The sequence below is a fragment of the Lepidochelys kempii genome, chromosome 12 (assembly GCF_965140285.1).
Source record: "Lepidochelys kempii isolate rLepKem1 chromosome 12, rLepKem1.hap1, whole genome shotgun sequence".
Classification (NCBI taxonomy): Eukaryota; Metazoa; Chordata; order Testudines; family Cheloniidae; genus Lepidochelys; species Lepidochelys kempii.
In genome coordinates, this window is record NC_136391.1 from 12,140,033 (window position 1) to 12,247,312 (window position 107,280).

At 42.1% G+C, this 107,280-nt stretch overlaps 2 protein-coding genes across 2 annotated transcripts; both read right to left on the minus strand.

The window, feature by feature from the left end:
- Nucleotides 1–302: 302 nt before the first annotated feature.
- LPCAT2 (lysophosphatidylcholine acyltransferase 2) lies at nucleotides 303–62,775 on the minus strand. Its single transcript, XM_073307585.1, has 14 exons — nucleotides 62,606–62,775; nucleotides 56,426–56,565; nucleotides 41,834–42,051; nucleotides 39,687–39,799; nucleotides 36,335–36,395; nucleotides 34,811–34,869; nucleotides 26,516–26,550; nucleotides 20,561–20,615; nucleotides 16,403–16,485; nucleotides 15,677–15,829; nucleotides 13,771–13,924; nucleotides 5,356–5,454; nucleotides 3,224–3,365; nucleotides 303–2,036 (listed from the first exon to the last, which is right to left on the minus strand). The coding sequence occupies exons 1-14, from the start codon at nucleotides 62,711–62,713 to the stop codon at nucleotides 1,795–1,797; spliced, it is 1,662 nt and encodes a 553-aa protein (XP_073163686.1). The 5' UTR covers nucleotides 62,714–62,775; the 3' UTR covers nucleotides 303–1,794.
- CAPNS2 (calpain small subunit 2) lies at nucleotides 10,185–12,412 on the minus strand. The gene has a single exon (XM_073308460.1). It carries the CDS (start codon nucleotides 11,528–11,530, stop codon nucleotides 10,787–10,789), a length of 744 nt encoding a protein of 247 aa, XP_073164561.1. The 5' UTR covers nucleotides 11,531–12,412; the 3' UTR covers nucleotides 10,185–10,786.
- Nucleotides 62,776–107,280: the final 44,505 nt, after the last annotated feature.

The following is a 107,280-nucleotide window of genomic DNA, read 5'->3' on the forward strand; positions in this document are numbered from 1 at the left end:
CCACAAAAGGGATGACTGCAAAATTCTTTTTCCTTTGTGTCCGGTTCCTTTGTGCCAATGTTCCCTTTTACTAGGCGAGTCAGCAGGGAGAATTCTCTGCCATTGTCTCTCCAAGAAAGTGGCAACCATATGGTACTTCTCTAGCCTTGCAGTAAATGACAGCACCATTGTTCTCATGGCTAAGAATGTAACTTCAACTTACCTTGTACCTTACACCATACGAAGACATTGCCAGGGACGACTTGCTGGAAAACCCAGCAGCCCATGTAGCCAGTGTGTCTTTCCTCCAATACTCTCACACATTCTTTAAAAATAGGTATTTATTTAAAGCATCCGGAACATGAGAACGCCACAATATGACAGAAGAGCACACATGAAAGCTAAAACATGTAAATATACCTGGATACAGTGAAATCATTGATTGATCAAAGGTCAGAAGCCACTATTGCACCTGGACCTTAAATAGCAGAACTAGGTCTCTTGCTGATGCTATACAATACATTCCAGGCTTTTGAGGTAATGTTCCTGAGCCTCTTGGCCATCTTTCAGCAGGTATTCTCTAATTGAAACTAACCTGCCACTTCTCCCTTTGATGAATAGGGTATTTTATGCAAGTAACTCCTAGGACTGTTGAAAGCTAAGAATATAAATCCCTTACAGGTTAATGGGAGGAAAAGATGATGGAGCAACATTTCAAAGCTCTGGTCCTAAATTGCACGGTAGGGGACTGAGGCACAGAATACTGTCATCAACAGGAATCTTTCCACTGACACCAAGTGGCCTTTGGAGCACGCTCTCAGGGTGTGATAGGTGCAGATATGGTTTCTGAAAGCGGATTTTACAGTAGATTTTAACTATTAGATCTATAGCTTGACAATTACCTTGTAATTGTCCAGAACAAGGTCATGATCACTTGATGACTGTTAGATCGAAATTTTCCTCTAGTTTTCATTTGGCATTAAATTAGTAAAAACTGTGTTTGTTTATATGCAGCCCCCTCCCCCCCCACAATTAGTGTTCTAACCATTGAGGCCCTGTTTTCTGTGTTTTCCTATTCAAATAATGATCTGCTATCTTTGAACTCCAATTCATTTTTACTGTTACAAATACAACCCATTCCATCTTCAGTAGGCCTTTGTCCAAAGATGTTGCTATTAACATCAGTGAATCAACATGGCTTTACTGAGAAATTTTGACTGTGGCTGACAACAGATTAAGGAAAGCCTCAAGACAGCCACACACTCACTAAAATACCAACTTCCTAACATTTGTTCTCCTATGAATTCTAAATTTTCTATACTTTTGAAATTTCAGAAATGAAGAAGGGTGCCCGTAGACTAAAGAAAACAAAGTCTGACATTTAAATGTCCTATAGCGAGAAAGAGCAGCAAATCTTCTCCTCAGCCCCTATCGGGAGATTACTTTTCCTCAGTGGCTACCCTAACAATGTCTGCTACCTTGTAAACACCTTGCTTGGAAGAGAGTAATCAATATTCACAGTCCTGTGAGACCAACACCAAGAGAGGCTATGGTATTCATTTAACTTAGATTCAGAATGTATTGTGCAATCTACCTGAGAGGGGGCATTTTTACTTTCAACACCGAATGGAATACATTAATAGAACACAATAAATTATTTATCTCCCCCTCCCCCCATTTTGAGACACAGAGAAATACGAAAAAAGTAAAAAAAAAATTCTTAATCTTAACTTTTATCAATATTCAACAAGCACATTTGATATAAAACAGTGAAATCTGCACAGTGTAAATGCAAAATCATCAGGCTGTTTATACTTAGTCATCCTTTTTGTCTGAAGTACTTGAGAGGTCTTCTTCATTGCCGTCAGGACAAACTTTATTTCTTGCGATTGGGGTCTTTTCTGAGACTGATGTCTTACTCTGTGAGAATGTGTCTCCTGGTGTCTGATAATCATCTTCTTCGTCTGATGTCTGTAGCTGGCACCTCTGTAGATCCAGGTATGTGGTAAATAACTTGGCATATTCTGGATGCTTGAATGCAAAGTCCTTAAACTCATCTGAAATTAAAGACAGGTGTTTTTTTACCGTGTTGAGCAGCAACGATGCAAAATATTCTACCGCACAGTAACAGCATGACAGCAAAGAAAATTATAGTGACTGCCACACAGACCAGTATCCCTTCACTGACAGCGACCAGGACAAGATGCTTCAGAGGAAGGGGCAACAGATTCCAGGGTGGGAAGTTTTGGAATTACTATTTATATTGTAGCGGTTTTATAGTTAGTCTTATTAAAACTTCCAGAAACTGAAATGCCAACTGAATGGTGACCTGAAAAAAGTTAATTTTACACCTGTCAAAACTCTTGTAACAAGTGAGGATATTGTGGACTATTTCATTATAAATAATGGTTCATAGCGGCTATGAAGCATAAGAGGTAACTATCGGTCTCAATGGTGGAATTCACTAGTGTGGGAGACAGATTTCACAGCATAAATCCCAGACTTTGGAATTGTCTAATACAGGGGCTTAGAACGACCACAAGTCTCATTGCCTTAAAAGGGATGTGCAAAGCTCACGGCTTCAGCATAGCTTTCTGTCAGCCATAATAAAACCCGCAATGAAGGAAGAAGAGAGAGGGGGGGCAGATGGGTAGGCAGAAAATCTAACCAATTGTTGTGATTGTGTCAGCAGAAGTATGGAAGAAGTTAATCCATTGGCTGCTTGTGGGAATCTCTTGTAAGGCACTCATGGTGATGGAGGTGGCATATAAAAACCAGAAGAAATGATGTTGTAAGATCTCTTACGTTACATGTACACTGAGAGCTGGGGGAGTGATTCCCAGCGTGAGGAGAAATACTTGCACTTGTTCCCACTGAGCTCATGCGCTAAAAATAGAATGTAGCCATGGCAGCGAGAGTGGCGGCACTGGCTAGCAGCCTTGATTATGTGCCTAGGGTCTCTGGCACGGTAGTGGCAAGTATGTCTCCTCGAATGGGAATGACATCCCCAGCTCCAAGAGTAGACATAATTAAGGAGAAATGAATACATTGTCTTTGTTCATGTTCTCCGACCACACATTTTGTCTCAACAGTAGCAATATATGAGCGGTCTAGGCACCTGTTAGACTTCTTTTGTGGGGAAAAGGAGTTCTGAATCTGTAATAATCGGAGACTGAGATCTTAGAGTAGTAATATCAAAGCTCTTTCTTAGTATAAGCATATTAGTTCTATGGAATATACTTACTATAGGTGACCATCCCAGAATTATTTGCGTCTATTTCCTTAAAAAGTTGAGAAATATCAAGGTCAGGCACTCCAAGAGATGACCGGAGAATACAAGCAAACTCTTCTTCTGTTATGCTGCCATCATCATCAATGTCAAAGAGCTGAAGTAGAAAGATTACAAAACTGTAATGCGAACACCCATAGTATGAGTCTGCCTATGTGGTAGACCAGCAATTTCAATACAAATTAACCTTTGAAAGCACCCAGTAATGGTCTCTGCCATTCAAGATGTCTCAGCAGTTGTCACTGTGATTTGAAGACTCGAGTCCCAACAGCTAATTTGTATTTAATTTAAAAAAAAAAAAAATTTTTCCCCAGAGAATGAGATGGGACATTTTTCAAGGAACTTTTCAAAAGAAAGACAACATTGAGATCAAAGGCTCCATGATATGCTGTAAATAAGCTGTACTGGAGAATATGCTCAGAAACTAGTCATGAAAAATACCACTAAATTAGCTTTTTCAAAAAACACGGCCCATAGTTTGTTATAAACTGTTTTTTTTAAAAGGGATGTGATAACTTACAAAAAGTGTCCCACGTATAAGTACTAAAAATAATACCATCAGGCTTTTGTCTTCTTTTTCTGCAAATTAAACTTTTATGACACTGACTGAACTTGCTACTATTTCGGCTAGGATGAAAATCCATATTGCAATAACATGCATGATTTGTCGCCCACTACGTATTTCATCCCATCCTTTCTAGAATGGCAGTGGCAGTGAGCAGCTGCACTAACCGCTCACTAATGTCAGAAATAAGGGGAACAATGGCCATAGGTGCCGACTTCTGCTCCCGCCAGTGGGTGCTCGATCCCCTGTTGCCCCTGGGCCCACCCCCACCCCTTCCCCCAAAGTCCCTGCCCCAACTCCACCCCCTCCCTGCCCCTATTCCGACTCCTTCCCCAAATCCCCGCCCCGGCCCCGACTCTTCCCCGCCTCCTCCCCTGAGTGCACCACATTCCTGCTCCTCCCCCTCCTTCCCGGAGCGGCCAAACAGCTGTTTGGTGGCAGCCAAGCGGGAAGTGCTGGGAGGTAGGTGGAGGAGCGGGAATGTGGCGTGCTCAGGGGAGTCGTTGGAGGAGGTGAGCGTGGCTGCCGGTAGGTGCAGAGCACCCACTGATTTTTCCCCAGGGTGCTCCAGCAGCGGGAGCACCCACAGAGTTGGCGCCTATGATGATGGCTCCAGTTCTGCAAAGAGCTCCCCGGGGGTGAACCCCTGCAACCAAGCAGAACCCATTGCAAATGCAACCTTGTTTGATAGCAGATAATGGAAGAGAAGTCATAGCTCCATTTCAGAGTAGAACGCTTCCCACTGAGGAGAGTAATGATGTCTAAATTATCTGCTTCAAAGCAAATGCAACAGTTAATATACCATTGATGGTTGCTATGGTTTGGAGGCCAGTCTTTCTGAGGATCTTCAGACACAAAACATCTCTGAGAAAGCACAACTTTTGGAGCAGTGGTTGAACAGGCTGGATTGCCGGAACACTTAGCTATATACAGCAGCAATAGGACACAATAATTTCACATAAAAATATAGGCAACTTCTTGAGTAAGCACTGCTCTCTCTTATGAGAGTCGTATTCAGAGTAACTGTCCCTCATATCTCAAGACACTGCACGAGGAATACACAAAAGCAGAGCAGTGGAGAGAATGGAGGGATCTCAAAGTCTAAGTGTCCATGATCCAAAACAAGCTGGTAACTTATTTTTGATTTTATGAGCCTTGACCATGTCCATTGATGATTTTTTTTTTTAAAGAATAACTGAACACTTGAGCCCCACCAAACTATTCTGATCTACATATCACTCACAAAACGCCCTCACAGAAGTGTGTAACTGCTGCTGAATCATTTTTGGACTTATCTTGCCAAGTTACATATTCCTTAGTACCTTCACATGGCTTTTGAAGAACTTATCTATGAAGCTGACATCTGCATTTTCTTCACTACAAATGTCAATTGGTTTAAGAGCATTACTTACATTCACATGACAGATTGAATCTATACATTTATATTATGAGTTGAAAGAGAACAGAATTACAGTCAGCCCAGGTTTGTCAGGTTTACAGAGCTGTGCTAAACTGAACTTACCTTAAATGCCATCTGAATAGTCTCTTCTGTGTTGGCAGGGTTACAAAGAACAGACAAACCAATCACGTATTCTCGGAAGTCTATGGTACCATCTCCATTCTGTAACCACAAAGACAGATGGCAAAAGTTGAGTTAATAGCTTGGATCACTTAAAAGGTTCATCATATGAGAAATAGAATCAAGCTATGCAATCTGTACTAATGCTTAATTTACTATTTTAAAAAAAAATCTGGAAAAAAAAATCAGTACATTTATACCATTTAAAAGTGACCGGAGAAACCATTTCTATAGATGAACAATTGACTTCTGGTTGCTGTTTTGTAAGCACCAGTTCACAAAAGGATTAAAATCTTTACCTGCGTAAGAAGAGAGTTTTAGTTATTAGCGTTTGCTCACCTCAAAAAGTACTTTCGGCTATAAGAAACAGAACACCAAGATAGGATATAGCACGCGCATTGTCAAGAAGTTACCAGGCGCCTTCTGGGTACGTTCAGAAGGCTGTAAAAATACCTGAGACACTTCATGAGTCGAACAACAAGATATTGCGCTTTAATCCTAATGGCCTGTATTGGAAGTAGGAAAACCAGATGTTTTTCAGTAGGAAGATACTACAATAAATTCATTCAGACCTAAACTGCAGTTCCTTTGATGGGACAGACTATCAGTTCCAGGTGAGGTGAAATTATTGGCGAGTCTATTTGCAGTGAGGGGAAGTGGCAAATACCTGCTGAAAAACACGTGCGTATTTGAGTTGATTGTATTTATGTGACCATCTTAAAAGTTCTTTGTGGACTTGGGAGACATTCTGTCATGGGTAAGAAACAGCAACATTTGAAAGTTAAGTGACCATACACAGAGCAACTACCTTGAGGTTAAGGTGACAGGCGATCCCTGGGCTGAAATATTCCCATGAGACAGTCATGAAAATTTTTTAAACAGCGAACAAATTTGTAAAAACTGAATGTTGGTGGTGCAGAATTCATGGGGGGTGGGAGGTACATTTCTGAATTAAAATATTCTTCCAGGAGGCAAAATAGTAGTGTCAAGATCCTCCGAAGTTGATCAATATGGAACGTTTTACAGACAAATGAAGGAACAATGGTCTTGTACGTAAACACACAGAGCAGAAGGGAGATCTGCATAACTTCCTGGCTCTGCTACCAATAGGACAGCACAAGCTCAACACAACACACTTAGCGTCTCTGTTCCTCAGATCCCCCATTTGTATAATGGGCTAATAAGCTACCAAATGGAACAGTGCCAAGACTAAATTGTAGAGGGCCTTGGGATCTGCATACTGTGGATTTCCTTTATTGAATGAATACTTCTGTACTTTGGATGGTCCTGGATTCAGATAGGTTGGTGAGAAAGTATTTTTACTCTCAAACAATTAAAAATAACCAATACACTTTGCAAGGTTTAAAACAATTGCTACCTAGATCCAAGTTTACTCAGTCTCTAAAGCCAATACACTTCCAGTTTACAGACACCCATGTTTTGTTTTCTATTGATAGGGTAAAGAATCTTTGTGGAAGCATTTAGAATGTTGAATATCACCGACTGTTTAGAGACTTGCGGGTTTGCTAACAAGTTTCCTTACACAATTCTTCACTGCTAATAAAATTACCAGCCTGCTGTTAGACAGGTACCATGGTATATTCGATGTTTGTTGGCAATTTTCTACTCAATCTCTGCACTTTAACCTCTGCAATTAATAGTCAGCTGGTACCCCAGTACAATTCTTTTTTTTTCATCCAGTGGTTTCTGACGCCAGACATTTTAACACTGTGGACATCCAAAATGCTAGATATACAATGTATCGTTGCTTTTTATTGTGTAGTTTTACCATCTGAATGCCTGGATTGTTAATTTCTCATCAAAGGTCCAGGAAATGCTTGTATTATATGAAGGTTTTTTGCTGATTTCACTAGAACTGTTTTCAGGAATTTACAATTCCCTCATACATGTGGCGTGGCATAAAGTACAGGTTTTAGCTTGGGTAGGACTTAATATGTTTTTTGTTTTTTTTTAAAAATGGTTTAAGATTGTCCCAGTGGTGCATAAAAATATGAATGCAAGAGTGAGAGGTTGGGGGAGGTAGCTACGTTAAGTGAATATGGCCTTGGTTTAAAACAAAAACACACAGAATTTGGAAATCCAGTTGGTTCATAATGGGGTCTAATGCTTTCGTTATTAATAAATGGAGCATGACAAAGTTAGTATGGTCAAATTATTTCCATCTAGGTATCAAAACCAAGAATTAAACACAGTGCAATTAGAAGTACTTCATTCCAGCATTTTGGATATCTGGGTGTGAAAACTGCACTTCAAGGTCATATTGTGACTTAATCATACAAACTCCTAGGATGCTGGCTACTTGCCAAATGGTTTGACACTCGATGAAAGGAGAGGTGAGAGGGGCAGAAGCAGAAACGGAGATGTTTACGTGGCTCCTGGCATGAGAAAGGATAGGAGGGAAAAGGATGGGCACTGAATTAAAAATGCATCTAGAGAAACACTAAACAGTAACAAGCAATGTCACTGCAGATAAGTTTGGCCTAGCAGCTTTTCTGCTTTCACAGGAGATTGTGCTTTGCAGCACGATATGCGAAATTTAAACTCTGCAGCCAAAGCTATTCTGAGAGGTGACTTGTGAACCAAAACGTCAATTCCCCAAATAGCAAAGGTAAGGGGTGGAGCATTCCATGCACAGCTGCCTTTTCAATTTAAATTTTGGTTTTCATTTCAGGTCTGTCTGTCACATTAACTCATTGCAACGGTACGGTGAAATGTCCCCCCGCAATTCTCTCACCACCTGCATATACCATGTGGTGATGCAGAAGTCGCTGCCTCTGGTTATTATATAGCCCAAGTCATACACTAGGATAATAGCGGCATTTAACAGGCTTCCATGGGCTAGCTACCTGCGATATACCCAGCAGAGTTCAGGGTGGCTATGACAGAGCATGGGGTGTACGGGTCTGGAAAGCATGAATGAAGCAGCAGCTGGCTAGTGTGACTATGGGGATCCTGCAGTGTGCTGAATGCCGCTCTCCAGCTATAATTATTATTATTAATTGGGTATTTGGCATAGCAAATACATGTAGATCATTTAAATATCTGTATGTTGCTAAAAAAAGTAAGAGTTAAATATAACTTAATTTTACTATGTGTTCTGAGTTTAAAACAGACTTCAGCATTGCATTGCCATTTACACTATGGGGTACTATATATTTAAGAAGTATTTTCCGTTTTTGAGTCAGAGACGTGCTCAGTTAAGTACATTTATGGTGGTCTCAGGAGCAGTAAAGCTTGCATATTGCAGAAGAAAAAAACCTCCTCCCTGCCCCATAACAAACGGTCTCTTTAGAGCCCCATAGGGAGAAAGATAGGGCACAGACCCTGAATTACCCTTTTTTCCAACTAGCAAAACCCCTTCCAAGGCCAGGTGGATGCAAAAGTGATGTGGAAAAAGCCTGAGGTGCCACTGCCCAAGGGGCCCAACTTTCACTGTGCCTATAAAAGGCGTCATAACAGGGATAGTTTTCATGTTGACTTTTACCATCGTTTCTAGTTCGATTCAGAAACCATATTTCCTAGGAGAACTGTTGATGCATGTCAGAGAAAATCATCACAATCGTTTATAGGTCTGCAACAGAGAGAGAGGAATTTCTACTGGACACAGCAGTAGGGACATGCTTTTACAGATCTCATTTTCATAATAGGGAACATCTTGCAGGAGGTTGTTATTTTAATCCTTCCCTGCCCAACAATTACCTGTACCCACAGGTGAGATCTCACTAGCCTGAAAGACAGAGATTCTAGAGCAAACATTAATATAGCAACATTCACAAAAGGTGTCATTCTCTCTCTTTCACTGGGATTATTACCCACCTAGTCTTAATGCTTATGTAGATAAAAGTATGCTTCTTTGATTGATTAATTTGTGAATGAGTGGTGGTTGTGGTTCAGGAGTTAGCCTATTTTGTCACAATTTGACTATTTTATTTTTACTAAGTTCCTGTCATTCAGTCTGGTATCGTGCACCGTAAGCGATTTAAACGATGGTTCGTACATTGCGAACAGGTGATCAGATTTCAATGACAATTTGTACACAGACTCAGTGAACAGTATTTTCCAGAAACGTAGAAATGGAAGCTGTAATGATTTCAAAATACATCAACCTGTTAATAATCAAATGCAACCCCTCTGTTGTTTAGTTAGCTGCTGATGACACTTTCTTACAAAGGTAGTGTAGGAGGGGCATAGGCCTCTGGATATTTGTAACTAGAGATGGCTGCTTGACTCAGCTCTCTCTCTCTCACACGTTAATATCAACTAGGCCCATGTAAATTAAATTTTGCTTTAAAGCAGCCAAGGACACTCTGAACCACAGGCACACACACCTACAGTTCCTGCTGCTTCTTGCCTTTTAACGCCACTGCAAGCATCTCTGCCCTGACATGAATGGAATTACTGTAGTTGGAAATTGTGGGTCAAATTCATTCCTGAGGAAACTCCACTTCAATGGAGATAAGCCAAGGCTGAATTTGTCCATCTGTCTGTCTAACAGGTGACCGCAACAGTTCAACAGCCCTCTCAACAGGCAATTCTGTATTTTAACACTACTCAGATTATTGCACTTTACAATACAAATATTTATTAGAAGGCTGCAGGAATAAAAAGAGTATATGCCAAGCACCAGGTCTCCAGGAAACATTTCAGCCGAAAACAACGAGACAGCAAAAGTAGGAAAGAGGAGAGATTTTAATTTGTCTCTCAAAATCCATTGATTATTATAATAATTACAACTCCAATTTATTTTCCCCATTACAAATAATTCCTTACAAATCAGAAATCAGTACACCTCTATTTACTAGCAATTTCCCAGCAGGCAAGCACCGCTTCTGTCTCCAGCAAAATAAGCTCTGATGGATAATACATAAAAATCAAAATAGTTATCAAGAACAACCCTAATCTTAATAGAGAATACATTTCTGATTTTTTTTTCTTATGTGTATACGTCCACCAGTCACCAACAAGCTACATGAGAAGAAAGCCTTAGCAACAACTACTCTGACCCATCAACATTCTCTCCTTTTTGAACCCAAATCTAGTTTTCTATTATAGGTACCCATGTGCACACACGCACACACATACACAGAATCTTGCACAGCTCAAGAAATGCTCCATTTTCGAGCCCCTCAGCAATCCAAACAACTGTAAAACGTACACAGTAGAAAAAACAAACATTTCACAATAAACTAAGGGGTTTTTAAGCATTAAAGTATTGCGTGCTCTTTCATAGCAACACAACTTGTAATGACTTTACAAACAGTGGCTCTTGAGCAACAAGGAGAAAGGCTCCCATTAGTAACACAGGCATTAACAAGAGCACGCAGTTGGAGTGTATTCATTCCAATGTGCTCTCTTAGGAGTACATGGTTAGCTGCAGCCATTCTTCAATGTTCATGTTCACCAGGCCGTCTCCATCTTGGTCCAGGGATTTGAAGGCACGGAACATGCCATCCAGTCGCACCAAGCAGCTGATGAAGTTATTGAAATCCATGCTCCCATTTTCATCAGAGTATCTGCGAATGATCATCTGGTAGAGCTGGTCATTCAGCTGGAACCCTGCAGCCTTGAAGGCACCTGGCAGCTGAGCACTCCCAAGAGTTCCCGACTGGTCAGAGTAGTATTCTTTGTACACGCACTGCCACTTCTTGATGTTGTTCCACAGGTACTTAAACTCCTCAAAGCCCAGCTTACCGGTTGTGTCACTGTCCATGACTGACACCATGCTCCGGCACGTGTCCAGGCTGAAGCCCTCTGTCTTCAGGTTTTTATGTCTGGCCACCACCTTGTTCAGAATGTCCATCAACTCGGAGGCGCACACTTCCATGTCATCTCCAGCCAGCTGGACAAAGAGTCGGCGGAACTGACGCATCTCCTCGCTCTCGCCGGCTTCCACATTCATGAAGTGACTGCGAGGAGGTGGGGGTGGCTCTGGGGTGTACTGAGCTGCTACCTCACTGATAATGTTGACGAGTCCTCCAACGAGTCCTCCAAGATTTCCTCCTCCTTGTCCACCTCCTGCTAAAAGACCCCCAAGGCCTCTCGCAAGGCCCCCTCCACCACTGCTCCCTCCACCAAGCAAGGCTTGAGCGAGGAACATGGTGAATGTGTTGCAGAGAATTAACCAGATGAGAGCTGAAAATCCTGCAGCCTCAGAGCTTTGATGGAGTCTGAGCTGGGTGTGAGCAAAATACAGATTATCTGTCTGAAGTATTAGTATTCACCATGCCCAGGCATGTCTGATGCAGCCTTTGGTTGCCTGAACTCCCTGCAGCCACCCTCTGCTTTTGACAAGTATTTCTCTCTCCGAACACTTGTTTTTTATTTTACAGATCAGATTCGTTTTATCTGATGTGAAACCATTTTAGGGTAAAACTGAGGCGTTGAAAACCATACAGCAAAATTTTCAAAATGTCCTTGGTGGTACTTTGAGCAATGCAACATTAGAAAGGACCACAGCCAAGGTTAGACAACTAACTTAACTTCCCAAGGAGATCCGCTCAGTTTACCACGGTTGTATCCATCCCTGCATTCTCCTCTCCAATGTCTTGACTTTTGTTGGAGTTCAGTGCTGCACTGACAATCCTAGAAATTAAAGTAACTTGTTTGTCCAAATAGGTGCAGCATGGCTAGAAGCAATACAAGATTGCCCAACCAGCCATGCCAATGGGCCTCAACCTCTCACTTACTGTGATGGCCACAAGCTAACGGTCAGGATAGTTTAGTCTCACTTTTTGTCTTTAGCCTCTCTGCTTAGACTGAACAAGAGTCAGGTTTGATGGGGGTTTCTGTATCACAGGCCCCTGTCTACTCATTTTACTATCTGAGATTTTGATGGCCTTTTGGTGGCTACAAATTTGGGTGAGGCTCAAGTCAGTGACCTGGAGCTGAGAGTTCTCAAAACCCATTTCCCTTCTTTCCCCAGACAGCTGTGTTCTTGCATGCAAGTTGAATATTTTGAAATAAAAAAAAAAAAAAAAGGTAGGCAGGAAGAACAGGGTGTTGATGGGATGCTTGAGCCAGACTTACATGAGCCTCAGCATTAAGCTTGCTATCCTAAGTCAAAGAGCTGGGATTTTAAGCATAGCCGATTTCATTTGGGGCAAGTGGATAGAGTTTTCAGTAAGAATAAAAAAACCCAACTATTCTACTGCTCTAGGACCCTGCTTCATGAAGCCGTACATTAATCTGGTAATCAGCACCACACTGTAAGCATGGAGAGTGATCCTCAAATGACTACAGCTGACTCAGCATACGGGAAAGTCCCAGCTTGGGGAAAAGAAGGGCCTTAGCCAATAGTTTCCTAGAGAGAGAGAGAGACACCCTATGGTCATTACTGAACAGCTGGGATTAAATAGGGTCTATGGCGATGAAATATTCACATACGCCTGTAGGTCAGGCACTTTCAGTACAGTCAGCGTTTTAAAAAGAAGAAGAAATTGGACCCTTCACTTTCTGCTGATGAATTCATTCAGACCTGGAGAATCTCACAACAAGTCTTGTCAGTGCTATATGGCACAATTCCTTGATAGGGAAGTTTACTAAAAGCAGGACCAGGAAAAACATGCAGAGTTTGCGAAACTCCCAAAATAAAATGTGAACAACAGATCCTGGAGTTCTTGCAGCATACCATGCTGACTACATAGCACACAGTGCATAATGGCAACCTTTCAAATTACAGCATGTTTTCACGAGCACGGACGTGCACTTCTATTACACGTACTGGGCTCACCCAGTTACCTGCAGCCTTACAATCCTGTCAATTTATAATGGCATTGCCTGGCTGTAATGGAGCACAGAATTTGACCCACTGAGGTAGGCAAAGTGAATCAATTAATCAATGTCTGACAAACTCCAAGTTGTTGCCATCTGATGGATGCTCAGTGGCCTATGTGAAAAGACGGAATCCAGTTGATAGGTTCACAGATACATTCAAATACTCATCACATCTAGCACCTTTGCTGAACAGGAAGGTCAGGTGTAGAATGAGCATGAGAACTGGGACAGTCCTTTATCCACAGATGTTGTCTTATCCCCTCCAGGCCAGGTTTTGGGCCCTATGGCACAATTTGCATGTTGTGCTGTACCTGTTCTAGGGACTAACCAGAGGACTTCATGTTGCAGGGATGGCATCTGACAAGCAACAGATTAACCTAAAAACTTTTATTGCTAAAAAAAATGTAGAAAGGCAGCCACTGGTTTCTCTAGTCTATAGGATTTTGGTTGGCAATTTACTCCTTTAGTGAGCTGGACTTACGCTTGCAAATATCTTTAGGGAAAATGATTCTTAAGAGAATGTTACTAAGACACCTTATTTCAGTCAGTGCCATAAATCCTTACCCTATCGAAGAGTAGGAACAGCTCTTTGAGAGCATCTGAGACAGGCAGCTTCAAATGCTCGGCAAACTCCTCCATTCCAATTCTTCCCCCTTTGGAGGCATTTGCAATAGCAGCAAATGTATTCAGTTGATCTCGGATAGGATCCCATTTTAGACTATAAGAATCAGAAGGAGACATAATTAACTTCTGTACAGCAGGGCTCAAGAGAGACGGAGTTTTAGTAGCAAGAGAGTGACTGCAGTTTCCACAGCAGAAAACTGGATAGCATGGAGTATGTCGTGCACTGAAAAGGTTGTGCTTTCAATGTGCAATACTGCATACTGAATCAGCGTTTAACAAAACCCCTGAAAAGTACTGTTTTTTATTAAAGCTAATTCTGTGCTTAGGTATCTCAGCACTCACTGCACAGAAGATGAGAGTTTTCAGAAGCATAGGCAACATCCAGCAACAGAACTAAAGACAACGTTTCATGGCCTTAAATTTGAATCCACCCAGCCCTCAATGTTTCATGTCACAGCATTAGCTCCCAAATAGGAGAGGGCACCTTTTAGCTGCAACTAACCTGCTAGCTGAGTAATGATGTAACATCTAGTGCACCCCAGAACACATCTCATTCAGTCAGGAGAAGGGACAGCACCCTATCCCCAACACAAGAAGTGTGGTCCCATGATTTGGGTGGTAGGCAGCACTTGGGAGATGCAGGTTCAATTTCCTTCTCTGGTACAAATTTCCTATGTGACTCTGGGGCAGTCACTTGGGCTCTCTGTGCCTCAGCATCCCACCTGTGAAATGGGGATAATAGTACTTCCCTACCTCACAGGTACATTAAAGATTGTGAGGTGCTTAGATACTACTGTAGCAGGGGGCTATTTAACTAAAGTAGGCAGATTCTTACTTCCTCACACAGACACATAGTCCAAGGCATAATTTAGCCCCAGAGGGCCCTTTCCTTCTCTAATTTCTATAGAGATTATATTACTTTTCAAATCCTAAAATACATTACGTAAGATCAAATAATCAACCAGGCAATTTGTCCTCTGTTCATAGAATCATAGAACTGGAAGGGACCTCGAAGGTTCTCTGCACTCATGGCAGGACTAAATATTATTTAGACCATTCCTGACAGGTGTTTGTCTAACCTGCTCTTAAAAATCTCCAGTGATGGAGATTCCACAACCTCCCTAGACAATTTATTCCAGTGCTTAACCAGTCTGACAGTTAGGAAGTTTTTCCTAATGTCCAACCTAAACTGCCCTTGCTGCAATTTAAGCCCATTGCTTCTTGTCCTATCCTCAGAGGTTAAAGAAGAACAATTCTTCTCCCTCCTCCTTGTAACAGCCTTTTATATACTTGAAAACATATGTCCCCTTTCAGTCTTCTCTTTTCCAGACTAAACTAACCCAATTTTTTCAATCTTCCCTCATAGGTCATGTTTTCTAGACCTTTAATCATTTTTGTTGCTCTTCCCTGAACTTTCTCCAATTTGTCCACATCTTTCCTGAAATGTGGCACCCAGAACTGGACACAATACTCCAGTTGAGGCCTAATCAGCATGGAGTAGAGAGGAAGAATTACTTCTTGTGTCTTGCTTACAACACTCCTGCTAATACATCCCAGAATGATGTTTTCTTTTTTGGCAACAGTGTTACACTGTTGACTCATACTTACCTTGTGGTCCACTATAACCACCAGATCCCTTTCTGCAGTACTCCTTCCTAGGCAGTCATTTCCCATTTTGTATGTGTGCAACTGATTGTTCCTTCCCAAGTGGAGTACTTTGCATTTGTCCTTATTGAATTTCACCCTATTTACTTCAGACCAAATATTACTGTTTCTGGAGAACACGACAATGTCTTGTGCAGCTCTGAAGTCATTAAAGAACTCTGAATAGCAAAACCACTCTTACTTCAGTTTCTTGCTGATTTTGGTAAACTCCACCAGGCCTGCTTCCATGGGCAAGGTCAGCTGTCCTGCTGAAATCATAAGTCTGCAGTCTTCAAAAGTATGGTCTGTAACTGGCAAATTCAAAGCCCTGAAATGCAGTAGAAAAGACAAACATCTGAAAGAGATTTTTGAATCTTACTTTTCCCCCCCGCAAAACCTTCCTCGGTGCTGGTCTCAAAAGGTGATACATAGACAAGATGAGAATTTATCCTTTTACCACTTAAGCGGGTCAAATTCTGTTCATAGTTACGCCAGTGCAAATCCACAATCATTACACTGGAGTCAAGACAATTGTTTGAATTTACACTGTTGGAACAGAGCAGAATTAGGCCCATTAATCACAGTACAGAAAACTGAATCCTGTGCCCTTATGTCTTGTCATGCAAATGATTACCCCAGCTTTACACCAATTAAATGCATTATAGTGGAGCACAGAACAATTAAACTTATTACTAGTCAGTAATAATTAGCCAATTTGGCACTGTCTAGTTACAGAGGCTTTTACACCTTATACAATTAATTTAGAGATTCAAATACAAAACCTAGGACTCAGGTGAATCACTGTCAACCACTCCCTGAAATATTTCAGAACTCTAAAACAGTTCAAAATATAGTTGAACCATGGCCAGGCTATATAAGAACAATTCTTGGTAAGCACGTGAGAATTTTTTTTTATATGGATACATACGTTGCCATGATATTACGGACTCTGTTGGCAAAAAGAGAAGGATCCTTTTTCTCTTCCTCAGTAGGAACATGAACAGGTAGAAACTGAAAAATATAATTTATTCAGTAAATCTGCACAGCCACTGATTTATTACTGATAGCGTTTTGCATCATAAAGGAGAAAAAAATATCAGTTAAGCAATTAAGTAATCAGCCACTAGAGGTCTCCATAGCCTTAGAAACAGCTCAGGTTTTTTTACTTACCCAAACAAAACACTACACAGCAGATTATTTGTAGATTTGTGGCTGCTACATGTTGGTTTAGTGAGATCTGTTGTAGCTGCTTTAATATGAAATCCAAAACCAAAGGGGTGAATAGCCTAAAAACACAGTTCTTCATAAAATTAGGAGTTGAGCTCCAGTATTTGGGCCTCAGGGACTGTACGCACACTTTCAAAACTGTGTGCTAAATACCTAGGTACCTAGTTCTATATTACAACTCAAATTCAGTCTATACTAATGCTAATCTTTTGAACGCATATTGATGCTGCAGCTAAATTGTAGAACTTTGAGGACTGGTATTCTATATTTTGTTTTTGGAAAAGGGCAGATGCCCCAACAATAGTGACATGGAGAAATAAATGACTGGAAATCTTTCCAATGAAAATAAAATGATAAATGGTCTTATTTCAGGATAAAGTCAATTTTATAATATATGCTTGCTATTTTTGGAATATGAACAAAATTAATACACAGATAAGATAAGAGGCTGAGCAAACACAAATGAATCTTACAAAGATCTTTTTTAAAATATTTGTCAATAATGATAAAATAAAAAGTTAAATTTGTCAAAACGTCATTATATGACTATCCATTCTTCTGCTCTTTTTCTGTAACAACTGGCGATCAACCTAGAGTTAGATAAAAATTGTGTTCTTTCTTAGGTTTTTTTGTCTTCTGATCCACAGCACTCAGAAATAGGTAGTAAATAGACTGAGAATTAAGTTAGACATATTTGGTTGAGAGAAAATGTCCAGAAGATGGGTTCTGGACCCCAGAATGGGCATTACTAGCAAAAAACGTGAAGTGAGTTGTATGCTACTATTTGAAACAGTTGAGTCGTTATCCACTTTGGGGGCATACATATTCATAAATTTAATGGATTTATTTAACTAATTTGAAGCTGAGTGTTTAAAGACTTACAACTAATTCAAAGTTCCAAATGGAAAATCTGGGTCCTAGGGAAAACAGGTGGTGTGCAGATATCCCTGAAATAGCTTGTGTCCCCGAAATATTGAGTAGATTTATTATGAAATTATAAGAAGGGTTATTGTATTGGAGTAAAAAGAAAAGGAGTACTTGTGGTAATTTATTAGAAAAGTAAGAAGCATTATCAATTATATTCAACTTTCTCAATCACTAGGGCATCTCCAAAAGGTCAGGACTTGGTAACTTAGTTTACAAGTCCATTTTGAACTATTCGCACATCGTCATAAATGTGCATAATTCTACTACCACAATAAAAGTCAGTCTTTATTCTGAGACATCAAATAAAGAAAAAAAATGAGTGAATTTGCATCAGAGTGAACATAATGTCTTTCTTGTTATTAAAAGAGACATCAATGTTTGCCGTTAAGGGTTTCAATAAATGCACTATTAGCATCTGTGATTCTTTATAACAAATCAACAAAGGAGCACAAGGAAAATGGGCTTGGCTTGCATAAATATAGTTGGCTTCCGTATAACGCAAACAGGCAAAAGTTCATTTTCAAAGCAATGTGATGGGAAAGGGATGCATAACTGCTGTTTAATTCAGTGTGATGTTTGCACATAGTCCTGTATATTAATTGAGTAATTTGCCATATAACGGTTTCTGTTACTCATTTGTCATATATTGTTTGTGCTCTCTGTATAAACACAGCGCTAACAGTCAGAGTTTTCTTTTGCAGTTTGGTGAGCCGTCTCCTTCCTGATGCCTGTGTGCAGTAATGCACTGGCTTACTGCCTGCGAGCACGTCTTTTCAAGTGGCTGTAACAACCAACCACTGACTCCCCGCTAAAGGAGTGCTCTCAAATGGCAGGTGTTCAAGAGGCAGAGGTCTACGCTTCTGGCATTGAAGGTCCTAGAGCTGATCCTTGAGGACAACCATACACTTTGTTCTCAGTCCGATACCCCCCCTGCCCATTATTAAGTTAACTCCTCCTCCCCAACGTGTCCTGAGTGAAACAGTGGGTAACTCTCTTGGGCTAACAAAGCAAAGCACTGACATCCTCTGCTGTCACAGTTATTCACACTATGCAGGCACTCAAGTAGGATGAAGTCAGAACACATTCGAACAATCCAAAAATGTGAACCAAAGACATGATTAATCTACATAAGCCTGCTCGTTTGGGTCTCAGGTCCTTGTATGAAGGAGCAAGCTTACTCTTCACCAGCTGCGACTACACCTCTACCTCCTCCAAAGGCAATGGTGATGTTTGAGGCTCACTGCATGTGACTTGCCCATAACCACACACACTCAGGAGAAGGACTTGATTTAATTTCTCCCATCTGTGACTGGGGCTAGCACAACTACTTTCCAGGTGATGATGAATAAATACTCTCTTCTAGTCAGAAATTCCTGAGCACTGCAGAGGGAAATTCCAGCCCTGCAAGATAAAATCCTTTTAAACTCACTCAAGTAATGAAAATACCTCCCTGACCTATTTTTGGCCTTCTCCCTCCCTCCTATGCTATTTACCATGTATATCTTTTGCAATAAGTCTGCCTATCAGATTCTAAGCTTAACTGTTTCACGTTCAAAATATACAATTCAGTGGAATATGTTCATGATATGTTCTTAAAATACAACTGGTACATTGCTGTGCATCTCTGCACAGAAATATATGGAAGCTCATGGTGATGTCTAATTTATTTTAATTCATTTATTAATTCAATTTCTTTCTCTCCTGAGGGGAGATGCAGACAGTAAAATGCTTCATGTCTAATTTTTATAACTTTAAAATTTGAGGGCAGATTTGTTTTATTACAGGTGCACTAGCATTAAATTCTGAGACAGCAAGAGTCCTTTTTAAAAAAATACACAGAACATTAACTATTTTCTTTCTTTACATGTCTAATAAAGACATTTATTCAAATGAGTTATTCTTGTGTAAAACCACAGTAATTGAAAGGAGAATCAGGCCCACAGTATTTGCATACAAATATAAAATAGGTATGCTGTATTTTCTTTTGCATTACACAGCAATTCATGCATATTAATACCAACAAGGGAACTTGCTAAGTCACATCAACTCCTGGGAGACCCATGGCTAAGTCTTAAATTTTGAAAATAAACAGACAGAGACTGTATTCCACCCAAATCAACTTTGTTCTTCTATTTAACAAGTATAATTCAGCTTACAATATTTGTTAGTACTTCCTGGTATATTATTAAGTGTTGTGTAGAATCCTTTGCCAAAGTAATTTAGCTGTAATGAGATAGCCCCTCACTATTACACTTGGTTAGTAAGTCTCTGCTCGGAAGTGAGTGATCCATTTTTGTGTTCATCAAGATCTGAGACATGCATATATTTTTCTCTCTCTTATCAGATACAACTGTTTGTACCATACACGTTAATAAAGTTAAGAGTAAGCAATAAGACAACAGGTTCATTAGACAAGGTACGCTCTTTTTTGAGAATGAAAACACTCAGTTTAGTCACTGAATTCTTTAAAAGTATTTAGCACTGAGCTATAGGGAAGTATTAGCGTAAACACGTTACACAGATCACATGACAACTGCCGCGTGACGAAGTTGGTATAGATAGCATTCTACTGCCACTCCAGGGTGGCAGTGAGGGAGAACAAGTTATTTTGTAATTCAACCTGTTCAGTCTTTACAAGAACAGTGAGTCCAAATGTTTGTGAACAATGGTATTTAATTGTGATTTTATAACAAATACCCTTTCGACCCTTCCACATATGGGCTCTTGTCAAATTAAAAGACTTGTCAGCACGGGCAGCAGATTCAGAGCTGTACCTACCATGTTTCCCTGTCAGGTGAGCTAATCTATTAAGACAAGAACTGCACTTTTTTCCAAAAGACATTTGTTTACTGGTAGATATTGATAAAAAAAATACAGGAACAATAGGTTTATCAAAAAAATCCAAACTTAATAACGTTTCTCCAATTCTTACCTCAATTTCTATCCTGGTGAACAGCTGGCAAAAAGTCATCACACAAAGTTGTTTGCTGGGGAGGGGGGAAAAAGATTTATTTTTTTTTAAAAAGTAATCTACTTTCAGCTGACTTGCAAATACCTTTTGTTAACATTTTTCAGTGTCTATTTTTGGCAATAATCTCTATATGCCCTGAGCTGAGCTTTCTTGAGATGCTGCCTTAGGTTTTCTTCCTCGTAGCGCTGGTTCCTGCTCCTATTAAAGTTAGTATTTATGCTGCAAGTTCTTTGGAGCAGAGAACATGTTACACTTTCTAGTGCCATATGCATTTACAGCACTATATATGTAGTTATCACACACATTCACCGTGCTTTATATAAAGTTGAGAGTTCACATCTTGCTAGCAATTATTTTGTTTTTTTGTAAAAACGTGGCTGAAGATGCATTAGGGGACACAGCGAATCATGACTTGATGACTTTCTGGAAGATGATATTCAAACCCAACCTGTTTGGCTCATTACAGAAGTAACTGGTCTGTGTCATGCAGGAAGGCAGATTAGATGATCTAACAGTTCCTTCTGCACTTAATCTATGAATTTGTAAGCGGTGAAGTTTAGTGGCTTGACAAACAGGAAATCCTGAGTTTTAGCCTTGGCTCTGGCTCTTACACCCTGTATGAGCTTCATCTCTGTGTGTTTGTTCTCCCATATGAAAAATGAGGCTACTACCTATTGACTTCCCTCCCAGGAGCAGAGGGAGGACTGGTTAAGATTTTACAGGTATGTGGATTTTTCACATTTCCAGTACCATCTAAATGCTAACCATTATTATAACAAGAAACCACCAGTGCACTTTGGGTCTTGAATGCTTTAAAAGGCAGTATGAAGTTTTAACACGGGGGAAGTTGGGAAATGAGGTACAGTTAACCACTTCCACATTTGACTGCAAAAATGTTCATTCTGTTAGCACTTTCAAGCTGAAAGAGAGAAGCATTTACTTGTAACCTTAAATAAAGGCAAATTCTACAGACAACTTTATTCTGTTTGGGAAGAGTTTTCTGAGAAGGACGGGGAGAGAGAAGAGGTGGTGGAGTGGGAGGGCCAGCTGGACCTTTCTTATGAATTTTAAACAGCTGACTTGAATTTATAAAACAATTTTAGGCTCCTATCCCACAAGTTAAAAGAGTGACACAAAAGGTCACTCCCTGGTCACTCAATAACAGACCTAACAGTGGCAATTCTTCAACAACAAAAACTTCAAAAACAGACTCCAACGTGAAACTGCAGAACTGGAATTAATTTGAAACCTGGACACCATCAGATTAGGTCTGAATAAAGACTGGGAGTGGCTGGGTCATTACAAAACCTAAACCTAATTTCCCCAATACTAATTTCCCCCTACTGTTAGTCACACCTTCTTGTCAACGGTCTGAAATGGGCCACTCTCATTACCACTTCAAAAGTTATTCTTCCTCCCTTGGTATCCTGCTGTCAATTGAATTGTCTCGTTAGACTGACCTCACACTTGATAAGGCAACTCACATCTTTTCATGTATTTATACCTGCTCCTGTATTTTCCACTCCATGCATCTGATGAAGTGGGTTCTAGCCCACGAAAGCTTATGCCCTAATAAATGTGTTAGTCTCTAAGGTGCCACAAGGACTCCTTGTTGTTTTGCTGATACAGACTAACATGGCTACCCCTCTGAAAGAAAAGGAGTGAGTGAAAGCAGAATGTGGGTGGACAGGTTTCAGGAGGGGCCAAGAAGTGCTCTACCAAATGCATGCCAGCGCTGTAAGATGCAATCGATTAGCTCTTTTATTAGACCTTCCTCCACTATTTCCAGATTGAGTAACAAGGGAGACATTATTCAGGATATAATGAAATTTCATTCAAGGGCCTACAGAGTCTAAATCACCCCTTCGCCTCTGCTCTCATTTCCCGCTATTCTTCCCCATTCACCCCCACCCCTGCTTTTCCCCAATCGTCTTCCCTTCATCCTCTCCTCTCAAAGTCTGCTTCAGTCCTTCAGTCATGTTTCCACCAGTGCTCATATCTACTCTGGCAAATCTTAAGTTCTTTGGTCACATCCTAATGTTTGTGCCATCATAAGGGTTTGTGCCAGCAAGAGAAGTGAGAGCAACTAACAGAGGAACACAGTATGGGAAGCAGAAGAAAGAGTCTTGCTACATAGAGCTAGTCATTCTCCCATACTCTCTGGTTTACTAATTGGCCCCCATGGAGGGAGGTTTTTTTTAATGCTATTATCAGTCTAAAGAGGTTTCCTTTCTAGTTTAAAAAAATGTCATATTTGAGTAAGGAGTGCAGCTTTAAAAGGTTTGATTACATTTTCAGTTATTCAAGTATTAAATCTAGGTTTTCAGTTTTACCTCTGTGTTTACACCCACCTATGCCATTTCACGTTGTCCTTTTAAAAAAGAAAGTAATATTCTATTAAAACAAGAAGGAGTCCGGTGACACCTTAAAGAATAACAGATTTGTTTGGGCATAAGCTTTCATGGGTTAAAAAAACCCACTACTTCAGATGCATAGAGTGAAAATTACAGATGCAGGCATAAATATACTGACACATGTAAGAGAACTCCCTTCTCTTCAAGTGGAGAACCAGTGTTAACAAGGCCAATTCAGTCAGGGTGGATGTTGTCCACTCCCAATAATTGATGAGGAGGTGTCAATACCAAGAGAGGGAAAATTGCTTTTGTAGTGAGCCAGCCACTCCCAGTCCCTGTTCAAGCCCAAATTAATGGTGTTAAATTTGCAAATGAACTGCAGCTCTGCAGTTTCTCTTTGAACTCACCTCGTCATCAATTATTGGGAGTGGAGCATATCCACCAACTGAATTGGCCTTGTTAACACTGGTTCTCCATTTGTGAGGTAACTCCCTTCTCTTCATGTGTCAGTATATTTATGCCTGCATCTGTAATTTTCACTCCCTGCATCTGAAGAAGTGCGTTTTTTTAACCCACGAAAGCTTATGCCCAAATAAATCTGTTAGTCTTTAAGGTGCCACCAGATTCCTCGTTGTTTTTGTGGACGCATGCTAACACGGCTACCCCTCTGATACTTAATATCCTATTAGTTTATCCTCATGTTCCTTTTAAAACTCCATTCAGTTCATTTACTTATGCTTTTGTTAAATAAGTTCTGGGCTTTTCCATGTGTATTGTGCAATTGTGTGCCCAGATATACAATTCTGGCAGATCCCATTAGCACCCATTTGTTTCCAGCATTTTCTTTTAAATGTATTTGGAAAATTCTTTTTTAGCATCATCCCTTCCTAGGACACGTGAAATAATTGGCTTAAGAAATGACTTGATGGATATGGTCTAATTACAAGGATCTAGAATAATTTTGTATAGAAGAGATGCTCTGGAACAAAGGGAAAGCACACTGTTGATGTTGACATTAGTCAAACTGAATGGGAAGTAAGATTTTGAGGATTCAGTTCTTGAAGTCCCTTTGCAGACTGCCTGTTTACAATATCCCAATCTTTTCACCTATTTCTCTGATAAATCTGACCCATACTTTTCATTAATCTTAATATTCTGGTGTGCCCACGACTGTGACATCCAAGGTGTCACTCTTCAAATGCAACTTGTTTCTTAAGGCAAGAAAAATAATGCTTAGCCCTAAATCCAGGGCCAGGAAGAGGAAAAGATGATCGATGTAACTGCGGTAACACTCCTTTCATTCAAAGTGGTTCAGAAATTGAGTCTCAAGTAATCTGCATGAAAGTGAAGACTGTTCTTCTTGTAAAGTGTCTGTTTTATTGTTCTTGAATACAGTTCTTAAGTTTATGGGGAAGAAAGGGCAGTTTCTTGAGTGACTCAAGCCACTTGAGGTAATACAAACCCATCCACTGTATTTATTATTTTTATTACCTTAGCATCTAAGTAATAAACTAAGATAAAAAAAATACCTGTATGCAATAAGGCTCATGTAAAAATCACACACATTCAAAGCCTATAAAAAAAATCTACATTCCATCCTTCCAACAGCAAATCCAGTATGCGATTATATGAACAAAACCAAGGATTTTCACAGGACCAACTCACACCGAAGACAGTGGTTGCCTGGGACTATTAAAATTTAAAAAAAAATCAGGACACTTGCTTAGGAGTGTTTATAGGAACCTGTTTTTGAAAATCTTGGCCTTAAATCTTAGCTGCTATTAAGAAAATTCTACTTTCTCTACTCGACTTTCAAAAAAGAAAATCTTTATCATGTACAAGTTGTGTGAATGGAATTTTCTGGAACCAGTGTCCAGGCTGGACAAAACATTAGAGGAAATTCCTTCATTAGCTATGAGAAGAACTAGATCTTCAACTGGTAAGACTGCATCAAATATGTAAATACTAGAATCAGCCAATGACAGAGGGCACCATGACTAAAATGTTCCTAAAATATACTTAAGTATAGTTCTCCTTGGTTATTTCATGTAAATGTGGAAAGAAATTCTATACTACATTGGAATTTTAATGCATTTTCATTTCAGTACTACTATATAATTATAAGAATTTTACAAAACTATACACAATGTTTCTACTGAGGTTTTATAAATAAAATATATGACATCAAATATTTAAGCTTTAATATGCTCAATTGCATGAGCTCAATTTAGAATCATTCTTATTAGAAAGCCACCTTCGTTAAGCTATTGACCTTTGTTGGCCTCTGAGGGTGTCCCTTGAAGAGTTTTCACTTTTAGTATCTGAAATCAAAGAGATCTCTCTTCACTGGAATCTCCTAAAGCTAAAGGCACTCTTGTTTAATTGTGCAAGATGAAAAGTACTGTAAGGGTCTGAATATAGAAAGAACGTCTCTCTGTATCTGATGGAGGAGAGGAAGAGATGTTTGCTATGTCCTGGCCTCTTTATCTACTGTATGTTGGGGTGAAACTTCAAGTCAGACAGAGAAATGAGTATGCTGGAGGTTAAAATGGCACCAAAGAAGATAAAAATAAAGTAAGTTGCTGATGCCTGTGATTTTTCAGTAGTGACAGTCCAAAAGAAAAAGGAAACATAAACTTTAAGAATTTCACTTCCATGTCTGCTTCATTGTAACACGTGAAAAAAACAAAAGCAAGGAGAAGACTAACCAAATCAACTTTTGACAATATGCAGTTATTTAACTGCAACATTTTTCTCTTCTATAACAGTTATTATTCTAGTGTTACAAGCAACCAGAAAATCCAGAATTGAACATTTTTTTTACTATCTGTGGGAACCATTCGGATCTAACTACATTGCAAAAGTCTGTAAGCAGTCAAGCCTTAGACTATTCACTGGACACTCTACTGCAGGGGCAGAACCTTTGCATTTATAAAATTTAATGCTAGAATAACTGGAAAGAATTATTCGAGAAATGTTACGAATGCAATGCACCTGCAGCTACACATACAATAGGGCTCGGTTTTCCTCCACTTTCACTCTTTGCACACCAGCTTAAAACTCCTGACTTCACTGGAGTGACTCCAGATTGAGACCAGTATAAGCAAGAGGATCCTCAGGGTCATATAACTGGAAAATGACAGATCCTTATAGGACAGAAAAATAAAACAAGTACAAAATTTGCTGCCATAATAATACCTAGCTCTTTTTATCAGTAGATCTCAAAGCTCTTTACAAAGAAAATTATCCCCTTTTTAATAGATGGGGAGACTGAGGCACAGAGAGAGTAAGTTATTTGCCCAAAGTCATCCAGCAAACCAGTGGCAGGGTCAGGAACAGACCCAGGTGTCTTGAACACCAGTTTAGTGCTCTATCTACTAAAAGATTAAACATTGGAGCCTCTCACATAATGTCAGTGTGACCCCCCAAATACATGCCATTAGAAGAAGAAACCAAGAAATGTGTTCCTGTGGACTTAACAGGGCTGGTTTGCTCATTGCCAGTGTATTTATTAATAGGAGAAGTTCCTGTATATGGTTTTTAATACAGTTAGGAAACTTACAATGAATAGCCTTGCCATGTCCAGGTCACAGTATCCTAACAAAAAACAAAAAAACAGAAATGTATGACAAGTCAAGCCAGAGGGGAGAACAGACATGATACAACAGAAAATTATAAGCATACAATTGTGAAGCAGAGGATGTTTTACTGTCTTATTAAAAAAGAAAAGAACGTTAATGTGACCAGAATCCTTAGCCTTATAAATATCTTCACCAGCTGCATTTTTGTCATATGAAAAAGGAAACAAGTGTGCCAAGAGAAAAGATTGAACCCATGCATTAGTTTGCCCACGCAATTTTGTACTGACTGATGTTTTACATCACCTAGATTCTTACTGAGCTCCCATTAAAAGACTTCACTGGGAGTTGACATGAGCTCTATAAAAGGCCCTAATTATAATCTACTCCTTGTCTTCCAGGAACAGCAGCTTTACAGCGTGGTTTGGTAGTTCTGCTTGAGATCACAGCACTAGCTGTGCCAGAACATCGTTCTAGGGTATACATGGTCTTGCCTAATTCCTGCTTTAGAAAGGAATGCCTTCCATTTATGCAAAACCAATCCTTTATTACTGCTTCACTCCAGTGTTTTAAAGTTGACCTACAAAGGATACCAAAAGGGGAGGGGCGGGGGGAGTTGAGGGGCTTGTGCTACTTTAGGGCCTGAAAGGCTGGGTCAGTTTGTTTGGTTTAATTAAGAACAAATTCTGCTTGTTTTTTCATCATAGAAATGTTAGGAATGTGAAGCCTTGATCTTCTGTGGTTTTGCTGGAGGACCAGTGAGAGGCACTAAGCTCTTATCTCCCTAAAGCAGGGGACACAAATGTGGAATCTTCAACAAATGTTTCATTTATTCTGAAATATTAATCCCTGAGGTCAAACAGATGTTATTTTAAACAGTCTGACGAAGATTATCTTCTCTCACTTAACAGTAGTATTTTTTATAGGATATTTTTTATACTATTTTTACTCCTTTAGCACGCGTGATCTCATCATTTACACAAGGCTCTCCAGTCATCAAAGGGTCTTCCAGCCTAGACCGGAAGTTGAAGCCAGACAAATTCAGACTGGACATAAGGCGTAAATTTTTGATTGGGCGGGTAATTAACCATCAGAACAATTTACCAAGGGTTGTGGTGGACTTTCCATCACTGACATTTTTGAAATCAAGATTGGATGTTTTTCTAAAAGATCTCCTGTAGGAATTATTTTGGGGAAATTCTATGGCCTGTGTTATACAGATCACACTAGATATTCAGTATGGTCCCTTCTGGCCTTAGAATCTATTAAGGGTTCTATTATTAGAATCTAGACAGCATCGGAATTTCTAGTGTAGAAACATACAGAAATTTTAAAAACAAAAACCACCAACAGTGTATTTCAGGCCTTCTTTATACAGCACAAAGAAGCTAAAGAAAGGCACAAGCCCATATTTTTTTCTTTTCCCAATCATCTTGTATAGAATCAGACCAGGGATAATCACAGCTTAGTTGAAATGATTTTTTTAAATTGTTGTTGCAGGCTGTTCTTATCTTCCCACCATCACATCCGTACTGAGCATGGTTAGAAAGAAAAGGAGCCCTAAACAGAAACAAAATGTGGTGCACATTTACCCTAGTTCTCATAAATAGAGGATGACTATACTGTAGATTAAAATTTACCAAAACCATGCTCTAAAGTGTCCCTAGCCTCTGTTTGCCAGAAGCTGGGAATGGGTGACAGGGGATGGATCACTTGATGATTACCTGTTCTGTTCATTCCCTCTGGGGCACCTGCCATTGGCCACTGTTGGAAGACAGGATACTGGGCGAGATGGACATTGGTCTGACCTAGTATGACCATTCTTATGTACTTTGTAAATCCAAGAAAGGCTAATTTACCTATAGTATTTCACTTTTTAACTCTGTAAAGCTGCTTAATACATTTTCAAACTTCTCATTTATAAGGACACAGATTTACCCTATTAATATTTTATGGACAAGATTGCCAATTTATACCTTATTCTCAACACCCTGAATTTACTGACTGCCTCATTAAACTGCTTTTTATACTTTTAGCTTCCTCCTCCAACTTCCGTACAATGACTGTTGTCTTTAAGGTCATTTCCTCTTTATAAATGATCTGGTGTTTTTTTTAAGTTTTAAAACTCTGTACTAATCTACTTCCATCCATAGATGTCAAAGTGCTTTACAAAACATCACTATCCCCATGTGACAGGTGGGCAGGCTAAGGCAAGGCAAGATGTAGATACATTCAGCATACCAGTGGCAAAGGCAGGAATGGAACTCAGATCTCTGACTTGCTGGCCATTCCCCAAACACAACTAGCCCATGCTTCCCCTCCCTTTATTGCCTGTCCCCTCCTGCCCATTGCCCTTAGAATGATCAAACTCAGCCTGGGATGTGAAAAGTAACTTCCTCTTTTTGCCTCTTCCACATCATCAATTAATAAAAATTCTACAACAGGAATGCAGCTGAATTCCACTGGTGCTGCATGAGGAAGACTAGAACCCTGCTCAATCACTTACAGCTGTATTGGCTCTGCAGGGCTAGCAGGAACAGAAAGGTGTTTGTCGTCAAAGTTCATTGTATCTATACTGTTCCATTATTAAGCAAGGGACTGACAAAACTGTCACACAAGTAAACAGACAAAGGGAGCATTTATATTATAGATGGAGGCAACATTTTTACATCGCTTGATCAAAGCCACTTATGTATTAAAAGCACTCTCCATTAAGATAGCTGCAGTGATCACCTCATGGTATCAATTTCATGCATTTGAAAAAAGACTTTGTCTACCTCTGTATGCCAGAGAAGTTACTATAGAAAATACGCTTGTAAGAAGGTACAAACTGATTCAAAATAACAAGGTCTGACCATATGTTCAATTGGGTTATGGCCTTCTTGCCTGTTTTTTCCCTTTTGACCTCGTTTGCCGAACCTTGCTGTGATAAAATACTGGAATCTTAACAGAAGAGAACACCAGCAGAATTTTTGATGTACTTTGGGGAAATCTGAGATTCAAGAGGCGGACACTGTGGCTTGGCAGAAAACTTCCAACTTCCGCTATAATCAAACTACTTTTGCTTACTGTTTTACTTAAGCTGCATCTAAAACCAAAGAGACCAGCTACCAGGGATTTCACAGCCCGAGTAGCAACAGCCCAGGTTTGATGCTAAAAAGACCCTGGCTTCTTACATTAGCTCTCAAATGCTACACAAGTGATTCCCATTCCTGGGTCTCTGAAGGAGGATTCTGCTTTGAAACACTGTGGGAATGAGAAGTACTTGTGGCACCTTAGAGTAACAAATTTGTTAGTCTCTAAAGTGCCACAAGTACTCCTCATTCTTTTTGCTGCTACAGACTAACACAGCTGCCACTCTGAAAACTGTGGGAATGAACTGGGTACCTGATCAATTGTGTATGGAACAACACGACTGGAGGAATTAAGGAACACAAACATATTTGGACAGCCTTGTGAACAAATATGGCAATTTCCTGCAATACCCTGGAGAAACATTATAGGATGAAGTTAAACCTTACTGAATCAAGTTTAAGAATAAGAGTAGTTCATTGCATTAAAAATGCAAACACTGATGTACTATTGTGGGATTGTATCTAATGTCTCTGGGGGAAGACAGGATTAATGCAAAGCATGGGAAATGTTAGGGGCTTCAAAGGACTATTTGAAACTATTTGAACTTTTAAAGTTAAGTGAGTTTCCAGGAAATCTCTAGGGGGACGTATACAGGCAAATGTGCCCCCTTCAGTTATGCAAGAACTCAGCCTTTTGAAGCTTCGCCCTGAGGAGGACACCCATGGTCTACAAATTGCCTATTCCCAGATCAAAGACCCAAACTGCACACAGCAATGACTTACAGATTCATGGGGTGCTTGTTTTGAGCTAACAGCAGCTATGAACTTATGACCACAGCAAACCCTTTGGTGGGGTCTGAAAGACTGTTTTACCTGCCAGAGCCCTTGCTGGAGCTGAGGTGATCTCTGGTAAGCGTATTAGCATGTGTGTAGATTCTTTTATTGTTTTTAATGTACTTTCTCTGTAATACTTTCACCTTAAAGGTGCTTGCTCAAGAAGAGCTGGGTGGTAACTTAACTGTGGGCAATTATGCTGCTTATAGCCCCCGAGGAAGGAAGGCAGAGCAGGCCTGCTGAGGCACTCTGCCTTGCTGGGGAATTCACAGTGTAGGAAGGGATCTGTGCAGCCTGGAAATACCCAGGACAGGAAGGAGAGAGATGCATGTCTCTGCCCAAGAGATGATGGTTGTGGAGCTGGAACCCTGCGAATGGGTGCTCTTGCTGGACTATGAAGGGGGAATACAGATGCAGGTGCCTGCCCTGGACTGTGACAAGCCTCACTAAATAGGTAAAGAAAATACAGCTTCATATGGCCCAGCTATCAACCCACTCAGTGTTGGTCCAACACACTGAGCTGTATTTATAGACGGTTTACACAAAAGCTACTGCAAAGGAAGTTTGGATACTTTGCATGTTACCACAACTGATCAAGATTCTGATGCCTATTGCAAACTACACATCCTTAAATTCAGGACTAAAACCATGCATAGCGTATGCTGCATGAACACATAATGCTGCATTATCAAAACTATTAAAAGGATAAGCACATTTTTAAGATTACTTCTGCTTATCATGAAAAATGATAAAAATGCCTTTTAAATGTGTGACAAGACAAAAAAATTCATATGAATAATCAACCATAGTTTTTCTTCATTACTATATCTTGCAACACCTATTTTATCAACCTATTTTCCAGAGACAGATTCTCAACAAACAAACAAAAAGATGTACTCTACAGATTTTAAACTGTTTAATTATTATTGTGGTTTGTACTGTGGAGCCCTAATCGAAGCCCAGGAGCAAGCTGTGCAAGGCGTTGTACAAACACAAGAGGAAAAAACACCCTACCCCAAGCAGCTTAGAAGCTAAGTAATAACGTATTGCTAACTTGTGAAAGCAAAAACTTGCCAGTTACTTTATACTGTGTAATTTCACTCCCTAAATTCATCTAAGTATCCCCTCTATTAAGTGCAGGAACTTATGGAAGACACGGCTAATAATGAATTGACATTCTCCAAGAAAAAGTTAGCAAGTTTTTAAGAGACTTTTATGCGAGGTCTTACAAGCATTCAATCGACTTCTTTTACTGTCAAACGCCACAACAGAAATGGTGGCATGCTACTTGTCTGGTACCTTCAAGTGGGGAAAACAATTTCTGTAATCTTCCGTGTGTACAGTAACTTCTGTCTCCCACCTGGAATTTCTGCCCCTTCCTGCTGTAACATTTACTTGTGCACCCTTCATTTCCTCCAAACAAAACTACCAAAAAACTGATTTTCCAATCCTCTTATTCTTAATAAAAAACCTATTGTGAACTGCACTGGGCCTTTGCCCCCTAACTTAATTTGAACCTACACACTATGTTGCAATGGGCATGTAATGAAATGTTGGCAACTTCCCTGCGGAAGTCAGCTGAAGGACATCGTTCTACACCCTGTTGCAGTAGTAAAATTACACTCATGTCTAGCATCGTAATCATACGCTTCGCGAGTTAACCGCATGGGAAGAAGGCTTAGAAAAAAAAGGTGGGGGGCGAAAGTTCACCAACACAGGTGTGGGTCCCACTGTGGTAACTGGGGGGAAACACCATCAGAGGAGAGTACTGGCATCTAAGGGCAAGTCTAAGCCACAGTGCTACACTGGCACAGCTGCACCGCTGTAGCGTGCCTGGTGGAGATGTGCTACGCCAACAGGTGAGTGCTCTCCCGTCGGCATAATTACTCCACCTCGGTGGGAAGCGGAAGCTGTGTCGGCAGGAGAACGTATATAGGGCAAAACTTGCATCGCTCGGGGTGGGGGGTGCTTTTTCACGCCCCTGAGCAACGTAAGTTAGGTCGACTTAAGCAGTAGCATAGACCTGCCCTAAAAGACACAGGACACAAGTGATCCCACTCCCCGGCCCCCACCTCAAAAATGTTTGATCCTTCTGGTGGTGGTGGGGAGAGAAAGAGGGGTGGCACACAGGCAGCAGAAAAACAGGAGTGTACTAGCCTACACCACTGTAAGTTAGGTGTATTACAGCAGTCATAAATTAAGCCTCAGGGAAGAAGAGCACATCACCCGGACCACAAATACAAGCACATCTATTTCAGCTTAATTAATTACAATGAAGAGCATTAAATGTCTGCCTTGGGGGTTTTTTGAGCTTACTCAGGGAGAAGAATTGCTCTAACAGCTACAAAAACTTGGAAAGATAGGGTGGTGGAGAGTGGAAGTAAAACTGAATCAGAAGTCCCCAAATTCCCATATGCTAAATGCTTGTAGCTGCCTGCTCGTAAGGAATGAAAGTTACCTTAATTAGCTGTGACAGGTAATGAGAAAAATGTATTTAATTATATGTTTATTTAAGACCAGGGTGATCTCCTGGCCCCACTAAAGTCCATGGCAAAACTTCCATTGATTTTAATAGGGCCAGGATCTTAGCCAAGTCCAGTATAGGCCCACTGAAGTCAAAGGGAACCTTTCCAGCGATTTCAGTAAGCTTTGGATCAGGATCTAATTATATTCAGGAGGCCATGGCTTTAGTCAGCTTACTTCCAATCTGATGTAAAACATTTAGCTGTGTAAATATTAAAGGAGTGAATACTGAAGGAAGAACAAAGTCCTTTAACATTGGGGTCTGATGCAGCCACTGCACTGGTGGCATTCTTTGATATGGGACAATTCAGAGGAGGGAGAAAAAATGAAAGAGTGTTTTGGTTTTTTTTATTAAAACATAGAAGTAAGAGCGAAGAGACCAGAATTCTATTCCCAGCTCTGCTACTCACCCCCTATGGGACCTCGGACAAATTGTCTCAGTTTCTTCATCTGTAAACTAGGGGTAACATTTACCCTACCTCCCTTCACAACACGAGTGAGGAAAGTTCATTTTTATATATGTACGTTTCTTGAGTTTCTTGGATGCAATGCAAACTATTATTCTTATGTACATGTGAGAAGAGTGGCAGTGATTTTTGCCCCACATATCAGACAGAGGAAGTAGTAGTATGGGAATTACATACGTGAATCGAGGATTAAAAGTATCCTCAAGTTTATCAGCCACATAAGTATTTCAGCAGGCTGGAACCAGATGTGCAATCGAGGACAATTCTTAAAATTCCATGCACGCCTAATAAAAAGGGTTAGTGAGAGGCAGTGCACTCTCTTTATTTGCGGCCTTCTAGTAATTATCTTATGAAACTATTTCAAAGGTTGTTTCTCTTAATGGGTCACAATTGGTCTCCCCCCCACATTACTGTGAAAGATACATAACCAGAAGTTGGCATGCAGCTTTACAGAACACAGATAAAACACGGTTTCTGTCGCAAAGCTAATCAAGTTATGACATATTACAATTAATTTAACGAGTGTGAAACGACAAAAAGGAAAGCAGAGTTTATTATTCTAAATAATTTAATTGGGCCGGCGGCATAACATAACTGCACTGGAGGAGGACATAAGCGTTTCTTATGGTAAATTTATTTGTATCTGCTAGAATATGGAAAAAGTGTATTAAAAACAATTGGGTTGTTGTTTTCAATTTTTTACAAGACATTGCAAAACCAAATACTAATACTGAAGCGCTAAACGGGACATTTCCAAAGCACATGCTACACTGGTTGCTTCAATATTAGGAAGAATGCAGTAAGCTCATTTGTATTTGGAAAACGTATGTAGAAGTATGAAAAGCAAAGACTAAGCACTCCCCAAACAATAAGACGTAGTTTGAGGGAATTGCTTCCATGTTGCTTGCAGTCAATCAAAGGGAACATGTTGTACATTACTGTTACAAATTTGCTTTTCACCCCTAGTAAACAAAATATAGCAAGAGTGCTCTTAAAGTAGTATTTAATTTCTTAAGCACTTTCTACTGTATTACACTGGTAGGCCCTCAATCTTCAGATGTGCCAAGTGCAATCTTGGTGCAGCCATGAGTAGAAGACTAAGCAACCTTTCTGCCCCCACAGTCCTAGGATAGCCCCTCAGTCTTGCCACACCAAGAAGGAAGAAGAACGATGCAGTAGAGCGAGCTACGCTAGTTTTGCATCACTGGAGGATTCCCCTGTCTCAGGGGAATTCTCAGCCAACCCTTTAAGGCAAAGCAGCTGGGGCCTCTAGGAATGCCTTTAAACTTGATGACAATGGACTGCCTAGAACCTGTGTGTCTTTTAAGAATGTTTTGATTTCTAGCTTTGTAAGTTGCAAAAAGGAGAATGTTCTACTCACCAGTTTGTTTGGATATCGGAGCAGCACCGGTTGCACGGGAACTCCTGGAATAAAGGCTCCTGTAACCACAAATCACTTTTTAATATACAAACATAATCACTTAAAATTCTTAGTGATTAAGACAAGGGAGGACTGGAGGACAAATAAAACGTAATGGGGAAACAAAAAAAAGAAAAGAAAAATTATCCCCTCACAGTTATTTTTTAAAAGCATGACTAGTCAGATTCCAGATAAAGGAGATCCTCTCTTCTACCAGAACAGAGTTTTAGGTCAGAGAGAAGTGATTCCCTCAGATTTGTGGATTATTTTGAACTAATTTTCTCCCACCTGAATGAACGTCAGTTCCCAAGGGACATAGTCCGTGTTGTTGCAGCCATGTTGGTCCCAGGACATTAGAGAGACAAGGTGAGTGAGGTAGTAAAAGATATTACCCATCTTGTCTCTCCAGTCACCAAGGGAATAATATTGGCTACATGTTCACATGACCATTGGGGAGAATGACAGTCAAGATGGTCACATAATGCTTATGGTCCTTATTTAGTCACATAGGTGCCTATACTAGCATTGTGTGACTTTGGAATAAGGAGCTGTTTTTTCAACAACATAACGTGGGAAACCAGCATAGCTTTGGTAAGCAAGCAGCAGCAAAGACCACTTTCTACTAGACAGTGCCATTATAGAATATCTATTCTGTGCAGCCAATAATCTGTTCTGCTAATCCTGCTAAATATGAACCAGAGTAGATTTCATAAATCAGCTGCATGACAAAGATTTTTTTTATTTTTTTCATTACTACCTGAACAAATATACACTGAAGCACTGAGATTACTTCAGTTAGTTGCTCAGCTCTAAATTTCAAAAAATTACAAGACTACTATTATGAAACTAAACCAAAATAAATGCAATTATTAATTATCCTGTAGGAACCAGTAAAATTCCGAGTAGTTTATGCATTTGAAGCATTACTAAGTATATTAAATGTTAGGGGTTAACTAAATAAAAAACAAATGCACCTCAAATTACAGGAACATTGTCAGGTCAAATCTCCCAGAAGTAGGTTTTGTGAAAATGGGTTTCCACTGTTTATTTTTAATTTTAATGAAGATGCTTTACATAAAACTAAATAGACATTCCTGTAAACTACACAACTATTGAATCATTGCTCTAAAGCATGAAAAAGACACAGTTAAATTGTCTAGAAGCTGCCCAGAAACAAAGTGTAACTAACTAGTCTATTATCATTCTACAAGCTGCTGGAAATTGAAAAAATAAATTCACAGCAAATGGTATAAAGTAGTAGAGGTTTTAAAAACAGTTTTAATAATCTAAGGTGTTACTAGCAGCACAGGTGAAGAAAAGTGGCTTTTTAAACATCCTTGACTTGACAGTACCCTTGCAGACTGTAAATAAACAAAAGAAACCCACTGGTCCAAATTAATATATTTACAAACTGATGAAGTGACTTTGTAAATCATGCCTGTCCATGATTTTCTAACAAAATACATGCAACACAATGTCTCTCACCTTGTTTAAAGGTGATCAGGCAAGAACGATTTGTACAGGTGCCTTCTGGGAAAATCAGTACCTTGGATGGAAAAAAGTGTATATATATTTACATACATATACTTTATACTTCTGCCTTAACAACTTATACATGCCTGAAGGTGTGACTTCTTATTCAAGCTCTCTGAGCTGCCGATGAGCCCTGATACTGCACCACAACTTTATCACTTTGTCAGCAAGGAAATGAAAGAACTAGTGAAGGATGCCAGTGACTGACAGCAATTTTATTCGTCTGGATTTGGAAACAAATGCTTTGTAAGAGAGGGAACTTCTGGGAAGGTCTTTGTCAAGTCTGAAGCAGAGCACAAAAGGCCTCCAATGTTTCCCTTGCAGTATCTAGTGTTGGAAAGAATGAGCGATTGTTTCTTTCTCTTCCAGACGCTCCTTACAGATCTGTAAGCTGAATGAACGTTGAGTCTGGGTTGACATCAAGTGCACAGGAGGCACTCAAGCACTCACCGACGCAGATGCTATCAACACGAGCTCAGATGCCAACTGTGAGGGTATGATCACGGATCAAGGGGCAACAGCAAAACACAGACTTAGGGTGGGGGCATTTGTGATGTGAGGACTTCTGAAAGCATTACATGCTACTGAATGGCTTTGGAGCCTGGAAGGATCAGATACACTGGATACCCAGGAGGTCTTAGAATCATCTTCGGAAGCAATGGGACTAGAAGGAGATACAGTATGACACAGCACAGCCAACCCTTCAAGGAACATAGAGCACACCAGCAGCTTCGTCTTTTCAGGGCACTCTAGCAACACCTATTGGAACTCTGAACTCTCTGGGCAAGAACATGCAACTCCTAAATAGTGTCATTGTAGCAAAAATTACAAAGAGATGCTCCTACTTCACTCCCTCCTAGTGCACAGGGCATGGCTGGGGGAAAAGAAGGCATGCCCAAGGCATCCCTGTGCTCCAGTGATACTCTGCTTGGGGCCATAGGTAGGTAGATGTAAGTTAGAGCAACCCCAAGGATGCTCTAATGTATGACAGAGGGGCAGCTCCAAGGATAGAGGAAGCACAAAGGTGGTACACACATGACCATTCCTGTACCAACCATAGTACAACCAGAACAAAAATTGTTGCCTAGGTACCTGGGCATGAAAACTGATACATAAAGGACATGAGGCTGGTGCCCAGAGAGAAATTTTCATATTCCTACCTCCAGAATCAAGTAGACAAATGCAACCAAGAGAACCACCCTTTGAGAACCTAAAAGAAACTGGGAGCAGCCACATGTGCTCCTGGCTAGCACATGCCACTTACCTCAGCACACATGCTGAGAACAGACAAAGCACTCTAACCAGGTCATGCCTAATTTGCGCTAAGGAGTACAGGGGAAACAACAGCTGGGCCCCTTTGTTGCTAACAGGGGTGTTCTTCTGTTGATGCGTACTGTTCTAAGGGAAGGGGCCCCTGCTTTCTCCTCCACTGCACCCACGTAACAGTGGCAGCATTTGGCCCTAGATATTTTAGACTATGTGGTGAAAACATGTTTACAGTCAGATTCCTCCAAAAAAGAGAAGGATAACACACAGGACTGGGAGTCAGTAAGCACGGACTACATTCCCAGCTTGGCCGCTGACTCACTCCACAACCTCGGGTTGGTCACATAGCTATGCCTCAGCTTCCTTGTTGGTAAACTGGGAATCCACGAGTCTACTCTAATTTATGCCACAAGCCGAAACAGAACCCAATACCTCTGGGGATTGGGATAGTGCAAAACGGTCTTAAAGCCACCACTGTGTCTGCCCCCTGTCTTCAGCAGAGCTCTGGTGCACCTGGTCTATATTCCATCCAACCACGCATTTCCTCCAGGAAAATGAACTGCACTGGCTCAATCACATCTCCATTTCTAAGCATAGCATTACTCAAAAGCTTTCCTAGACATGACCAGAGTGTTTGATTAAAATGCCTGCGTAGCAGAGTTCCATACCTGTGACAAATAGAAAAACAACCAAGACGGCTGTAAGAATGCGTAATGAAAATTTGAACATGCACCTGTGAGTCAAATTAAAGAAGCTTAAATCCTAACTAAAGAACCTGGAGCAAGCTGCTTGTGAAATGAAAATGATGCATGGTACATTTAAGTAATCTCATCCCAGGGAGAAAATGACATGTGTTTTGGTTTTCTGTTTCCTGGAAATGGGGATCTATGGCTGCTGGCTGTCCCGACTGCCCCTTTATCATTAGGGCTGTGCATTCCGGTTCAACAAAAACACAAATATCTTGCTATTGGCATCTCTGACTTTTCACAAGCTTTTTATTTTTGCTTCAGGAAGCCAGTTATGGAACAAAAAATAAACTGATAGCTAGTTTCCTCATGATGTTTCAATCATCCAGGAAGTGACCTGCTCTGAGAAAAATAGATCTCATGATATTTCAACCACTGAATTTGTTCTCTCAGTCACTGAAAACAAAAACAAACACAGGCACACGCACGAGATCAGGGCAGATTTCTACCTTGGATGCTCCTCTGCCTTTAAGATCTCCACACACAATAGAAGAGGTGCCATTCCAATGCGTGGGATAGGACAGGCTCAGGATTTGGTCAAATTGTCCTCGGGAGTTCAGTTGTGTGAGGCTCCCTGTGCATTGTCAGTCAGGGGGTTTTATGACAGGGCAGCAGTGGGCAGAGGTCAGAACTAGAGAATCAGCTTCGTCAGGGATCCTTTAGGCTTTGCTCTTCCAAGAAGAATGGGGTGTGCGAAGGCTCCAGGGCCCATCCCAGCCCTTGGCCTGGCACAGTATCTGTGGAGCTGCTCCTCCAAACACTACTCTCTCCATGGAGGTCCCCAGCATCCAGCTACTCAGGCTGGGAAGATAATGTAGTCCTAGAAGCAGAGAAACAGCGTGGTGCTGAAAAGTTACCATAAGCGAGTAGGTGTGCAGTGCTGATATCCATTATTCTCATGCTGAGCTCGAACACAGATGGTAAAGTGGCTTCCAAAATACAGGTGAAGCTAAATGCCTACTAAGTTTCAAGCAACCTGGTCAACAGGCTCAAGGCCCCAAACTTCGGGGCAGGGAGAGGGGGGAAAAAAGCATCCCTGTGAGTGTTCTTGACATATATTTTTTACAAGTTGTTAGTACGTTTGGGTTCTGAATTGATTCCTCAGTCACTCAAGAGTAATTACGCTGGAACCCCCTTTCTTATTTAAAAGCCTTTTATAAACCCAGAAGGGTTGATGATGTCTCTTTTGGTTTGAAAGTTACAGCTACAGGCAAGTGTCCAACTGAATGGGACTTTTAAGCCTTAAGCTTCACAATTTAAAAGGAAAACTGACACTTTACAGCCTATTTTACCTGTGGCCACTGGCCTCCTGATGTTGCTCGTTTAGTTATCTCATTGATTGTATTCCTTCGAGAATCTGGGTCTAGACGTGATACCAATATAGGCTGGAAGGATCTGATAATTGCTGTGAAAGAGAGATTCAAGTTATCATTATTATTCATAGCACACTAGTACCTAGAAGATCCAACTGAAATCAAGTGCCACTGTCCTAGGCATTGAATAAGCGCATAGAAAGAAACAGACCCTGCCTTGATCAGCTTCCAGTCTAAATAGAAAAGACAGGCTAAGAATGGGAAAAAACAAGATATTACCGCCCCTAATACAGAGAATTTTTGTGATTTTTCACCCACGTTCATATAATCTGTGGCAGAGTCAGGAACTGAATGCAGATCTCCTAAGTCCCAGTCCTGCCTTGACCACGAGACCATCTTCCCTGCTGCTGTGCTCCCAATGCTAGATAGCAAATATCAGCAAAAAGAAAAGGAGGATTTGTGGCACCTTAGAGACTAACAAATTTATTTGAGCATAAGCTTCCGTGAGCTACAGCTCACTTCATTGGATGCATGTAGTGGAAAAGACAGTGGGGAGATTTTATATACACAGAGAACATGAAGCAATGGGTGTTACCATAATGGATTTTTTACTGTCAGTCCTTTTGGTATGATGTCCATCTGTTTGCATTTTAAAAAATCCATTATGGTAACACCCATTGTTTCATGTTCTCTGTGTATATAAAATCTCCCCACTGTATTTTCCACTACATGCATCCGATGAAGTGAGCTGTAGCTCACGGAAGCTTATGCTCAAATAAATTTGTTAGTCTCTAAGGTGCCACAAGTACTCCTGTTCTTTTTGCGGATACAGACTAACACGGCTGCTACTTTGAAACATAGCAAATATCAGTAAGTCTTTCATGCTAGTCTAGTGTTCTTAGGTTACTTTTCCTAGTTGCTGACTGGGAGTTTGGCTTTGCGTTATATTGCTTATGAAGAATGCTGTAAACTTCAGGCTGGCCACCATAAAAAATAAAGGACGTGAGATTAGTAAAAGTGCTACAGCATGTATATGGCCCCATTAATAATAAGTGTGGGTCTTCTTTTTTCTTGGGTCAATGGGAGGAGACGGAAGGCTCAGACAATAGGAAAAATCAAGCATATATTCTATTCTAATCTACGGAATGGTTTCCTTTTTGGTTTACTTCTTCACAGCTCAGTGACAGACACACACACACAGAGGAGAAATGCTCAGAGAGTTCAGATGTAGAAAGCAGTGGTAAGAATATGCCATTTTCTGAATTTCCTTGGTCTGGGTCTGTTCTGCATTTTCTTTACATAACTCCCCACCCCCAAGACCTCAAGTAATTTGTATGTTCATCTGCAAATTCAGCACTTTGAGGGCTTGATAAGTCCATTCCATCCACCCATGTCAAGTAAAGAAGCCTTTGCACAACTTGCCCATTCTTGGAAACGTCCGGCAGATCTGCACTGGGATTGTCAATTCCACAGCTTCCTTCAAGCCTCCTCTGAGCTACTCATTGTCACAGGCCAGGGGCATATCTAAGCCTTAAGCGTGGGCTCACTACATCCAGTTCTATGGCAAGAAGGTCTCCCTGTGGCAAAAGTCCCCCCAAAGTCACGTGAACCGTGTTCCTTTGGTTTCTTTGTGTTACTCCTGAAGCCCCTTGGTCTTCCTGCTTCCTTCCCCTCAAGAGTCTGAAATTTCTGGAAAACTCCCATCCAAGTTGCCCAAAGGCAAACACTGTCAACAGGAGAATCTTCTGGCTAATGACTTACAGTATGATTGTCAAGGGTCACTTGAGTCATGTACACAAAGGAAGACAATAGAGCTAGAAATTATGGCAGGACAGTGTTAGGGAGGGAAACACAGTGGAAATATAGGTCAGGATTTCAAAGACATTTAGGCACCTAAAGATGCAGACAGGTGCATGGTGCGATTTTCAGAAATACATAAGCAAGTTAGGAGCCTATCTTCCATTGAGATCTGAAAATCCCACTAGGCGCCTAGCTGCATTTTTAAGTGCCTAAATATCTTTGAAAATCTGGCCCTCAGTCACTTTTTAACATAGGACTTTGGCTCCTAAGTCACTATGGCACTTAGGAAAATTTTATCCCTTATCTGTAACTTTATCAATACTTACTGCCAAATACTGGGGTCGACAGGTTCTCTACCCTGGATACGCTCGATGGAAATCCAGCTACGACACCAATAATTCCATCAAAGAAGCTTGAGTGAGGAGCTGCCACAAAGATTGGGGCTTCCAAGGGACCTGCTACTTTCCCCTTCACTTTAATTTGGAAGCCCATCAAGAAGAACAAAGCACGACCTAAGCACTGGAAGGCACATTGGATCACTTTCCTTTAAAAAGAAAATAAAACGAATAGCGTGCATAAGTGAATAAACTCCATTATGTGCTCCGGCCACCATTTCTTTCCCACTTTAGAATAAAGAGCATGCAAGTAAGGTTTCCATATCATGCATTATAACTACTGGACTCATGCACCAGCTATGTGGGAAGTCAGACACTACTGCCTCCTTTTTACGTTAAAAACTACAGGGATTCCACTTTGAATCAAAATTAGCCAGTCAAATAACATCATTCCTGTTTTTTTTAAATGATCCGTTTTAATAAAGAAACCCTGATTAAGATGGAAAATGATCATGTTCCTTTAAAGAGGAACTTTAACTCTCAGCTACTCCCCGGTTTTGCTGTAACCCACTTCCTGTTATTATTCACGCCTGGCATCATATGGCTGCAGAGAGGGAAGAATCTGGAATGCACCCAAGATATTGAAAGGCCCAAAGCGGAGCGATCAAAACCCAGAATCCCTGCTTATAACAGATATAGCTGTGAAACAGCCCTTTAATGACATCACACCTAACAGAAAAGACTTGTGAGCGGCCACAAGTGTTTTTGTTGTCATGCATAATATTATTGAGCAATCTGGGCACAAATGTGGCCAAATACAAACTTTGCCTATTATGTAACATCAGCAATATATGGGGATGTATTTTCTTGTTCCCATCATCCTTGGGCAGAATTCCAAAGGTGTTTTACTTCCTTTGTTAAGGAGTACCCCACTCCGTGGCCCAAATATTCCTTTCCAGCACCACCTCTAAGGAAAGGCCTGGCTTGCAAAGTGTCTATCTTTAACATCTAAACTAGCTCCCAAGGTCTCTGCTGCAATGAGCTGAGCAAACTACATAGCCCACCACACAGAAGAAGATTTTCTGATATTTGCATGAGGTTGCAGAAACTTTATTTCTGTTTTACAATCACTGTCAAGGTTCCTCCCCCACTCTGAACTCTAGGGTACAGATGTGGGGACCTGCATGAAAAACCTCCTAAGCTTATCTTTACCAGCTTAGGTCAAAACTTCCCCAAGGTAACAAATATTACCCCCGTTATCCTTGGAATGGCCGCTACCACCACCAAACTAATACTGGTTACTGGGGAAGAGCTGTTTGGACGCGTCCTTCCCCCCAAAATACTTCCCAAAACCTTGCACCCCACTTCCTGGACAAGGTTTGGTAAAAAGCCTCACCAATTTGCATAGGTGACCACAGACCCAAACCCTTGGATCTGAGAACAATGAAAAAGCATTCAGTGTTTTACAAGAAGACTTTTAATAAAAAATAGAAGTAAATAGAAATAAAGAAATCCCCCCTGTAAAATCAGGATGGTATATATCTTACAGGGTAATTAGATTCAAAAACATAGAGAACCCCTCTAGGCAAAACCTTAAGTTACAAAAAAGATACACAGACAGAAATAGTTATTCTATTCAGCACAATTCTTTTCTCAGCCATTTAAAGAAATCATAATCTAACACATACCTAGCTAGATTACTTACTAAAAGTTCTAAGACTCCATTCCTGTTCTGTCCCCGGCCAAGACGACTACAGACAGACACACAAACCCTTTGTTTCTCTCCCTCCTCCCAGCTTTTGAAAGTATCTTGTCTCCTCATTGGTCATTTTGGTCAGGTGCCAGCGAGGTTACCTTTAGCTTCTTAACCCTTTACAGGTGAGAGGAGCTTTCCCCTGGCCAGGAGGGATTTCAAAGGGGTTTACCCTTCCCTTTATATTTATGACACGCCCCCCAAATCTCAGCTAGGGTGAAACACTGGCTGGGATTTCTTCCTGGAGCTCTAGGAAAACAGAGTTAATAAGACACATGCATCTCTAAATATACTACCAAGTACATAAAGACTAACAATATTTTCCACATCTCAAGGACGATTTTAACCAGTTGATTCTGGGAAACTTTCACGGGAGAGTGCATCAGCCACTTTGTTAGAAGCTCCTGAGATGTGTTGGATGTCGAAATCAAAATCTTGGAGAGCTAAACTCCACCGAAGAAGTTTTCTGTTAGTTTCTTTGACGGTGTGAAGCCACTTTAGTGCAGCATGGTCGGTTTGCAGGTGGAAACACCGTCCCCAAACATATGGGCGTAGCTTTTCCAGAGCGTAGACAATGGCATAACATTCTTTTTCAGTGACTGACCAGTTGCTTTCCCTCTCAGACAGTTTTTTGCTGAGAAACACTACAGGGTGGAATTCTTGATCAGGTCCTTTCTGCATTAAAACTGCTCCCACACCACGCTCGGATGCATCTGTGGTTACTAGGAACGGTTTGTCAAAGTCTGGGGCCCTTAGTACAGGGTCAGACATGAGTGTCGCTTTAAGCTTGTTAAAGGCCTTCTGACACTTTCCGGTCCACTGAACAGCATTTGGCTGTTTCTTTTTGGTTAGGTCTGTCAGTGGGGCAGCGATTTGGCTGTAGTGCGGTACAAATCGTCTGTAATAACCGGCCAAGCCTAAGAAGGATTGAACCTGTTTCTTTGACTTTGGGACAGGCCACTTTTGGATAGCATCCACTTTGGCCTGTAGGGGGCTGATAGTTCCTTGACCCACCTGGTGTCCAAGGTAAGTCACTCGGTTTAGGCCTATTTGACACTTCTTAGCCTTAACAGTTAGTCCTGCCTCCCTTATGCGCTCAAGGACTTTTTGTAGATGTTCCAGGTGGTCTGCCCAGGAATCCGAAAATATGGCCACATCGTCAAGGTAGGCGACTGCATATTCTCCTAATCCCGCTAGGAGACCATCTACAAGTCTTTGGAAAGTGGCGGGTGCATTTCGCAGCCCGAAAGGGAGTACATTAAATTCATACAGCCCGAGATGTGTGATGAAGGCTGACCTTTCCTTGGCAGATTCATCTAGCGGTACCTGCCAGTACCCCTTGGTTAAGTCCAAGGTAGAGATGAACTGGGCCCTTCCCAGTTTCTCTAATAGTTCATCTGTGCGTGGCATGGGATAGTTGTCTGGGCGAGTTACAGCATTTAGCTTACGGTAGTCCACGCAAAAACGTATTTCCCCATCTGGTTTGGGAACTAGAACCACTGGAGATGCCCATGCACTTTCAGAGGGGCGGATTACACCCATCTGTAACATATCCTGGATCTCCCGTTCTATAGCAGTTTTAGCTTGAGGAGACACCCGGTAAGGGTGGACCCTAATTGGGTGAGCATTACCTGTGTCAATGGAGTGGTATGCCCGTTCAGTCAGTCCTGGGGTGGCTGAGAACGTTGGCGCGTAGCTAGTGCACAGCTCCTGGATCTGCTGTCGCTGCATACGCCCAAGGGTCATGGAGAGGTTCACCTCTTCCACACCACCAGCACATTTCCCTTCGTAATAGACACCTTCAGGCCACTCAGCGTCGTCTCCTCCCTGGGCTGTAAACTGACAAACCTTTAATTCTCTGGAATAAAAGGGCTTTAGAGAATTAATATGATACACCTTAGGCTTTCGGTTGGAGGTGGGGAATGCTATGAGATAATTAACAGCTCCCAGGCGCTCCTGGACCACGAATGGCCCTTCCCACGATGCTTCCATTTTATGGGCCTGGAGCGCCTTTAAGACCATGACCTGGTCTCCTACTTTGAAGGAACGCTCTCTGGCATGTTTATCATACCAGGCTTTTTGCTCTTTTTGAGCATCCTGTAAGTTTTCTCTAGCAAGGGCTAAAGAGGTTCGGAGGGTGTTTTGTAGGTTGGTTACAAAGTCCAGAATGTTAGTTCCTGGAGAAGGTGTAAATCCCTCCCATTGCTGCTTCACCAACTGCAATGGCCCCTTAACCTCACGGCCATATACAAGTTCAAATGGGGAAAACCCTAAACTGGGATGTGGTACAGCTCTGTAGGCAAAGAGCAACTGCTGCAATACTAGGTCCCAATCATTGGAGTGCTCATTTACGAATTTACGTATCATGGCCCCCAAAGTTCCATTAAACTTCTCCACCATGCCATTTGTTTGATGATGGTAAGGAGTGGCAACCAAGTGATTTACCCCATGAGCTTCCCAAAGGTTTTTCATAGTTCCTGCCAGGAAATTAGTCCCTGCATCTGTGAGGATGTCGGAGGGCCAACCTACCCTGGCAAAAATGTCTGCTAGTGCCTGGCACACACTTTTAGCCCTGGTGTTGCTTAGAGCTACTGCTTCCGGCCATCGGGTGGCAAAATCCATGAAAGTCAGTATGTACTGCTTTCCTCTGGGTGTCTTTTTCGGAAAAGGACCCAGAATATCCACAGCTACTCGCTGAAATGGAACTTCAATGATGGGGAGTGGCTGGAGAGGAGCTTTGACCTGGTCTTGGGGTTTTCCCACTCTTTGGCACACCTCACAAGACTGGACATAGGTAGAAACATCCTTGCCCATTCCCTCCCAGTGGAATGACCCCCCCAAACGGTCTTTGGTCCTGTTCACCCCAGCATGGCCACTAGGGTGATCATGGGCTAAGCTCAAGAGCTTGGCCCGGTATTTAGTTGGAACTACCAACTGTCTCTGAGGATGCCAGTCTTCCTGGTGTCCCCCAGAAAGAGTTTCCTTGTATAAAAGTCCTCTTTCTACAACAAACCTGGATCTATTAGAAGAGCTGAGAGGCGGTGGGTTGCTCCGTGCCGCCGTCCAAGCTCTCTGGAGGCTTTCATCTGCTTCCTGTTCGGTCTGGAACTGTTCCCTTGATGCTGGAGACATCAGTTCCTCATGGGATTGTGGACCTAGGCTTGGTCCCTCTGGAAGCGATATAGGGGATGGAGCTGTTTCTGTTGACTGTGAACCGCTCTCCGCTGGTGCACTATGTTGGGATTCAGGCTCCGGCAGAGCCTCTTGTGTAGGGTTATCGGCTGCTGCCAGTTCAGGTTCGGTGGGGCCCTCTGGTGTTGAGGTTGCAAGTACTGGATTCAGTGCTGACACGGGGTCTGGTGTTGGTTGTTTGGCTGGTTCCGGTTCTGGGACTGGTTCCGTCTGGGTCTCTGGGACTGGATCCACTACTGCTGTTGCAGACATTGGCCTGGGGTCCAGGTCCATCACCTCTGACTGGGTCCTGATAGAAGTTTCCGGAACAGAGCTAGGCCTCACGGCTTGTTTAGCCTGGTTGCGGGTGACCATTCCCACCCTCTTGGCCTGCTTCACATGATTGGCCAAGTCTTCCCCCAACAGCATGGGGATGGGATAATCATCATAGACTGCAAAAGTCCACATTCCTGACCAGCCCTTGTACTGGACAGGCAACTTGGCTGTAGGCAAATTGAAAGAGTTGGACTTGAAGGGTTGAATCGTCACTTGGATCTCTGGGTTGATTAAATTGGGGTCCACTAAGGAAGCATGGATAGCTGACACTTGTGCTCCGGTGTCCCTCCACGCGGTGACCTTCTTCCCACCCACACTCACAGTTTCCCTCCGCTCCAAGGGTATCTGGGAGGTATCTGGGCCTGTGGACCTCTGGTGTGATTCCGGTGCAATGAACTGTAATCTGTTGGGGTTCTTGGGGCAGTTGGCCTTTACATGCCCCAGCTCGTTACATTTAAAACATCGTCCAGCTGACGGGTCACCGGGGCGAGGAGGGTTGCTGGAGAACGGGGTGGTGGGACGATAAGGGGTCTGGAGGGTTCTTTGGGAGGTAGGTGGGGCTTTGGGCGGCCCCCGGTAATAGGGTGTGGTCTGGGGTGGTCCCTTCTGGTCTCCGCTCCAACTGCGACCAGTTTTCTTCTTCTCTGCCACCTCCACCCATCTGGCTCCAATCTCTCCTGCCTCAATTACAGTTTTGGGTTTCCCATCTAGGATGTATCTTTCTATTTCCTCAGGAACACCCTCTAAGAATTGTTCCATTTGCATTAGGAAGGGCAAATTTACTGGAGATTCAACACTTGCTCCTGATATCCAGGCATCCCAATGTTTTACAATGTGGTAGGCATGTCGGGTAAATGACATGTCTGGTTTCCACCTTAGGGCTCTGAACCTCCGATGAGACTGCTCGGGTGTTATCCCCATTCTGACTCTCGCCTTGGATTTAAACAGTTCATACTTGTTCATGTGTTCTTTAGGCATTTCAGCTGCCACCTCAGCTAAGGGTCCACTGAGCTGCGGCCTCAGCTCTACCATGTATTGGTCAGTAGAGATGTTGTACCCAAGGCAGGCCCTTTCGAAGTTTTCTAAGAAGGCCTCAGTATCATCACCTGCCTTGTAGGTGGGGAACTTTCTGGGATGGGAAGTGGTACCTGGAGAAGGATTGCTAGGGTTTGTTGGTATATTCTGCTGGGCCTTTATCCTCTCCATCTCCTCCACATGCTTCCTCTCTTTTTCCTTCTCCTCCTCCACATGCTTCCTCTCTTTTTCCCTCTCCTCCTCCACATGCTTCCTTGCCTCCATTTCCCTCTTGTGGGCAGCCTCTTGGTGTTGTTCTGCCTCCCTTTCTTGTTCCTTCTTCAGCTGCATGAGTTCTATCTGTCTTTCATGTTCCCTTTGTTTTTCCTCAGCCTGAAATTTGGCTAATTCCAGCTGTAGTCGAGCTGAGGATTTGGCCATTCTAACCTCTCTGTTTTTAACTAACTTTACACCCGAGGTTTAGAAATAAACAAACAAAACTTGGCTGTAAAATTTTGCTGTGCTGGAATAGAATACCTATTCTCTGATAGTGATTGTCAGCCTACAGAAAAAGACAATTCCCTTGTCTCTGCTCTGGGCCCAAATTAAAGCAAAAAACCTCCAACTACTTGGAAACCTGCTTACCCAGCCCAAAGAAGAAAAAAATTTCTTTTCAAACCTGTGCTCCTTGTAAAACAAACAAAAAAAAAAATCAAAATCCTAAAAAAAAAACCCTGCCACTTTTGTCTCCAGGCAAATGGGTAGAGCACACACCCCCTATTTACTTTTAGGAAGAAAAGAAAAAAAAAAAAAAAAAAAAAAAAAAACCTCTGGGTTGGAAGACTGTGAATTTCCCTGCAGGAGTTAAGTACCCTGCCTCCAGGCAAAGAAAATCTGCAATTCACAAGATAATCCCCTTTTGTCTCTGCTTGGCCACAAAGCAGAGAGAAACCAAGCTGCTTTCAGTTTCAAAGCTGCCTTCTGGACTTCCTAAAAATTCCTTTTTAAAATCTGTATTTCTAGTTCAAAAAATCTCAACTGGATCTCAAAATGATTTCAGGTTAATCCCACCACTGTGCCACCATGTCAAGGTTCCTCCCCCACTCTGAACTCTAGGGTACAGATGTGGGGACCTGCATGAAAAACCTCCTAAGCTTATCTTTACCAGCTTAGGTCAAAACTTCCCCAAGGTAACAAATATTACCCCCGTTATCCTTGGAATGGCCGCTACCACCACCAAACTAATACTGGTTACTGGGGAAGAGCTGTTTGGACGCGTCCTTCCCCCCAAAATACTTCCCAAAACCTTGCACCCCACTTCCTGGACAAGGTTTGGTAAAAAGCCTCACCAATTTGCATAGGTGACCACAGACCCAAACCCTTGGATCTGAGAACAATGAAAAAGCATTCAGTGTTTTACAAGAAGACTTTTAATAAAAAATAGAAGTAAATAGAAATAAAGAAATCCCCCCTGTAAAATCAGGATGGTATATATCTTACAGGGTAATTAGATTCAAAAACATAGAGAACCCCTCTAGGCAAAACCTTAAGTTACAAAAAAGATACACAGACAGAAATAGTTATTCTATTCAGCACAATTCTTTTCTCAGCCATTTAAAGAAATCATAATCTAACACATACCTAGCTAGATTACTTACTAAAAGTTCTAAGACTCCATTCCTGTTCTGTCCCCGGCCAAGACGACTACAGACAGACACACAAACCCTTTGTTTCTCTCCCTCCTCCCAGCTTTTGAAAGTATCTTGTCTCCTCATTGGTCATTTTGGTCAGGTGCCAGCGAGGTTACCTTTAGCTTCTTAACCCTTTACAGGTGAGAGGAGCTTTCCCCTGGCCAGGAGGGATTTCAAAGGGGTTTACCCTTCCCTTTATATTTATGACACGCCCCCCAAATCTCAGCTAGGGTGAAACACTGGCTGGGATTTCTTCCTGGAGCTCTAGGAAAACAGAGTTAATAAGACACATGCATCTCTAAATATACTACCAAGTACATAAAGACTAACAATATTTTCCACATCTCAAGGACGATTTTAACCAGTTGATTCTGGGAAACTTTCACGGGAGAGTGCATCAGCCACTTTGTTAGAAGCTCCTGAGATGTGTTGGATGTCGAAATCAAAATCTTGGAGAGCTAAACTCCACCGAAGAAGTTTTCTGTTAGTTTCTTTGACGGTGTGAAGCCACTTTAGTGCAGCATGGTCGGTTTGCAGGTGGAAACACCGTCCCCAAACATATGGGCGTAGCTTTTCCAGAGCGTAGACAATGGCATAACATTCTTTTTCAGTGACTGACCAGTTGCTTTCCCTCTCAGACAGTTTTTTGCTGAGAAACACTACAGGGTGGAATTCTTGATCAGGTCCTTTCTGCATTAAAACTGCTCCCACACCACGCTCGGATGCATCTGTGGTTACTAGGAACGGTTTGTCAAAGTCTGGGGCCCTTAGTACAGGGTCAGACATGAGTGTCGCTTTAAGCTTGTTAAAGGCCTTCTGACACTTTCCGGTCCACTGAACAGCATTTGGCTGTTTCTTTTTGGTTAGGTCTGTCAGTGGGGCAGCGATTTGGCTGTAGTGCGGTACAAATCGTCTGTAATAACCGGCCAAGCCTAAGAAGGATTGAACCTGTTTCTTTGACTTTGGGACAGGCCACTTTTGGATAGCATCCACTTTGGCCTGTAGGGGGCTGATAGTTCCTTGACCCACCTGGTGTCCAAGGTAAGTCACTCGGTTTAGGCCTATTTGACACTTCTTAGCCTTAACAGTTAGTCCTGCCTCCCTTATGCGCTCAAGGACTTTTTGTAGATGTTCCAGGTGGTCTGCCCAGGAATCCGAAAATATGGCCACATCGTCAAGGTAGGCGACTGCATATTCTCCTAATCCCGCTAGGAGACCATCTACAAGTCTTTGGAAAGTGGCGGGTGCATTTCGCAGCCCGAAAGGGAGTACATTAAATTCATACAGCCCGAGATGTGTGATGAAGGCTGACCTTTCCTTGGCAGATTCATCTAGCGGTACCTGCCAGTACCCCTTGGTTAAGTCCAAGGTAGAGATGAACTGGGCCCTTCCCAGTTTCTCTAATAGTTCATCTGTGCGTGGCATGGGATAGTTGTCTGGGCGAGTTACAGCATTTAGCTTACGGTAGTCCACGCAAAAACGTATTTCCCCATCTGGTTTGGGAACTAGAACCACTGGAGATGCCCATGCACTTTCAGAGGGGCGGATTACACCCATCTGTAACATATCCTGGATCTCCCGTTCTATAGCAGTTTTAGCTTGAGGAGACACCCGGTAAGGGTGGACCCTAATTGGGTGAGCATTACCTGTGTCAATGGAGTGGTATGCCCGTTCAGTCAGTCCTGGGGTGGCTGAGAACGTTGGCGCGTAGCTAGTGCACAGCTCCTGGATCTGCTGTCGCTGCATACGCCCAAGGGTCATGGAGAGGTTCACCTCTTCCACACCACCAGCACATTTCCCTTCGTAATAGACACCTTCAGGCCACTCAGCGTCGTCTCCTCCCTGGGCTGTAAACTGACAAACCTTTAATTCTCTGGAATAAAAGGGCTTTAGAGAATTAATATGATACACCTTAGGCTTTCGGTTGGAGGTGGGGAATGCTATGAGATAATTAACAGCTCCCAGGCGCTCCTGGACCACGAATGGCCCTTCCCACGATGCTTCCATTTTATGGGCCTGGAGCGCCTTTAAGACCATGACCTGGTCTCCTACTTTGAAGGAACGCTCTCTGGCATGTTTATCATACCAGGCTTTTTGCTCTTTTTGAGCATCCTGTAAGTTTTCTCTAGCAAGGGCTAAAGAGGTTCGGAGGGTGTTTTGTAGGTTGGTTACAAAGTCCAGAATGTTAGTTCCTGGAGAAGGTGTAAATCCCTCCCATTGCTGCTTCACCAACTGCAATGGCCCCTTAACCTCACGGCCATATACAAGTTCAAATGGGGAAAACCCTAAACTGGGATGTGGTACAGCTCTGTAGGCAAAGAGCAACTGCTGCAATACTAGGTCCCAATCATTGGAGTGCTCATTTACGAATTTACGTATCATGGCCCCCAAAGTTCCATTAAACTTCTCCACCATGCCATTTGTTTGATGATGGTAAGGAGTGGCAACCAAGTGATTTACCCCATGAGCTTCCCAAAGGTTTTTCATAGTTCCTGCCAGGAAATTAGTCCCTGCATCTGTGAGGATGTCGGAGGGCCAACCTACCCTGGCAAAAATGTCTGCTAGTGCCTGGCACACACTTTTAGCCCTGGTGTTGCTTAGAGCTACTGCTTCCGGCCATCGGGTGGCAAAATCCATGAAAGTCAGTATGTACTGCTTTCCTCTGGGTGTCTTTTTCGGAAAAGGACCCAGAATATCCACAGCTACTCGCTGAAATGGAACTTCAATGATGGGGAGTGGCTGGAGAGGAGCTTTGACCTGGTCTTGGGGTTTTCCCACTCTTTGGCACACCTCACAAGACTGGACATAGGTAGAAACATCCTTGCCCATTCCCTCCCAGTGGAATGACCCCCCCAAACGGTCTTTGGTCCTGTTCACCCCAGCATGGCCACTAGGGTGATCATGGGCTAAGCTCAAGAGCTTGGCCCGGTATTTAGTTGGAACTACCAACTGTCTCTGAGGATGCCAGTCTTCCTGGTGTCCCCCAGAAAGAGTTTCCTTGTATAAAAGTCCTCTTTCTACAACAAACCTGGATCTATTAGAAGAGCTGAGAGGCGGTGGGTTGCTCCGTGCCGCCGTCCAAGCTCTCTGGAGGCTTTCATCTGCTTCCTGTTCGGTCTGGAACTGTTCCCTTGATGCTGGAGACATCAGTTCCTCATGGGATTGTGGACCTAGGCTTGGTCCCTCTGGAAGCGATATAGGGGATGGAGCTGTTTCTGTTGACTGTGAACCGCTCTCCGCTGGTGCACTATGTTGGGATTCAGGCTCCGGCAGAGCCTCTTGTGTAGGGTTATCGGCTGCTGCCAGTTCAGGTTCGGTGGGGCCCTCTGGTGTTGAGGTTGCAAGTACTGGATTCAGTGCTGACACGGGGTCTGGTGTTGGTTGTTTGGCTGGTTCCGGTTCTGGGACTGGTTCCGTCTGGGTCTCTGGGACTGGATCCACTACTGCTGTTGCAGACATTGGCCTGGGGTCCAGGTCCATCACCTCTGACTGGGTCCTGATAGAAGTTTCCGGAACAGAGCTAGGCCTCACGGCTTGTTTAGCCTGGTTGCGGGTGACCATTCCCACCCTCTTGGCCTGCTTCACATGATTGGCCAAGTCTTCCCCCAACAGCATGGGGATGGGATAATCATCATAGACTGCAAAAGTCCACATTCCTGACCAGCCCTTGTACTGGACAGGCAACTTGGCTGTAGGCAAATTGAAAGAGTTGGACTTGAAGGGTTGAATCGTCACTTGGATCTCTGGGTTGATTAAATTGGGGTCCACTAAGGAAGCATGGATAGCTGACACTTGTGCTCCGGTGTCCCTCCACGCGGTGACCTTCTTCCCACCCACACTCACAGTTTCCCTCCGCTCCAAGGGTATCTGGGAGGTATCTGGGCCTGTGGACCTCTGGTGTGATTCCGGTGCAATGAACTGTAATCTGTTGGGGTTCTTGGGGCAGTTGGCCTTTACATGCCCCAGCTCGTTACATTTAAAACATCGTCCAGCTGACGGGTCACCGGGGCGAGGAGGGTTGCTGGAGAACGGGGTGGTGGGACGATAAGGGGTCTGGAGGGTTCTTTGGGAGGTAGGTGGGGCTTTGGGCGGCCCCCGGTAATAGGGTGTGGTCTGGGGTGGTCCCTTCTGGTCTCCGCTCCAACTGCGACCAGTTTTCTTCTTCTCTGCCACCTCCACCCATCTGGCTCCAATCTCTCCTGCCTCAATTACAGTTTTGGGTTTCCCATCTAGGATGTATCTTTCTATTTCCTCAGGAACACCCTCTAAGAATTGTTCCATTTGCATTAGGAAGGGCAAATTTACTGGAGATTCAACACTTGCTCCTGATATCCAGGCATCCCAATGTTTTACAATGTGGTAGGCATGTCGGGTAAATGACATGTCTGGTTTCCACCTTAGGGCTCTGAACCTCCGATGAGACTGCTCGGGTGTTATCCCCATTCTGACTCTCGCCTTGGATTTAAACAGTTCATACTTGTTCATGTGTTCTTTAGGCATTTCAGCTGCCACCTCAGCTAAGGGTCCACTGAGCTGCGGCCTCAGCTCTACCATGTATTGGTCAGTAGAGATGTTGTACCCAAGGCAGGCCCTTTCGAAGTTTTCTAAGAAGGCCTCAGTATCATCACCTGCCTTGTAGGTGGGGAACTTTCTGGGATGGGAAGTGGTACCTGGAGAAGGATTGCTAGGGTTTGTTGGTATATTCTGCTGGGCCTTTATCCTCTCCATCTCCTCCACATGCTTCCTCTCTTTTTCCTTCTCCTCCTCCACATGCTTCCTCTCTTTTTCCCTCTCCTCCTCCACATGCTTCCTTGCCTCCATTTCCCTCTTGTGGGCAGCCTCTTGGTGTTGTTCTGCCTCCCTTTCTTGTTCCTTCTTCAGCTGCATGAGTTCTATCTGTCTTTCATGTTCCCTTTGTTTTTCCTCAGCCTGAAATTTGGCTAATTCCAGCTGTAGTCGAGCTGAGGATTTGGCCATTCTAACCTCTCTGTTTTTAACTAACTTTACACCCGAGGTTTAGAAATAAACAAACAAAACTTGGCTGTAAAATTTTGCTGTGCTGGAATAGAATACCTATTCTCTGATAGTGATTGTCAGCCTACAGAAAAAGACAATTCCCTTGTCTCTGCTCTGGGCCCAAATTAAAGCAAAAAACCTCCAACTACTTGGAAACCTGCTTACCCAGCCCAAAGAAGAAAAAAATTTCTTTTCAAACCTGTGCTCCTTGTAAAACAAACAAAAAAAAAAATCAAAATCCTAAAAAAAAAACCCTGCCACTTTTGTCTCCAGGCAAATGGGTAGAGCACACACCCCCTATTTACTTTTAGGAAGAAAAGAAAAAAAAAAAAAAAAAAAAAAAAAAACCTCTGGGTTGGAAGACTGTGAATTTCCCTGCAGGAGTTAAGTACCCTGCCTCCAGGCAAAGAAAATCTGCAATTCACAAGATAATCCCCTTTTGTCTCTGCTTGGCCACAAAGCAGAGAGAAACCAAGCTGCTTTCAGTTTCAAAGCTGCCTTCTGGACTTCCTAAAAATTCCTTTTTAAAATCTGTATTTCTAGTTCAAAAAATCTCAACTGGATCTCAAAATGATTTCAGGTTAATCCCACCACTGTGCCACCATGTCAAGGTTCCTCCCCCACTCTGAACTCTAGGGTACAGATGTGGGGACCTGCATGAAAAACCTCCTAAGCTTATCTTTACCAGCTTAGGTCAAAACTTCCCCAAGGTAACAAATATTACCCCCGTTATCCTTGGAATGGCCGCTACCACCACCAAACTAATACTGGTTACTGGGGAAGAGCTGTTTGGACGCGTCCTTCCCCCCAAAATACTTCCCAAAACCTTGCACCCCACTTCCTGGACAAGGTTTGGTAAAAAGCCTCACCAATTTGCATAGGTGACCACAGACCCAAACCCTTGGATCTGAGAACAATGAAAAAGCATTCAGTGTTTTACAAGAAGACTTTTAATAAAAAATAGAAGTAAATAGAAATAAAGAAATCCCCCCTGTAAAATCAGGATGGTATATATCTTACAGGGTAATTAGATTCAAAAACATAGAGAACCCCTCTAGGCAAAACCTTAAGTTACAAAAAAGATACACAGACAGAAATAGTTATTCTATTCAGCACAATTCTTTTCTCAGCCATTTAAAGAAATCATAATCTAACACATACCTAGCTAGATTACTTACTAAAAGTTCTAAGACTCCATTCCTGTTCTGTCCCCGGCCAAGACGACTACAGACAGACACACAAACCCTTTGTTTCTCTCCCTCCTCCCAGCTTTTGAAAGTATCTTGTCTCCTCATTGGTCATTTTGGTCAGGTGCCAGCGAGGTTACCTTTAGCTTCTTAACCCTTTACAGGTGAGAGGAGCTTTCCCCTGGCCAGGAGGGATTTCAAAGGGGTTTACCCTTCCCTTTATATTTATGACAATCACTCAGAGAAAATGCACTAAAATGCTGTTGAATTGAAACATATGAAGCAGACACATTCTCCACAGCATGTATTTGCAATATTTCTTTGATCATGTTAATAATAAGGAAAAAAAATTAAAGTTTGAAGCTTTTAAAATACATTGCTAAAAGTTACCTAAAGTTTGACAATTGCTTTTTACCTCTTCCATCCCATGAGCGGCACAGACCCTCTCTCAGGGTGGCAGAAAGTCACAATTGCTGCAATTGGCCATGTTAGCAGCAAAATTAATGCAATGCATATGGCACGAAATGGAAGCAGGATAATCCCCAACAGGACAGTCTAGGAGGGGAAAAAAAGGAAGAAAATGCACCAACAGAAATCACTGACCACTGATTTGCTCTGGTTACATAATGTGGACTTTAAAGTACTTATGTCACTGCTACATGATTAAACACGAAAAGTATTATGTGATTCTAACACAACTACAGATGTTTACGTAAAAGGAGGGGGAAGTTATTTTCTTTTACAAACGGTGCTTGGGAAAATTCTATAGTTGGAATTGGAATTTCTGAATCTTTAAGTCAAGGATCTTACAAGAATGACTGGCATAGGGGATTGGAAAATTTATTTATTTAGTGTGTGCATAGTCATCTAGCCAAGCGATGGCATCTTCAGTGGTATGATCCAGTTCTTCTAGGCCATCGCTGAACCTAGTCAGCAGGCATTCCTCGACAACGTCCGTCATTGTCTGTGTCATGCCGCAGCTGCACAAAGGCCTGTCACAAAGGCCACAGCGATACTGGTTGGCTACACAGAGACCTTGCCCAGTCTGGAAACTGTTCAACAGGGACCACTGGCAATGGGACAGGTCAAAACCAGGCAGGCAAATTGTGGGGTTGGCGACAAGGGACTGGTTGGGGATTATAACAGATAATCATTCCTCTCGCCAGAGTGTTTCCGCCCTAACATCCTGGCGTGGCGGACTGGAAATGGTAATGGTCGCCTCCAGGTGATCAATTCACATCCAGTCCAGATAGCTAGTAACCAAACATCATTACCAACTGACATCTGCTTGATGTGTCTCAGTCCTGGTCCTAGGGAACACATCCACAACAAGCCAACTGTAACATGCACTAATGTTGGTATAGCCTCAGCAGAAACACCAAGATGGAAACAGGCTAAGTTCCCCCTGCATAAGTAGCTTGAGCTTTAGTGGCACTCAAGCATCCACACATGCGCACACACCCTGATGAGCTAGCTATGTCGAGCATGAAGCCCCAGTTACCTGCAGCTAGACATTTATGGGCGTGGTTGGGAACTGAATTAGGGGGAACACTAAGGTTGTACCCTGAGCTATAAATGTAGTGAAGCCATACCTAAATTGCCTGTTCACCCCAAAGACAATCTCTACTATTTAAGTTCTAGCATAGTACGAGTATCCCATGTCATTACGGCTGCCCAGGAGATATCAGTTCTATGGACAATAAAGTCTTCAGTCCACAGTCACTCTGGGAATTTTTCACAAACACTGAAGTCACTTAAAAGTATTAAAAACATACAGGCTTGATGAAGACAACACGATCTATTTTACTTGATAACTTCTGACTGCTTTGAAATGTGCCTCTTTGAATCCTCAAAACACACTGAGATAGAGCCTCAACTTTATTTTTCATAAATTTAGAAAAAACTTTGTTTAGACAGGCTAAACTGAAATGCACTCTGAGGAGCTGTTGAAGGGAAAAAGACACAGCTTCCCTGTTCCTTGGTCAATGACAAGAACAGACTCAATATTTACACATAGTATAATACACACAAAGCAGTCTTGCCACAATCAAACTGTTCCTCTTCGACTCAGTTTGTAAAGCTCTCTCAAACATGCTAGGTAGGTACATCATAGACACATGTACCCAGGAAAATGCAGACTGGCTAATCCAGCTATTCAGTAAGGGTTATAAAACTACAAACCATGCTAATATGAATGCAAATATTTGACATGGTATTAAATTTTATCATGATGTAACCATATCCTGCTTTATTCTACAATACTGCTGCTGTATTTAACAGAATAAATGCACAAATCATATTCATCCAAAGGTATACTGGATGTCATGAAGCCTCTCAACATAACTAATTACAATGAAAGAGCTTAATGTGTTGTATTTAAGTTGAATCTTGAAATAATTTTGCAATGTTTTTCAATCAGGTCACAAACAACAGAAAGTAGAAACAGAAGAATTAGTTTTGGGAAACCCCCATTTGGAAAGTTATATCTGAAGGATCATTACATCCACAGCCATTTAACAATGAATTTCCAAAACCGGACAGGTACATTGCAGCAAGAAGTGTATCGTACCAAAAACAAGCAAGTTGTGTTAAGTATTTTAGTGCCACAGCAGGTGATTGGCTCTTATTAGCAATCATGCAAGCTTTACCTTTTTTTTTAAAACCTGCAACTAAATAGTAGCATTCCTCCCTCAAAGACAGTACTTCTAATCTGATCTTTACAAATGACTACTTCCTGTTCAAAAAGAAAAGGAGTACTTGTGGCACCTTAGAGACTAACCAATTTATTTAAAAGCAAGGCCAAACAGCTGCCCCAATCAGGAAATAACTTCCCGAAAGCAATTTCTGATTCATACAGCTGAATGATCATTACCAAACTATATCACTGTCTTGATTCTTACCTCTCCCCTTTAAATTAACTAATGTTTGTAATTCATGTTGGAGATTAAAAACATTTCTAAGTACTATTCATTCTATTCTTCAATATACTCCATTGGCTACAATGTTCCTTTTGTCTGTCTCTGTCTCTCTCTCTCTCTCATCTCTTTCAGCGTTCCTTCAATCTTGTCGTGACATCCTACTATTCCAAAAATAATTGGACTATCTCCAATCAAAAGTAAATTTGTCCTTATTTATCTTCTAAATCCATCAGCTATCGCATCCAGGAAAATCTGAGCCCTATTATTATTACTAGCATTTGTCCTATATCTGGGAAGTTAAAGTCTCCCATAATCACACAATTTCCATTATTATTTACTTCATTAAAAACATTAAAGAGGTCTCTATCCATATCCAAATCAGATCTCGGTGGTCTATAGCACACCCCAAGCACCATCCCAGTGGAGGCTCTGGTAGCTTTCTTCCCCAATGTAATTTTTGCCCAGACAGACTCTGTCTTATCTATTCCATCACTTCTTATTTCTTTACAGTCGACCTCATCATTGATATACAATGCTACTCCACCACCTTTGCCTTTATTTCTGTCTTTCCTAAATAGCACATACCCTTCAATACCTGTACTCCAGTCATGACTCCTATTCCACTATGTTTCTGTTATCCTTATATCAGCTGCTTTCACTTCCTGCACCAGTTGCTCTAGTTCCTCCATTTTGTTACCTAGGCTCCCTCGCATTGGTGTATCTTAATTTTTGCTATTTGGCTTTGCTCATGTTCTTTACCTGATTAGGCACAGACATTCTACGGCCAGTATCACCTATCAGACTGATATCTAAACCACCCTTCCTCCTTATGTCCATTCTTCTACCCACGGCTGTATCCTTTCTTACTTCGTTTTCTTCCCTCTCAATGCTAAACTAGAGAAGAGCATTTGTTTGTTTGCAGAAGTTTGAACATGAACATTCTATGCTGTCCAATGTCCACAAGAAAGATTCAGTGAGTAAAATGTGAGTGAAAATCAGGATCTTTAGTTCCCATTGGCCCCTTGTCTCTCTGTCAGGCCTTGACCTGCAAGGGGCACCTCACGGGCAGAACCCAGAGCTCATGGAAAACCCCAATGGCCTCGAGGGGGCTGTGAATGGGTGCCAAGCTCACCACACACTGCACCTTGCAGCACTGGGACCTGACACTGTACCATTGTGTAGTCTCCCCCCACTCTCCCTGTAGCTTTACAGGAACATACTTTGAGTGCTGAACAAAGTGGAAATTATTGTAGAAAGCTGGAGTAATGGACCATGGTTTCAAATTGCAGGCTTCTGAAAACAAGTTTCTGTATTCTATAACCGGGTTTACTAGTATGGAAACCTACATCTTTGGGGAAATCGCACTGAAGTCAATGGCACAATTGAGAGGCATGGGGTCCATGATTGCAGATCCTGGTGTGTTTGTATTTAAGAAGCATTTCAGCCCACCATTAAAGCAGGTCAAATTTGGCTCAAAGTTTAGATTTTAATACTATAGGATTTTAATGTTTTAAAATAATTGTTTCCACATATTTTAATTCTAAAGGGTGAAAGGAAAAAAAGTCTGTCATCCAATCCCCTGCAGCATCTGCATCCACTACCCCGTAGAATCTAGTTCAATTGAGCCTTTCAATGCAGCAAAATCTGTTAACGATAATGTGAAACTGCCTACCCTCTTTGCATTGTCCAAGCTAACCGATAAATAAGAGACAGTCAACATGTAAAAAAAAAATAAAAATTATGTTTTCAATTATTTAATTTTAATTTGAAAAGAACAGGAAAGAATTTTTAAAGTGCTTAACATGAGTCCTTTTAAGATCAATATTATAATAATTCAGCTTTTTATACTACCATCTCAAAGCGAGGCAGGTATTATTCACATTGTATAGATTAATAAACCAAGGAACAGTGTTTAAAAGTTCACAGTTATAACAAAAATAATGTTTTAAGCTATGTTCTTTCCTACTTTATAAATAACAACCGTAGCCCTCAGGCTGCAAATACTTATGCAAGGGTGTAACTTTATTCACATGAGTTACAATTTTGATGTCAATGGGACTACTCATTTACATAATTATTTCACCTGCTTGTTTCCAGGATTGGGTCATTAGATTATTAAAGTAAGATCATTTTAAACAGTGACTTACTCTTTATGCTGATTTCTTTTACATTTCCCCTAAGCTTTGATAACATAAACAGCCTAGTCATTGTCACTTATTGCTATTCAATTTCACTTTCAAGGTGACATGAACCAGAAAAATGAGGAAATGATTGGGAAGGAAATGTTTCCACTGGCTTTGTTTTCCCTGAAAAAAATTTCTACTGCTGTTGAGCATTTTATAAAATGCTCCCCCACCCCACCAGAATCTAAAATCCCAGTGCTCCAATTGGATCTAATTGTCTATTAGAGCCAACTCATGGGCCTATTTTGATCTTATGGTACCAGAGTGCTAACATCAAAAGTAACTGCACCTCAGAAGTTCTATTCCTTGAATTCAGTGGCTCTCAAACTTTTGTACTGGTGACCCCTTTCACATAGCAAGCCTCTGAGTGCGACCTCATAAATTAAAACCACTTTTTAAAATATATTTTACACCATTATAAATGCTGGAGGCAAAGTGGGGTTTGGGGTGGAGGCTGATGGCTCACGACCCCCCCATGTAATCACCTCACGACCCTCTGAGGGTTCCCGACCCCCAGTTTGAGAACCCCTGCTTTAATTGGACCCAACAGCCACTGTAAACTGAGAAAAGAAAAGGAGTACTTGTAGCACCTTAGAGACTAACCAATTTATTTGAGTATGAGCTTTCGTGAGCTACAGCTCGCTTCATCGGATGCATACTGTGGAAACTGCAGCAGACTTTATATATATACAGAGAATATGAAACAATACCTCCTCCCACCCATATTCTCTGTATATATATAAAGTCTGCTGCAGTTTCCACGGTATGCATCGGATGAAGTGAGCTGTAGCTCACCAAAGCTCATGCTCAAATAAATTGGTTAGTCTCTAAGGTGCCACAAGTCCTCCTTTTCTTTTTGCAAATACAGACTAACACGGCTGTTACTCTGAAACCTGTAAACTGAGAGATTAACCCTTCAAAATAATAATAAATAATAATAACAACAACATCTCAGTGCAATGGGAGCTACTTTTTAGGGGGGGGGGGGAGATCAACGTTTACCGAGACACAGTATTTGGAAACTAGCGCTGTGAGTTTCGACGAGCTGCGGGAGGGCGATGGGGTTGGTTTGTTGGTATAAGCGGCTCCTCCCGTCAGCCCACCGTCGAAGCGCTCGGCGCTGCACGGTGTCCGTGCAAGCGCCTTGCAACGACCCCGGGGACACGCGGGGGGAAGACAACCACCGTGCCCAGCTAGTGCACACCCACGCCGGGGGGCAGACGGGCCGCTCCCCTGAAGAGCCCCCCCTGGGGGGGGGGCGGCTGGAGGGAGGCGCTTTGCCCCTGGCACGCCGGGGGCCGGCTACTCGCCGCCCGGGCTCGACTCCAGCCTGGGCGGAAGGACTGCACGGGAATAAACCGCCTCATGCCCTTGGCTGGGGGAGCCGGAGCCGGAGCCTTCCCGGGCGCCTGTTTATTCCCCGTTGCACGTGCCCCGTTCGCAGCGGCGGGGCTGCCCCGTTCCCCCCGCCCCGCGCCGCGCCGCCGGCCTTACCCGCGCTTTGTCCCGGGCGCTCAGGCGCCCCTCGTGCACGAAGGGGTTGCGGACGCTGGGCGGGTAGAGCGACTGCTGCCTGGGCAGGGGGAAGAGCCGCGGCGCCATGGCCCCGCCGCGCCGGCCGCCGGGCTCCGAGTCCCCGCCGCAGGGCTGCTCCGCCTCCCGCCGCTACCTGCGCATGAGCCGCCCGGGGTGGGGCCGCCCCGAGGGATTCCCGGCCTCCCTCCTGGCGTGGCCGCCGCAGGCGGGGGGGGCTCGGCTCCCGGCCTTTCACGTGTCCCTGGGGGGGTCCTGCTGGGCAGCCCCTGCCCCGGCTGCAGCCAGAGCCCCCAGGAAGGCTAGGAACGGGAGGGGGGATTTAATGGCAACTCGCCCCCAGTGTAAACAGGTCTCTGAGGGAACTGTCCCCAGAGCACAGCCAACCCCAGGGCCCTTGTGGCTCCCAGCTTTGGGGGCTGGGAAGGGAACCCCCCCCCCGTTCCTCCTGCAGGAGCTGTGACCAAAGCAGGAGGCTGGACCCCCACACTTCCCACCTCCTTGGACTTGGGCTAGTGGGGGGTGGACCCTTGTCAGCACCCCAAACCTTGAACAGCAGGCCCCCTTCTCAGAGGCAGCACACACAAAGCCTCACATCTCTCTATTTGTGGTACCTATCTGGCCTCCATCACTGTAGTATCTACATGCCTCACAATCTTTACAATATCTAGGGTCACCAGATATCCCGATTTTATAGGGACAGCCCCGGTTTTGGGGTCTTTTTCTTATATAGAACAGGAGGACTTGTGGCACCTTAGAGACTAACAAATTTATCAGAGCATAAGCTTTCGTGGGCTACAGCCCACTTCATCGGATTCATAGAATGGAATGAGCCATCTTGATTATCACTACAAAAGTTTTTTTCTCCTCCTGGTAATAGCTCATCTTCATTAATTAGCCTCTTACAGTTTGTATGGCAACTTCCACCTTCTCTATGTGTATATATATCTTCTTACTATATGTTCCATTCTATGCATCTGATGAAGTGGGCTTTAGCCCACGAAAGCTTATGATGCTTGAATAGATTTGTTAGTCTCTAAGGTGCCACAAGTATTCCTGTTCTTTTTGCGGATACAAACTAACATGGCTGTTACTCTGAAACCTTTCTTATAGAGCCTTCTATTACCCCCCCCCGTCCCGATTTTTCACATTTGCTGTCTGTTCACCCTAGCTGTATCTCTCCTCACAACATCCCTGCGAGGCAGGGAACTACTATTGCCCCCATTTCACAATTGGGTAACTGAGGCATAGAAAAATTAAATGACTTGACCAAGGCCTCTGCTTGGAGGTTGCATCCCTTGTTAGTGCCTGCTGGGAGCCCCAGTCGTGGCCCAGGATTCCATTGTGCTGGGCGCTCTACAAACACAGACCAAAAGACAGTCCATGCTCCAAGGAGCTTTTCTTTCCCCCTTTCCTTTGGTACAAAACCAAAAATCTCTCAAAATGCACAGCCCATTACCTTTATTTTGTAATGATCTACCACTAGGCGGAGATAGGACAATTAATTGCCAGAAAGATAAAGTTAAGTGGTCAGGTGGCATAATTAGTGAAGAGGAGTTAATTTTAGGTAGCGAGCCTTATAAAGCTATTCATTCTCCATCTCCATGTCAGAGTTGAGGGTTGCTGGAATTGCCTCTGTCTTCAAACCTGAATGAAGCTTGGTCACTTTTTGAAACTAAGCGAAGTTTCAGCCTAACTTTATTTGGGGTACGTTTAGTTCCTCAGACTACACTCATAACAGAGTTGATATAAATTTATTAACCAGATTATGATGTAAGAACATAACTTTTTCATTGCCCCATCGAAGGCAGAGGGTCTAGTGGAGTGGGCACTGGGCTGGGACTTGGCTTCTAGTCTTGGCTCTCAAATGACTGACCTGTTGCGTTACCTTAGGTGGGTCCCTGTGACACTGTCTCCTATCTCACCTATTGTCTGTCTTGTGTCTAAGCATTCATGTAGTGGCTCTGTTGGGGTCTGTAAGTGCTACCATCAAACAACTAAATAATAACAATAAACAAGTCTCAACCTTTCTAATCGAGTTCCTCTGATTGGGGAGAACAGTACTTACCTACTTCACAGTGATGTCATGAGGATTAATACATTAACAGCAGTCAAATAATTTTAAATAGTATTTGTGCTTTGAAAGTGCAAAACACAGTGTAATGGCTAATTAATAATACAAAGATTCTGCCAAATTCTGACTTCAGGTAGGCAGGCACCGCACTATCTGTCTGCAATGGAACGCTGGCCAGGCTGTTTTCCTCACTGTCCTTATTGCCATCCCATCCCCACAAATGCTGGGGTTTCTCACTGTCACCTGTCACACACCCTGTCTGGAAACAGCTACAGGACAATCAAAGAAGTTGCTAACATGGAATGTTGGAGAACCTTTTGACTGCCACGCTTGAACTATCTAGAGAGACCTTGGTACAGGTGGAGAGAGAGAGAATCTGAAGGCTGAGAGGGAGGAGAGGAGAGTCCACCCTGAAAGGACTGACTGAAAATCCAAAGGGTTCTCTTAGTGGTGAGGGTATTGGAGGGAGGTGCTGGCTTTGTTTTTGCACTGTTCTGTAACTTGCTGTAGTTTCTCTATGAATAACAGTTTGTTCAAAAATCTGACTGCTTGGCTAGGTGAGCAGCAACCAATTCCTCTTTCATCGGCAGCCAGTCTTCCATAGAGAATGCAAACACCCCAACTGGGCTTAAATGAGCTTTGTGCAGAGATTAACGCTCTGCCTAATTCTCCCTCTGTGACCCCCACCCCCACTTATAATGAAGAACCCTCAGGTACTAAATCTCTCACTTATGTTCCTCCCATTTGGGATGATGCCAAGATTCAAGCATGTAGGCCTAGAGCCACGGTGCCATAAATTCAAAAGTGACCTTCTCTGCCAATCCTTGATCTCCTTTTAAAGCCGAGTGCTTTTTTATTATATATCACCAAAATCCACAGATAAACACACAGCATTATATATATGTACAATTTAACGGTAGTTTATTCTTATTACTATAAAATACTGATCTAGCTTATAAGAGTATTCTAAGTACTTTGCAGGGATGTAGGAAGATAGATTCTTGCCTAGAAGAGCTTACAATCTAAGATCCTGATCCTGCAGTTAAATCTGCTGATGTTAAACCAGGGGTGAAAGTAAGTCGAGTGACTTACCGGTACGCTGGGCCCAGCTCTGGCCCCTGGGAGGGGCGGGGCCTAGGGCGGAAGGGGCAGGGCTGAGGGGGTCAGAGCCAGCCCCAGCCCACTCTGTAAGGTAAGTGCCCCCCACTTCTCCTCCTCCTCCTCCTCCCTCCTACCCCACCGGGGTAGCAGCAGCAGCCCAGGGCTCCAGGGGCTATTTAAAGGGCCCAGGGCTCCCCTGCTTCTACTGCCCCGGTCCTTTAATTAGCCGCCGGAGCCCTGGGGAAGCGGCGGGGCTCCAGCGGCTATTTAAAGGGCCCGCGGCTCCCCTGCTTCTACCACCCCGGTCCTTTAAATAGCTGCTGAAGCCCCGCAGCCACTACCCCAGGGCTCCAGCAGCGGGGCTCTGGAGGCAATTTAAAGGGCCTGGGGCTCCAGCCACTGCTGGGAGCCCCAGGCCCTTTAAATTGTCCCCTGGGGAAGCCAGGCTGCCCCAGTACAGTGCACTGGCTCTTGCCGGTACACCATACCGGGGAGTACCAGCTTACTTTCACCTCTGTGTTAAACCCCTGCGTCCAGTACAGCTGCAGTCTGTACATACAACCCATGTGAAACATGCCGGCAGATTGTGCCATGTTTTGCAGAATATATCCTGTAGGGGGTAGATTTTCCTTTGGTGTAGATTGTCATAACTTCATTGACGTCAGTGGCACTATGACAAGTTCTACCACACTAGCATCTTCCCCTTAGTACTCGTTTCAGGAAGAAATAACTCTCCTTTCTTTGCGTTAGCGAGAATTTGTTCCTAGAGATCTTCATACCATAAGGATGGGAAATGAAACATCAGAAACTCATTTTAGTGTTTATTTCCAGTACGTATGGAATGGAAGAAAATACATATTCTAAAGTGTGAGACTAAATACATGCACTCACACATTTTTGAAATCTGCTGTCTGTCATTTCTCCCCTGTACCACAAGCTAACAGATGTTGCTCCTTATAGCCATTCACTGATTAATTATCCTGATTAGCCCCAGTGTCTTATCTTTATAGAACACACTCACAAAGGCATTTCTGACATATAAATTGAAAACCCACTTTGTTTAAGGCAGATTCCCACTTGCTTTTGAAAAATGAGCCCCATCTGGTGGTCACACTGCTCTACCACAACAAAACTCAGCACTTTGTTCAGTAACTGATCCCCACAGCCCTTTCTCAAGGTGGGCTACAATAACCCTGCACAAATAATGCCATAAGAGATTACTAAATTCGATGGGCCTGACTCTCTTCTTGCTTGCACTGGTGTAAATTAGAAGGAGTTCAGTTGAACCCAATTCAGTTATACGTGGTGTAAAACTGGTGTGAGAAAAGAATCACACTCTATGTGTAGAAATTACCAGTTGTTAGGTAGCCAAAATGCAGACTGAGAAAAGAAAACCAGTAGTACAAGCTATGGTCCATAATAATAAGGATCATTATAAATGGCAGATCTAGAAACAGAAAGGGGTCACATTCTAAAAGGATATAAGACATACTAGAAGTGATCAGTTTCTAGAGGTAATATCTATTTAATTATGAAACAAACATAAAACAAATTTTATATGTATTGCTCAAAGGGCCAGATACTCTGGTGTTACATAGCTCCAGTGACTGACTTTAATAGAATGAGGATCTGGTACAAAGTATGTATGTGTGTTTGCAGTATGTATGTATGTATATATATAAAATAAAGTACAACATAAGAGCAGCAGTCCTGGGTCAGACCAAAGGTCCATCTAGCCCAGTATCCTCTCTTCCGACAGTGGCCAATGCCAGGTGCTCCAGACAGATTGAACAAAACAGGTAATCATCAAGTGATCCATTCCCTGTCACCCATTCCCAGCTTCTGGCAAACAGAGGCTTGAGACACCATCCCTGCCCATCCTGGCTAATAGCCATTGATAGAGCTATCCTCCATGAACTTATTTAGTTCTTTTTTGAATTCTGTTATAGTCTTGGCCTTCACAAAATCCTCTGTCAAGCAGTTCCACGGGTTGACTGTGCATTGTGTGAAAAAATACTTACTTTTGTTTGTTTTAAACATGCTGCCTATTCATTTCATTTGGTAACCCCTAGTTCTTGTGTTATGAGAATAGGTAAGTAACACTTCCTTATTTACGTTCTCCACACCAGTCATGAGTTTATAGACCTCTATCATATCACCCCTTAGTTGCCTCTTTTCCAAGCTGAAAAGTCCCAGACTTAATAATCTCTCCTCATTTGGCAGCCGTTTCATACCCCTAATAATTTTTGTTGACCTTTTCTGAACCTTTTCCAGTTCCAATGTATCTTTTTTGAGATGGGGCGACCACATCTGCACGCAGTATTCAGGATGTGGACGTACCATGGATTTATATAGAGGCAATATGATATTTTCTGTCTTCTTCTCTATCCCTTTCTTAATGATTCCCAACATTCTGTTTGCTTTTTTGACTGCCGCTGTACATTGAGTGGATGTTTTCAGAGAACTATCCACAATGACTCCAAGATCTCTTTCTTGAATGATAACAGCTAATGTAGACCCCATCATTTTATATGTATAGTTGGGATTATGGTTTCCAATGTGTATTACTTTGCATTTATTAATATTGAATTTCATCTGCCATTTTTTTGCTCCGTCACCCACTTTTGAGAGATCCTTTTGTAGCTCTTCGCAGTCTGCGTAGGACTCAACTACCTTGAGTAGTTTAGTATCATCTGCAAATTTTGCCACCTCACTGTTTACCCCTTTTTCCAGATCATTTATGAATATGTTGAATAGGACTGGTCCCAGTACAGACCCCTGGGGGACACCACTATTTACCTCTCTCCATTCTGAAAACTGACTATTTTTTCCTACCCTTTGTTTCCTATGTTTTAACCAGTTACCAACCAATGAGAGCACCTTCCCTCTTATCCCATGACTGCTTACTTGGCTGAAGAGCCTTTGGTGAGGGACCTTGTCAAAGGCTTTCTGAAAATCTAAATACACTATATCCATTGAAGCCCGCTTGTCCACATACTTGTTGACTCCCCTCAAAGAATTCTAGTAGATTAGTGAGGCATGATTTTCCTTTACATAAACTATGTTGAGTCTTCCCCAACAAATTATGTTCATCTATGTGTCTGACAATTTTGTTCTTTACTATAGTTTCAACGAGTTTGTCTGGTACTGAAGTCAGAGTAGAATTTTTTTTTTCAACTTTTAAACAAAATCCCCCCTCAGTAAGAAATCAAGTCCGCAAAATCTTAGCCCCAAAACTGAAAGTTTCAGAAAGTTATGTAACTTAGAACATGGATGCACGCAACTTGTAGTCCTGTCATTGCTCTTGAAAAACAAACACACACACACACACACACACTTTGGCTCTGGTCCAAACTGATCTAATGCCTGGAGATTTCCTTTCTTGTTAAACAACAACAAAACTAAGCTAAACCTAAGTTTTCTCCATAGCTTGGCTATTCCTACAGTATTTTCAGACAAATTCCCATTCCTGTCTCCATCCCTTGTTCCTTCTGCCTTATTGAGACTTTCAAAGCTCTCATATCCTGGGTGGAAGCAAATAGGCATCACATTCACTGGCTGCCAGGATGAGTTAGCAACATAACTTGAAATCTGTGAACAAAGCTCTAGCAATTGACAAGAGGGGTGTAAGTAACTATACACAGCCTCCTGGATTCTGGGGCCACCAGGATCCAGTCCAGTCCATAGCGTAAGCTAGAGCAGCCTGACAGTTGGACTGTCCATTGCTTTAATGGGTCATTCAGGCATCCAAGAATAGCTGGCATATAATGGCAGTGAAGTGATGCCCTGTTCCTATGGCCATGCAACCTACAACAGGGAAGAGACTCCCCCTATGCTGAGAGAATTCCCACATAGCCATTTAATCTGACTTTCCTTGCTCTTTGCACCACTTGAGTGGAGTAAAGCAGGAAAAAGCAAGCACCCAGAATCAGGTCCTTTAGGTTTGGCAGTCGTGTATCAGAAGTGCAGCACAGGGTCTCCACAAAACACTTAAACATGTGCTTAGCTTGCATGTGATTAGTCCCATGCAAGTCCATGGGATTTAAAGAGAAGCATTTGCTTAAATCCTTCACTGGATATGGGTCTATATGGTTACCTAGATACACTGAATAGTTAGCTAAATTATGTTCGATTAGATGTGGCTTGCTGATTCTAAATGAAGGTAAAGTTAGTATTGACTTATGGCCTGTTTCACACACACTCTCATTTACATCAAGGAGTGCCCTGCCAGAGGCAGCTGCAGAACTGGATACTTTGATGGGAATTTCTTATATGTGTAAAAAGAAAAGGAGTACTTGTGGCACCTTAGAGACTAACCAATTTATTTGAGCATGAGCTTTCGTGAGCTACAGATCACTTCATCGGTTGCATCCGATGAAGTGAGCTGTAGCTCACGAAAGCTCATGCTCAAATAAATTGGTTAGTCTCTAAGGTGCCACAAGTACTCCTTTTCTTTTTGCGAATACAGACTAACACGGCTGTTACTCTGAAACCTGTCTTATATGTGTATGTTTCCTTGGTCAGAGGGAGTCCAAACTGGTGATGGAGGATTACATATCCAACTCCCAGGGCTCTTGTAGTGTCATCTTCCACGATCACTGAGTTCACTTTAAAACAAAAGAAAAAAAGTAGATTTACAAGAAAAAGAGAGAATCAGTGAATTGGATGTGTATGAAATATAAAATCTTGCTGTTTTTTTCCCTTTGAACTAAACCCAGGAGGAACAGTAAAGTTTACCCTATTTAAAACATTAATTAGGGAGCTGACAGTACATAGAGATAAAAAAGAAGTCTTAGAGAAGTCTCCAGGGACTCAAAAAACCCAGTTTTGTCTACATGAGGCAAAATAATTTTAATTAGAAAAAACTGAATTGAAGTGAACTGATACGAGCAACAAAAAGAGAATTTATCCCACAATGTATTCATGGAGCATAATTGAATGTTCATTAGCTAAGAGTTATTTGCTGACTGTTAATGAGCAGAAATGAATATGTATTATTTCTTATTAAGCTGGAAACGTATGGAACTAATTGTATTTAAATATAGTAGCTATAAAACTGTGTTTATTAAATCTCACAACTAAGAACAGTAAAGGCACGGAGGTGAATTTGTATTCTTTACTGTAATATAATTTTAAATATTTACTAAGCTCAGTGGTAATAATACACTGCTTGAGATAATGAGTGGGTATTACATTATGCTAGCAGGACTTAGCAAATCTTGCATTTGGATAGGATTTATGCTTTGTGTATTCTGAATCAGGGGAGGCAACATAACCCAATGCAGCACAGTAGAAGCGACAGGATTACTGTAGAAGGCTGTTATATTTTTTGTTCCTCACAATATAAGTCCTCTGTTATTTATGGTCAAGTAATATTTAGGGGTGTATTGCTACCACAACTTGGTGGAAATGTCACAAAGTAGTGTTTAGGTGAGATTTAATTGTTGAGCTATAGAAGCATTATGGCAGACAGGATTATTATTAATTATTAATTATCATTAATAGTAGAAATAGTAGTACTGATTTGTATTGACATAGGCCCGGATCGTCCAAGGTATCTAGATATTGTTCTGCTCAGAACTGCAAGACCTAAATCTCATTTTCAAAAGTGGGCACTTAGGAGCATAAGTCTTATTGAATGTCAATGGAATTTATGCTCCTAAGTGCATACGACTCTAGACTCCTAAGTCACTTAGGCCTTGCAGTGCTGAGCAGAGCAATGCCTAAATACTTTTCACAGTCCAGACTATTGTGCCTAGAAGCCCCAACTGCCATTGGCACTTTATGATAGGCGATCCCCATACATAGTTAAGAGACTGTTCCTACCCTGAAGAGCTTACAGTTAACACAGAGAAGACAGCAGAGAGTGAGAGAAGGTTGGTAAGTGACGGTAGTCATTTGATTTTAGGAGGGTGCACGGTGAGGTGGGTAGAAGCTCAGGGAAAACAAGCGGGGGAAAAAAGGGGGAAGTGTGGTGGGAAAGTAGAGGGAAGGAGCAATGGAGAAGGAAGATGAGGTGGGGAGTAGTATGGGGCCAGGGAAAAAGATGGTGGAGAAGGACCCAGTAGCTAAGTAAGAAGGGGGTGAGAGAATGGAAAACAAGGGAGATGAAAAGGAAGAGGTGAATGGTGAGTGAGTTTGAGTCAGACAGGTCAGTAGAGGGGTGGGGAATGCAGCCAGGGGAAGGCAGGAGGTAGAACATGTAATAAGTCACTGTGCCTAGCTCAATAAAGTCTCATGATGGCATCACAGTCTGTACAGAGGGTAGAATACTCAGGGCTATCTGTCTTCTGCTAAAGCTGCTAAGGAATGATAGGCACCAGAGAGACCTGGGGCTGCCCATGGAGGAAACCTGGGCACAGGGGTGGGGCAAAATGGGAGGATGATTGCGTAGTGGAGGGCTGGCACACAACGGGGCCAGTGAACATGATGTACCAGGGCCCCAAATTTCTCCAGATGGGCCTGCTTAGGGCCAGCTAGTGCCATTATAGGTCTATGTTGTAGGCAGTACTGAGCCACACAACTTTGGGACTGGAGCACTGGGAAATTGCTTTTTTTTAAAAAACTCCCAATTGGCTCAGTTCCTCATGTTTGTAGTTTCCTCTTTTACGCTTCACATTTATCTCTTTCACATAAAATTGTTACAGTCTGTTAATAAGAACAGTGCCTCAGGCTCCCTTAATTTTGCGTTTAGTGAAATTACTATATGGACACCGTATCATCACATTTTCAGTATTCTCTATAAGCGACACTCGCTCGTGTTCCTTTTCCTAGACCATTGCAATTTTTTTCCCTTTTCACAAGGGGGCGATAAACCTCTTCTCATTATTAAGGCACAGGACTACTCCATCCCACTACTAGTGCAGGAGTGTTACATTTACTGGTGCTGTGTCCAGGCTAGTTTTAAATGTCTCTGACGACATGACTCCCTTTGGGAGGCTATTCCACAGCCTAACAGTGTTTTATTTATTTGAAGTAGCACCCATTAAGTGCGTACCTTACAGTTGGGACATTTCCCTGGTTGTCTGAATTTTCCGTTTCTTAATTTCAGCCCTTTGCTTCAAGTTACTACGGCTCCTTCTGTCGACCCTCTCCTTTAATAGCAATGATATCACATCTACAGACCAGGGCCATATTCTCCGGCTGCCTTATCTTGATCTACATAATAATGATGGAAAGCAGAAGCTGCTGCTATTTGGAAGATTTAGCATCTCTGGTTTCTCTTCCAATGTAGGTTTCAGCGTAGCAATATAATCCAATATAATCAGTTTTTGCCTTGCATTAAGAAGCTTATGATTCTTTTATTTTCTTTTATTTTAATGATTGTTGTGATTGCCTTTTTCTTTGCTGTCCATTCTATCTTTGTGAGGTCTGATTTGCTTTCTGCTATATTAAGAACAGTGAATTATTTGCTGAGAAGTATTTCGCCAGCTCTAGCCGGAGCATCCTAAAGGAAAAGAGGAAAAGAAGAAGAACCCCTGATTTAGAAAATTAAATACTTCTGTGTCTCTGTTGATGCTACATGAGCTCATTTCCAGGTGCTGGATCTGAAGAACCTGGGCCTATTTCAGTTTGACACCTTGCTGAAAGACATGGCAATGGTAAAAGTAATGAATAAAAGACATGTCAATGGCAATCACCGTTAAAGTAAATGCTTAATAAAATTTATAGCATGATATGGCCCCTGAAGAATGGTTTTACTGGGTCTCCTAAATGAAAATATTATTATTAGATATAATATACTTCTGTATACTTTTTTCTAATGCATAGAAAATCTGCATGCAGAACCATGGACCCCGTTCAGCTAAGCACAAGGCATGTGCTTAGGTTTAATGCAGAGGGCTGGGTCAAGAGGTGCCTCAAACCACCTTTGCATCTTCTCTTTCAAGAACTTGCAGCTTTCTGCTTCCAGGGCTCTTCTGGCCCCAACCATAAGCTAGGGCAGACTTCACTGCCAAAGCTTCCTGGTGCCTGCAGCAACAGAAACTTGCTAGGCTGCAGGATTACCCTGGCCACATCTCCTGCAGCCAATAATCCACCCACTCCCTGCTCTCCTCCAGTCCCAACAAACAATTCCCTCTATACTAAGGGCTTCTGCAGGGGCAACACAGAGCTGACAGGGCTGTCCCCACTCTTAGCATATAGATGGCCCTGCACTGGCACTATTCATTGAGGGAGCAGTAAAGCCACCCTTTGACCCTTTGCTGAGTGGCGTTTGTGAGGAACACAGGATTGAACCTCCTGGTCCAACCCTGATCTTAGTTGCACAGGTGTAACTGAGATAAATCAGAATCTGCCCCATCCTTTCCATAACCGCTGGACGGAAGGTACGTCTATTTAGCTTTGCTGTGTCTTACAGGCTCAAATGCCAAGAGAAGTTTTAATGTCTGTATCTTTAAGTAAAATCTTCAGAGCCTCTTTCCTGCCATCGCCAATGGTTTCTGAGACAAGAATTCAGGTCTTAACACCAGACACTCCCTAGTTATTTCTCCCAGGAGATTCAGGCATTGTGACTGGTTTTGTTAAGTTCAAAACCGTATCACAAAAATGTGTGGCATCACTTATGTGGGTTTAACATCAGCTTCACTCCAGAAAACCTCAGAGTTTTCTGTGTTCCATTAACTTCTTATACCCTCCTTGGCACAAGCAGCCACTGTTCTGCTATGCACCCAAGAGCAACACTAAATAGGGTAAATTCAACTGTAAATGGGACGTACCTCACTTTAATCCATAACTCATGCGTATTCAGTTAAGGAAAACAAACCCTTCTTACCACAACTATGTGCCCTCCAAAACTCCATCCATATGTAAAACGATCCTCAAAAGTCACATTTTGTCTTATTACTTAAAATTGCAAGCACACTGTAGTATCAGCAGAGCTTCTATGTAGAAGATGATCCAGGGTTGTTGTTGTTTTTTTTTTACAATGGATCAGGCCATCCATTAAAAGCCAAGAAAAAAATAATAATCCTACATTCCCTGTACCCCCAGAACTCCCAGATAAGGCGGTCTGAAAATTTTCATTCAAAACTGTTTTTGGGCAGTTGAAAATTTGAAAATTGGGCTTTTGACAAAACAACTTTTTTCCTGAAGTGTTTGATTTCCTGAAAATTTTTAACTTTTAGTTGCTGAAAAAACCAAACACCTGAGAACAAAAATATTTCAATTTGGATATGTTGCCATTATGTCTCGTGGGAGTTGTAGTTCACCTGCCTCACATCCCCATTCTCCTCTGTGTGCTATGCTTCCTGGCCGGACTACGTTCCCAAGATGCACCAGGACCAGGAACTCCCATCATGCTCTGCCTCTGCTCTCTAAGAGAGGATAGTGCAGTGGATCATAGAAGATATAGTCCAGCCATAGAACCCAGCCATTAGAGCAGAATGGGAGCATAAGACACCCAAACGTCAATTCACATGAGACACCACAGCAGCATTTCTGAATTGAAATATTTCTGGTTTTGGTCAAAATCTTTTGGTGTTTGAATTTTCTGTGGAAAATGTAAATGAAAATGGATTTTCTGCCCGTTTTTGTTTAACTTTTCCACATGGAAAATAAAAACAAAATCTTTTTCAGACCAGCTCTTCCTTGAGTTTGAGTTGACTTAGTTTGGGAAGTATAAAGAAAGCAGGATTAGGGTCCTCAAATGTCATATCTTTAAGTAAAAAAAAAGGAAGGAGGAAGTACAATAAAACACTTAAATTCAAAGGCCCCCAATCCTGTAGCTGTGTGAAGGACTTCTCCATCCACATGGACTTCAGTGGGGCTCTGCACAATTTATAAGATGTGAAAATAGCAAAGGAGAGTCTTCAGGACAAAGAGCCAGTGAACTCTCATGGATCAGAAAATGGGGCAGGCCTATGACAGTGTGGTTTCTGTATCAAATTTTAATTCCAGTTTGTAGTGTATTGAACACAAGCCTGGACATGGCCAAAGATAACCTATTGTACTACATTATAGATAGTTTCCCTCCCCAGGAAAAATGGTTTGACACCTTGCTGAAAGACTAATACTATGTCCTCAAGACCTAGATCTGAAGCTATTGACTTTGAATGACTCTCAACTAATGGCCTGCCCATAGTTTTTCCACATGGGGACAGGTAGGTGGGGACAGCATGACTGGGAAAGGGGGTTGGGGCTTCCCAGCGGAGCACATGGCAAAGAGAGATGGAGACCTACTTAAAAACAGGGTGCTGCTCTGTGCAGAGCGACTAACCCTCACCATACCTAAGAAGGGCTTGCAGAAGAAAGAGAACAAAAGAGACTCAACCCAGCCTGAAACATTGTCAAACCTGAGACTCACAAGGAGGATTGCGCTCAGAGTCAGGGAGGATGTGTCTCGGGACTTTATTTTCAAAGTCATGTACTGCTCAATTGCTTTTAGAGTAAAGTGTCTATGGTTAAGAAATTCTTTTGCTAAGCCCATGTTCCTCACTGTCCTGAAACATTGTCCCTGAAGGGGTTACACTAGTGAGGAGCTGGGTCAGTCTGTAATAAGACCCTATAAAACATGATAAATGATTTTGTCAAATCACAGATCACAAATGTTATGATAAATAAGTAAATGTGTTGCATCTCTGTTGCTAAAAAGAAAGCACTACATCAGTGAAATGATTAGTTAAGAAAGACATTTGAGTCCACAGCAGCAGTGGGAGTGTGGACTAGTATTAGGAACAGTGAATGAAGTCCGAAGTTCCACCAGTGATTCACTATACAACCTGGAGCAACTCACTTCCCTGCTTGTTTCACAACACATGTAATATGTGGTGGTTATTTTACTGGGGTTTGGAAAAGGATTAATATGTTGTTTGTAAAGTGGATTGAAAAAGAAGGTGCAAAGTGCAAATATCTTTTATCAATCACTGCAGGCCCAGAAGTTAATTTGGAGACCAATTCCTTAACTCCAGCTGTTTGTTGGGAAATTATCAGAAATATCAAAGATCTATATTATTGAGGTGGGAATCCTGCTCCTATTGAGGTCAGTAGCAAATCTTTCATTGGTTTCAATGGGGACAGGCCCAGGCCCTTAATCTGTCAAAAAGTTGTGACTTTTATCCACAGGGAAGCATTAGACAAAGGCATGAGCTTCAGAAACCAGATTACTTATGCTGATGGGCCTAATTATTCTCAGTCTCTGCTCCTTACTGGGACAGGGCAAAGACAAAAGAGTAGATGCAGTATTGCTCAGTAAATTCAATTAATTAGCAATTTATTAATTTGTGATTTTATGGAAACTGCTAATTTCAGTATTTCTGATATATAAAGAGGTAAGGATGAAAAGCACTTGAAAAGCCTGAGGATTTTGGCAGAAAAGGGACAGAAGCTAAAGTATGTTAATTGACTACATGAGTGTAATTAGAAAGGGTGTGTTCCATTAAAAGCCAGGCATCATGTGATTCCTGACACAGGTTATAAATAACTAGTTCCCTCAGTACTTTTTCTACTGGAGCTAACATAAGAGAGGGGAGGTTTGGGAGAAGCCTAATACAGTATTTACTCCTAGCCTTGTAGTCTATGATCTTTAGTAAATGTCTGACTGAACTGAGTCATTTGAGAAGCATAACTGCTATTAAGAGTTTCTGCCTATATAGATGTGCAAGCAATTTGTATATAAGAGCAAGCAGCCCAGCAAGAGAGCAACAAAACACTTTTGCAATCACCCACTATTCATCTCGAATCTACTTAAGAGTAACTACCAATAGGGCTGAATCTCAGTGGATTACTATAAGGGAGAATATGGATCTAGCTTAAAATTCTGATTTTTATTTGTATCTTTTGGCTGCTTCTGTGGCTTTTAAAGGGAATTGAAGTAGGATTAGGCTTTCAGACTCCCTGGAATTGTGCTTGGAGAGACGGGCTTTCCAGTCTTTTGGCTGAAGTCAGTAGAACTCTAGGTATATACCATATAAACAGAAATCTGGAAAGTTGTTTCCTACCTATACATGGTCCTACATGGCTTTTATCTCAAGTCTTGGTGAAGCATTACATCAGAACCACAGAAGAGCTGCATAATGGAAAATGCTAACACACACCATCCTGCTCAGAGGATTTTCTTCATATTAGAAATTAGACCACATCTCTCTTTGAGGCTTTGTGCTTCCATTTTGCAAGTGCACACAAGGCACTTTGCCCTTCATCTATTATTTGGGAAAGGAGCGTCTTTTAATAATGCTTAGCATGAGAGAAAACCCAGCAATTTGTGCTTCTTTGGAAAAAGCATTCCTCTGAGAAAACTCATAACATGCTGTATGAAATGTCAAGAACAATAAGGCAAAACAAAGAACCTCTCAAAGAAAAAAAATGCTATGATAAATATTGGAAACCTACTGAACCCCCATCTTATACTTAAATTTCAGTAAACATTTTCCTCTGGAGCATGTATTTCGCCTGGGTGGGAATGTGTTTCCTTTGTAAATCACAGCGTTTGTTTTTTCTAAAAAGAATTGTTGCGTTTGTTTTTTGTCTAAAAAGAATTGTGAATCCTGCAAACAGACCAAAATCCAGTTGAGGCCGTATGAAATTCAATAAAACCTACCAAATCTCTCTAAGCACCATATATTCCTATGCTGTTGGATTGTGGTTCTTGACAGTGGAGCTAAAATGGATGAGAGAGTTGATCTCCAGGACGCTCTAAAATACCTTCAAGTTTTAAAAGCAAGATAGGTGGGAGAAAGGCAGAGCCTTTGAAAGAGGCCTAATAGGCTGGGTTTTCTTTTTATTTGTTTTATATCTCTGTCCAGATTTTACAGCTTCGCTCTTAGCAGATAGGGAACTGCACAAGATTTATTTCTGAGTGCTTATCACGCCTCAGAATAAAGTGTTCAGGTTTTTCCGTAAGAATGCTCTCTGCTCATCTTTTCTTGATGGCATTTTTATCCACTCACTTTACCCTGGAATATCACTCAAGACACTTTTCAGAGGTTGGCAAGGGATAGCCTAACCATTAATACATGGAAGTTGAACACTGGAGATGTTAATGCTTTGACGCCAGTTGCATTTCACTACTGGCTATCTTCAATATCAAAGGACTTCCTGCCATAAACCCAAGGCCAACACTGTCCTTCTCTAAAATATCCCTGAGTGACTGTACTCAAATCTTCTAAATTCCTGCATTCAGTTTCTTGGGAAGGCAGATTTGTAACGTTGATGGTTTTCACAGTTTTGAAAGGCTAGTTGCAATTATGTTAAAGGGCGGAAAGAAAAGCAAGAAAAGCAAATATATACATTCTTTAAAACATTTTCATTACCTTTATTTAAACCAGCTGACTAATTTGAGGATCAAAATAATGGAATTTTGTTAGTGAGGAGAGTGAGAGGGTGAATAGAAGAGGGAATGGCATGTGCCACTAGAGCTCTACCTCATTAATGGTAGCTGCAGAATGGCTAGCCATGTTTCTTCTGTTCTTTTGCATTCTGTTCAGGTTCTTGTACCACCCTCATCACCATGGTATCTGATGGCCTTCCAGTAGCGTTGTGAGTGATGTGACTGACAGCTGTTATGTGTAGTGCTCTCTTTCTCCCTTTTTCTCTCCAAAGGGGAAAAGTATGTGAGATTTTTCAATTCAGTATAATTGTTTATTATTATATGTTTGATATCTGTTGTGTGTTTATTACTGAACTGTGCCTTACACTTGGAATAGAAAGCAGAGAGGTTTGTGGTGGTTCTTAGATCCTGGAGAAGTTGGTTCCAGAGCCTTGGACCTGCCCCGGAGAAAGGTCCGTCTCCAGCACAGACAAGCTATACCCTTGTGATAAACATCACCATTGTGCCTGAGAAGGAAAATTGTCAACCACAGTCCTATCCTGGAGCCTGAAAAATAACCACTTTTAGGAATCCAGGGCCCAGCCCTGTTGAGCTGGAGACCAACAAGCAAGAACAGCCCCACTTAAGAAAGTAGTTTAATGCTGGTGTGGTGGTGAATTTGGTGAGCTCTCTGAATTTTGGAGAAAGATTGACCAAGTACATGCTACCTAGGCACCACAACGACCAGTGAATTACAGATGCATATATAGAGAACAGAACAGGATGTACATTGCTTTAAACACCTGAGAGTGTAGAATTTGGGCTATTCTGGAAGTTCTGAAATAAAGAAACTCAGGCTCCACTGTGGAAATTTTTGGGTGCAAACACCCTTCAGGTGAAGGACATCTTACAGGATAACCCCATCTAAGGAGTTTTGGGACAAGAGGACCATTAATCTTAACTTGCACGTATATATTTGTAGTAACTTTAAATTGATATTCTCTGGGATAGTCTTATGAGCTACATACATCAATGTGGTAATATTCTTGCATGGGGGTAGCAGTCATGGAATCATACTCCAGATGCTGTGCTCCAGTGGAGTAAAAACATCATCATGCAGGACACTCAGTATAATGTAGGAGAAACCAGTGTAGGGAATCCAAGTGGAGTCAGATACATGGCTAATTAGAATGTGATATTTCAGACTATATTGTCTGTTGGAGTTGCTCTCTTTGCGCTAGTGGGAATAAGTTGTATTTTATAATATCTCAAAACATGTTGCCAGGGATTGATTGGTGTGACACTTCATCTGAGGACAGAAAGAAGTCCACTAAAGATTCACACAGGTAATATAACGGAATAGTGTGTGCTTATTGTGATAACTATGAGTGCTGGGATCACTAACCACCATATCTTTATTAGCAGAAGACCGTGTTCTGTTCTTCTTGGACAGATGCTGTGAGGAGGGGATGCAAAGGTAGCTGGATTCCTGGGTGCTGCTGGGACAGAAATATCCCTAGGCTCTGAGGCAGGTCTAATTTATGGCAGTGTTTCCCACTGCTGCTTAAAGCTGTGCCACAGACAAGAATCCCTATAATTTTGAGCACTACGGGTACACCTCCTCCTGCCCCTAGTCCCACTTCCTACACAAACTTCTGCAATGGGGAGAGTAGCATAGGACTATTGTTTCTCCTTTTTAGCCCCTATATACTCTTCAGAGAACTTGAGATCTAATCCATGAACTTCTTCTATGTCCTCAACAAATCACTTAACTCTCTGCCTCAGCTTCCTCACCTCTGTATTATGGATAATAAACCCCACAGCTTACAAAGGGGCTATGGGGATTAATTAATGTATATTTATAAAGTGCTTTCAAGCTGAATGTATGGTTATTATTACTTAAAGTTCTTCTTGCTATAGAGATGCAGGACTAATAAGTTTTAATTGCAAAAATTGTGCATGGTGAGAAACTGAATCCCACTGTCAGAATTCCATATGCAGAAAGTTTTCCCTGGTGTTTTCTGATGGTAATGCAATTGTCTCTTGAGAGCGTGTGATTTACTGGATAGTTACCTTCTGATGTTAAAATATTTAGATTTATTTTTTTAATTTCAAGCAGAGCTGCTTTGATTGGAAATACTTAGGCTGCCAAACACATCGCTGTAGACTTTATTTGTGCTCAGCATTTCAGGAAATTAGTTGTCTGTCTCTGTTGCTTAGCTGTAGTGTGGTTAATGAAAACAACTTTCTCTTTGGAGAAAATCCAAATCTCTTTGGTAAGAAAACGCTACTGAATTCCAAAAAAGCTGTGTAAATCAATTTGCGTGTAAGCTACATTGTTTTGTAGACTCAACATAGCCTGACATAGTTCACTGAAGTTCATTGGATCGCTCTTCATCACAAAGTGAGAGTAAGTTGGAAGTAGCTTCTAATGCTTCCAACATACTGTAGCTGATTATTAATATGTGCTTTGGGATTTAGTGGGAAACTCTTCCTTGCATCTCCCCCTTTGAAGTTGCTCAGCCCACTGCCAATCCATCACATACAGCTATTGCAATATGATGAAAGTGAAAGTCTCTTCTTAGTTCTCCCTTTAATGAGATTCTCCTACCTCATTTCTTCTAGTTCAGGCTCTTAAATCATTAGAAGCCCAAATCTCAAGTAAATTTGGCACAAAAAGGTGGGATGGTGAATATTTTGCATGCACAATATTTTCAAAAACAATGGTAATATTTTTAATTTATTCTAACTTAATGTGAGTAATAGTGAATATAACTTCAACTATTACACTATATCCATGTGGTATACTATATGAGTGAGTGTGTGTGTGTGTGTGTGTGTGTGTATACACACGTGTATATAGCACCTTATATCTCTAAGGATCCCAAAGTGCTTTACAGACTCTGAGTAGGCAGCATCACTGAAAACCACAGCCACCTCCAGTGTTGAAGGGCATTAATTAACTGGTGTACAGCAGAATGATAGTGGGGAGGAGAGGACATTTTGACTTTAGACACTAGATAAACTTCTGTTCTTATGAAGAATGGGCTCTTTGATGTGGACACAGAACTGGCAGGATCTCAGTTTATAAAGTCTCACCTGAAGTCCACCACCCACTAATCTGTCTGGAGCTTGGTTTATTTTTCTTGCAAAGATGAGGGGCTAATCCTACCCTGCTGAGTTCAATGGTTCCAGGAAGGCTAAGTTAGTCTTAACTTATGCTGAGATCACAATGTAAATACAAGTTAATGAATATTACATCACAAGGCGATTCTGAACCATCTATAGTGGTGCTGAATTTGGAAAACCACAGAATCAATAATCCTGAATGGGGAATGGGCGGTATGGACAAAGCCATTGAAAGCAAATTCTATATCGATCTGAAATTCTTATACTCAATTATGAAGAACATAATTGCTCTCACGTTCTTACTCTCTTGGGGTCTGATCCAAAGCTCAATGTGAGCCTTTCTATTGACTTCAGTGGGCTTTGGCTCAGAATTTTGAAGTATATATTTTTGGACTATGTCCTGTATGCGTTTTCCTTTTGTGCTCTGAGGAAGGGGAAATCCTGTTTTCTCGGGGTGGGAGGGGAGTCTGTGTCCGAATTTTTGTGAGAGAAATTGAAGTGCCTAAATTGCAGTTATTTCTAAAAGGTTGATCTCGATCGATTGAACTGAGTTAGTGAAAAGATTTTAAATGCAAGTGTGTAATTAATTGGGGAACTTATCTGAATTCTATTCCCTCCCATGTCATGGGATGGTCATGAGAAAATCCAAGCTCAACAGGGAGCAAGGAAAATATGTAGTTACATGATAAGTATAGACTGCTTCTGTAGTGTGTAGGTATTGGGTAGTATCCCTTAAAATAGTTTGTGCATCCTCTCATGGGCCTCCTTGTCTTCTTTTGCACAAGCCACCAGAATCTATCAGAGGAGCCACATATATGTACTAGGCCTTGTTTGTACGTAAGTAGTAAACATGGTACTTGGAACCCAACTATGTCCATGTGGTTTCACCAGGTCCTTAAAGTCGGATAAAGGGTGAAGACACTACAGTTCTGAAACAATCATTTATAACAGTGAAGATAAGCAACCACTGGAACACATTATTATGGATGTGATAAATTCTCTATCACTTGGAATTGCCATGAGTTGACCTACTAGACAGTATGGAAGAAAGAAAGGAAGAAAGTAAGGACCGCCCTTCTTTCTCCATAATGCAAGGCTGCTGTATTTAATTCTAGGTCAGTGTTTTTTCCATAATAAACAAGAGGATCTTTCACTTCAGTAAGTTGAAAGTATGCTGGGGAATAGCCACCAGGACTGCAATACAGACAGAGCCTGTTAATGTTCATATTAATAGAATTTACCCTTCCCATTGGGGAAATGGAGAGGTCTTGCCAATAAAGATTAGATCTTGTTGTATATTAGACGGTAATGGAGAATAGATTAATCTGTATAAATTTGAAATATTTAGAGGGTGTTTTTCAGCCTTGGATAATGAAACATCAGAGAGACCCAGTTAAATTTCTGTTTATTGACAAACATCTGCTGCTATAAAGAAACTGCTAGTAATATGGCTTCTGTTTTGAACTGATTTTATATCCTGATCACTCTCCACAGTCATGGGAAACATTCCCCCCCCCCCCCCGCTGGAATGGAATTCAACAGAACTGTATAGAATAATCAATTATTTATTGCATTACCTATGACAATTCCTCTTATTACTTAACCATGCCTGATTCTTATGACAAAGGGCTCTTGTTAGGGCACACAGCAGCAGAGACAAAACCCTTGCTTTGTTCTTCTTTTCAGTGGCAAAAAAAACAAAACAAAAAAACTGAATTCAAACCATTCAGCTCATGTCGTAGATTTGGGTTTGTCAGAAGTTTGTTTGATCTAGTCAATGACTGGTTGATTTTGGAATTTCCATTATGCTTGGGAGATATTACCACCTGAGAGGTTTCAGAATAGTAGCCATGTTAGTTTGTATCCGCAAAAAGAAAAGGAGTACTTGTGGCAGCTTAGAGACTAACAAATGTATCTGAGCATAAGCTTTCGTGAGCTACAGCTCACTTCGTCGAATGCATCCGACGAAGTGAGCTGTAGTTCACGAAAGCTTATGCTCAAATAAATTTGTTAGTCTCTAAGGTGCCACAAGTACTCCTTTTCTTATTACGACCTGAGTGAACCAAAAACATCAGGCATCAAATGCCATTTGTTGAGGAGAAGGAACCATGGTTAATGTCCATGTTATCTCCCCTTCAGCAAACCAGGGCACCATGAATTTCCTGGAAGCTAGTTAAATATATTAGAAGTCAGGCTGCATTGATGACTGGGAGACATTTTAAAAATTGAGGGACAGAAAATAACAGTGACAGTTTCATGAGAGACAAACTGACCCAGAGTATATAGATACTATGGAGGTGCACATGTGGTTGCTTATCTTGAATGTCCATACTTCTGGGCCTGCTTCTTCATTTGCCTTCTTCTCCCCTTCCATTCTCTTCTCTTTTAGTTCCTCTAACTTGGTCACAATTTTTAGGTATTCCTGATGAGGTACATGGGCTGCAAGCCCATGTTTCCATTATTAAGCCACTATAAAGACCAATTGCAAGTGTTCTAAAGTTGGATTTGCTCTTCTTATTTCATTTTATAGGCTAGTAAGAGGACTCTTGTTCATTCGTCAAAGATGCATGTGGCAATGAGCGCGTACAACGACCCTTGCTCTTAATTATTATGATTTCTCACTGTCTCTGCTAAGTAGCAAATTTTTGCAAGAAACTGCGGAGTAACTTTTCATTCGTGGTACACAGTAATTAGTTGCGCAACACCCTTTATTATTAGTGGCATTGCTTGCCTAATTCCCCATGCTCTGTGCTGAAAGGTTGCCATGCTAATAAGTGGTTGTGGAAATAAAAGTGTACAATAAAATCCATGGTTGGGCATGTTGCGGTAGAAAATTGAAGCAAAGCGGCTGATGAAACCTGTGCTTGGGATTTAATATATTTATGTACTTCTCTTAAAATTACATAAAGATGTGGACAGATACGACTTACCCGCACCGGCGTAATGGGTTGAAGGCCTGGTCCAAAGCCATTTGAAGTCAGTTGGACCTCTTTATGTGGACTACAGTGGGCTTTGGACGAGGTTCTTAATGAGCTGGTTGGGTAAGTAGAACGGAAAATAACACACGGTCTCCTAAAAATACTTTGGAATGACGCCGACCTTGTGTTCTTCAAGAATGCAAAAGCAAAGGGTTAGACTGGCTTGGTTTTGAAAGTGCCTCCTTCACATGCTGTTTTTATTGCATGACCTTTCGGGGCATGGAGAGCTGTGTAAATTCTTGCTGGTTTCACCCAGTGGACTGATACAATGTACGATGAGGTTTCCTGTCAAGAATTCGTCGCAGCCAGTCAGGTCAAAAGTCCACTTTTTGGCTAAACAGTCTTTAGTAAAGATTTCTTGGACAGGCTGTGATGACCCTTCCGGAAATTTAAAAACCTGTGTTCAGTACTGTGCATTTCCAAAATAAATGCAGCGAGCAGCTGTGATGCATAGCTGAACCACGGCTGAAATGCGGGCTGGGCCAGCGGCTTAGCCCTGGTCGACGCTACGAGTTTTGATCGAATTTAGGGGCGTTAGGTCAATATAACCCTGCACCCGTGCACACAACAAAGCCATTTAGGTTGATTTACAGGGCTCTTAAAATCAGTTTTGGTACTCCTCCCCAACGAGGGGATTAGTGCTAAAATTAACATCGCTGGGTCGAATTTGGGGTAGTGTGGACACAATTCGACGGTATTTGCCTCCGAGAGCTATCCCAGAGTGCTCCATTGTGACCGCTCTGGACAGCACTTTCAACTCAGATGCTCTAGTCAGGTACACAGGAAAAGCCCCAGGAGCTTTTGAATTTCATTTCCTGTTTGGCCAGCATGGTGAGCTCATCAGCGCAGGTGACCATGCAGTCCCAGAATTGCAAAAGAGCTCCAGCATGGACTGAATGGGAGGAACTGGATCTGATCGTTGTATGGGGAGACGAATCTGTGCTATCAGAACTCCGTTCCAAAAGACGTAATGCCAATATATATGCCAAAATCTCCAAGGGCAAATACTAGGTGTTTACAATGCTCACAACTGCAGCGGTGATCTGAGTGGGCTCCCACTTGCAGTGCTATGGCGTATGTGTGGGCAATCCAGGAAAAAGGGCTAGGAATGATTGTCTACTGTTGCTTTTATGGAGGGAGGGGTCACTGACGACATGTACCCAAAACCACCAGTGGCTACCTTGTCCATTATCTCAATTTTTTTTAATTAATAAAGAAAGAATGCATGGTTTCAAAACAATAGTTATTTTATTTCGAAGGAGGGAGGGTGGTTGGCTTACAGGGAACTAAAAACAACAAAGGGGGCGGGTTTGCATTAAGGAGAAACACACACAACTGTCACTCCGTAGCCTTGCCAGTCATGAAACTGGTTTTCAAAGTCTCTGTGATGTGCAGCGCACCTTGCTGTGCTCTTCTAATCGCCCTGGTGTCTGGCTGCTCAAAATCGGATGCCAGGCGATTTGCCTCAACCTCCCACTCCTCCATAAATGTCTCCCCCTTACTCTCACAGATATTACGGAGCATACAGCAAGCAGCAATAACAGTGGGAATGTTGGTTGCGCTGAGGTCTGACCAACCGCACCAGTGATCTTTTAAATGTCCAAAGGCACATTCTACCACCATTCTGCACTTGCTCAGTTTATAGTTGAACTGCTCCTTACTACTGTCCAGGCTTCATGAGCCATGGGAGCAAGGGGTAGGCTAGGGTAGGTGTGGCCGTGCAGTGCTGCCGGCTGGGAGACCAGCCTGAAGCAGAAGCCTCCAGCTCATAGGAGAGCAGAGTTGCAGTGGAAGTGGTGGAGCGAGCAAAACACCATTGATGAGGATGGCTAGCAATGCTATGGCGTCTGCGTGGTTAAGCCAGAAAAAAAGCCGCAAAATGATTGTCTGCCATTGCTTTCACAGAGGGAGGGAGGGGCGACTGACGACATGTACCCAAAACCACCCGTGGCAATGTTTTTGCCCCATCAGGCATTGGGAGTTCAACCCAGAGTTCCAATGGGCAGCGGAGACTGCGGGAAATGTGGGATAGCTACCCACAGTGCACCGCTCCGAAAGTCGACTCTAGCCACGGTACTGTGGATGCACTCCGCTGACTTAATGCACTTAGTGGGGACACACACAATTGACTGTATAAAATCACTTCTGAAAAATCGACTTCTATAAAATCAACCTAATTCCATAGTGTAGACATACCCTAAAATTAGTGGCAGCATGTTCTGTTCCTACAGAGAAGATCGTTGCTTTGCAGGCTGCCAGGAGTGACTGTGAGTCAAGACAGAAACCTCAAGATCTTAGAAGAAGGAAATGCGTTGAATTGGCCTCAAGCACCCCTTTCTGGCTGACATGCTCAGTGATTCTGGAGGGAGTTAGTTCCTTGGCTGAAGGAATGATCACTAAAATGCAGGGCCTGAGGAAAATGGGAAAGTGGGTATATATAAGTAGTCATGAGAGCTGATAAGGCAGTGTTCTTGCTGCTTAACTGTTTTTGCCTGGAATGTATTCTCACACATATGTTCAACAAATATATCTTCCTTTTATGTCAACTGCTGTTTTAATTAATGGCATCTGTTTGCATAGCATGATATTAGTCCCAAATAGTCAGCACAAAGGGAATGGGAAACACTTGCAAGTCTCCGGCTTGGCATTGCCCTGATGTTGGAGGAATACCCAAGGGTGTACTATGGCTCCTGTGCCCCTCTTCCTAAAGCCGTTAGTGCAGAAGGCCACGTGGGGGCAGGAAGTGGACAGAGCACCATCCCCCAGCCGCTCTAACCTCTGCCAGGCTGAAAATCAGAGCACTGTAACTAACTCAAAGACAGTGGAAGCTGAATGCAACTGAGAATCTGCCTCTGTATCTGATATGGAGGATTAGTAGTGGACATCTGACTAATATAGGCATGTGTGAGGACATTATATAATGTACTTTAGTGCCACACATTCATGCCAGGCCTTATCCATATTAATGCCCACACCTTCATTTTTGTACGATGTTCTAAGTTCTAAACACAAATTTCATATCTAATCCTCAAATGTATGTCTTGATGTAAGTATTAAATGGGGGGTTATATAGGCTTAATTCATGCCCCAAGCTGCTGTCATGAAAAGACAGTTTAACCTGGATATCGTTGAGCTCCGTCACTCTCAAATTGCAGGAATTATTGTTTGGTTAGTGTTAAGGTACTGAGCGGAGGAGGCATTAGGGGAAGCAGTGACTGAGGGGATACTGCACCCTTTAATCTTGCTTTCAGCAGAAGTCATTTGTGTGCCTGTACTTTGAAAAATCTGTCCAGGGTAAATATCTGTAATTGTCTCGTGGGAAAGTAGAGTGCATGTTTTTGGCAGTTTCCACATCCTGGATTGGACACGGTTAAGCATAATTCAGAGAGTATCTTAAGTGAAGCTTCTCTTATGCCATGATTGACAAGGCGAGCAGGGTGGTGTGGATTGGGACTTAATGAAGTCAACTAGGTTTTAACTTAGCATCAGTTTTAATTTAGCAGGTTTCAGAGTAACAGCCGTGTTAGTCTGTATTCGCAAAAAGAAAAGGAGTACTTGTGGCACCTTAGAGACTAACCAATTTATTTGAGCATGAGCTTTCATGAGCTACACTTCATCGATGAAGTGAGCTGTAGCTCACGAAAGCTCATGCTCAAATAAATTGGTTAGTCTCTAAGGTGCCACAAGTACTCCTTTTCTTTTTTTAATTTAGCACATTCCATGGCATTGAAACACAATGGTGCAGTGATTCAGTTTGGCCTGTGAGTGGCGCTGTTTGTCCAGTTACTGGACTATGTCACATAGTTTATCCCAAAACCATATGTAGGCTGGACTACTTCAGCATCTTTCATGCTTTCCAAATATCAGCCTGTTTGTTGACTCTGAAAATAAAAGCAAACTCGAAACAATGCGGTGGCAACTGCAGCAACTCTCACTTGCTGTTCTCTGAACATATCAATTATTGCAAAGCCAGTCCTACTGCTACAGTCTTCCTTGCCTTAGTCTTCATGAACTCCTTCATTTTAACTTTCTCATTTCATAGATGTTCTTCTTTCTCAGTTCTACTGAATAAGTTGAGTATGTTGGATAATACAGGGGTTTGCAGTGGGGATCCAACTTGTCTGCAAAGCTAGGAGAACGTGGGCCAGTTGAAATCACATTAATTAACCTGGTGCAGTTATTATTTCCATTGTAATTCCCACGCAAGTCACTATGTAATTTTCACAACATGGTCAGAAGTTATTTATGGAAGCTGTATTTATGGTATCATTGCACAATTCTTTAAGACATACTTCTTTATTATAACATCATCTTAAAAAACCCTTCAAAACCTAATAGAAAAGGCTCCTTTTTCGATAAAAAAAGCAGTTATTGATTTTCCTGTTCCAGCCAATTAATTTCCTTTTCACAAGATTATACAGGGAAATATGCAGAGAAGTCCAGAATAGTTTGCTAGTAATTTAAATATGTCATTCCAGAGATGGGTGGAAAATTTCATTAAAGTAACATTTTTCATAGGGCTACATCAACACTGCAAACATTTTTCACCACTTCATTTTGCATCCCTAAAATTTTGGGAGACCAAAAACGTGTTTCAGTGAAGAGTGAAAAAACTTAGAGGCCCCTTTTTCTAATAAAAACTTTTGGAGCAAAGAGGGGAGGTGACATTGCAGCCCTAGAGGTCACACAGTGCAGAGGAATAAGCATAGAGTTGGGAGCCGGGATTCTTTCATCACCTCTATTACAGACGTTACAAAAACCCCTTTGTAGTTAAATAGTGCTTGACAAACATCTAGTTAGACCTGACAACATGGCTATGAAGTAGGTTATGTATCATTATCCTCAATTTTAGGGATAAGGAAACTAAGCTCGATTCTGTACATGCCAAAAGGCTGAGGCTAATCTCCAAAATCAGGCACGTAATAATATGTTTGTAATTTATGCTGGTCTTAAGCAGTTCAAATTCCACAGTGCACAGCCTTTGCCAGCTGAGATAAAGATGCTAACGAGAAGGAATGCAATAGTCTGAAAAGAGGTGAATTCTTGCTATTTACATATAAGGTTCAAAATGGTCAGAAGGAATTTGTCCTCGTGTCTAACTTATGCTGACCCATTTCTTTATATGAACGTAGTATTTAGATGCCTGAATATGACAACCCTTGAATCTGAAGTCCTCTTTCTGAAGGGCTAGTACGAGGGCTTTGGCAGGCCCAGCTGCCATAGGGTGCCCTTCCAACACACTGCATTTTAGCAATATTTGTTATTATGATAGTCTTATTTTTCAGAGGCAAAGATCCAGTTTGGGGTGGTTAGTTTTTGTACAGCTAAGCTACTGAGGTATGCTTTCCATAGATCAGAATTGTTAAATAAGAAATACTTTCAACTTCCACACCACGCAAGCCCTACAGTGCTGCAAAATCCACAAAAGCCTCATTTTGGGGGAAGGGAACGACTTTGCTGATCTTGAAGACTTCCACAGACCAAAAGCTAAGTGATGCTTTTTTAAAAAAATAAAAATCGAATCCAGGTTTAAGGCTGCAGAATCATATGTCATGCCAATATATATTGCTGAAAATAGACAAGTACATAAAACCTTTTTGTGGGTGCAGATAACTTACTAAGGTAATCTGGGACCCTAGGCACACCATGACACAGGTCCCAGTATGATCCTGCCTCCACTTGGAGTGGTGAGGGCAGAGGGGCCCACTCCTTTGCCCTGGCAGAGAGTCAGGGGTAAAAGCATGAGTCCCCTTCTCTCCAGTTTAGGAATGACAAGGTTCGCTCCTCATGAGAGCAGCAGAGGTGGCGATCGATGTCCCCCACCCTCTTCAGAGAAGCAGGTGTAGCAGCTGGGCGAGCCCGTCTGTGCTTACCCCAGCTGCCAGGATGTATCCATCACAGTGGGAGGGCTGGGCCCTCTCTACTCATCTGTTCTTGCCCCACATTGAATCCTCTGTTGGGATGGCATTGGCAGGGCCCCAGAGCAGTAGGTCTTAGAGTTATCACTTCATTGAGATGCATACTGCAGTTTACACCTCTAAGAACTATTGTTTCGGGCTCTCTGCAGACTCAGATGCTGCACTGGTTATGCTTGGTCCACATTCTGAAGGTTTTCTTTGCAACCGTTGGGGCCAGAGACTGTAATTTTTCTAAAAATGAAAACAGCAATTATGGTGTAATCATCAAATTCCAGGATCTGGGGCCATCGGCCTATAGGACCCTAATCCTGTCTTGGAAGGAGCGCTAATGTAGATGAGGATGATTGAACCTTCATACTGTACACAGTTAACACGGCAGGATAGTAAAAATGCCCGGCCCTGCCTATACCAGCACTTCTGCCGTGATACCACCAATGGACCTGTACTGGCACTGAATCGGTGGTGGGAAAAGTCCTGCCGTAGACAGGCCCCCAGAGATGCGTTAAATTGGCCAGAAAAGACTGCAGTGATCTCTGAGCAAGAGTCTATCTGCACCGTCTTGGGCTACGTGGCTAGTCTGCTGCCTGCATCAACCTCTAGCAAAAGCTAGTGAAGTGCTTTGGTGAAGTTTGCTGTATTAACCTTGGCATGCTGTAAGACTTCCCGTAGGTTAAAATTCACCACAATGCTTATTTTACATGAGAAAAAAGATCTCCTAGTATTAAAGCAATCCATATTTAATAGCTTTCTGGATGTGTTGGTGAGTGTGGGCTTCAATAATTTAACGTGAGGAATTGCTAACACAGTGGAAAAATCAATTGCATTTATTGTACTGAAGATAATCTGATAAGAATGTCTTAGGTGAGTTTCAGAGTAACAGCTGTGTTAGTCTGTATTCGCAAAAAGAAAAGGAGTACTTGTGGCACCTTAGAGACTAACCAATTTATTAGAGCATAAGCTTATGCTCTAATAAATTGGTTAGTCTCTAAGGTGCCACAAGTACTCCTTTTCTTAGGTGAGTGTCTTTCACATCGGCTTGGTCTATAGGGGCAGTGGTATGTGCCTTATGGGGAGTCACCAAATAAAAGGGTTATGATTAAATACTTGCACCGCTTTAATGTTGGAGCTGATTTACTGGTACAGACACTGGCAATGCTGCTAGAATCTGTGTGCCACAAAGGGTCAGAGCAGCTAACGCCCCCCTGGTGCCATCACCGTCCACTGACGAGCATGCACAACTCTTCAAATCCATAGTACAAGGGATGCAGAATCTGGCCCTTGAGTAGTATACACTTCGACAGGTAGACCCACAGAAGTCAGGGGGACTGCTGCTGTGAGCAATGGTTACAGAATCAGGCCCTAAATAGGGAATGTGCGGCTCTGAACCTACCACATCTTCAAAGACTTTCTAACTTCACTGGAAAGCTCTATAGATTTAGTATTTTTGTTTTAGCTTTACTGGGGCTTCTTAAACCCTTGGACATTTTTCTGAAATGTAGGTTTGCGACCAAATTCTCTGTAAAATGGCATGTGTTTGTTAATGTTACAGATTGCATAATGAGAGTCCATCCTCACTGTGATTTGCAGCACCATGCCCTACAGATCAAAAATATAAAAGAAAATGATGTAAAGTAGCCTTGCTTTTGAATTTCTAATGACATGTAACAGTGTAAATACTTAGGGGGCAAGTGCTGCTTTGCAAAGGTTTTTAGGCACCTATCTGCATCTTTAGGTGCCCAAATACCTTTGCAAATATTGCCTTGAATCCCGATGTCCTGCTCAAGTCCTGTCTCTTCCACAGACTTTCCATGTGACCTAAGACACATTTCTTAGCCTTTCCAGGCCTCAGTTCTCCTGTTTTAAAGTGTGGAATTTTAGTTCTCTCACCTTCTGTTTGTCTTGTCTTGTCTATTTAGATTGTAAACTATTCAGGGTAGGGACTGTCTTTCACTAGCTATATTGCCGGTACTGAGAGCAATAGGGTTCTGACCTTGGTTGGGAGCCCCTGGTTACTAATGTAATTCAAATGGTAAATAGTAATAATTACCTTAATAGTGCTTATTTGGCTTATCAAGCTGGTATAAAGGTTAGGCCAAGCCCTTTCCCAATCTAACCATTTACCTCATTAAAAGTAAAGAGTCTTCTGAAAAGAACAATATGTGCCTGTTTGGTACCATTAGCAGTCTCTGCTCATGGGAGACTGGGACTGGAACAGCAAGGGGCTTTCGGTCAGGAGAGAATGGCATGAGCAGAGCCATGTGGGGAAGCTTGCACAGCACTTGTCTGTATTAAAATTGGCTCTAGCCAATGTTAGTAGCCTTTTTCTTTCATAAGCACAAAATTCACCCACAAAATATTAAATCTACCCATACTTTAAAATAAATTGACTTTGGTGCTGACAAAGAGCTTTTGATTTTCTCGTGGGGATTTGAACAGATGATTTAGGGGTGAAAGGTTAAGTCCTCCCCTCACTACACTCTTCATGGAAATTTTTTACTCCCAGTGTCCAACTGTGAGTAGACAGGAAATAAATCTGGAGGTACAAGTATCTGAATAAACCTCAGTGGCTAAGTGCAGTGAAACCAAAATGATATCTGCAAATGCCAGGTATAACTTGATATATTATAAATTCATTCAAAGACATGTATGACACCAGTTAAGTAAAAACTAATACTTAAGACAGATTAGATATAGGTCCCCCTTGTGTGAATGGATTTCATTTAGCTTTAGGATTTCCTTACTTTCAAAGATACTGGACTAATGTTATAAAGATCTGTGATGGTTTTCAATAATTCAAATAAATTGAATAAATAAATTGAACCATCTGTGATGGTTTCAAAATAATTCAAATAAAAACCAGGCCAGAATTATGCTTAAATATAATTGATTATATGATAAATATAAAGATCAGAGGACTTGTTTCATTGGTACTGATCTTGCCTAGACACCAAATCATCCTCATATGAGTAAGATGTATAACACCTAAAAATTAAAGACAGATTTAAGGGCATTATTCATAGTGCAAAGAGTGGGAAAGGAAGGTACACAGCAAGAGTGAAATTTTTTTTTAAAGAGGACATAAATGATCTAGAACTTGGGTTACACTGAAAACAGGATAGTAGACAGATTTTCAAATGAGGTGAGTGCACAGCTGCACTTCCAAGATGCATACAGTTACCCTGGCTGTGCATGGCTATTTTGGAATTGCTCATGAAAATAGCTTAATCCAAAGCTTTCCATTAAATTCAGTGGAAATGCTTTCGCTCAGACCCACAGTTACCCACTTTGTGCTTACAACCATAGAAGCTGTGCATGCAAGTTAGGCATGTATATGTGTGGACAATTGCACATGCGTTTTGTGCATTTATTTGGAACCCAAGCTTTTGCTGGTAGGAAGCTTAGTTAGCACCAAAATCACAACCATTTTCCAAAAGCTTTCTCCTCATTTTTCATTTGTAATTTTCACACTAGTTCTAGTAATTACATATTACAGGTACTAACTGTAAATAACCAAGTCAGCACTCTTACAAACATTGCCTCCATTTTTCTTTGCATAAATTTGCTATTACAGTTATTCACAGAGGGATGGAATAAATTACTTCCAAAACTATGCTCAGAAAAGGTCCTCACCAATGCAAATGATATAAGGCATGAAATTTCAAATCATATAAAATATAACCTTAAATGAGTTTGATTCTTCCGAATTGCCTGAGTGAAAACATCTAGTAGAAAGACTTCAGATGTAAACTGAGGCTAATGCTTTCAAAAGAGCCTAAGGGAGTTAGGCACCTACCTCATTGAATATCAATGAAACGATGCACCAAACTTCTTTAGATGCCTTTGAAACTTTCAAGTATTGCATGTCCAGGAAGCATAGATTTGTTTTTCTTTTTGGTCACAACTCAAGTCAAAGTCAGCCAATAACAATGATTTCCAGGGTCCATATCCCCTTGCTTCTTGTCTAAACAGCATGGCCCATTACACTATACATCACACAGTCCTTCCATGTCATTTAGTCAGATAGTGACATTTGGGAAACATCCTGCTTAGCACAAACTCATATCCTAGCCTGAGTCCAGCAACGTATTCCCTTCCAATAATGCACAGATGTTAAAAATACAGCACTAGGACCGTGTGGAGTCTCTGCTATCTCTTCCTTTCATCCTAGTTGCAAACCACAGCTACAGATAGGGCATGGCAGAGACAGGAGAATGGCTGTCAGTCAGATTCTCTCTTCTACCTTTGCTATCAGAGGGTTAAAATAACTGAACAAGAGTCAAGGAGCCAAACTTACTGTGAGCATAAGCCAGAAAAAATCCATTCATTTGAAAGGAGTTGAACATATGCCAGGGTGAAATTAGACCAGTTTCACTCTCAAAATGGTATGCAATGAGGTGTACATTGTGGAAGCAGAGGCATCATTTGAGAGAAATTTGGGGTGGGAAAATTGTATCAGCATATAGAACTTTCTCTGTCCTGAACAGTATCATGGAGGAGATAAACTAGACAATGATTGCTTTCCTAATGACTGCGACCAACGTCTGGGTGGGGCAGAAAGTGGAAGACATAATGGAGCACATAGACCTATCAAAAGTTTATTTTGAGGGGGCAACTTCCCCCCCTTGTCCCATAGCAAATGATGCCACTGGCTGGAAGGTGTAGCAATGTTTAATATACAAACAGTTTTGTGAATAATTTTTTCCTCAGAGAACCAGGACAACGTCATTATTCAGCTTCTGTAGCCACACACCGTAATGTCCTGGTGATGGAAGCTTCCATCGGTAAGTAGACCTCAAATTACCTGGTGCCTAAACTGAACAAATCAACAGTATAAAACACAAGTTTACTGTAAGAGTCTGAGCACGTGCAACTTCTATTGACTTCAAAGAAACTTGTGGGTGATCAGTACCTCTCAGAATCAGATCCCTAAACAATTACGTAAGGTGGAGTTTGCAGTATAGGTTCCCATATGGCAGTGTATACTTCCCAACACTACAGAGCCACCGCATCATCGTCTTTCATCTGTACAAAACAGTATTGCAAGCCCTATTACTACATGCCTAAAAATCAGCTACTGTGCCGTCATGGAATTCACAGGCTAAGTGGAAACATGTGCTTTCTTATAGATTAATAGATTTTTAAGGCCAGAAGGAACCATTATGAACATCTCGTCTGACTTGCTGCGTAACAAACCACAGAATTTTACTCAAGATATGGAACTAAGTGACTTGTCCCAGGTCATGCAGAAAGTCTGGGGCTGAGCAGGGGCTTGACCCCAGAGCCCCTGAGTCTGGTCAGTGCTTTAGCCACCATTCTTCAGCTATTAGGGTAGGGTAGGATTGAGCCCCATATATGTCGACGTCAGACTTATGAATTCTGATTGATTTTTATGAACTCCATGTATAACTCTAATCCTTAGGGTGTATGGAATCAGCCATTTGCTGACAGGGAGCATGTGCCCTATCCAGTGGAGTGCTGTTCCACGACAGTTTTAGTAAGGTATGCAACAACTCACTTGGCCTAAAATGGCATCCTCCAGGCAGAGTGACGTTGCACATACCGTGAGTATGAGGTCATGCAATGCGGAGGACGCCACATTCTACAAAATGCTGTCCTCCATGAGGGAAAGATGGAATCATCCCACGGGCTGGATGTGGCCCGCAGGCTGCCAGTTAGACAATGCACAGCCAGTCGGTCATGCAATGCATGCCCTGCATACACAGACAGCATGCCACTTCACATTTACGCACACTGTCTAGAAGCAGCTTATAGGACAATCAAAGAAGTCATTAACATCTAATGTCTTTGCCCTGGTAAAAAAAAAAAGAATACGCTAAAGAGACTGGCCAAGCTGAAAGAAACTGGTTATCCCAAGCTGTCTGCTGATCATGGGGTTAGAGCAGTGGAAATTCCACAGTAGAAAAGGAGAACAAATAAGAGGTATTATAAGCTTAGAAGAAGTGGTGTTATAAGGGATCCCCTGTATACACTAGGGTTGCATTCTTGTAAAGGGCGATGGATACCGAAATGACGAATACTGGGAAATTTTTCCCCATAAGAAATAATGGAATAAGGGGGCGGATGTGTTCACATCTTCACGACACTCGCCTATGACAATGCTCTTTTTGCCTAAACAGTGTATCTTTTTACAATGACAGATTATACAGTACACATTGTACACATAAAAGATTGAATAAAATAATGTAGAACCCTCCTAACATCATTCAAACACATAGAACATTTTAATATAGTCAATACAGTACAGTAAAACAGTAAAAAGCAGTGTCAATTACACTACACTTAGGTAGGGGTGGCAGCTGGGTTTTCTTGGGCTGGCTTTTCCGTGGCTGGCTTTTTGGTTGCAGAAGTCTTTAAAAAGGATTTTATTGATGTCTGCGCTCCTGCATGAATCTTTGAATAAGAGAGCTCCCTGTAACAAGCCACTGCATCATTGAGAGGGATAGCTCAGTGGTTTGAGCACTGGCCTGCTAAACGCAGGGTTGTGAGTTCAATCCTTGAGGGGGCCATTTAGGGATTTGGGGCAAAAATTGGGGATTGGTCCTGCTTTGAGCAGGGGGTTGGACTAGATGACCTCTTGAGGTCCCTTCCAATCCTGATATTCTATGAGAGGCCTGGAGACTTTGGCAGACCATTCACAAAAAGGATCACCACTCTGTATGATTTCCGTCATCTCATCCAGCGATCCAAAGAAATAGGAGAGATTCTTTGTTTTCAGACTCCTAGCTTCCTGCCCTATGTCATAATCATCATCGTCCTTGCTTTCTTCAGATATCCGTTGTTGGTCAAGCTCAATCAGTTCCATCATTTGTCAGTTGGTCAGGGTGAGACTCCAACAACTCCTGTACATCTCCTCCTCCACCTCCTCAAAGCTGACATCTTTCACCAACTTGACAATTTCTTGCTCGAGAACAGGAATGGCATCAAATCCCACGAAGCTGTGGACAGCATCCAGCCATGCACGGCACCAAACACCATTCATACATTGAGAAGTGACCTCTTCCCACGATGCATCATTGTTTTCCACGCCATTCAAAATGTTGCAGGATTTCCAAAAGTCCTTTGTACTGGACTTTCCTTCACCTGCCATCTCCTTAATCAGCATGGAGAACATCTTCCGTAGGTAATAAGCCTTGAACAGAGCTGGCAGATGCAAGTACAGGGGAACGTGTTCCAATACATGTCGGTCCCAATCCATGCAAACGACAGATATGCAGATCAGGACCAACATAAATCAAACACATTCCCCTATTGATGAGCAATGGATATCCTAAAAAACGAATAAGAGGGAGATGTATACCAGGGACCCCCCGTAGAAGCTTCCATTAAAAAGATATGTACTCTGAGCTACCAGACCTGAACTAGCTAGAGAAAGCATTTGTTACAGGGACAGAGAGCAAACCTGAAGGCCGAGCAAGAATGGATATTAGACAGGGTGTCTGCACCCTAGCTGTGAGCCTGAGAGGCCAGAACAAGTGCTTGGACACTGCTCGGATCCGGAGGGTAGAAGCATACAGGTTCCAGTGTTTGGATCTGAACCCATCAGCCTGGTGAGTGTCCAGCAGAGGGAGCTTGATCTGGTCGGTGATGGTTACCCATCTAGAAGTATGTAAGGAAGGGAAGATGACCTCTGGCTTCTCAATCAATCAAATGCTTCAGTGGGACAGAAGGGAGAGACAACATTTAAATGAGAACAGCTAAGGGAGGACAGAATAAGTACCGTACAAGTATGCTGAGGGTGAGGACTTGCAGCTTTTGCCTGCCCTATGGTGGGAGGCTGTTGAGGAAACAGAAGGCTGCCTCCTTCTAATGTTGTCACCTTGATGTGAGACAGGCACAGGTAACTTCATCATGTTGTCCGTTGGTTCTCTGGCTACCCCTTTTCTCAGCATATTGTTTAGGCTGTTGAATAGGAGTAACACAAACCCCTTGCATTTGGCACATGGACTTCCCAAGCTGCTGAAAGAAAGTCAGATGGCGGGTGTGTGTGTGTGTGAAACAAAGTACCAAGATGTCCTCCCATTTCATCTCTGGCACTGCCAAACAAGAGAGTTGGCAGAGGCCTCAGAAAAGGGTACATATATTAGTGGGGAAAGAATGGACCAAAATCCTAGGAGGGGAATATATAATGAACTTTCTCTCCAACTCTGTAGAGAAGATGGACTGAAGTGCAGCAGCTAGTGCACTGACTATTGAGAGAAAAATGGTCTGGCTTTTTCCTATCACATGCAAAACTTGCATTTAAATAAATGGCCTCAACTTGGTTTACTTACTACAACAGTCATTCGCCCTGCTTAGGCATTATACTCCAGTGCACCAAAGTTCAGCACAAATGGGAATAAAGGAGCTGAAAAGGTGGACAAAGAAGAGAAAGGCAGTAGTCAGCATGATCTTTCATGGGGCAACCACAGAGTATTTAATAATGTCTCCATGGCTTGATTGGCTGGCTGACGTCACACTGGGTGGGAGGCCTAAGCTTAGATTTAACCTTGAGTTTCTTAATTCTTAGGCTGGTGGAGATTTGAAGTCTTGTACGAGGGAGGGTGCAGGATTTTCATTTTTGTATAGCATCTTACTGCAAATAGTTCAACTGCGTTATAGATTCAGAAAATGCCAGCCCTCTTGGCATCAGGACTACAGCTGTGATGGCATATGGAAGGCAGGACATGGCTATGAAGCTCCACAGCAACCCAAGATCAAAGGAGTGGATGAAAACCTAAAGACAATCCCACTACCATAATATTCTGAATTCCTGTCACATAGAGAAGGAACCCACCTCTGGATAACCCCTGGGATCAGTTTGACAAACTTCAGGCTAATGCAAATTTAAACTATTATCCTTTTAATACTGAGTTTATTTTGGCAAGATTGACAAACTCTTCATCGGAAAGCGAGTTAGAGTCGCTTTGGAGTGGCTCTGTTCCTTTCCTTCGGAAGTGCCAAAGGGTAGCGCTGGGCAGTTACAGGCAGCTGAAGGTTCCAAAGGTTTCTGTTCTGCCACCCTCTGTTTCCATGGGATCTTTAGGAGCGACAGGAAAATGCAGGCTGTGGTGTCTTCAGTACTGCATGTGGAAGACACACAGCTTTATCTTCCAATCTTTGTTGACCTTGCAAGTGCAGGTGAGCAGCTTGTCCATCCTCTAATAGAGACTGAGTCTGGGTGTGGCCTACTTGAAGTGGGAGGTTAAGTTTAAAGAGTTGAGAAAGCAACCAGAAGAACTGGGCATAGATTAAATCAGCACCCTCAATAGATGGGGAATGCTCACCCTTTGGCAGGCAGCTAGCCAAGCAAGTTGCCAAGGTAGTGTCTATTGATGAGTGCTTTTCATCATCGCGGCACTGCAAGAATGTGGAGGCCTGTATTCGGGGTGTGGGCATCATGAGTGAGTCCCATAGGCTGCCTCTTCACTGAGGTTCTGAAATTCTCCCACCATGGCTCCGCTACTGCTAACAACTACTGGGGAAACGTGAGTGTAGGTTTTTGTCACTATGCTGTTTATCCTTGCTCAGAGCGTGGCCCATCTGTTTTTGAGGCAGCGGGTGTTGAGTGAGGTTTTGGAGCAGATGTCTTGAAGTTGATATTGAACTTTGTTAGTTAGCAATGAGCTATTTGTATGTATCGACATAATCACTGTTTTAAAATGTTGTACGTGTACTTAATAACACCTACGCTATTTTAAAAAAAATTGTTTAATTTCTGAACAATTATATTTAGAATATATTGTTATGCAAAGCTGTCTTATACATTAAAATATAAAAGCATTTTCAGAATTTTTACACAAAAAAGCTTAGATTTGCATACACTCTGTGTGCAAAATTATGTGTAACCATCACAGATGCACATTTAACTGCACTGATTGTGTGTGTAAAAGGCCAAGTTACCTGGCTGGTTGTGCATGAAATCATAGTAATTGTGTGTACAACTGTAAATATCAAAGCTATCAGTTTAATCTAGGATGCCATTTTTGCTGTTCTTTTACTTTCCCTTCCTTTTTGGATTGCAATTTCAGAAGGTAGTAATGTTTCAAATAGCAGCATGCAGCTCTTTGACAGACTCTGGTATGCAGGAAACTAAGTGGACAGCTTTGGACTCACCTCCAGGTCTGTCTTTCTGACTGCATTATCCTTCTCTTGTGGGTTTCTGGGTCCCGCCCCTCTAGTTCTCAACAGATATCCCTACCTTTAAACTTAAAAGATTTTCATGGCTATATCTTATGAGCTTTCTGTGTAGCCAATAATGAACAGAATATTTCCCCTTTGTATATGTAGGCAGTTATATGTAAATGTATATATTTTGCCTCAGAGATCCCACAGAGCCCAGTGCATGGTCATTTGTTAGCGTGAATCTCTTCCTAAAACAGAGGAAAGCTTAGGCTCCTGTTTTGTTGTTGTTGTTTTTTGTACTGTTAAAAGCAAGCCCATGCGGAAAAGTCATTTGTCCAAAATGGGCCCAGAGGATGGATTTGCTACTGATGTAAAGAACATAGAATCATAGAATATCAGGGTTGGAAGGGACCTCAGGAGGTCATTTAGTCCAACCCGCTGCTCAAAAGCAGGACCAATCCCCAATTAAATCATCCCAGCCAGGGCTTTGTCAAGCCTAACCTTAAAAACTTCTAAGGAAGGAGATTCCACCACCTCCCTAGGCAAAGCATTCCAGTGTTTCACCACCCTCCTAGTGAAAAAGTTTTTCCTAATATCCAACCTAAACCTCCCCCACTGCAACTTAAGACCATTACTCCTTGTCCTGTCCTCTTCTACCATTGAAAATAGTCTAGAACCATCCTCTCTGGAACCACCTTTCAGGTAGTTGAAAGCAGCTACCTTGGTTGGGGCAGCAGGCCCTAATGGTCACAGTCCATGTGTCACGCCCCAAGTATCAGGGCAGGGTGGCCCAACGGCCAGAGTAGTAGGGGGACCTGGGCCCATCCTCTCCACCAGGTCCCGTCCCAGGGCTCACCTTGTGGCGGGGTTCCCCCTCGTGCTTAGCTCGGTGGGGCTCCGCCCGCAACATGCCGAGCATCAGTGCAGCTTTAACGCTGCTTGTCTCTAAAGTTCCCCTGGGTCACTTCCTACCCTCAACGTCATGTTCTCCACTCCAGGGGAGGCGGGGTCCTCCGGTCTGTCCCCTCTTGTTGAGACCTCTGTCTGGGATGCCGGGCGTATCCCGGCTTGGCTGGCCCCTGGATCCTGGAGCGTTGGCTGTCCCTCCTCAGGAGCTGGTGGTGTGCCACCTCCTCCTCCAATGGTCAGCCCAGACCAAGCAGCTTTGCAGGCTTTTATACCTAGTCTCCAGTTGGAGCATGCCCAGCAGGGCTTCCGGGGCGGGGCTTCGTCTGTCAAGAAGGAAGGGTTAACCCCTGCAGTACCAGTGCGGGGCCACTCTGCCTCATCACAGGCAGTAACCGTGGAAAAGGGGTAGTTCAGACTCAGCTTCTCAAGGTAGGAGTGCTTTTGAGTGACAGCCCAGTCCCACGCTCATAACAAAAGATTTAGGGCTTGTCTTTACTGTGGAGTTGACTCAGGTTGTAACTTGAGTGTTGCTCCTCACTTGAGTCCTGTCAACATACAGAAATTCTTAACTCAAGTGTGGTGATGCTTTTGACTTGAGTTGCCTGACCCAAGAGGGGGTACAGGCTAACGCTCGAGTGAGCACAACCCGCTGGCTGCTAATTCAACTATTCCGGACTGTGGACACAGGCAAGTTCCACTTGAATGCCATTGGTCCTCCACTGCCTTCCGTGAGCCCAGAAAAGGCAGACAAGTTTAGGTAGACAAGTTTTCCCACACTTCACTGGGAAAGAATTTATAGAGCAGCTCATCTTACTGCAGCACAAAGAACCATGGGATGTGCCCCCAACCCCAAGTCTCAGTGTCTCACACGAGTAAGTGCAGCACACCAGTGTGGACACAGGGGATCAAGTGTTATTTCATAGTAGGGCTGCGCTAACCTGAGCTATCATAATGTGAGAGAAATAACCTGGGTGAAGATGATGCACAGTTAACATGTACTGAAGACATGCCCTTAATGTGCTTGTGGAGGGATTTAAACCCACAGGGCCTTATCTAGCTTTTACACTGGTGTAAATCAGGAGTAACTCCATTTAAGTCAATGGAGTTGTGAAGTGATTAGCAATGATGGTATTTAAGTGACTACAGTTGGACTTTATGGTTAATTGAGATATTCTATTTTAAAGAGGTTTATACCACGCTCATCACTGTGGTATCTGAGAGAAATAATTTCTTATACTACAATTGTTTTATTCTGTCTCATTAAGGAGACACAATTAGTCAACATTGTCTTTGAAATCAGAAAGTCTTTTTTAAAAAAAAATTATAATGAAAGCTTAGCTTTTGGAGAACCCACTGGAAGACCCAAATTCCTCCTCAGAATTCATAAGATTTTTCTGTATGTGGAGATTTCTCCTAGATACTCTGGTTAAGTAGGTGATAGGGATGAAAATAATAACAGTGCATCCTCAAGTTACAGCTTGTCACTGAAGTTGATATCCTGGAAAGTTACAATAAGAAAGAATCAATGGTGCATGGAACCTTTTACTTTATTTCATTTTTGACTGTAGACCCAGTATTGAAATGGGCACCTGTACATGCTGGTCAAATTCTGTAGCTGAGCATTTAAAATGGGCAGTCACACGACATGTGATTTGACTGGCCAAAGTCAGGGTGGTTAAGGCATCAATGTTTGAAAATCTAACTCCCTCATTTGCTCACTATTCAGCTTCCTGCCCCTTTCAGTTACACAGGCACAGAAAACGTCAACGGAGTTTGAAAGCTGAAGGATAGAGATTTGCATATAAACTTCCTTTTGAGTTGTGTTTCAGAAATCTCTCAACCATTGCATTTTACAACTTTGTGCATACGAAGAGTGTGTTAGCAAAGAGTTTTGCAATATAACTAAGTGTTCCATATCCAACTGCTGCACTAATTCAATTTTAATGCTCTATTTAACTTTGGGTTATACAAATCAGATGTGTAGTTTGGACTAAATTTAGATCCAACTGAATGCCTAGATCTATTCACGGGTGATTATCTGAACCAAACCACACCAGTCCTCCATGTCTTTTGTGGTTTGCCTACCAGCACTTGTAACCAAGTCTGTACTGTGCCATATATATGTGAATTTCAGTCTGTATCTCCATTTTAATTCTTCAGAATGTTTTAGGAAGTTTTTCAGAAGGATAGGCTTCATTCTGATGGCTCAAACTAACATTTATTTGTGCCAGCCCGTCATTGAGTATCTCTGAATATGTGCCCTGATATATTCTTTGTCTCCCCATCTGCTTTAACTTCATCTGCAACATAACCTTACTATCACTTTGTTTCATGAAGACATTAGCCATGCTCCATAAGATCTCTCATAGATTCATTGTGCATATGGCTTATTTTGAAAATATGGAGTCTTCAGACACTGAACAATGTATGTAAAATTAGGCTAGGTTGTTCCTTGAACAGTATTAGTTATCCAACATGTTGACTTTATCAGCGCATGTTAACTGGTCACAAAGATTCAAAATTGTATTTGAGACTATTGCAGGGTAACAAATGGTGATCCAGGGTCAACCTGTTTTGTTTTTGTTTTAATGGGAAGCAGCCTAATTAATAGACTTGACTTCTACACAGGAAGTGAGAGGCTAATCTGGGAAGCTGCATGCACCCATTGCCCTGAAGTAAACAGACAGACATCTGATTTCCAAACCATTCTCATATGAATAGATCAGTGTTCCTAGAAGCAGAAAATTACACAGGTAGAGATCAATTCCCTGGAGATTGGTTCTTATAACTAGAAATTGCTTTTTCATCATATGTTTTTTAAATGCAGGGATACAGGTATACTACAATTGGTCTAAAGCAACTATAATAAGAAAGACTTTTTGTATTCATCCCCTCTTAAACAAAAACACGGTACAAAGCCATTCATTTCTTCGGCTGTTCGCGTCAACAAATGCTCTTTAATCACAACCCTAATTTTATTGCAACAAATACCAGAGTCTATTAGATCAGGGGTTCTCAAACTTTTTCTTTCTGAGCTCCCCCACTCCCGCCAACATGCTATAAAAATTCCACGGCCCGTCTGTGTGACAATTGTTTTTCCACGTATAAAAGCCAGGTCCAGTGTTAGGGGGGTAGCAAGCAGGGAAACTGCCCGGAGCCCCACACCAGAGGCAGCCCTGCAAAGCTAAGTTGCTCAGGCTTCGGCTTCAGCCCCAAGCAGTTGGGCTTCGGCTTCCTGCGCTGGGCCCCAGCAAGTCTGATGCCGTACCTTCTTGGTGGACCCCCTGAAACCTGCTCGCGGCCCCCTGGTTGAGAACCATTGTACTAGAGCAGGCCAGCATTGTCAAATACTAGCGATCAACAATTTGAGCATTTTCCAGATGTACATGCTTATTTCTAATGTTTCTTACTCTATTTCTAAGTCAGATCCCTCTGTTTTTCAGTTTAAACACACTTAAATGGATTGAATGTGACCAAATTAGACATTCTTTAGGAAAAGCAACATTTAGGTTTCATATGGTTTTTAAAAATCCTGTCTCTTGGACTTCTACTTATATTAAGAGTTAATTAGATAAATGATTGCTCCCATCTTAGTTTAAGAAAGAAAATATTGTAGTCCATAGTGTGATTTCTTGTCCTTTTAAAATAATCATACCATTTATATTTTTTCCTCTATGGGTGCAGAAAAAAAGCATTGACACGAACTTTCGTAGGTTTTAAGGCCAGAAGGTACTATTTATGATAATCTATTCTGACCACCTGCATCACACAGGCTATAAACTCTAATTGAGCTAGATCACTTCTTAATGAAAGACATCCCATTTTGTTTAAAGACTTCAAGTGATGGACAATCCACTACATTCCTAGGTCTGTTTTTTCCAATGGTTCATTCTCTTTACAGTTAAAAATTTGCACCTTATTTCTAATCTGAATGTGTCTAGTTTCAGCTGCAAGCCATTGGATCTTGTTATGTCTTTGCTAGATTACAGGTCCCTCTGCTATCAGAAATCTTCCCATGTAAGTACTTACAGATTGTGATCAAGTAATTTCTTTAGTCTTTGACTGTAAGACTTGTGTCCCAAATCTCAGGTCATTTTTGTAGTTGTTTTCTGAACACTTGTTAATTTTAAAACATTATTTTTAAAGTGTGGACACAAGAACTAGACACAGTATTCCAGTAAAGGTGCCACTAATGTTCTATACAATTACAATACAATTCAATATTCTCTTGTTTATCATCCAAAAATCACATTAGCTCTCTTAGCCACTACATTGTGTTGGGGACTTACATTTAGCTGGTTATGCGCCATGAACCCTAAAGTTCCTTTTAGAGTCACTACTTTCCAATACAAAATGGTTGCACCAAATTTTTTTAAAACCTGCAAAACACGGCAACAAAAACTCCCGGACACTCAAATATATCAGATTAAAATCTTCTGCCTAGCTCTGTGTATAATCACTTTCTCCTGGATAAAATGTCAGACCTCAAGTGACTCGTCTACAGAGGACATAGCCCTAATCATACTGTAGCTAGCAGAGACTTCACCTTTACTCAAATTGTAGAGGTCTGGTCTTCGGATTAATTGCTATTTTTGAGCCCCAGTGCTGAAGGGGTGAGAGTTAGCTGGCAGTTTGTGTCCTGTTTGTGATCATGGATTTATACACTAGATGTGTGCACATACCATAAGAGCTCCGTTCTGGGCCCTCCAAAAAATCTGAGAAGTTGCTAAACCACTTTCTGTACACTAGCCAGTATTTGGTCCCCAACAGCAGTGCTAATTCTAGTTTTCAGTTCAATTTTACATCCCCAGATTATTGGGAAAAGATGTGTTTTTGCACTTTGTTTCCTTTTGTGAGATTTTTTAAAATCACATTATTATAAATCAACAGTAGATAATTAGATGTGTGTGATGAATTTGTGATAAAGTTGACCGCATGTTAACAACTGGTCCTATGATTTTTTTGTATATTCTCAGTGTTCTCTTTTAACAGTACGTGGGGTTTGTCCATTTGAACTAAAATCACTAAACACTACACATTCTTGGTGGCCCACCAACATTGCTTTTCAGATTGGGGACTTTGCATTGCTATTCAATTGCGTCTTTCTATGTCTGTGAAGAAGGCCTGGAATCAAGACTTGGGAGTGAATGGAGAACTCTTTG

Bases quoted from the DNA above. Each gene is read 5' to 3' on its own strand.
- CAPNS2 (XM_073308460.1), bottom strand. From the start codon at position 11,530: ATGTTCCTCGCTCAAGCCTTGCTTGGTGGAGGGAGCAGTGGTGGAGGG.
- LPCAT2 (XM_073307585.1), bottom strand. From the start codon at position 62,713: ATGGCGCCGCGGCTCTTCCCCCTGCCCAGGCAGCAGTCGCTCTACCCG. The intron at 34,870-36,334 runs GTGAGAGACATT...TTGTGGTTACAG, and splicing joins CCTGATCACCTTTAAACAAG to GAGCCTTTATTCCAGGAGTT. The intron at 13,925-15,676 runs GTAAGAGTGGTT...TGATTCTTATAG, and splicing joins AAAATCAGCAAGAAACTGAA to TCTAAAATGGGATCCTATCC.